Here is a 104,660-nt window from a genome sequence, read left to right as displayed (position 1 = left end):
GCATCTCTTGCGATGATAAAGAGATTGTGTTGCAATTATGTTAGTAGGCATTTTAGGATCATGTACTGTGTATGCCTATCTATAAAGAGTACAGCCCTCTGTGTGTAGTTCTCTGAATTACTCATCTAGTCCATTTTAATACACAGGGGATGAGTGCTGGAGGAACCATTATTATAAGCAATTCAGAAGCAGAAAGTACCTGGGCAAAAGAGACTTTTCCGCCCCATTGCCAGCTCACTACCAGCAACAGTGAGATCAAGTACTAAGGGCATATGCTGACAAAGATTTTTATAATACATTTATCGGAACTATTCAGGGACTCACAGAAAGATAAAACCCAAGATGCTGGTATCTCTCCAGCTTCTTGAACCGGAGACAGCTAACGTTAATCACAAAAGAAGTGTATATGAGGACACTAGAACCAAAGACATTCTGTGACAAAAATACAGAATTATTAATGCCGGATCCCAGGCAGGTTTCAAATGGCTGCCACGCTGCCCATGTAGCACCTTTACTAGGTGAGCAGGAGAAACCCAGGCAAAGCAAGGAGATCACCAGCCTTCCAGTCGTTGCAAGAATTAGGTTGCAACATCTTCCTTGGCCCGTGAAGGTAATACTGGCACGAGGTAGGGGTGGTACCTGCTCTACCGAACAAACGCTCAGAGAAACCATTTTCAGAATAAGACGTAGCTATGTAGCAGCAAAGTGATTGTGACTCAAAAGCTTTAAATACCAAATAGTTTGCAAATGTACTTTGGAAATAGATCTCCACTTAATTGTGCTACAGGGAAAGGAGAGAAAAAAGAAAGGAAAAGTTACAAAGCCAATTATGTAGCAGGATTTTAATGTTTGCAAATTTTACTTAGATGACTGGAGTTTGAAATACATTTCCAGCGCTATATTCTCTGGTCAGTCTTGCACATATTTGGCTCTTATGTCACAGCTCCTTGTTGCTTTCCACCTCCATGGGCAAACTGAAAAGCCAGAGATCACAGAGTAGAAAAGGCAGGGAGAGGATAACCCCCCTGTGCCCGGACCCTACCGGTGCCGTTCCCTGAGACTGTATTCAGATTTGTCAGCCCTACATCTGCCTGCCCAGGTTGTGATAACGGTGAATGAATCTTTAGTTTCCCATAAACTCTAAGTAAGTCCACCATTATTAAAAGCTGGCTGTTAATTAAGTGTGTATGCGGCTCACCCAGTGAGTGCTGTTCACAAACTCGCTGAATACTACATCTTGAATGGTAATGCCCTAACGTATAGTCTTTCTTCCTTGAAGTATTTTGGGATTCTTAAGAGGTGTCTCTCCCAGGTAATTGCTTCTCCTATGTAAAATTATTTGAATTCCAACATTAATTTGACATTAGAAGCTTGTTTTAAGAACTTGTGCTGAGAAGGGACTGAAACTGAAGAGCTTTGTGAATTGTACAGTTGGTTTCTGTCTGCTCATTACTTCAAAGTTATTTTCAGTGAAATAATATTATGCTTGTATCTGACACTTGGAAAGAAAAACTAAAAAACAAATAAGGCATTGCTGTGTTTGCTAGAGATTGTGAATATCAATATTGCTCTCAGCAGTTTTCACTGATGTATGCAAATAACCGTGTGGTTGATTAGTTAGTCTGAGCTTACATTCAGAATACTGATCTATTAGTTATATACATAATTTGGAGATGCAGTGCTCTGAAAATTAATGTTATTCAGCAATTTTAGTGAGCAGATTCATATTTTAAAATGCCTATCATTGCCACAGCTCCGTGTTCTCACAGCTTGCGATATCTGTACAGCTCAGTGCTTTCAGTGTTAAATAAGGTAAATACAGATCGCTTGTGTCTAACATTGATGACTGTTATCCGTGGCTTTCCCTTGCCATTGTCCAGCGTGAAGTTAATCTTCCTTCATATGGGTCATTAACCTCATGAAAACACTTCAGCTTCTGTGGATTGGTATACAGCTCTTTCAGAACCTACGGAAAGATTATTTCCCTCTTCTCAGGTCCACATCCTTTATCTGGACATGCAGCTGACGACCTAACCATGTTTCTGGACATCATACGCTTGCTAATATTAAATGTTTGTAACTCTGTGAGCCGTCATGACAATCTAGCAGTGATGCAGCGCTAACCAGCAGCTATGTCCATAGGTCATCCAGATGTCAAGGTTTGCCTTCTTAGGAAAAACCTCCCCTCTGGTGATAGCACCCAAGTGACTGTAGGGAAACCTGTTCTCCTGAGAGGCTTTCACCAGCTGCATCCCTTCAAATGCTCCCAGTCCAATGACTTGAGCTCTGCCACTGATTTTCCAGGGTAAGGCAAAGTTTGGAAAGCGTGAGATAGGGACAGAGGATGGGAGATGGAAAATTGGGCAAGTAGGTTCCAATGTAAAAATACCCTTTAAATCTTCTTTAGAGCCTGTCACTGTCAAAAGTCAGGCCTTGGGTTGAAGGAAAGCTTTGCAACCACAGTTAGACACTGGGCACTTGTGCAATGGAGCAAAATCGCTTTGCTTTGTGCCATTGATTAAGTAGTGGCTCCGGGGCTGACTTTGATGCTAACAGGTCTGAACCAGTAACAAGAATAGTAAAATACAGCACTGTTTAAACTGCGGAGATTTTAAAAACAAATCTGTCCTCAGACTTCCAAATGGTCTGTTGTTATTGTTCTGCAACTTTCGGAGTACTGGCAATCTGTGTGCATTGGGGTTATCTGGACGAGTTCAAACACCAGACTGTAGAGCCAGAGACATGTCACAGTTTTTTAAAAATGTGAACAAAGAAACAAACTATGATTCTGGAGGGGAAATCCCAAAATTGTGAGGATCTATGGATGATGTTCCTGTCTCTCAGCTGTTAGAATAGTCAAGGGCTAGGACAGGTTGGTCAGGGAGATTGTGCAGTCTCCATTGCTGGAGGTTTTCAAGACCCAAATCAATAAAGCTGTGGACAATCTCACAGCTGAATCTCACAGCTGACCCTGCTTTGTACTGGAGGTTCAACAAGACACCACCCAGGTCCCTTCCAACCTGAATTATTTTGTGATTCTGCGATTCTCATTGTAGATCCAAATTGCCTTTCAGATGCGCTTTACTGAATGTTGATAGTAAACTAATTACTAGAAATTATTAGCTGGACTAGCAGTATGGTACCCTGAGATGGAAAACAGTATGCAAATTTCTACAAACATAAGGCTAATCAGACAGAAATAATGGCAAATAGAGAGATGACAGTAAAATGATGGGACGCTTGTCCTCTGTCTAGCACCAGCAAGCCTATCTTACGAAAATACATGACCAATTTCTGAAGTCCTTCACTTACACATAGGCTTAATTTTTTCTAAGAGAGATTTTCTCTGCTTAAGATCAGTAATGACTTTCTTGGCAACTGAATATTGTTCCAAGTGCGTAAACGCAATCCAATAAAAGTTATAACCACTCTTTTATTTTACTTCAGACATGCAAACTCATCAGAGTAGCTTAAAAGGCTGGTCTTATACTGCTGCACACAATTCAGACTCATTAGAGAGAAGTGTGATTGTAAACTGCAACTGAAGTAGAGCTAGATTTAGAAATTCTGCTGGTGGTGCATTGTTTTAAATAGTAATTCCCTATGCTGTAAGAAAAATTTAGAAATTAGTGTTTTGTGCAGTCAAGCAATACTAAGATCCTGTGAAGAGCAAAACACTCATGGGAAAGAGAGGAAAAATAGAAAAAAGTAAAGGAAGAACACAGAATAACAAGGCAAAAAGTTCTATAAAAGAGAAGAAATATGAACCAAAGTCTTCTGATTCTTATGCCGTGGATAGCATGCAGTGGTGATGGTTACAGACTGGGAAAATTTCCTGGATTCCTATGGTTTGGTAAAGGGAGCAGTACCAAATTACCAAGCTGGCCAGCAAAATGGGGGTGTTTTGCCACAGACATTGGGTGAGGGGTTTTTTTTGGAAACCAGAAAAGAACAGGAAGTTAATCACATTTTTGAGGTTCATTTTTTATCTGGTGCCGAGAATGTTTTTGTCTCAGCCTACTAGCAACACTTGACAGCTACTCATCTGTGAGAGCCTCCAGGAGGGTTTCTCCAGCTCATGTTTACTTAGTACTTCAGAAAAGCCAGTGGCTGCAAGAACAGGACCCACAGGCATGGAGAAAATCAGCTTTTCCTTTTGCAAACCATTATATTGCAGCTGGGTTTCTATTAAGATTCCACAAGCAATTATTTTCTTTGTCTGCTAGACTGATCTTTGATGGTTTTGAAGAAAGGACTATTTAAAATAAAAATTATTTAAAATAAATTTAATTTATGTTTGCAGTCTTCCTGCCTGTTTTCCGATACGGTAAGAAAATAATTCTTTATGGGCCAACATTCAGAATTTTTTTATTTAAAAATTCATAACATGGGTAAAAAAAACCCAACTGTTCTTTCAAATGGAAAGGAGTCCAATTTAAAACATATGAGGAATTCCAGTTTAGCTGAGATGGCCATGACAGGTACAACATGGAAAAGTTTTGACACAAGAAAATAAGAACTGATGAAAAATCCAGGCTTATAAATAAAAGATAAATGAAGTAACATTTAAAATATAAAACAACTGGGAGATGTAAGATACAATATCTTAAATCTAAAATGGTGATTCTTTTGAAAGCACATCAGCATGTGGAAGATTTTTGACAAAAGGCTTCACACGGGAAGCTTGAATCTTGTATCTCTCCAGCTCCCACAGCTCTGCTGTGATTTATGCAAAGCAACGGTAATCATCATCAGAGTCAAGAAAAAAAGAGAGCGAGAGAATGTTTCCCCCTATCAATTTGCATATTCTGAATAAATTTGTATTACATGTGCCTGTCAAATTTACAAGCACATATAAAATCTTCATACAGTTTCCACACAGACATTGAGCAGTGACAAAGCGTGGAGGAGATTCAAAGTAGCTGGTATGAAACAGTACAAAGATTTTTAATAGAAAGATTTTTAGCTCAATTGGACAATGATTTGTTTTCAACATCTGTTTAAAATGACTGAAGCACTAAATGAAAAATACTGTAGGTGAGAAGCTGAGTATACAGAATGGGCCAGGCTGTGCACTCAACAGTGCTACAGCCTGTGCTTTGCCAACAAGAATGGTCCATATGTCACTTCTTTCTGCCATATTACGTCATATCTCAGCCTTTTAAGACCTTATTTAAGGTCTCAGAAATTGAGCTCCTGGGATACCATTTACCTGTTTGACAGCATGTAGGATGGTGACTTTATATATATATATTTCTAAGACCAAATAAGGCATGCCAAATATCATGGTTTATTATTTTGTCTCAAATCATAATGAGCAGTATCAGCATGCAGAATGGTGTTTCGAAGCGAAAATTTGTAGATGAAAAGTAAACAAGAGTAGGGGTTTTAAGAATAGCAGAAGAAGAAGAGTGAGGGAGCAGGTGATCAGCGTGCATCCACATCCAAGTAACGTGGACATGCTGTGTACTGGGAGAAGTGGTAGGAAGTACAAACACATAATCAGACATGGGGACAGAATTAAGGCTGTATAAGCACAGCCTTGACTTAATAGCACTCTGTGTGCTAGGTAAGTAATTTTCTTTTTTGTTGTTTTCACTAGGAGGCAGGGCTTTTTCATTATGCGCAGTTGTGATCTGCCTCATTGTACAACATCATTTGGGTTTTAACAGAGCCTTGATGACCTCAAGCTCTTGTGCTGAAAAAATAATTAATGATACGTCCACACAGCCATCATCTAGAGATATATCTGAGAGAGCTTTAAACTAACTAGTTCATTTGGGCTAGCTGTATACATGCAGCAGTGCCAAGATCAGGGCTGACTGAAAAACTCACCCCAAACTGATTAGCTCAGTAAATAGCAGGTGAAAAGGTCCTATGCTGAGCTTCGTGTTGCCAGAGCTACACCATCACTGATGCTGGATTTAGTTAGTTAAATCTAGCATGGAAAAATCTATACTCTGTGACAGCTGTTACCGGGAAAAAAGATGTTCTGCTTTCTAATCCAGCTGCTTGTGCAGGCAGAGGAGGATATTTTAATAGCTGAAACTCACCCCCTGCTTGGCCCTCCCCTGCCCTCTAAGTTGCTTTTGGTACCTCCTCTTAGTTCCCCCACCTGCAGTCACAGAGATTTCTTTCTCTGGCAGTGAACCTGCGGTCTCTTTTCCTCAGGAGCCACAGCAGCCAGCGAGGTTTGGGCACATCTGTTGCCCATATGGTGTATGTCTCCCACTCAACATTGCTGCAGCTTACATGGTGGAAATACCGAAAAGAGGTGTAAATGACACATCAGAAGTAATTATTTTTCACTGCTGGCATACACAGTATTTTGGAGGAGCACATCTGAAATTCGGTGTGGCTAAATGACTTGGAGGAGATGGGTTTGCTAGATTAGAATTCTCATTTTGCCACTGCTGTTGTTTAACCTTACAGTGAGTTACGAGGCTTGCTTTGGGTATAAAGATGCTGGGTTGTGAATCCTAGTCATTAGAAACGAGGCAGTGGTCCTCTGCTCCTTTCCAGTCGCTGTGGGGGAAGACTGCTGCCACCTTGCTGGTGTGTCCTGCTGAAGGAGGTTTCAGAGGAAGAGGCATGGACGTGCTAACAGGACATTGACAGCTTCTGGTAGAAAGCCAGGAACAAGCTATAGCGAGAAAAAGACAGATGGGAACTAGTAACTTTTGACAGCTTATAAAGTAACCAAATCCAAATCGATTTTCAGAGAGTCAGTAAAGGTTGAGCTCTCATCTGTAGGACTAGCGTTATACTGAATTCTGAAGTTTTACTGTAAACAGCTATTCCAAATCTTATTTTTTTTAATAAAGGACTTTGTAAAGCCACCACAACTTCTCCTATAAGTCACATGAGTTATAAGATCATAAAATAACTGATGAATGACAAATGTTAAGATGAAACATCCCCATGTAAAGGATATTGCAAACCTGTCCACTGTGTGATCTCTGGCATCTTTTCCTGAACCATCTAGTACTGACCACCGTCAGTCAGGAGACTGGACTGATCTTGCCCTGCAAATTCATACATTCTCCAGTCGTTGAGGCATCTTATTTAGCTGATGCTGGTCCCTTTTGTTGAGTCTCCAAACCTGAACTTGCTCAGAAACGTAGGAAACTTGTCCTACAGCTTGGATGGAGAAAAAAGAGTACCGGCCCATCACATCATAAAAATCAGAATTGATCCATTTCAAAGTTAAATACACTGCTGCCTTTGTGGAATATGACTGCACTGCAGCCTGAAGCCATCAGCTATAGCAGATGTTTTAAGTGACTGGAAAAAACCTATTCAAATCATTTGATTAACTGTCTGAATATGTATAAAAAGTCCTGGTGGGTTTGGTAATTGTCTCAAAATCATTTGCTGCTGCAACTTATGCTGTTGATGTTTGAGCTACTTCATTTAAAGCTAAATCACACATGGCAAATAATCACCAGAATTGTCTCTGACTTGTGTCTTCATGCATCAGATCCTTCTAATCTCAGTTCCTTCTTTTCTTCAGTGTATCTCCTTCTCTTCTTCAAATACTGATCTCCAGTCTATTTTCCCCTCTTTGTCTTCACCAGGTCTTTTTGCATTATGTCCCCAACTTCTGGAAGAGTTTTTCATTCATAATTGGTGTTTTAAATGTGATGGCTCTGTCTTGCAGGGAGTATCATGAATAAAACAATCAATTTGTAAATTTCTGAGGCAAATTTTCCTCGAAACGTTGTTCAGCTTAATTATTATATTGGAAGTAATTTCCAAGTGTGATAGCTAAAACCACTTTTTTTTTTCTATTAAGACATGCCACTATCCTTTCCTTTAATGGAAACGTTTGATTGATTGAAAAGTATTTCATCAATCAATGTGAGGACAAGGAAAATGCAAGTTGTTATTGCGTACTGGGTGGTAAATTTGTGTTAGCTATGCCTGAATGATTGTGGTAATGATTATTGCAACACCTGAGGCAATTGCTTCATATTATTGCAATAGTGGCTTAAATCTGAGTGAGATGATATCTACTGTTTGTTTTCTTTGTAATGAAATAGTGCAGTTAAACAGACTTTTGATAACAGAAAAGGGGAAGACAATCAATACAAAGTCACTGTTTAAGTGTCTGGGCTCCCCGGGGGCCATGGGGGCTTCCCATGGGGTCCATCAGGGCAGGTCCTGGCAGCCAGGCCCTGTCCCACCACCCCAGCCAGGAGCGGGGCAGCCGGGGGCACCTGGGCAGCCCCAGCCCCGGGCATTGAGCACCTCCGTTTGGCCAATATCCTGGCCAAAGTACTTAAGTCATATTTTGAAGTATATTATCTGCTTCTAAAAGCTGTGTAACTGAATGGCAAGAGCTCAAATATTATACCTCAGTCAAGTTTTCTGGCTTTGGGCTATCTGCGGTTGGAGTGACTCTCTGGTCCTTCAGCAGTCGTGTGTCAAGGTGTTTTGGCCAGTCTTTCCAAGATGCAAAACTAAATCGAGTGAGGGTAACAGAAACTATCCATCGTTACTGGAATAAAGGTATTGAAGGATCTGTGGTGTGTAGGAAAGATTGACAGATACAGTATGGGACAACATTTAACAACCATCTGTTTCGATATGTAATTTAAAATGACAGGAGATACTATGGATTGAAAAACCGTGTAAGTGCCAAAGGCACTTAAAGAAATGATAAGAATTTTCTGTTGGAATAGCTCTAGGAGTCTGCTATAGGCTCTCAGGGTGAGGTTTTAATATGAACAGAAACCTTTAAAATGTTATGAAGGAAAATAAATGCTGCCAGCAACAAACTTGTTATGGGACACTTCCAGTTCCAGAGAGACACTGCAGAATAAATGTTACTAATAATGGTAAGACAAATATTTCTGTATAATGAAAAATCGATCTAGGAACCAACAGTCAATAGCTTAAAAGGCTTTTGGAAAAATTTTGCTTTAAAACAAGTTTTGAAGAAAAAGTTATCAAAGATTTGGAGGGAAACTGAAATCTGGATGGAATGTGCTAAGAATAAATCATGTAACCCATCTAGAGCAAGAAGAACAAAATCAGGAAGAACAGATCAAGTAACCTATTTTTTTTTGATAACATGATAAATCATTTTCCAAACAATAGAAATGCAACTGATTGAGTCCATCTGGATTTGATATCCTACCACCTGGAAAACTGTTATTTAAAATGGAGAATTTACATGAGAGGTGTAGGGCAGCCAAGCCCTACACTAGCCCAATGGCTAGACAAGGAATACCAGGTTTTGTTGAGAAGGGAAGAATTGGAGGAGAGATTTTAGTAGCAAAGGAACAGTCTTGGGAGCAATATTTAATGTTTTTGCTGGTCATCTTATTATCAAAAAATAGGAAGGTGCTGATGTAATCTGCTGACTACATAACACTGAGGGGCATCCGCCCTGCAAAGAAGGATTAGCATAGGAGTAAGGCTTAGAGTAACAGAGATGAAATTCAGTAGTACAAAGTGTAAGGTCATAAGATGTAAGATGTCACTAGATTGCCTCAGCTGGAAGTGACAGACGACTAAAGAGATCTGAAGACATTAATCAGCCAGGATGCCTGTAAGCTGCCAATGTAACGTATGTGTGAAAAAGGCCAACGCAATTCTAACGTTTATCAGTTGAGGTTTTTTTGCAGCAGAGACAGAAATGTGTCACAGTATGAGGGTAATGGTCTCTAATGAAACTTCCTCTGGAGTACTGCGTATGGTTCAGGCCACCCATGGTGCAGAAAGATAACTTCAAGCAGGACCAGGTACAGGTGGGCTTTGTTAAATTTATGAAAAAGTGACTTTGCGTCATTGCCTGTCAGCAGGCAGAAGGAAGGAGCGCAGACTGGTCTCTCCTGTGCATGCGTTGGCAGTGAGGAAGCTGGGACCAGAGGTGGAGCCGTGCAGTCGTCCTGACCGGAGACCTCTGTACACGGAGGAGTCAGCGATCCACACAGCAGTTAACCTGAGCACGCCAGGCCTGTGCTGTGCCGTGCCAGGCTGTGCTGCAGGTACGGCGTGGCCTTCAGGCTGCGTTGTGCTGCACACATCCCGTGGCTGCAGGTTTAACCTTGCCAAGCAATCGCACAGAGGAGCCTGCAGGCAGCTCCCACTCGGTACCAGCAATTACACCACCTGCGTGGCCTTGCCTGTATCCAACGGTACAGCGAGAAGTTCGCTTGTGAACGTCCTTTCTGTTTGACAGTAGAAACGATAAATAGAATTGTTTTCTTGTAAGAGAATCCTATAATAGCTCAAATGACTGAAATGGGGGATCCTCTTCTCCTGACAGGGTCTGCATGGTGTCCTGCACACGGGTTGGAGTCCTGTTTGATGCTGCACTGCTTGGGGTTCCCAGCACATAAGGGGATGTAAGATTATCTGTACTATTTTCTTCTTATAGTCTTAGCACTAATACGTTACATTTTGACTAATACTTTACAGAGTGCCTTTCTTACTGGGATAATAATGGACCAGCACCTCCCGATGCAGAACAAGCAGTAACGTTCAGCACTCCTAGTGAAAAACTTGCACCAATGTTGGTTCATTTCATACCTAATTTATTTCCCCCTATTTTTGCGTGCTAAAATAAAATCTGAGAAATACCTTTCTTATTTAACCTTTGTTTTCATGTAGAGGAACACCAGGAGGGCTAGAATCACGGACTGGCAGCAGAGGAAATGGCACCGTCCTTCTCTTTATCCAACCCAGCCTCCACGTCAGTGAGGAGAAACTCTCTGATCAGGGCTACAGGGAACTTTGAATGTAATTTCTGTCCATATCAAGGAGAAAGTGGTCTTGCACTTGGTCTTCCAGGTGTGAGGCCAGACTCTCAAGCTGCAGCAGGCTGCCCCAAGTCCCTTCTGTTACAAGTCTGACTCCATGTGAAATGCATGAACTGAGAGTGATGCAGAGAATAAACAGAAACAGAGATTGACTTTGCCTGGAGATTAAGACCTTCTCATGGGTGAAGGTAAGGGAACACAGGTCTCCCTTGTCTTCAGTGGGTTATGAAGATGGCTAGTTAGGGTATAATGGAGAATAGCACATCTTCCCAAAGTGATTTTTCTTCTGGAGAAAAATGTCTTTTTTGGGAATCCAGTCAGAAAATTGGACCCAAGTTTGAAAGTAAATTCCATAAGACAACACACATACTCAAAAACTCTGTCCTCCAAAAAATGTTTTGCTAGTTTTGCTTAGGACTCCTCTACTCTAGTGCAAGAGATGGACTTGGCTGCTGTGGAATTTGACTAATACCCACAGCTACAGGATGCTGTAGCTCTCAAAACTTCAATGGACAGTCTAGAAAGCTTTTTTTTTCTGCTGTGGCAGGTTCTAAATTAATCTTCCAGCTTTCCCATTCAGAAAAACAAACTGGTCTCTGGGACTGTATAATACTAATTAGCAGAAGACAGAACTAACATTTCCAAAGAGTCTCTCTCCCAGGACTGATGTGACAAAATACATCTGGATACACAGTGCCACAGGGATTCTGAGACTTACAGAGCTCCAAGTGGTTTGAAACATGTACTTTGATATTCAAATAAGAGTTAAGCGGTTTAAAATTAGCTGTGGATATTATCTCATTTTAAAGCCAGATAGAAGTGTGTAAATTCAAGTGCCAAAATAATGAAAGAACCCAAAAGATTTTGCTGTCACACTCTATCTCCATTTTATTTACAGAATAAACAGAGGCAGCACAGAATTTGAAAACTGTATTGGACTTGGTAGTGCCATTATACCCAGAAAAATACTGAAAATGCTGTTTAGATTTTTATATCCCACCTGTGATCTATACAAATTGTGTTGCAATGAAAGCAGAGAAACAAGATGTTTAATTGTTTTCATTTCTCTACATCTCTCTGAATTTTTAAAAAGCAATTTTCATGTCATTAAGTCTTTTAAGATGTCTGTGCAAATGACCCATGGTGAAGGAGTGGATCAGGAGTCTGTAACAGAATCCAGGAGTCCATCCACTGAGGCCCGTATCTTCTCTAATTAAAAATGTATATTACAGTCCAGATTCTATAGCTCAGCGGCACTGCCATTGGCACAGAATTCTGGGGGGAAGAAAAGGTTATACTGGGGTTCCCATTTTTCATTCTGCCTGTTGCAGGTTTGGCCAGTTTCCTGAGCCAAGATACAGTTTCTGTGACTGTACAACTTTTTGCTGGCCATACTTTCTGTGCTCGGGAGCAAAGACCAAAAGCCCATACGGTTAATGTAGCTGAGCAGCTCCCGGTGTGGGAGATGAAGAGGCATGTGAACTTACTCCATGGTGTAGCATCAGGCAGGAGGTAGCAGCTCCCCAGGGAATAAGTAGCCAGTGGGGAGAACAAAGAGATTTCAGGTGGAATCAAGGCAGTGAGGTGAAGAAAAGGATACTGGTGAACCATTGTGCAGAAAAGCCTGGAACCCGCTGGCCTCATCCAGACCTTGTGCTAGTGGTTCCACCCACAAGGGGGAAGGCCTCAGCAGAGGAGGAGGATCTGGAAAGTTCTCAGTCGTGTCGCATGGTGGGTGCGGTGGAAAGTGGCTATAGCAGAACTGGGAGGGTTAATATTTCTGTCAATGCAAATGCACAAAATAAAGTGGACTAATCACTTGTATTGAGAGTTAAACGTACAGTGCAGAGCAAAATCTGTATGTGCAATGAAGTCACAGTGCGTTCCACATATTAGACCTCAGATGTTGGAAATTGTTCTGATGTAATATTCAGCCACGCTGATTGTACATTTCTGTGCCAAAATGCTGTGACCAAAATGAAAGAAGACAAGCCCATTTAATTATCCCTAGAGGTAATACTGTTTAATTTAGAAACAAAAAGTTGGGTCTTAGAGCTGCATTGTTTATATCTACTTAAATGCCTCATGAGGTCATGTTCTTAATTTAGGATTTTATCTTAAATAAGATGATAAAAAAGTAACACTTTGTCAACAGAATAAAGAAAGTACATTTTTATTGAATTGTAACACATTGTATGGCTTTATAGAGTTTTGCTGCTAACTACTTCTCTATATTGTCATTAAGCTGAAAGATCTACATCAGATGTACTGTGGCTTGGCATTAAAAAAAAAGAAAGGAACCCTTAAAATATTCATATTCTTGTACCATGGCAAAGGTCAATACAGGGACTGATCTTCCTAGTTTCAGGTTCATGACACGATAATTTTTTTTTTCTCCTAAATCTCATTTAACTAAGGAAAAAATCCTAGAAATAATTTTGAATTGGAACGCTGATTTTACATGTATTTTAATGAAGGTACTTAAAAGGGAGAACTCTCAGTTTGAAGCTGCTGTCATCGTGTCTTTGCACAGAGATAGCACAGGGTATCGGTATCTGTCTCTGTCTCTCTCCCTCTTCGATGCTATATTTATCACCTCCCTGGCCATAAAAGGTCTGGACTGGGGCTCTGACATTCCACTGACTGCAGGCATTATTTTTGTTCTGGACCTTGAAGTCCAGTCCTTACCCCTCGTCCTGACTACCTCTTTCTTTGCTGGCTTCATTGTTGCTGTATTTTTCTGCTATTCATCCACTTGAGAGCTATTCCATTTACTGCTGTTCATTTGGGCCCTGGTAAGTGTTCCTTTATGACAGAAGATTTTATGTGTTCAATTATTTTTAATCTGAATCTGTAATGCCGAGTTGATAGTAGCTCCTTTTATTCTTCTCATCTCAGAGGGACTTGTGGATATGAACTGAAGACATCTGAGGTTCAGCTGTGAAACAAAGCAAAGTAGTGCAAGGGTTCACTTATTATCAACTCAACTGTCCTTACATATTGTTACAGTACTCTCAAATGAAGCATGGGCTACTGAGATACAGGAGGAATTTGTCGTGGAACTTCTTTGGGCTTAGAGAATGTGTAAATGATCTAAATATTTTCTAGTTACATAGGATGTCTTGTGATTTGTAAAGCCATTGACTGAGCTGAAGGAAATGTTATCATTTTTTTTCCTGCTTACAAGAGTTTCTGTTTTTTATCTATTTCACTATTTTCACTGATTGATGGAGTAGATCTTTAAAGAATTACACAGACTGGTAAACAGTGCAAGAGGTAATGCCAATAAAATCACTTCCTTTAATGTGTAGCTACGCCCTATGAACAAGTACAGAACTGGCTGTCTGCTCAGTAGTCATTTTGAAAACTCAGTTCGACAGCTGCTAACATATAGCTCAAAACCCTGCATATTCATCTAACTATGGCCACTAATACTTTTAGGCCAAGCTCTGCAGTTACAAAATGCTGCACAGATCTTGAGAGGGAGTGTTGCCCTCACACTAAAGGGGGCTGATTAGTGGACACAAACTGAGTAGGTGCAGGTAGCATGGATTTTATAAAACTTAAGTGATGGGAGTCAATCTGATAATCAGACAGTGCTCCAAACAGGAGCAAAATCCTTACAAGGTTCAGAGTTTCTTGTCATCTCTGATAGTGTCAGACTACTATATCTGATCAGACTAGTGTAACTAACTGATCCTGACCTGTAAGCAATGCTTGATGTTTCAGAGGAAATATAAAACATAACTCATAGTGTGATAAAATACTTATAAAAGGAGTTTCCTCTTATATGACGTGAGTCAGAGTTGGCCTTTGATTTGAATCAGGAGAGCTGACTTTGTGCTCAGCTCCTGCCTTACTGCTTTAGTTCCTACTCCTATCATAGACTCCTCCTCTTACTCCTGAGGACAGTGAGGTCCAGACCTTTTAGGTTTGGAAGAAAAAGGTTGCCTTTGTACATTTTAAATATGCTGACTTTAAGTCCACTGCTTGTTCTTTTGCTCGGATAAGATGTAGCTCGGATAAGATGTAAATGAAATGCTCCATTTAACTTCTCCTTAATGGGCAACACATGCAGTGTTTTATACTTTTGGATCACCTTCCTTACTTTGAAGCCTGGAAGGCTGTGGGAATCCCTGAGCGACAGGACTGAATGGCTGTTAGCATTGTGGCTGTTGTATCCCTGATGAAGCCAGCCAACACTGCAAATAAAGCTGGTGAAGACGGAGACAACTGTAGTATCCACAGAAGGAAAACAGGATGTTCTCATGTTCTTTCCCTTTCAGTGTGCAAGACAATACTCATCTGTATGCTTTAACTTTGCTCAGCAGAGATCACAATGGCTTGCAAACCCTAAACCTAGCTCTGCAGAGCTGGGAGAGAAAGCAATGAAGAAAAATGGAGAAGAAATCTTCTGAAACTAGGGAAATTAAGAGGAACTATGTACTACTGGAAGCTAACAAAGTGAAATAATTAACAACACAAACTATTGATAGGTATTAGAAACAAGGATACTAGACAGAATAATTGCATTCTTTAGACTTATTATGAAAAAATAGCCAGCAGGAGGAATAAGGGAATTAAAAAGGAACATCATTTTTTGCCACAGAGAACAATGGGCTAACACTCTTTCCCATTTCTCCCCCTTCCTCAGATAAAAATACAGTAAATGCATAAACTGGTCTCCTTGAAGTCCCAGTTTCACTGTGGTCAGGATATCAGCAATTTCTTTTACATACTTAAAGACTTCTGAATGACTTTCTTACTTGTTGACTTTCTGCAAACAAGTGATCTGTTCTGTTATCACACAAAGAGCAGTTCCCTTGAGAGAGCCCTGAAATTTAAGAAAGTTGAAACATTGGGGGTTTTCTTCGTAATTTTTCATCTGTAAGTGTATTTTATGTCAAAACATCAGATCATTATTCATTAACATGAACAAAACCAGAAGCAGAAGTCTCCTATTGTTGTGATTGATATTAAAAAAAACAATAACAGACACCTCTCACAATTGTTTTTGGATCTTCTTTAAATTCTTCTAAACATTTCCCCACTGTAGCTCATTTCTATTCATAATCATGCACCTTTTCAGGGACAATCCTAGCCATGTTGTGAGCCTAATCACCAGTGATAAGAGAAAGAAAGGTTATCATCGGGATTGGTAGAGGCAAGCTTGCATTTCAAAGAAAAAAAGTCAGTTTTAACAACAGCAAAATAAAACAATAACAAAATAAAGACTAAATTGCCAGCTTAAAAAAACCCAAGGGAAATCCTTTCTGCACTCAATCCTTATCCCATTTTGAGAGGGGAACTACCTCTCACCTGATCAAATTTCCTACTACGAGCAACTGCAAGACAATCTACTGATGACTGTGCAAAGTAAAACTTAGATGGGGTATCATCTGGAGGAAGTTTCGTGACGATCTTGAACATGACATTCTAGGTTAAAAAAAGGGTCATTTGGACTGAGGAGCATGATATTATTTTACTCATTGCATACAGACTGTATCCCTGATTAAACTGTAAAAGTATGATAAGCCATTTTAAATGGATCTCTGGTATCACATACAAAATAATCAATGTAACGCATGTTTACAGAAAAAGTGACATCCTTCTCAATCTTAATGTTTTTAATTCACTGTTAAAATATTAAATGGAATATTAAATTAAATCTGAAAATTGGATTACAAAAATGAATGAAATGTTCATATATTTTTATTTCAGCTTGTATAGCCTTGTTGCAATTCCTCATGCCTTTTAAAATATATTATTACTTTATTGTCTCTTTTGTAATTTAACAAAAATATTTACACTATCTCTGAAGAAGCTGAGCACATAAAATTTCATTAGTTCACAGAAATGAGTGGAGAAGTTGAGCACGTAAAACTTGAATAGTTTGCAGTAACAGGGAGACCAACTACAAATGAACAGACACAATAGTGCAAGGTTTTCTGGTTATGATGAATGACATATGAGCTTCTTGAAACTTAAATACGAACCTATCTTAAAGTCTAAAACACATCATAAAAAGATAAGCCTAAATTCATTGCATTTGATCTTTGAAGTTTTAAGTTCTGTGTTAGTTTGTATGAAGTTGTGTATTATTTGTATGCTAACTCAGAAGTTTCTTTGACAATAGTCCTTATGTTTGATCTGTTCTTTTTGAGACACTGTCCTGTTTATTTACATTCAGAAACGTGCAGTAAAAAAACAAAATTAGAAGACACCCACGATGTCTTTACCTTTCTACCAAAGACACCATGAGCACTATGACCGTGCATACCGCCATAAAGCACTGCAGTCCACTGTAAGCCAGTACCAAAAGGAAACAAAGAGCAAATCTGCTGTCTATGCTCAAGGATCTACAGCTTACGCTAGGGGCTCTGCAGCCTATCGCCATGCATCTGCAGCAGACTTCAGCCGTGACGCTTCTGCAGCATATAGTCATGGATCTTCGGCCTATGACCTTGAGTCGGCAGCCTACAGCTATGGATCTACAGCCTACGATCATTCTGCTGCACAAAAGAAAAGATCTGCTGCCTACAGTCTTGACTCTGAATCCCTCAGCAAGAGCTCAGCTGCCTACAGCCATGGATCTGAATCCATCAACAAGCTGGCTGCGGCCTACAGGCTGGGATCTGAAGCCTACAGTCTCGGGTAAGTAAATCCGTCTTTGAAACAATATTCCAAACAAAAACGTCCAACCACCTCCCATGGAAATCAATGGCAAAACTCTCCTCCTCTTCCACAGAAATTGTCTCTTTAACTTGGTGTTAATGTATTTTCCAGGCTTGGTGTTTTCCTTTGGCTTTGGCAATGGGAAGGACTGTGGTCAGCTTAGTTTGTCAGACTAATTCATGTATGATGGTTGGATTGGCATAAGAAGAGCACTAGCAATGCCGATGTGGCTAAATGATGACATATTCACGCTCCAAACTGGTTAGGCATGAGCCACCTCTCCTTCCAAGTTGTTTAGCCATATTACTACAGCTGAATTTAATATGCAGTGTTCAGATGATTGATAGCTTTTGGTTTGAGGCTGGCTTTTATCTGGCCAGGTTGGAGCAGTGAAAGAACTTAGGGCTGTTCACGCAAGTTTGAGCTGACATGTCTATATATCATTAAACAATTCTTCTTTGGCCTAATGGTTTCACTTTTATGCTGAGTGATTCAAGAAATTGAAGTTTTCACACTGTATATTGGTTGAGGTGTACTATTTCTAAAGAAGAAATGCCCTGAAGTGTTCATCTTGCATTAGAAGAGCAGCTATGCTTAGCTGCCATGTTTTTTGTTTATTTAAGATAATAAATATTGCTCAAGCAATTACATTAGCAGAATATTTTAGATACCATAGCCTCACATTATTTGTATGTATCTCAGAGATTTACAGAAATTAGGGGAGTATTAAAGTAAGATTAGAGCAGCTGTTAGCAATAGAGGAAATGATCAACAAATTATAGCCCAAAACATCTGTTCGCACTTATACTAATATAAAATTTAGAGTATTATTAGCAGAACTGATCAAGACCTGTCCATCAGAAAATTTAAATTTTGAAAACTGGATATCCTCCAAGGATTGTGGACAAAGATGGAATTTTGGCCAAAACCACTGACGGCAAGACTACCTGTACTGCAGTAAACAATACCGTGTGATTACAGCCTTCACTTGGCTTTCAGGAAGTTCAGGGTCAAGTCTCTATTTGCCAGGGTCTGTTCAGGAATTTGAACCTCAGCCTGTCAGAGCCCAGATGAATGACTTGATTACTTGACTGTCTTGGGCTGGGTAGTATCCAGTCTTTGCTGTTGAAACAATTTCACTTGTGCAAATAACCATTGAGTAGAGCAGCGAGAAGCTCATTTATAATCTGCTGATGAAGGGAAGCAAACTGGAGATGCTGGGACTGAGGGTTATGTTTCCAGAGAGAGTTTGGCAAGGGAAGATATCCCAAATTTCTGCAGTGGTGCAGCAGTGCCTACACGCTGTTGCTGACCCTAACCTGAAGCCTCCTTCTTCTCATAGAATATGTTCCCATAAGAAATGGGAACATTACTTGAAGTTGCAAAAAATGATTGTAAAGAAATCTGCTTCCGAGTCCCAGTTACAAACACTTCAGTGACTCTGGTTTGTCAGATGAGTTTCTTCTGAAACCTGTATGTTCTCATCAAGAAGAACTTTAACGTCAACAAAGTAATATTAAATGAAACGGAATTGCTTAATTGGGAGAGAACTTAAAAAATTTCCAGGTTTCCTGAGGTTTTGCTTGAGATAATAGCTTTTGTTTTAAAATAGTATATTTGGTGATACTTCCAAGCTACACTGTAGTACAAGAGTTGCCAACAGATTGATATACTATCCTGGTAATCAGAGATAAGAATGTCTCAGCTGTAACTTCTTTTTTTCTGTGATCCTGCCCTTGTGTTGGCAGTTTGAGAAACTCAGTGCTGCTATGTAAGATTAGGACTCGGGAGATTAGACCCACAAGATTTAAATCTCTCTTGCACAAAACTTAATTAATACATGAGAATACGGTTCTGAATGGTAATCTCAATATTTCACCTAATTTTATGGTTAATATGGTCTCTATGTTGGTATTCATTTGGTTTTTGCAGCCCATTTTGCTGCAATTTGAAAGAGATAAAGTAGAACAAATAATGCAACTATATAGTTAAATGTAGTGCCAATTTGAAGTAATTCTTTCCAAGTTTGTGCTGTCTTTCCCAGATGATAGCCCAAAACACTTCAAGGGATAATGTGGAGACAAAAAGTGTTACTAAAAGAAATTGGGCAAATCAAAGACTTCCTATTTGTATCCATATGAAAGGATAAAAAAGAAAATGAGTCTTCAAACTCTTTCAATTTTCAAAAAGTAGAAAGGGCCTTGAATTGAAATGCTATATCTAAACGACCTACAACAGTGGTGGTTGCTTGAAACCTGAATGGACACATGGATCCAAATCCAGATAAAATTCTTTGGCTAACAATTGATTATTGCATATCACTGGATTTTAACATCAAATATACATTTATGTATAATGGATATAGTTTTGTGGATAAACCCCATTAAGCCCAAGAGGAAAAATATACTATTCAAATACTAAGCTTTTATTCAGGTCACTTCTTATTTTTATCTGAAGTAGCTTCTGCTAAACTTTACTATACTTGCAAAATTTAAGTCTCATCCTTTTCTGTAGCCACTGTACAGAGGAGAGTGTTCATAAAGCAACAGTGTTGACATGCAGTTAGTGTTATGTGAGGAATTTATCACGGGAAAGCAGTGGAGAAGGACTAGGGATTAGGTAACCTGCAAGACCTTGACCTGAACCCAATTCTCTGACATTGAAGCCTCGCTTGAGTGGAATACATGCCCAGAGCATGGACACAGCTTGAAGGAGCTGCAGCTTGATTTTTCATAAGGACAAAAAAATCTCTGTTTGCAAGTGGGCTGTCCCTTCCCCACATTTCAAGTCTTCTTCACACCATGGCAGCTTGAAGAAGTAGAAGGAGAGAAATGAAAACTGGCACAACCAAGAGCAAGTACGGAAGCTTGCAGCTTTGCTGGTTACAGTTTGCCAAAGCTGCAGAACCCTGGGCTCCTAAAAGAAAGTGAGTCTCACCATGTAAAGGTTGCCACTTCACACCTAGCCCTCCCTACCAGCTTGCGGGGCCATCTCTAGCTGTATGCTGCTTCTTTGGCCTCCACAGAGCCAGGAGGAGCAAGGTGTGCTGCTTCCCCTGAGGAGCGGGCAGGGTCTGTACAGGCGAGGGGTGGCAGCTCTCTCCCAAAAGCCGTTGTTGTGGCCACCCGTCATCTTCCCTGCCCCATCCTCAGGGGCTGCCAGCGTGGGCAGGCTGGCTCCTGTGGGAGAACCTTCTTCTCACAGCACCGCTCCATCCTCCGTGTGCTTCTGAGAAGCTTTGAGTCAGGTCTGACAAAGCTGCTTATAGCACTACAGGCCTGTCAAACGGGACTGCTGGATTAAACCTGTTTCCCTCCTTTTTTGGAAGCTCAGTCGTTTGCCTTTTCTCAACCTTTCACTGCTTTTCCATTTGTTATTTTCCTGGCCAGCAGCATCAGATAATCCCATTGTGTCACGGACAGGTTATCTGCCACCAAATAGGCCAGAGACTTGCTTAGAGAGAAACAGAAGTTATTGGTGTGGCTCAGGTATTTGCATATATTTTGCAGGTCAGGCAAAATAGCAAAGAAGACATGGCATAATTCAGGTGAGCCAAGCAAACAGAGGATAAATGCCGTACTGACTTGCAATTAATTAGGCTGCCAGACAGTAAGAGTGAATGGTCTTCTGAGCAATATTGTAACCAGGATCGGGACAGGGCTGAGTAAATAATACACTTTAAGAAACATGAGAAGACCATGATCTTGGCACTGTTCATCCTTTGGTTTATTATAGGTGAGGATTAAAAAAGTGGCTTCCAAACGTCATAGCAAAGCATGGAAATTGTTTTAATGAGACCTGCTATATGGAAACAATCCCCTTTAAAAAAATTTGTTGTGGAAGCTGTGTTAGGGAACAGCGTGATTATTGCCAGCAATATTGCCTGGGCCTGTGACAAATCTGTCAGCAACTTAAAATGAATATAGTCACAGGAGAGCACCTCTCATCTTTAGACACTGGCTTTAAAGAGCTCTCTTCTGAAAATCCTTTTTTTTTTTTCTTTCCTGTAACTGGGTTTGCCAATCCACTATCTTCTCTTTACAGTGAGTAAATTCAAACATTGCATATTAGGAAAGAAGCAGCTGCTAGAAAGAGAGCCTGGAAAATGCCTCTTGGCTAATGGAGCTCCTCTGGCAGGTACAGCTGGTACAGCCATTGTGTATACCAAATGCATGCCTTTCTGCTGTCGGAATAAAGTGAGAAAGAGATGCTTAGGACAAGATACATGATTTTCGAGAGGTGCAAAAGAGCTTACAGGTGCCTTTTCATGTAGGGGTGGAATAACTAAGGAATAGGGTGTTGTGGTCCACTCCTGGAACACATTTCTACATCCACTGGGCACAGACTCTGTGCAAGGTGGGAAAACTGTCCCTTCAGGCACAGAAACAAGGGCAGTGCCAACATACTGAAGTATATTTCTATCTGAGAATAAGACATCAAAACAAAACCTCTGTTTGGGAGTTTCAGAGGCCCTGGACAGTGTTGTTGTCTTTAGTTCCTCTGTTGGGCTAGAGGGAAAAGCTAATAGTGTCTATCTGTTTTTTACATCTCTACAGGACAATGCCTGTGCCTTTAGCATTTACAGTCACCCAACTCCCAATTCAGTGACTCAACTGAGAAACCAGGAAAACGCTGGCATTGATATTTTAACATGCTGAAAACCGTCAAGAAATGAGGACAGTAGGCTTGGGTCACCAACCTTGATAAGGCAGTACAGATAGTATCTGACCTGGAAAAAACCATACATATGCTAGCTGGGCATATCAAATGAGGCTGAAAGCTGTTAAAAGGTCATGGTACTGTTCCTCCCTGTGAAACTGGAGAGCACTGATACCCTGCTCCTTCTCCTCCAGGGAGATTCTGTTCCACATATCAGGTAAAAGGTTGGAACATTTTAAAATAAAGGGCAAGATTTTAGAACCTGGTTCAAGAAAGCAGAGTCCTCCTTTGGGCTACCTAAATAATGGTTTTAGGCAGAGTTTGGTTTTTGTGTTGCACAGGGAGAAATAGTAATAACAAAAAAGGAAAACAGGGAAATAAACCTCGTGATAGAAATTTGTTTTCAATTTGTTTTCCCATGCGAAGAGCTCCATTTGAATATGCATTTCTACTAGCCTCCATATAGCTCTGCCTGAACAGAAGCAAATGATAAGAGGATTTGGAAACAAGAAACATTTTCTGCTGCTTCAAATTTATTCATCTCAGCTCTTGGTTTATGCAGTGCAATTCTAAAAAGATTTTGGAGTGACTCTGGATACCCCTGTGAAAACACCAGCAGGATGCTCTGGTGTGGTCACGAAGCAATTAGAAATTTAGGAACAGCTGTGAGAGAAAGTGAAAATAAAACAGAAAGCATATTGTGTCAGTGTGTTAATCCAACATATGCTTGTAGCTGAAATACTAGGTGCAGTTCTGATCATCTCATCTCAAAAAGTACACTCTGAAACTAGAAAAGGGTCAGATATCAGCAAGGAGGGTAGTGGGAGGCATGGAACACCTTCCGTCGGGAGAAGGTAAGACACCGGGGCTCTTACCTTGGGAAGGAGGCAAACATGGACATGTAACATTAGTGTATAAAATAGTGAAAGATGTGCAGAGAGTGAACAAGGAAAGATTTTTCACACAGAGCAGCATGTAAGCACAAAAGAGATTATAAAGTAGCAGATTAAAACAGGTTCAAAAGAAAGTGCCATTTTCATGTATAAATAAATTGTAAGCTCACTGCTACAGCCAGGATGCAACCTCTGGCTCAGGATGTCCCTAGGCCTTTGCTTGAAACCAAAATAATTTATCAAGGGAGGTATTTCTCTACATAAACTTTCTTTTCACCTGCTCTTGACCATTGCTGGAACAGGAAACCGGTATAAAAGCACCATTGACATTATTCAGTGAAACACTTCTCACCGAGGCCTTGCTTAGTCCAGGTCAAGTTTCTGGAAGAGCAAATGACTGAAGCAAATTGGTCAGAGTGTTGTGTTAGCAATCTGAGAATGGCAGGCAATTACGGATCCACATGGATCCATTATTCAGCTCACAGTTATCATCTGCGCTTTCGATAGCTGAGTGCTCCCTCTTCTGTACCACTACAAAGTATTGGGACCCAACCCTTGCTCTTAGAAGACAGCACAACAACTCTTGCTGCAGCTGCTCCTTCTGGAGAACGAAGAGAGGAAAAGGCATCTAGAAAGGTGCTTTTCTGGTCCTGAGCACATACACACAAGGGCCGACCAAAGGATGCAATAACATGAAGGATCCAGGAGTAGTAATCCAGAAAATAATCAAGTGTCTGCAGCAAAAGGTGCCTCAATCAAGAGACATGCGGTTTAGAAAACTCAGAAAGAGTGGGAATCAGCTGTGCATGTACAGTGTTTTTATCCTAGTCATCATACCTCAATAAAAGTCCCAGTTCCATCCCTGTTTCTCAGGCTCCATTGTGATGGAGATCTCTGGTGGTAATCCGAAGGATTTGGGAGATATTTTCATAAAGCCGCTCTGGAAGGCAGAAAAAATGAAAGTGAGATATTCAACTTCAAACACTTGGAATGTTTGATTAAAAAAACAACCATCAAACAAACAGAACCTATAGCAATTTATTCTTTCCTTTTCAAATAATTTGAGAGAGTTATAAGTGAAAGATAGGGGAAAAAAAAAACCAAGTAGGAAAGACATCAACAAAAGGCCTAGCAAAGAGTGATGGGAACTGCTATGTACGCTCCCCATTAATTCCCTACATGAGTGTGTAATCTGGACCTTAACTGAAAACTAAACTGACAGGATGGCCAAATTCTCCTTTACGAGCAAAGAGCTAGTCTGGATTTAACAGTGCGGAAAATGTCTAAGGTGAAATTTTCACCACATTTCATCTACTTTTATGAAAACAGAAACTTCTTGACACTTAAACTGAAGTTCAAATGATACTGTGATCCTTCTCCATCTAGAAACAACCAGGAATCAAGTGGCCTCCTAAAGGGTTCAGCCTAAGCCCTTAGGAAATCTGATGGCAGGCAGAGTCAAAATTCCAGGTTTGTCCCATTTTAAAATAGGACAGGAATAAAAGTCACCTGCTAAGTAAAGAACTGCAGCTCCTTACAGACTATAGTTCAATTATGAAAAATAATGAAAATACTTTGCCTTTGATGTTTATCACCACTTATTTGACCACAAGTTCTCCCAATGCATTTGCGGTTGGCCATAGTGATTGTACCACATCATTGCCCAACCCAGGAGTGAGGCCATTGCATACCCTGTTTCACTCTGTCTCTTCCTTTTTATTTTACTCTGCCTGGACTGTTCCCAAGTGTTTTCTGCTTGGATTTCTGTCCCTAAAGCTGGATCCACCTCCCTTGGACTCCCTCCCTGGCTGCCTTGGGCAGCACCTGGCATCAGACCCCAGAGCAGACAGCATCTATCTCCTGTAGACTTGGTCTGTACCTTGGCTGACCCAGTGGTGCCTGACGTGGTAAACCCTTGGTCCCAGTCCTGCAGTGTGTGCCACAACCCCTCTCTGGCTGTGCTTTTGTTTGCATGCAAACCAGGATACAGTGGGAGGAGGAAGGAAGGAGAACTGGTGCACGGTTGCTTTTACCCTCTGTACCAAGCATTTCTTGGCAGTGGTGCTGTAGGCTCGGTGATGGTGGCTATAAAGTGGGCACCTGGGGAGCACAGAGGAGAGGGCTGCCTCACTGCGATGCTGGGCGAGCCATACAGTCGAGTCTGATGGGATGGGCACTAAGCAGAAAGGAAGGGAAACTCTTACTGATGGTGCTGGGAGTGGTAGGGCAAAGAGATGAGGGCTGGAAAGCAGATGTGGGAGGGGATGTGAAGTTCAGGCAGGAACTAGATGGAGAAGGAGAAGAGATGACAGTAAGAAAGCCACTAAGAGAGCTAGAGAATGGAAGACTGATTTAACAGGCACTGGGTAAGGAGAGAATTCAGTCTGAGCAAAGGGACAGGCACAAAGAAACGAAGGGAGGAAAGATGGGAGAATGAAACTGGACCCGTGTGATCTCACACACACAGTCACACATGGATAGATTATTAATACATATTTTGGAAATTAAGCACTCTTCCTGGTATGACTTGTGTTGGTGGCACCTCTGGAGCCTGGTACTTTTGCAGAGCTGCAGCCTAAGGAAAACACTAGCCCAAGTATGTATCTGTAATCTTACATTATACATGTGTAACATTCTCAGGGGCCCAGTGCTAGCATGAGTTTTGATTATATGTGTACAGCATGCTGCATAGAGACACCAGTGTAAGCTACCCAGGGTATGGGAAGCAGGTTAGCCATGTTAGTGGTACACGTCTGGCTAACGAGCCTTGCTGAGAAACCACGTGCCTTAATTCTGCTCCTGTATCTGCACATAAGCGGTAAGCTTATGCTGTGGAGACAAATCTCCAGACCAGAAGCAGACTCATGTATGATTTCCCTTGGTGATGTTGAGACAGAGATGAATAGACACTTTGGAGATTTATAAAAGGATGACAGCTAATTAGGGTATTCCATAGATCTGGGAGTTAGAGATGTGTTGCATTGGGAAAGGAGGACGGAGGTATTTGGAGCTTTGTTAACACAATTTGTAACCATGTTAAAAATGAACCCAAAATGGCTGCCTCAAATATGCTTCACACTCTTCAGAATCCCTCCCAGGCTGGTGGGGAGGGGAAGCCACCTTCCCTTTGGTTTGCCCTTCTTTCTTTCCACTCATTCTCCATTTATCTGTGCTATGTTAGATGGTGTTAACTTCACTCAGCTCTCCAGTTTCACTGTATTGGGGTGGTATGGGAGAGCAGTGGGAATGGCAACACTGGTTACTGAGCAATTCGCTGCCCTGCAGTTTCTGTAGAGAGTCTTAAATGCATGATTACTTTGAATATATTTGCACACCAACATTTTGGTTGGGGACCAGACAATTTTGGGACTGTAAATTTTGGAAAAGTAGAGATTATGAGTTCAGACGCAATCTGCAGAATTACTCAGTGGTCTCAGTGACTTCAGGATCTACCAAAACTGGGTATACAAACTCTCCAAGTCCCAAACCAAGAAGCCATTAAATGTGCAATGCTATCAGGTATATTGTTTATTCTTTCTATTTAGATTTAATATCAAGGGGCATTAGTGTCATATTTGTAATGATGAGCTTGTCAAAAGTGCATTTAGTTATGTGTTTAATAACTCTGAAGCCATGGCTATTAAAAATTATATTTTCTTGCTTATCAAACGAGAGCAAAAATTTTCAGTACTTTAATCTTATTTTGGAGTGTTTCTTAACAGCTTTTTTTTTCCTGAATTTAAAAATATTATCTTTATTTCAGACTGAAAGATTCCAATTTAATGATTGAAGATCAATCCTATAAGATGAGTCCCAAAGCAAAAAGAGCAAAACAGAATTTGGTATCTGAGGACAAAGAGAACGAAGCCATAGACTACTCAGTGCCCATATTCACAGGAAAGTATGTTTATTTTCCTTTTGTTTGGTATCTTATTTCTGACATTTTATTAACAAATTATAAAATAACAAATCCATTAATCCTTTTTTACACTCATGGATCTCAAGGTGATTGTTTGCACTTCACATGAGTGATAAAAAGACAAAGAGAAGTCAACTGAGTGGCAGAAAATCAAACATTGATCATCCAGAGCCAGGACAAATGAACCTAGGTGTCTGGACTTTGTTTTGAACACATTGCCAGGGCCACTTGCTATGAAATTAAGATATAATTATAACCCTGCTTATTGGGAACCGGACAAGCATGTTGTCCACATTATTTAGCTTATTCTTTTGGTTTGAAGACTTGTTCTGTAATTCATGTCTCTTACCAAGCATTAAACACAGAAACAATGAAACAATGTGCTAATGTTTTGTCCTGGCACAGGGAAAACCTGGAATGAAACCAAATACTTCCTCAAATCCATCGTAATTATTCATACTGATCTCACGTGTTGGTGGTATTTATTGCATGGTTACTACTGATGTAATGCATCTTACTGCAGCAGTGTCCTCAGTAAAGCTGAATGTGAACTTTATGTGGAAGCCAGAACCAACATGAGCAAGGAGGCCCCCCTGCCCTTTTTGGGGTATGGCATACTGATCTTATTAGGAGTCTCCAGCAGTTCGAGCATAGTCACTTGTTCAGATTAATACATACTGGGGTGTGGTGTGGAAAACTGGTTACTGATTGGAGGCCAGGAGAAAAATTTCTTGCCCACCTGCAGTTGAACAGAAACCTTCCTTCAACTTGTCTTTCTTCTGCAGCACGGCATATTTCATGGGACACTTCCAAGCTGTTTCTGGGAGCCAGTGCTTTTCTGTCTACTGCTTAATCAACACCCAATGTCACTTCTGCTTTGTGTCCAAACTTGTGCTTTCATGTGAAACTGAGTTCCATGTAGTCAGTAGGAGATGTTATTGCTTTGGCCTTTTGACTGTTTGTGATGCTTTTGTGATGAGATCAGGAGTTTTGTTTTTTATTAATTCCCTCCCACTATCCCGGAGTAATTTTTTTCTCACCCCTTGTACATTTCTGTGTCGAATTCACTGCTCTTTGATCCAACCAACATTCAGAAGCACACACTGCTGCCTTTTTAAACCATTGCTTTGCAGTTTCAGCTATATCTTCTGTAATACAAATACATAAATATGTCTCGCACAAAACTTGTGGTAACATATTTTCAAGGCTTCTCATTACCTTTGCATCTCACCTGGTGTTTCTGCTTACATAGCAGTAGATTTGCAGCTCACTATCATCTGTCTCCCATGCCATCAAGTACACATATCCTTCGTTTTTATTGTGTCTTGAGTCTACAAAAGCAAAATTTATAGTGTTGGTCAATAGCTGAAAATCATGACTGACGGCTAGTACTCCTGGATGATGATCTTAGCTTTTTTACAGGCCCCTGTGATCTTAACACATCATGTTAACATCTTAATAAATCTTAACAAATAATCTTTTTTTATTTTACTTTTTTGTAAAATGCATACAGTAATATCTAACTCAGTGTGATGGTGTGTAGCTTCATTTATTTGTGTCTGTGCAATACTTTGGGATCCTACATTAAAAGATACTGTTGGATTCTTACATCATTGTCACTATTCTTCTTCTTCTTACTGTTGTTGGTATCAATCTTAATTTTTGCGCATGACAACTCAGGAAGCTCTGTGTGCTTTTGTGCCACTGAAATGATCCAAATAGTTTTTTTTTAAAATAGGGTTTTTTTAAATTAGTTAAAAAATATAAAAAGGATGTATGATGGTTGTTACGGTGCCCAATCAACATGGCATGAAATGGTTGGGGTATCTGTTTTAGGCTTTTTTTCTGTTGGCATCATGTTCATGACTGCATGCCAAGACTGCAGAAGTTGCATGCCACATTCCTGTCAGATATTTATTTTTGTTTGAAAGATAACAGCTGAAGCCCATTGAACCATGTGCATGTTACATGTCATTCCCAAATTCCCCTGTGAAATTGATGTGTCGTTTCCCATGGGCAGATAGCTTTTACAAGGAATAGTTATTTATAAAGGTCATTTCTCCGTGGGTTCATTGGAACTGTTGCCCATGCTGCTGGATGACCTTCAGCGCCGTGTCACCATTTCCATTATTTGGTTCTATTTCGGAGCCCTCAGGTTCTGCTGTAAAAACTCCCTTGCTCAGATTATTCACCTCACAACTGTTCTTCTTAAACACCTAGCCTAATTCTTGCAAGATAAAATTAAGGACAGCCAGGTAGTATTCTAGATAATAAAACACCCAGAGCTTGATTTAATGGCATAGGTGCTAAAGATACTGGATGTGGCTTGTGGAACTACTTGCAACCACTAATAAGCTTACACCAAAGGACTGCAGATGGCAGATACCCTTTAAATAATATTTTGTGTGAGCTATTGGGGTTTGATCCTATTGTTTCTGCTCGAAAAGTGTTTTCTACTGAAACCCCTGAGACTTGAGTGCAGAATCAATTCTTAAATGGTACTGTGTGCTGTTTCTGATGCATTCATCATTTCAGGGAACACATTTCTCTTTGATCTGGGAAGATTATAACTGGAAGAAATGATTAGCAAATCTAAATTTTTAATACTATTGATCAAAAGCATCTGGGGACCACCACTGCAGATGACTAGGCTGAGTCCTATATTAATCTGAGGATATTCATCAGCTCCCAGAAGATGCTTTATGCCTTGAGGAGTGGGTCCATACTGTGAAGTAGCTGAAATCTTAACTACTGTAATTATGGAGGAAATAATGTCAGCCTGCCTTTGAAGGAAAATGCCACTGATTCATTTAAACTGAATGTAGATTGCTACATTCATATTCATTAAACTGAGTTTTCAAAATTGTCTTTAGAAATCTCTGCCATGTATCTGCAGCTTCAGATGATGTTTGTGGGGGGAGCTGATGTGCCTAAGTGAAGGGAATCAATCATCCCACTGATACTTTTAAGGATCATCCTGTTAAAGCAGCCTGAAACACAAAAAGTTCAAGGCAGAGTTTGAACGCATGAGGGAGGTCAAAGCTCTAGGCTGTTAAGTAAGTTTTTCAGTCTTTTGAGCAATTTTTATGTGCAATCAAGTTTACAGCACATTCCACTGCTTGGCTGTCTTGCATCTCACTGAACTGACTTCATAGCCCAAAGATAAGGGGCTGGACAGTTAATTATGGGCTTGAATCCAAATTTTATTGAGAGCTGAGATGTGCTATCAAATGCATAATATTAGCAATCTTAAAGAAAACAGAAAAAAATCATTCTTCCTAATCTTTTTGCTTTGTAGCAGTAGTAAGCGTTTTATGATAAAATAGTGAGGCTGTGCTTGAGTGCATTCTGGAAATAAACAGAGGCTGCTTTCTCTATAGTGCTTGCAAGATGGGACTTAATGAGAATTTATACAGAACCTCTTTTCAGTGTGCCATCTAATGTTACCCTAAAGTAACTAAACTCAGCAGAAGGATATTAATGCTTCTTCTTAAGTCAAGGAACTGTCATTGTATATGCACTACTGTAGCAGCTATAATGTCCTGACAATGCCAAAACAATATGGCTGCAATGGAACTTCCACATGTGCATATGGAAACAGGATTGGACCCATTGAGAGTAACCATTCTTTGCATCTCGCCTCTGTAGAAAACCTGGGAGGATGCTTCAAGAAAATCCTTAATCATCTTGAAAACATTTGGAAGAACAGTCACCCTACAAACATTACAGGATTGAATTTTCTATGAATAAAGAGAACTTTTTGTGATAGACAGTAACGCGGGGTTTTTTGTATGAATCACAAATTAGGACACTGTTATACAGCTACAATTATCTCCTGTCCCTTTGGTAGTGTTACTATGAATGCTGCAGCCATAAGTCAATAACTGAAGATCTGTGGGTATACCTTACACTAATCTTTATAGCGATGGAGATATAAAACCACAGCAGGATAATGGTTAAACTGAAAATGTGTATGGCATAGTTATACAGAGAGGCACTGAAAATGGCTATGACTTTAGACAGTGAAATACTCAGTCATTCTGCAGTACCCTTCCATATTTCTGCTTTGAATACACAAGGCTGTAATAGCAGAAATATGTTATGAAAGTGTTGGCCACTGTAGTTGGCTAATTTGATAGAAAGCATAAATGGAATATGTTCTCAGCCTTTTCCAATGGGATTCTGCTTTTTAAAAATTCTTTCAGAGAAGTGAGCATCAGTGGGATCACAGACACGGAAGAAGAAAGAATTAAAGAAAGTGCTGCGTATGTTGCCAAGAGGAACCTTTTTGCCACAGGTGAAGGCGTTAGTGTCAGCAAGGCAGCGAAGTCAACTTCTGAAGAGGAGCATCATGAAAAAAAATCAAGGAAAGTAGCGATCCGGGAGTCTGCTGAACGTGTGGCCCTGAAGAAAACGGTAAAAGAGTAGAAATGAACACCTAGGCTGTAAATAGCACGGGTCTTTTTTGTTTGGTGTTTGTGAAGTGCCTAGCACAACAGGCCCTGATTTACACCACGGGCAATCACAATAATGGTAGTAAAAAACCGAAGTATTTTCAATGGAAAGCTTTTCAATGACTTAAAGTCTTGTTATCTTGGTGTCAGGTGGATAAGAAAAGAGGCACTGTGCCTGAGGCAGGCACCAGGAATGCTTGTGTTGTGCTGGGAGAAAGGGAGAGAGAACGGGGCTGGGGAATGCTCTTTGGTCATGCCCACACCCAGTTAAATGGCACAGCATCCTTCACCTGGACGATGAGGCAGTTGCTGGGCAGAGAAGAAAGGTGCCAATATATATATCTTGCCAATAAGAAGGTGATGGGGTAATTTCTGCATTTTTATGGCCTGGGAACAAGCTTGTCAAAGTGTTTACTTAGAGTTTTAATCACAGGGTGTAAATTAGGGAGGGAATTGCCAAAGACATCTGGAACTGAATCTCTAATTGTGGGTAGCTTTGATATTATTGTGCAACTTCTTAAAAAACAATACTGAGAGCGTAGTTACAAATACGTTATGACCAGACTGGCAGAATATACCAAGTGCAAATATGTTTCATTTAGCAAATTTATTAATGTTTTGAGCAGAAGAGTTGGCGATATGCTTATAAAATATCCTCATGACATGAGGTTGGAAAGGGTGTAAACACTTTGAAGGACAAGGTAAAAATTCAAAATCATCTCAAAAATTGAGAAACAATGAAGGTGAAATTTGATAACAACCAATGGAAATTACTATCCACAGAAGGAAAAGAACAAGTAAATGAGGAATGCCTGGCTAGGTAGAAGTACCTGAGGATCTGGGAGTTATAACAGGCCACAAATTTAATGTCAGTCAATTTAATGTCAGTCGTTGTATAAAAACAAATGCCGTTCTAGAATGTGTTAACAAAAGTATGGTCATTAAAACATCGGGGGCAATTATTTAATTGTGTTGGAGACTGTTGAACCTCTGATAATGAGTAGTTACTGTTTTATGAACATTGAGGACAAGTAGAACCTGTCCAGAACTGAGAAACAACAATTCTAAGGAAAATTGGTATTGCGCAGTTTATAAAAGACTGTGAGGATTATGAAAGCTGTCTTCTTTTAATAACCTTAATACAGGGACCTGTAATTCTCCATACAAAAGTTAGGGCAGAAAATAAATAGTTTAGTTCACAGAAAGCAAGAGTTATAGTATATTAGGAATTTTTTTCCAGCTCTGTGGATAGCAAAGCAGTTGAAACAGTTACCCTCAGAGGATGAAGATCCCATCAGCAGGAAAGGTTTGAGAGCAGGTATCAGAGATAATCTAGGTATCAGAGATAATCTAGGCATACATGATCTTGCATTAGAGCAAAAATACAGAAGACATCTGAGTTTCAGACTTATTTCACCTTTCACTCTGTATTTAAAAAAAAAAAAAAATTGAATGTGGAGAATTATTTTACTTAGAATAGTTTTAATGAAAAAACCCCAGTAAAATCAAATCTTGCTATTTTGGAAGGAGAACTTCCTGAAGATGAAAACTTTGTTTTCTGTGTCCAGGTGAGATAAATACATTAAGTATGTCTGTCTGGATTTTTAAATAAAAATTGCATATTTTTTAACTGTTTTTTTAAAAAATATGCTTTTTGCATATTAATAATTTGCACTTATAACTGCTGGAATTTATAATCAACTGTCTGTTTTCCAGCTAGAAGACACTCAGGCATTCCACAAAAAGTTGAATCAAGATAAACTTTTACATGCTCCTGAGTTTATTATTGAGCCTCGTTCCCACACTATCTGGGAAAAGCAAAATGTCAAATTTCATTGTTCCGTGGCTGGCTGGCCAGCACCCCGTGTTACATGGTAAGTTTGTATCTCTAGCACTGAAAGTCACCACATAACCAATATCTGAAGTCATCTCAGTGAATGTGGTATTTTTTCTGGAAAGGTATAAGTTCAATTAAAAATATCAGGTACGGAGGCCTGTCAAACACCTTTCAAGTCACCTTGTACAAAAAGAAAGCAAAATATTAAAAGGCAAAATAATACTTTGTGTAACAACAACAGGAATATATAGATTTTTTTTTCATAGAGACATCCAATATATTCTTTCTGTCTGCTGATGAAGAAAAAATAGCAGTTTAATTCATCATCAGTACTATCCTTAAAATAATGTTTTCCAAATACTTCTGTTTAGTCTACAAATGCCATTAATGTCCCTGAAGCATTAAAGCATGCTTTGGTGAAGAACTAGCTGCTTGGCTGCTGAGCAGTTATGGTACTGAATCTCCATGAAACTGAAGTCTCATGATGCAGGGTGTTCATAGCAGACACATCATAATTATTTGAAGTCAAAGAGTGCAGATAGATCCAGGACCATTCAAATCTTCTGAAAGCTTTGGAGTCTATTGGAAACTTTCTATTCACTTGAATGGTCTTTGGACTAAATCTTTACTGTCAGAACTCCAAAATACACTCTTAGTCATAACTGAAGGTCTAATTTGACTCTTGGGTTAAAGTTTACCCTGAGTGGAATTTAATTTAGCTTAATTAACAGTGACTTGTGCAGCTTTACTGTCTCACCATCTATTAAGCTGATCTTTCTTATCTGTTTCATGCTACACAGATACCATCAAGTTGTTAAGATAATAGGTAATAACTTTTTTTCAAACATAAAATGAGATTTGATGCTCATTATTTAATTTAAAAGATTCTTCTAGAATGTGTATATAAAATATATGTATGTTTTTATAAAATGAAAAAAGAATAAGCCTGTGTTCAGCATTAAGCATCAATTAGGAATAAGTCCTATGGAGATTCTATTTGTGGAGACAACAGAAAACATCTACTATATCATGATGTTAAGTAGTACTCATATTTTGCAATTTACTACTTGAGTTGCTTAATGGACTCTGTGTTTATTTAGGTCTTAAAAACCTTAATCTCAGGGCTTGATAAAAAGTGCTACTAAGAGGTACATTAATAGGCCAGAGTTGATGCCCATGAAGTCATTTGATCTCTCTCCTTAGACTATGACAACCAACAGCCAGGCTCTGCACGGACACATTTTTCCTGTCATGTAAGGTTTGCGAGTACCCTGTTTTGACATTCCTCCTAGAGAGGATTCCAGACAAACCCTTTGGGTCTGGTCTCAGCTGGACATAAGGAATGGTCAGCTATGCTCATGGCTGTAATCCAGCTCTGTAACCTGAATCCTAACCAAGAACGCGAGAGCTGCGCCATTTTCACTTTGGTTGAGATTCACCTTATCCCAAAAACCTGACGTGGTTAAACCAAGCCTTCAGCTGTCTGCCTTTGCTCTCACTGTGAATCAGCCTTTCATCTAAGTGCTAAATGTGGATGGCGGAAATTAATACATCATTTTACCGTACATCTGAATTCCTAAGGGATTTCTGTTCGCCACAGGCTACTAATGGAAAAAAAGAGTTCACAGCCATTTCAGCAGGTGTCTTTGGTCTGAGATACAGAACAGTGCTGACCTGGATCTGCCAGCTTTCACTCAGCATTTCTAACGAAATGTCAGTCATGTATTCCAAGCAGTCATTCTTTGTCTAAGCAATGAAGACCTTTTCATGCTGTGCCTGAAAAATTATAAAGCTTCATGAACTTTCTCTAAAGAAAACCTTACTGTCTGATGCAGCTGTTCTGACTCCCTTGGAAAAAGCATATGGAAAACCCAGGACATTTGAAACCAGTAGCAGAAAGCATAAACTATCAGTGCATAATGACAGTGGGAGGTTGCAGTCCAACATTAGCTAATGACTTGGCTGTTCTGGAATTTGTGTTTCCAGAAATAACAAGTGGTCCTTCTAACACGAGCCCTATTCTTTCCATAGATGAATATAAATAAGTGAAAATTGAATCAATTATTTTTTACTAACTTGATAGTGAAGACAAAAGAAGTGAAAGTCTTCTTGCTGCTGGTATGACTCAGTTAAAGTTTGTTTCCGCACAGCACCACATGCTACAAAACGCCTTCGCTGCCAACGGGATCCAAGGGTTGCCCAGCCCTTTGGAGAAAAATTAAAGAGATTATGGAGTCAAGTCCTGTTTCACAGGATTTCATATTCCCTGGAAAATATTAGGAACTGATGGCATTATTGTATTTTCTAAACTATTTGACACACTGCATGGAATATAAAGATGCCCAGTTGTTCCCAGGCAGATCAGTCTGGGGGGCACCATCGCACAGATGAGGTGAAGACTGGTGGCGAATGGATTACTCTTACTGGACCCATGTATTATTCTTTGCTGTAAGTCAGGATGATGCAGTAGGAGATCTGTAATGAGGTCAAGCATCTCTGCAACTGTTTGAAGTCCAGAATAGAGAGTATTGCCCTGCATTGAGTCCCTTCTCATAGACACCTTGCTGAGAGGAAGATCAGGATGAAAAGCATTAGGGTCTATGATGCTCGCTCACTTTGGCACTTGGAAAAATCCCAGTGTATTACTGTGCCCAAATATTTGTAGCCAGGGAACTATTCTTTATTCCACAACACTGAAAGTGCTGAAAGGCAATTTTCAGATTTATTGCTGATATAGCTTCATCTTGAGACATATTAAACCAATAATATTCTTGGTAAAAATAAAATTGCTTATTACTGAGTTGTTTGGTGAAGTGGGGCAAGCCACTGACACCAGACCAGTTCCCTTCCCTGATTGAAAATCATGAGAGATTTAAAATTTAAAATCTGAAATGAAGAAGCAAAGCTCTTTGGCTGGATATCTGTTATGACTTATAAAGAGAAAGGTTTATTTAAGCTACATCAAAGTAAGAGATGAAGATATTTTATCTATCATCACTTATATTTCCACTTCCCTTATATATGTACCTTATGGAGCACAGGGAAAGCTATGTTAAAGGAGGACACTATCTTAGGAAACATTCTTTCTTTATAGACCTCAAATCAATCCCAAATGTACTGAAGACAATTCAGTGTGTAATTTTATTAGGATCCTATTGCCAGTTTGTTCCATATTACGAGTGCTTACTTAAGACAGGATTCACTCGAACATTTACTTGGTTACACCATGTATTGTCCAGAATGAGTGACTTTTTATGCAATGACTGGTGAGGAAGAATTTACCATGAACCACTGAACTCTCCCTCTGTGAGTCTCAAGCTGTTTATATAAATTCTGAAATTAGCAGTGTCAGCTCACTACTGATCAGTACTGGTTCATTCCTTCAAATTAGTTACTGGGAATTTTGAACAGTAAACTTTTCCTACCTGAAGAGGTACCTGTACCAGAAAACACTCATAGTGTATATCTGTAAAGACAGAGAAGTTTTCGGTAGCACAGCTTTTGCCACATCCCTTGCACTTTATCAGCAAGACAATTTTTCTTTACCAGTCTAACCCTGTCGGGGCTTCTGTCAACTTAGCTACGCAAGTAAAAAAAAAGTTAACTTTCTACCTGACATTTTTGTGAATATGCAGGTTTTAAAAGTAGATCAAATATGCAAACCAAACAAAATGTGTATGACACCTAGTAGGTAAGGATGCTATGGAATTTTCATTGTTTGCAATTCACAAAGCTCTGAGATGTTGCTCATGTGACTCCTCCATTCCTTTACAAGCAGTAACATGAAGTTCATGGTAATACAAACTGATTCTCATCCCATTCAAGACTATTTTCTCCTTTTAATTAGAAAATAAAATTCACCTGGGAGTGGTCAAAGAGAAAGAGGGAGAGGTTAAGCTTCCAAAAATATGTAATGTCTTCCCAGGAAATCAGACTACAGTTTATCTAGGAGAAACATGCAGAAACTGATGTTCTATTTCAAACATCAAGCACTTGACCTTTTAAAGTATATAATTATACACTTCTGTTTGTGACATACTGTTTATTTGCTTTTCCATAGGTACAAAAACAATGTGCCCATCAATGTACAGACTCACCCTGGCAAGTATATAATTGAAAGTCGATATGGGCTACACTCACTGGAGATTAGCACGTAAGGGAATACTAGATAATTTAACAAATAGCTTAATCTGAAATGTTGCTATAGATTGAGACCTGCAAAATGTGAACATATCTCTTGGGGATGTAAGAGATATCAAGTTTGTACAGCTGAAGTGAATGCTGTCTACTAAATGTTGAAGCAGTTCTGGTTTTCCTCAGTAGAGGATATGCAATTTACCTAAGTGAGTAATTTATCTGGATTATTATTCTATTTATGGCTGAGTCAGAAACATGTGGGACATTTGTGATTACTTTTTCCATTTGTCTGCTGCATGAGTACAGTTAAACATGAGAAAAATCTAGCTCAGGGTAAAAATATGAGTTAACTGTTTCTCAAATATAGCAAAGTTCCTGATTCTTACTGAAATGAGGAACAGAACTGAGATGTCCTCACTTACATACAAGAAAGATCTTTAACAGTACTCATCCTCCAACTAGGAAACTTTTGGTGTCACTTTGCATTAAAAAACATTGAAAACATGAGACCTAATCACCTAATTTGACAATCAGCAACAATCTAGATTTGACAATTTAGATACTGGTAGGTGCCCTTTGAAAATATTTTATGATATCTACTGTTTCTACAGCTTCCACATTAGGCATCTCTCCATAGGAGACAGTAAATTAGAGATAACTTAGAGATAACTTAGATAAATATTATCAGACAGTTTTTTCCTACTTCTGCTCTATTCTCAATTTCAAACTGTAAGTGATATTTGAAAAGAGACATTTATTTCAAACATTGGATTTTTAACAAAAAACTTAATGGCTACAATCAGTCCAGTGTCCAGTGTGTCTGTCTCCCAAGCTTTTACTGCTTTATAGATTTTACCCAGATTTCTGAGGGTTTCTTTAATCTAAAACGTAGGAGAGGCTATGCCAAAGAGTAAATGGGTGCCCTACCTAATCATTTCCATCATTTTAGATGTGATTTTGACGACACTGCTCAGTATCGGGCTTCTGCTATGAATGTTAAAGGAGAAATTTCAGCTTATGCTTCCCTCGTGGTAAAGAGTAAGTTTGCAAAATAGTTCCTTTGGGGTTTTTTTGTTAAGATGCACATTACCAGTTTTGTTTTTGTGGCTCAGAGAGCCTTCACCTCTTGGTGATAATGACTGGAGTTGTTCTTTTTCTGTCTAGGGTATAAAGGAGAAATTGATGCAAGTCTTTTGCATGCTGGAACTGTTTCCATGCCTCTGGGCTGTAAGTTGCAATATCTGCTTGTTTGACACATCCATTTACAGTTGTGACATCATGACAAATGACTAAGCAGAATATTTTGTAACATTATTTAAAAAGGAAGCAGGTCTGATTTACAAAGGTACTGAGCTCTACAATTTCAGATGGTGTTAGTCTCACCTATAGGGGAAAAAGGCATTGCCTTGTAGGTCTATGGCTATTTGCTTATATAACAAACATTCCTTTTAATATTGCACTTCGCTGTGGAATAAAATCTGTCAAAGAGAGAGACACTTCATCTTTTGCAATACGTAAAACATGGCCTGGGAACAAAGCTAGGGGGTGCATGTGCATAAGTAGAGTAGTTGACTTCATCGTTCTTGTCTGCTGCTATGCGATTCCATGTGTTGCGAAAATGTGTAGAAAAGATCAAATAGCCAGAACCCAATTTGAATATTTTGGATATATCAAAGTAGAAATTGCAGCTTGTTTTACCTGAGAACCTCACATTTTGAAGTGATTTACAGTATTGCATAGATACTTCCATGATGTTAAGACAATCTACCCACATATGCCGTGTGGATGAAGTGCCCTAGGGGCCCTGTGCATGGAAGGCTTGACAGATGAGACTTATGGACATTTCTTTTATTGTAGCAGCACAAATAGAATCAGAGATATAGTGCAAAGGCACACTAGCTGGCATTTATATACTGAAGCTCTGAAATAATTGAAACAGGATTATGTACCACATTACAAAATGCAAGGCCACACATTTCCAATATAATTTGGGATTTATCACTTGGTTATAGGAAAGGAAGACATCGATCTGCATATATTCATTGATCACAGGAAGACTGAGAGCTACCAGTGTGGGGCAGTTGTGGAAAAGGAAAATGTGACCCTAGGTTTTATCAGCTGAGCTGTTTTCAAAAGAAACATGGAAGCCCCTGTGCCATGTATGTGCAATACAAATGTAAGGCACTGAGGATATTCTGTCTGGAATACTGCACAACTTGGGTCACACAACACCAGAAAAGATAAATTTAGAAGCAAGTACAGAAACAGGCTACCTGAATGCCTGGAGGAATGGAGAGCTCATTTTATATTTAAAGCCCCCCCCCCCAAGCTCATTTATCTTATAAAAATGAAGGCTGAGTGGACACATGACTGCCCTGAGATGGAGCAAGGAGTTAAAACAGGGAAAGAGAAGAACCATATAAGCTAAAGATTAGCTTGACCTGAACAAATCATTAATCATAAATGGAAGTCTTTTTAAGTTATAAAACAAACCTCATGATAAATTGATAAAACACGGGATCTGAAATTTTGGAAATTCTGGAATGAAATTCTTCAGGAGCCTCTCCCTGATAAAATGAACTAGCTGTAAGAACTAGAGTTGTATGAATAAAGAAACAGATGATTCTTTGTGATAGTAAGGGCTTGGATTATTTAACACTGCAATTACCTCTGAAGATGATAACTGAATGTATATTGTTCCTATTTATACCTTAAACCTTACCTGAGACTGTATTCATAATCATTGGGTACTTTTGCTTCCTACTCTTGTCACAAAAGGAAAGAAAAAGTGAACAGCCAGATTTCTTTTTTTTCCCTTATACAGTTGGCGTTACCCCTCATGGCTATGCCTCCAGGTTTGAAATCCGCTTTGTCGACAAGTTTGGTGTAGCCTTTGGGAGAGAAGGCGAGACAATGAGTCTGGGCTGCACAGTTGTCATCAGTCCTGATATCAAGCGCTTCAAACCAGACATCGAATGGTACAGAAATGGTGAGAATGTTTGACAAGAAGAAATATAAACTTCATGTAAATCTTTACTTATTTCAGCATATGTGAACGTTATGATTTGGTCATCATTTTCTCAGATTTCCAAACAGTAAAATTTTCTCTTTTTCAATTAGAAGTTTTTCAAAATTTAGCATTTTGAAGTGGAAGCACAATTAGAAAACTGACGAAGCACTGTGAAAATGTCTTCTAGGGATTTTTCCTTTCTTAAAAAAAATTTTAAATGGAAGCATTTCGATCAGCTCCAACATCTGTGTAGCCCATCTACATAGCCCACATAGCTTTTACTATTTATTTATATGCCAAGACATTTCTTAAGTAGCTGCACAAATGTGTTGTGCAACAGCTGATAAAAAAGCTGTTGCTTTCCAAAGTTACACTTTGAAAATGAAGACAAAATTGGCATGAGAGCAGAATTAGCTGTAATTTATGATTGTGTTTGAAGACAGAAAGTTGCATAATAAGAACGGTCTCTTCTGTATTTCCAATCTATTCCAATATATTCTCTGTATTCAGAATCTATTCTTCAGTAGATCCAGCTAGTTCTCATCATGAAATTCTCTAATTTCTAGGTGTTCTTATTACACCATCCAAATGGGTCCAGATGCACTGGAGCGGGGAGCGAGCTTCGTTAACACTGACTCACGCAAACAAGGAAGATGAAGGTCTTTACACTCTACGAGTGGTGATGGGAGACTACTATGAAGAGTACAGTAGTTATGTCTTTGTTCGAGGTAGGATACTGTCTTGTGAATGGAACTCACTACAGAACTGAGGAAAACATGCTGGCAAAATCAGTCTCAGACATTTGAGGTGCTTTTTTTCCCAATAAAAAGAGAATAGTTATTTTCTATTAATAGATTCTAGCAATATAGCTTCCAATTGTTATCTCTGGAAAAACTGAATGCATATCTCATGCTTTGGTGTCACGTGCTAGAAGACTTCTAAACCTCATTGGCATTCTGAGAAGGAAATTTAGGGTATTGATGTAACTTCACTACTCTTTCTCAATTTCAGCCTGTGAAGAGTACTGAACATAAGTCATAAAGAGGACAGATCTACATAATGACTTAAAAATGTATTTTTGTAAATATCTCACTGCTAGCTAAACTTCACTGTTTTGATCAAGATTTTGTGCACCATTTGAGGTATTCTCTCTAACACACAATGCAGGAAAAAATACAGTGGAAGGGAAAAACAAAGATCTGCACCTGGGGAAGAACAACCTCATGCACCAGTATAGGCTGGGGGCTGACTGGCTGGAAAGCTGCTTTTCAGAAAAGACCCTGGGGGTCCTGGTGGACACCAAGGTGAACATGTGCCCTTGTCACAAAGAAGGACAGCGGCATCCTGGGCTGCATTAGGAAGAGCATTGCCAGCAGGTTGAGGAGGTGATCCTTCCCCTCTACTCAGCACTGGTGAGACTCATCTGGAGTGCTGGATCCAGTTCTGGGCTCCCCAGTACAAGAGAGACATGGACTCACTGGAGTGAGTCCAGCGAAGGGCTGTGAAGGTGATTAAGGGCTTGGAGTATCTCTCATATAAGGAAAGGCTGAGAGAGCTGGGGCTGCTCAGTCTGGAGAAGAGAGGGCTTAGGGGGAGTTTATCCATGTGTATAAATGGATTTACTCCTGATGGAGGGGAGTAAAGAAGACAGAGCCAGGCTCTTTTCAGTGGTGCCCAGTGCCAGGACAAGAGGCAAGGGACACAAATTAAAATACAGGCAAGCTCATTTAAACATAAGAAAACACTTTTTTTACTGCAAGGGTGGCTGAACACTGGAACAGGCTGTGGAGTCTTCATCCTTGGAGATATCCAAAAGCTGATTTGACACAGTCCTGGGCAACCAGCTCTAGCTGACCCTGCTTTGAGCCGAGGGTTGGACTAGAAGATCTCTGGAGTTGTCTGCCAATCTCAACTGTTCTGTGATTCTCTAAAGTAAAGCAGTAAAGTGTAGAATTAGAGTGTAATTTCTCTGGGTGTTGTTTGCTTGTACCATGAAAAACTTCCTTGAATTTCTATTAGAGAAGTATTTCTTTAAAAGGAGCCATGGCTATCATGTTGCATGCTGATTCTATATCTGTCCCAGCTGCTAAAAGCAGCTGAAGCATGTAATGCTAATTCAAAAGGCTCTGGAAATTCTTGGCTCTGAGACCATGCCCAGAATGGCACTGTGTTGCTAAGTCCAGCAGAGTTGTGTGAGATAACAGCCTGCTCAGAAAATATGACTGAAGCAGATGTTTTCATCACCTGAAGAAAGAGTCTACTGAAATGAGTGTCTGTGACAAGAAATAGGACTTGTCTTTCTTGCTTTGTTTTAAATTGTACTGCCATATAAATAAATGATCACCCTCATTCCTTTTACATCTTCTAGCAATGCAGGTATGACCTGACTGCAAACGCACTACTCCTTTCACCAGAGTATCTTACTAGCCAACCAGTGCGTTTGCCAAATTCTAATTAGATTAATTATATTCTACATTCCTACTTAAATGGTCCCCGCAGTCTCAATTGGCTAGTATATTCCTCACTGCTCCTCCTAAATTGTAGACAAATTTGCTATAAATGGCTAGCTATGGTATTTAAGCATAAGCAGTTGTCTTTCTGTGTCATGCATAGAAATCCCTGTGTATCGATGGAAGTGAACGATGCACTAATCAGGCTCATAACGCTAGGTCTTTAGACGTGCTTAGAGAGCGTGTATGACTCTTCTGCCATGGCTACAGGTCAGCATTTGTCAGCAAGCCATCAGGGATGAAATCCTAGCCTCCCTGAGGCTGATCAGCAATGCTGGTTGTCCCAGCTATTTCCCAGTCTGTCTTGGAAAGAAACGGGTGTCTCATGTTCCGTCAAGTGGTAAATATGGGCAATTAAAACCTTTTGTATGGAGATCACTGAAGACATATTGTTATTACTCTCAGTGTTCTTATTATTTTGTTATGTTAACTGGATTTCTTACTCTGTACATTATTGTTTTAAAAAATGCATTGAGTTAGCTGTAATTAGAACCTGGACTCGGTAACTGGCGCAGCTTCAAAGGCTTCATGTGATGCTACTCTGCCTATAAGAGAAGACACAGTGTAAAGTGTGGGTTTTTTTTTTTTCTGAAGACTACTGGTTCACTTAATGAAACGTATTAAATACTCTTATAAGGCATTTTTTTCTGAAACTCAAAAGCATGAAAAATAGGGATTGCTGTATATTGTAATACAAAATGCTGTAATGCCTTGAAACATCAAACCATTTTAAGAAGTCTGGGGTTTAGATGGAATGTATGAATATTTATTAGCAAAATATGCTTTTCTTCAGGTATATACATCTTTCTTGTCTAAGTCAGGTCTTCTTTTGAAGTAGCTCACAACAGGGCTTGAAAAATGCTACATGTAATTGTACAAATTGATGTTATTCTGCAGAGAAACAACCCCTTTTCTTTGAAAGTCTTTCATACAATCTTCCTGCAAAGGTTATTTTTCTCTACATGAAAATTACTCCATCTTACAAATCAGAGTCTGTGTAAACAGTAAAATTCCCCAGTGCCCAGCACTGTGCGCTGTTTTTTAAAGCTTTAGATAAGATATGTCCAGAAGCTGATGCTGGAGTCAAGGCTCTTTGACACCAGCAGTCCCAGATTTGTGATAAACACTTTAAAGGAACAATATGCTCATCCTTATGAAGGTTATATTCCACAATGATAATGTATGTGTAATGTAATTAAACTTCAAAAGGTTTTGATACCTTTGCAGTTCATAGCTAACCAAAAACAAACAATGAAGGACTATGTGTGGAGATAAGATATTTAATTCAGTGTTGTATATCCAATGGGTGAATACTTTTGATTGAGCTATTGCCTGGCTGTAAGGCAAAATATCAGCCTCTTCTCCTAAGTAGAATAGCAGGTAAATATGTAGTCTGCCAAGTTTTTAGTTCAGCTACGTCTCTGGCAGCTACCTAACCAGAACGTGTGTTACTAATTTTATTTAAAATGCCTAGGTGAATTACATTTACAGTATGCTGTAACATATTAAGCATTTGTAAATGTGGCAAAGAGAAAACCAAAACCTAGAAAAACACTGGCAATATAAAACCAAATACTTTTTGAAGCCAGTAATGGAATTTCTTTTTTTGGCTCAGTAGGAACAGAGTTCGGTCCTTAAAGATTAATAATTGTGAAAGAACTGTGGTTCACATTTGGAAAGGTATGTGTCCATCCTCATAGATGCTGATGCTGAAATCCCTGGAGCCCCTGGTGCACCACTGGATGTGCAGTGCTTAGATGCCAACAAAGATTATGTCATTGTCTCCTGGAAGCAGCCTGCTGTCGATGGAGGAAACCCCATCCTTGGATATTTCATTGACAGGTCAGTGAGCATGCTGGACTGGAGAATTCATATTGCTGCTCATTCTAACTCAAAAACCTAAAAGCACATTGAAAGCATGAGATAAAATGGTCATTTGTTATTTTCATTCTTGTTGATGGCCAGAAGGAAATTACTTTTTTTGTTTTAGATTGGCTGGGCCCGATCTAACTTTCATGGAAATAATTACATCCTGCTTCATCTAACTACATAGAAAGGATTCTGCAAGACACTGCATAGCTCAGCCCTCGCTGCTCGCTGTGAGGCTTGAGAGGCCTCGGGACTTTGCAGTGTTTGGTAGCTTGCAGGATCGGCTCCTTCATCAGGCAGCTGTGGCTCCTTCGGTATCAGTGCTCTCCTGCCTCTTTCCAAATAGTTACTACGTACCAGAAAGCAAAATATTATCTCAAAGGGACTTGGATTTCTTTTATGCTGCTAAACAAAATACAGGACTAGACTCTGAAAAATAATATCTCATTTTAAAACTAGGCTCTTGAGGGATGTTAGCACTGAGAGTAACTGCAAGACAAATGTTATTTTGCTTTTTCTCTTGTGTTCACCTTCTCTATTCTACATTTGCTCCTAAATTGAAAGCTGTGTTACTGCTCTCCAGTACTCGATCCCACCGAAGGCATTTAGGCACCCAAATATTCAGCCAGGGTAGCCCCTAACTGCCTTGCAAAGTGAGCGGGTTGCCCGAGGCAGCAGGACGGTCTGTGCTAATGCTAGAGGTGAAGCTCGGGCATCCTTCACCGCAAGCAGAAACCAGAACCACAAAACCTCCCCAAGTAAGATGATAACAATTCCCAGAAAAGAGATGCTCACGTGTGCCAAGAAATCTGGGTAGGCACTGTAACATTTGCTTTGGCAGATATCAGCAATAAAAAGTCTTTCCTGAGCTGCTACTTCATGTTCCTGTTGACCATGTTGCTGGATACTGGGAAGCCAACCCCACAGGCTCCTCCTGGCTCCCTGAGCCGAAGTGGCTGCAGTCCCTCCCTGCTGCTGGTTATCTCTTCCTTCTGCCAGAAACCAGCATCCTGCCAGGTGTGAGGCTTCGCAGCACTGGGACCAGCACCACCCCGTTGGGTCTTATCATTGCAGTGGCTGCAGCCACCACACCGCAGGCTCCCTTGGCAGCCCCAGGGGTGTTTGAAGCAGGGCCGGCTGAGTGCCCGACTTTAACCCCATTCACAGCCATCTGTGTGCTGGGCTGGTCACAGAACTCACAATGGAGGTCTCCACGCCCCACGAAGCCCATCATTTTGTAGGATGTACAGTGGAGCACTGTGCTGAAAGATGAACTAGTCGCCTTCTGGCAACTGCAAAAGATACATCTATTTCATGTCCCTTCAAGTATGCTAAAGCTGACGCTCCCTAAGCATACTTTGGAGGGTTTAAACAGTGAATTGAGTTCTGCTCATGTCCCTTCCTCAGTTCAGGAAAGAAGGGTGCAGCTGTGAGGGATTTAGTACATGCCCAGATGGTACGTCAGCCCTGACCCCTTGGTGCAGCTGCTTTGATGTCACCAGTATATAACGCTGCTGAGGAAACTGGTATGGACCAGCCAACGAACACGAACGGATGGTGAAGCTGTAAAGGGGGGGTGGGTGCCCCGAGTTTGCATTTTTCCCTTCCCAGCACTGCTCTTGCTGTTTGTATTTTTCAGGTGTGAGGTTGGCACCACTCACTGGACCCAGTGCAATGAGACTCCCGTGAAGTTTGCTCGTTTTCCTGTCACTGGTCTGATTGAAGGCCGTTCCTACATCTTCCGAGTCCGAGCTGTGAACAAAGCTGGCATCAGCCTACCATCCCGGGTGTCAGAGCCCGTGGCTGCTCTGGATCCTGCTGACAGAGCCAGGCTTAAAAGTAAGATGTGCTTTTTGCAGGTTGCCTGGGAGGTTTAAGAAGTCACAACTCATTAAAAAAAAAAAAAAAGTATGACTATCATCTACTCATAAGCCTTCAAAATCCCACTAGAGGGAGCAATGCAAAACCAAAATATTCTTTGGAGACAGATTTGCCAAGAAGAAATCATCTCAGTGCTCTTTGCACAAAGTGCTCGATCTGCTGAAATGGCTGGCTGCGGTGCTATGCTCCAAACTTGCAGGAAGGGGGGAAAAGGCACAGGAGAGCTAACTGCCTGAAGAGACTCACTTTTGTTCAGCCAACAAAACAGCTGAACAGATCCTGTGAATAGTCTCTCTCTGAGCCACAGACAAGGGTGGCTGATTCTGTGCTCATGTGATTGATCAAAGTCTTGCAATAACATCAGCACAATACCAGGGTAGCCCAACAGATCCCAAGCTGTCTGCTTTAAAGTTAACATTTAACAAGTCAAGGGTATTTTTCCTGTGGCCCGGCAATATCCCAGACATTTTGCTTCCAAATCCACCTCTCTACCCATATGCCAAAATCATATGCCTAAAATCCAACAATTTCTACTCGTTTCTGAAGTTTTACTATTTAAAATGGTCCAATGTGAAGGGTTGTTGCATGCAAAGCTACAGACCTCCCACGGTCCCAGCTTGTATGACTTACCGTATATAATGCTGCAAGCTACAGACTGCAGTCAGATGATCAAGGTTCCCATTCAAAATAAAAACAAAAGGCCGGAGGAAGAAGGTTTGGCACTGCCAGGAAGCACAGTGCTCACAGACATGTGAAACCTGAAGTCTGGGGGAGGCCTCTTCTTCTCAATGGGAAGCGTGGAAGCTGTCTCAGGAAATGAAGTTTGGTCTTGGTGGCCTATTCCTGATACATCTCCTCCTCTCATCCCTCATGATCCTCTTTGCTCCCCACCTGCTCCCTCTCTGCTCACATCTCCAAAACAGATCAGCCAACATAAGGTGAAGCACGTGGAGGTGGAGAACAGCATTTGCAAAAATTATCTCTGAAAGTGCATTGACCTGGTTGATAGCTGAATCCATAACTGCAAGAATATGATAACGTGAGAGTACTGAGAGAACCACCCAAATCATATTAAGGGGATAAATTGAGTCAGGCTGAGCTGTTTCTGTTTGTGACTGTGACCCGTGATTTGAAAGCTGGTAATGATGTGAGGAAAGTGGCTAAAAAGAGCCAAAGAGCAGCCTGCAGGAATTTGGCTGTTCCTTTAATGAGTGAGCTGTTAAACCAAATGAATAGAGTATGGAAAATAAAGTTGAAGTTAATTCTCTGAAAATGATGAGCTAAGTGAGCCAAATACCTCTGCTTGTCACCTAGGTGACTTCAGTGACATTTCAGGAAGGAATAGGTGTTTCAGTGGATTAAATTTTCTAGCTATATCGATTGCTGAGCTGCTCTCAATATTCAAGCTGGTAAGCCTACAACTAGCTTGGGTAACTAGCTTGCTACATGAGCAACAGTCACAGCAGTAACCAAAAATGGAGCTCGTGTGAATCTTGCAAATGTTAGTTTTGAACCACAAAAGAGTTGGTTTTCTCGCTATTTCAAAAGTTCCTGAAGTCTCCCATTTCCATGACACCTCTGACATTTGTTTCAGGTCACCCTTCTGCTCCCTGGACTGGACAGATTATTGTCACTGAGGAAGAACCTGCAGGTAAACACAGCCCTTTTGCCTACAAAAGTCTAATGTGAAGCTGGCTGAGTAATTAGGAAAACTCCCAGTGAGTTCAGTGGACTTTTGCACGCACCCAAAGTTCACTGTTCTGAGAGTCACTCGACCTTGAGTAACTCACAACTTGGTTGTCGAGGTGAGGTTTCATTATTCAGGACCTAACAAATAAACATGCTTAGAGTTAAAAGGACTTTTAACTCTATGTTTTAAAAAAGTATAAGGTGCCAAGGTATATTAATACTCCTTCTATATTTTAATTATGGCACTAATTCTGATACAAATATGAAGGAATTAAATCCCAATTCCCTTTCCTATTCTTCTCCCCTGTTCTTCAGAGGGTGTTGTTCCTGGTCCACCTACAGACCTCCAAGTTATTGAAGCCACCAAGAACTATGTTGTGCTTAGCTGGAAACCTCCTGGACAGCGGGGCCATGAGGGTATCATGTACTTTGTGGAAAAGGTAAAATTGGACAAAATCAGAATCATGTTGTGGCAATCTTTTACATTTGTTTTGCCACCTCTTCTGGACTTTTAGTTAACTTTCATTTCCACCTGAGACTTTCAAACTAGGGCCAGGACTAGAACTTCATCAAGATAACTGTTACTGTAGATTAAGATAAAGTAGGAAGAAAAGAAAGACGGGAAATAGGAAAGTAGATGCAGAATGTGTCACACACTGTAATATCCTTTTATGAATTGTGTCATTGACCTACCCTGGAGTAGACAGGCTGACAAACTCCCTCTGTAATGAGAAAGCACAGAGTAAAGTCACATGGTTTTTTATATATATATGATATATATAAAAAATATATATACTTTGATATATATACATATATATATATAAAATAAAATTTGTATAGATGAAGCTTGTCTGGTGGGACAGATTGTTAACATTTTGGATGGAGGCATTCTGCAAGAGTTTCTTGGCATCAGCACTTTCTCCTCCAGCTGCCTTTTCATATTTATCCTCTACATTAACTTTCCATTTGCTTCACCAGCTCAACAAAGATGACAAAATTTCTTTTCTAGAATAGAATCAGTTTTAATTTCAGTGTCCTGCTTTTCTGAGATGTTTTTGCATGGCTGCTAGCCTAGAAAAATCTTCACGCCATCACCCTTTTTACTTGTGTCTCATGGCTCACAAACGTTTTTATTAATGCTTTTCCCTATCAGTCTAGAGGTGTCATCAAGGGAGACATAAATATCTTCCCATTATGTGTTTTTCATCTCTCTTACAAAATCTGGTCTAAATAAATGAGTTTCACTTAGCAACAGACTTAGAGAGGATGAATATATGAATTTTGAGTTGCCATATAAGAAAGCTTTTTAATAACCTATTGCATGCTGAGTACTGAGCACTAATGTCACATAGTCAGATAACGTTCTCCTGAGAATTTGAAATCTCTCAGAAACCAAAACCATTACTTGAAATTATCCTTCATGTAAATCACAGGCAAAAATTAATCACTAATATTAATGGTATAAGTCATCATGGTATGTAGAGCTTCTAGCCACAGAACTAAAAACAATTCACAAATTAATTGCACATGTTAATTTTTTTCTGGAAAAATGAAGGTCAGATCCTGATTAATTCTGGAAGCCACCCCAAAAACATTAAGAGTGACACAAGAGTATCTAGAAGCAATGTGGTAATGTTAGAGTTTCGTTCTTTGGATGATGTTGAATGTCTGCAGAACTTATTTTGAAAGTGGTCCAGAACTGGATGCAGTTAATAATAACATTACTTCCTTGCAGTGGAGAGGAGTTTAGCTTTGCTATATTAAAACCAGTAAGCTTTTATGTACGTTTTCTGGAGTAGGTGGACATCTGGCAGATTCATAAGCTTTGAAATACGCTTATTCTGTGGAAAGGCCCAAAAAAGGAACACAACTCCCTGTTCTCCATAGCAGACATGCATTTGGTGGTCTGGGTAGAAAGTCGTGTTGGGTTAAACACTCAGCTTTCAGACACTTTTGTTCCAAACGTGGTTTCTGGGTTTGACTGCAGTGTGTTGCCGGCACAGAGGACTGGCAAAGGGTGAACACCGAGATCCCTGTGAAGTCTCCTCGCTTTGCAGTTTTTGATTTGGCTGAACGCAAATCCTACTGCTTCCGAGTTCGCTGTTGCAATTCAGCTGGAATTGGTGAACCTTCAGAAGCAACTGAAGCCACTGTAGTGGACGACAAACTCGGTAAGTGTGTGGTCATATGTATTAAATTACCTCCATGGTATCTTCTCAGTTTATGATATAATTGTTTTGTCTGAAGACAGATAGCTACCCAGTAAATAATTCAAGTATGAAAAGTAGTCAGTGATTTATTCCCTTTAGCCAAAATAATTTTGGTTTGGGTTGTTGAACCTTTAATGTATAGTCAAATGACAGATGCAAACCAAGGGAATTAAGCTGCAAATAACGATGCCAATAACTGCAAAGGCTGCAAATAGTGAAAGAAAATGAAAACTCAAGGAAGTACAAAAATGTTTTGTTTTACTTAGAGTCTTTATTGAAAATAAGCCCAGACATCAGCAGAGTTTAACCTTCCTTGTTTGCCAAATTAAACAAAAGTGAAGAATTTAATACTTACATGAATGCAGAGACTATTTCCACTGGAAGAGAAGCCAAGATGTTCACCACAGTAAAGCATCAGTAGCTACACCTACATTAGCAATTTGTTTCCAAACAGCAATGCAGATTTCAATCCAATTCCCAGATTGTCTCTGTTTACTCCATATTGGTTGAATTCTCAGAGCAATTTGATGCACATGAACTACATTCTTTAAGAAGAGTAAAACAGCTCTTCTCGAAAAACACTTTAGATGCATTTTGCTACTTAACAGGGGCATTGGTTTCTGACTTATTCTGTGGGCTGCACAAAATCTTCAACATGCACCTAACACATTTTCCCTTTTAGAAAGCTCCAATTCACATCTCTGGTGCAGATGCTCAGCACAAGGGAATAAACTAAACCTAATTTGAAGGAAATGCCCTGAATCATAGGCACCACCAAAGGCTTGAACCTACTGATCCCGTCCTGTTGTGCCAGATTACTTAATTTAAATCAGAGGAGTTTTTTGATGGTTAAATCTGTATTAGTCGTGCTAATATAACCAAGAATAGAATGTCATCCTTATTTTATTTGTAAATTTTGACTGGCTGGTCACTAATTTATTTCTGTTTCTCTCCCACAGATATTCCCAAAGCTCCTGGCCGTATTATGCCAACTAGGAATACAGATACCTCAGTTGTTGTCACTTGGACAGAGCCCCCAGATGCCAAGGAGCTGGTTGGGTACTACATTGAGTCAAGTGTAGTTGGATCTGGTCGTTGGGAACCATGCAACAACAATCCAGTGAAAGGCACAAGGTAATGGATTTTAAAGCATGGAAATTATGGTCACCATTTTTTGATTTACTGGATGTATGTGCTTTCCAGCCGTTAGTAGTAGTAGAGTTAATAGCTCTGTGGTAGCCAGCAGGCTGGAATCACTCTTGAAGGTGAAGTTCATAAGAAATTATAAAAACATGTTTCAAACTGTGAGTCTTGTCCAAAAGGAATTTATAATCAACCTTATATTAGAAACAACTAGTCAAGGAGGAGGAAACATGGACATTGCTAGTGAAGAAAAGAGAAGCAGCTCACTAGTTCTAGCTATTGTAGAGCCTATCAGTTTGATGAAAAACAGTACAGTGAGGAATGACTGAAGTTACAAATTTGGAAAACTAAACTGCATAATGTTTGGAAGCAAAGTCCTTTGTTTTGGAAGACTGCTGTAAACATTTCTGGACTGTATATCTAGAATGTCAGAAGGTCGTGTGGACTATATCACACTAACAATATTACTTTCTAACTGCTCTTTCACTTGCAATTATCAAGATATTAATGAACACTTAAATATTGGGTATAAATGCACATTTCTTACTGACATGAAGCTCAGTCTCTAGTCAGAAAAAATAATCAAGATTTAAAACTTTGCAAGCTAAATCAGATTTGGTTTTGTTTGAATAAGGATGTAATCTTCAGAGTCTAAAGGAGTAATTGCAGAACTTGATCTCAAGTGGATTGATGTCAATCCAGAAGCAGTCCCAGCTTGTTATGACTGATTATGCTTATTTGTAATTGCTATCCATGACAACCCTTATTACAATAAGTAAAGCTCTGCTAAATACTCTTGGACCAACTTTGTTGTTTAGAAGGGCATTGTAAATGCTCAGTATATCAAAAGTACCTAAAACCCCACTTGCTTGAACACAAGCACAACAATTTCCTTTAAGTATTCTTTTGTGCATTTATATTGAGACAGCTGTATGTGCCAATATTATATACTTTCATGCATACTTCTATGATTTATATTGAGGTTACATCAAGTGTTGGTGACATTTCGTGCTGTTTGCTTATTTTAAAATATGAAACGTGATCTTTATTCACCACAGAAATAAAAATATTGTTCTGAGTTACTATATATTGTAATGTAATGCTTAGGTTCCTATGACTGCATTTTTAGTCAATGTGATATAATGTATGATGCAGTCAGGCACAGGCTGTCTGTTAATTCTTGGCTTTTCTGGTTCAGTCAATCTCAAAGCATTAGCTGTATCCCATAGTTTGCATTATGCAGTATACTTTGATCATTTGAAATTTGTTTTCTGCACACATCCTGGTGAAAGCAAATGATTTGGAAAAGTCTGGTAGAATGGGTAGGGAAAATTCTGCTCTGAAAATTTTGATTCAGGTTTTATTTTTTTCCTCAAAATAAAATTTTGATTTTGAAATACATTTTGTTTTCCACATTATATTTGCTTCATAAATCATTGCATGATGTCAGTGTTGGTAGTGCAAGAGATGACATTATGAAGTAGAACAAAATAAAAGTAACATAAAATAAAATACACTTAAAATACCTGTTGAAAAATAAATGTTGTTTTAAATGAAATGTTTAAATTTCTAAAACACAATTTTTCTGAAATAAATGATTCCTGTGTTGGGAAATTTTGTGTTTTCAGGGTGGACACTAGAGAAAATTTATGAGGGTTTTTATGTGATCATTAGGTAATACAGTAGAAAAACTATTCTAATAAAAAAGTTTGTCTGACTTAGATTATTGTGTCATGTATAGAAGCAAGAAAGTGAAATAAAAAATTGGGGACTGTTTTTTTTAGCTCTTGTACAACGCCCTGTAATTTTTTTAAACACTGCAATTTTTCATTTATGATTGGAAGTGAATTATGGGAATTTGTGCTACAGGTGTCTTTTACTTATGTCATGAAGATATCCCACAAGCAAACATAGACCTTATCTTTGCACATTTTTGCATTGTTTCCATTAGAAAGTATGGATTTTTATATACTAGCAGAAGTAAGGTAGACCCTCTGGTAACACAAAAACTTGTGTAGTCTTAAGAAGAAAGAGGCTTGGTAAATGGTATGTCTAAAGAGACATGGTTTTAGACATTACCTTCGTTGCATGAATGAGGTGCTTAGATACTCATCCTGCATTCTCTGACCTTCATGTAAGTGACTGGAGTCATGGTTTATCCTCAGTTTTCAGAAACCAGAATAAATTCCATGGAAGAAATTATTTCTTTTCCCCCTTAAGATTTTTATTTTCTTCTTAATACTTTCTAAGTATTCCTTTACTGGTTTGTTTTAGATTCATTTGCCATGGGCTCGTCAATGGTGAGAAGTACATTTTCAGAGTCAGAGCTGTTAATGCAGCAGGACTCAGTGAATTTTCACAGGATTCGGAGCCTATAGAAGTGCAAGCAGCCATTGGTAAGCTATTTTCCTATTGCTCTTTTCAATGGTAAATATGGGGGGTTTTAATCAAGTAAAGATGTTTTCAGCAACTATTTGTAACTAATTGTTTTGTTTTACAATGCTGTCCACAAATAATTTATCCATAGATCCTATGGTCTCACAGCCATAGTTTCACAGTCACTGCACTCTTGTAGACTGTTCACCTTCACCATCCAGTCTTCTTCAGGTGTTTCTTGTGAACCACTGTAAGAGAGCACTGCCAAGTTCACTTCATAGGTATCCTGGAAAATGGAATTTCATTCTGATTCCGTAATGTGGTATTTATCACCTCTAATGCACACCATCCTACATAGAGTCAGTTCCTAAGAAATTTGTTACCATACCTAAACCTAATAATCAGTGCAATGTGTCTTTTGTAAACCTTCAATAACCCTGTGTGTTCTCCCTTTGTTGATGAATTATTTCTGTTTGCCACTGCCTGAACTAATCCATAAAGATTAATGAGATCATTGGGCTAGAATAAATTGTATGCCTGCAACATCCTCACTCTCATTTGTATCAAAACTGCATGCCTCACAACCTTAGAGCAGAGAGATGTGGCCCAGGGCAATTCTGTGAGATCATCTTGAAAGGATCAGAAATACGACTTGGAAGATCTAATACTAAAATAATTGTAACAAATGAAGCTTAGTATTAACTTTCCATATTTCTTCTGCTCTGAAAAGTAGACGTTATTAAAAGAGCATTACCTGTGAGCAGGTTGAGAGGTATTTATGCATTTCAAATTTTTGTGAATTCAAGCTTAACATTTTGTGTGTAAAACCTGTGATTTGTCATACTTTGGCTGTATTGTTGACTGTATGCATTTCTTCATTCTGTTGACTAAATGAAGAAAAAAGAATGTATTCTAATTCAAAATGTTTTTGCTGTTTTCTGGCAATTATAGGGGGAGGATTGCTTCATGGTGTGTGTCCTCAACTGAGTGGTAAAGCTGGTGGACTAACAGACCGCACTACCAGCTGGGGGGAAGGCATGCATGAGTCCTCCCAGCCTATCTTTGACATAGATGCTTTGCTAAAATGCAATGCTAAATTTAATAGAGACACACTACCCAGTAGCTCTGACAAACTGGGGAGTACAGGAGACAATAACATAAGAGAAATGGTTAAGGATGCTGTCACATCTGCACCGCAAAAAGTTGCTGCTAAGCAGGCAAGTAAGTCTCGACCCGGGGATCTTTTGACACTGGAAAAAGTGACAAAGAAGAAAGATACAGGTGAGAGTTAATAAAATAGATAGGTTTCACTGCTTTGGTACATCCACTTCAGACGGTTGTAACCTCTGCTCATCTGCGCCACAAGTGAACATGCTCTGCAGTGATGTGTCTTCCATCAGACACATTAATTACATGCTCAACTCTCCATTAAGATCATTATGCATGTAACGGTATCGGAGACAACTTTACAAACTTAGTGGCTACTGAAAGTGAAACATATAAATCCGTTTACTAATTTAATAGCTTGTTTGACTACATATTAATGTATCCAAGATACTGTATTATTTCTAAATCACTTCAGTAATTTGTTAGGAGTCTTGTTACCTAGTCTCTGGGTTATGTACGTATGAAGGAAACAAAATCTGATTATGATGGTAAGCATGAAAATCTGTGTTGTGTGGATCCTGTGTGGATTTATGCCTAAACTACAGTTTAACCTCTGAGATACAGTGCTAATGAACATTGTGTTGTATCTCTGACCGACAGCAATATGTAATGAGGAAAACCTATCAAGTTGAAGGCACACATACAAAATCATGTTATATGTTGTCAACACCTGAACACCCATTGTGCCCAAGAAATGTTGGGCTTGAATTTCATTTAAGTCTTGGTACCTGGCCAGTGAACTGAATTCCTCCCCAGGCCTCTGAAGAGAGACTCAAAAGGCTTGTGCAAAGTGTTGAACAGAAAACAAAGTAGAGACACCTGGGGCTAGCTGACACTGATATAAAACATTAAAGACAAAAGGAAACATATATGATGTAGGATTTCCATCAAAAGTAGGACTTCAAGGTCACAAGTAGGGCTCTTCACTGGTGCATGATATATTGGGTGTGGGCAAGCATTTCCCCACTAGAAAAGGCTTTATAAGAAAATGGGTTGGGATGAAGTTAATGATTTCTGTATTGTTAAAAAAAAATTTAAAAAACAGGATTATGCCACAATTTTTTTAATGTAAGTTCCAGTAACAGACATGTTCCATTTCTGGTCAGTCTACAGTGCCTATGATCACGCTTCCTTCCATTAAGGTAAGATCATGTGATGGGTGCAATGATAAAATTTGCACAGTGTATAAATTTAAGAGAAAAAGAAAAGAATGAACAGATAAAGTTCATTCTCGGAAGGGAAGAATGTGGGCCTATTTAAAAAAAGGAACTACAACGAATATTGTATGTGTGAAAAAGGGTTTGCTTTCAGCAAAAGAAAACAAATCATTGCATCTCCAATTTTTTTACTTTTCCTGCAATGTTAGTTTTAGTTCCTCATTTTTCACAGTTTTAAAGCAAGTCCTATCACTTACATCAGAGCTGCAACTGCAACACATTCTTTCACTATGTATCAGCTTGCTTCTCAAAAAACAAATGATCCTGAAAACTAATTTCTATGCAGTTTGGACTTCTTCATATGGAAGCTTTTATCCTGCATTTCTTATTCCAACTCCAGAAACTTCCCTTGACCACATAAATATTGTCCTAATCAGGAAATGCAGGATGGGAGCCACTTGAATACGGTAATTGAATGCCAGTCTTACTATTGAAATATTACTTCCTACTTATGTATTATTCATGTTGAAACAGCTGCTCCATCTCCACCTTATGACATCATGGTACTTGAGAGTGTTCGTGACTCGATGGTATTAGGATGGAAACAACCTACAGTCACTGGTGGAACTGAAATTACCGGCTACTACGTGAACTATCGTGAAGTGGTTGATGGAGTTCCTGGGAAATGGATGGAGGCCAACATTAAGGCCATTAGTGAGAGGGCATACAGGGTAAGAGGTTAACTTCTGTTATTGCTGTGGGTGCAGACAATATTTCCAAAACAGATCTCAAAGACAGATTGGGATGAATTATGATTCAGTGTACAGATTGCTGTTCAGAGGGTTTTATGTCCATGATGATAAATTTATTCAGCTCTGTTAAACTTCTCTGCAAAATTATTTGTACACTTATCTGTTAGTCTGGCACCATCTGTCATCTGTGAATTCACTACTCTAGACATAGCCTGATTTTTTGTAAGTCAGGCCCTCACAACAAATGGCATTCCTACGGGGCTTGGTGGACGTACCCCAGTGCTTGCTGGTGCTAGAACCAGCTGCGTTTTGTGATCAGTTCTTGACCCAATTTAGAGATAGTGCTAGCTACAACCTCGCTGAGCTGCTTTACAAATGAAAAGCAATGCCAGGACTGAGTTTCACCCCACTGTGAGGACAACTCTTGCCTTAAGTGAACTTGCTCTGTATCACAAGACAGATTAATATGATTGTTGAGCAATACCCTGCTCCCTCCCTGACTACCAAAGTGTCTATCAATAGGAAAAGGGGTTTACAATTTGAGCGTGCTAAGACCACTCATGTGTGCTCCACCACTGATTAGAGGAAAAGCCAAGATAGTTATCACCTTATGTATGATGTCAATAATGCTTTCATCTCTTCAGGCACTTAAAAGCATGCTCATGTGTTCAATAATTGTCATAGTGACTTTCTTCTAAAGCCTTAATCCAAAGTTAATAAGTACCACCTTATTGATTCGGCAGATTCAAAACCTGAAGGAAAACATGGTGTACCAGTTCCAGGTGGCCGCTGCTAACCTGGCTGGGGTTGGGACACCCTCCCTACCCAGCCAGCCCTTCAAATGTGAAGAATGGACCATTGCTGTACCTGGTAGGATCCTGAGTGGGAGGTGGAGGTTACTCACAGCCCAAGTGTGCTCTGTGACCGATTAGCTAAGTTCTCAATGCCTTCAGTTTCCAGGGGAGTCAACGGGCACCGAAGTTCATACCTAGGCTTGAATCTCCATCACTTTAATTTAGTACAATTACAAGGATGCATTAAACAATCCCTATTTAATCAGCATTTTACAAGCAGCTTGTATTTTCTTTATCTTTCCTGCTTGGTTCCTGTACTGTGTCTGCCACTTTGCTTCCTAGTTTAAATGGTAGACATAAATACCTGTCTAAGGTACAAGGCAGAGAAGAACGAGGTCCTGTAATCCTTGTCGAAATGTATCACTTCAAGGGCAGATCACTGGCCTTTTAACACTCGTTGAAATGAATGAAAACAACCTCCATTGACTTCAGTGGACTTTAGAGCAGTCCTTGAAGCAGCACATTAGCTTAATAATTAACTTATTTCCCTGAGTTTGGAGATTATTTGTCATTTTTGTTTGTTCGTGAATATTTGATCAAGATACAAATCTCAACATATTGGATTGTTTTTTGGGCTAGTCTTTTTAATAGGCATGGGTTGTATTTATATCAGATCTAGATATGATACAGAGGAGCTGCACGTGTTATGTCAGCTCTGGGTGTACAACATGGTGTCTGGTTTTGGTTTCTGAAATCTTATGCATTAGCCCCTTTGGGATTTATTTTGATACCACAACTCCAACTTTTACTCTTACCTTTCAGGGCCACCCCATGATGTCACATGCACAGAAGTTAGGAAGGACTCTTTGGTTTTACTGTGGAAGGAACCAGTTTATACTGGTCGTAGTCCCATAGCTGGTTATTATGTTGATATGAAGGAAACTGAAGCAAAGGAGGAACACTGGAGAAGTGTCAATAAGAAGCCACTTCAAAAGAAATTCTTGAAGGTAAATAGCTTAAGATTCAAATACTGATATAACAGTATAACCTTGAGGAAGTCAGCCTTCGATAGCATCATCCTGTGCTGATCACGGTTCCATTTAATGAAATACTTAGTAGGCTATGTTGTGCCAAGGATACACACATGTAATACCTGTATAGTCAGACAAGACAGTAACTTAGAAGACAATCTGGTATGACAAGCCTAAAAATAAAAGAAAGCACTGCTAAAACCAAATACCATTCTTGTAACACAGGAGGCATCCCTAGCATTTTCTGGCTCAAAGGGCAAGATAGATACCACTACACAAAAAACCGATGGCACAAAATCAGATGTTGTGATAATGTGGCAAGTGATTCTTTCTAACACAAAGTACCCTCTCCTCACATTTCAGAGGAGTTAAACCCAAGCTTTTTGCACTATTATGCTACATCGTTTTGTGGAATGACTTCTAAATAAGGGATCAGCAGTATCTCAGTTCTAGAGATACATCTGAAGTATGTTTGCTATTTGTATGCTTTTCAGAATATTTGAAAGACAACTCACTTTAAAGTGTGATCCTTTCATATAGGTTTTAAAGGAGTATTCACAGGTGTTATAATGTCAGTATGATTCCTCAAGTCACTACAATTAAATCTGTACAATTAAATGCCCTCCTGTTTCTAAATAGGTGTGGCTGGCACTTATTACCCTCATAATTTCATTTTTAAAAGCCAGAATTTACCTGCAGTAAAAGACTATGATGTTTCAGAGGTCAATGTACATGGGTTAAAAACATCCCATTCCAATAACAAAGCTCCTTTTGCAAAGAAATCAATGACAGTAATGGTGCTGTCTAAATGTTAGCTATGCATACAAGGAAGGAGCAAGCCATACAGATTAGTCATGTCACTCCGGAATTGAAAAAAAAAGAGGAAGAAATATTTTTCAACTGGAAAAGAAGCAAAACAAAAAAAGGAAGGAAATATAATTGTCAAGTATCCAGACTGATCTGTAATAAGCGTGAAATTAAAATCAGTGTTTTGTAACACATCGTGCATGTGTATTTCCTTCCTCCAGATAGGTGGCCTAAAACAAGGTGTGAGCTATGTGTTTCGTGTGCGGGCAACAAACCAGGCTGGTGTTGGGAAACCATCAGATGTCACGGATCCTGTTGTCGCTGAAACACGACCAGGTTTGTTAGAAATACTTCCTCTTTTTCGTCATGTTTAAACAGGTTCCTGTTTGTGCAATGTGTTTACATACAGGCTGCATGCAAACAGTCTGATCCTTCTCAAGTTAAACTTTTTTACTAAGCAGGAAATGAGTTGAGGGTCATATCTTACTTTCTTGCCTGGTATATTTTAAGATCAGAACAGATTTTCTTACCATAACTACAGGTTCAGGAATATAAAAATACAATAAAGTTGTAAGATTTGCATATATCTATAGATAGATGCATAAGCAAAGGACCCACTAAGATCAGCTCAACCAAAAAATGTTACAGATGTAGATTTTGCCCTTCCTATAGTAAACCAGTTGTTTATGCTTTATCGTTCTCCTTTCTTTAATTTACATAACGTGCCTGAGGAAAGGGTAAAAGAAATTACTTTTTTCCCTTGGCCTTTAAAATAAAGGCTTTAAAAACATAATGAAGTCAGTGTGGAGACCACTTTCAGTAGGAATTCAAGTGCAACTCTTTGCTGGAGTCATCCTTGAAGGCTGGCTCCAGCATGTCTATAATGCCAGCAAGAAACACAGGAACCAGTGCAGAGGCAGAATCTCTGTACCTGGAACTTCAGAAAACCCCTGAGTTTTATCTAGCTATACAGGTAACATAGATGACTTTGACAGGAGTCAACACCTTTTTGTCACTAAGTCCCTAACAGAAACACAAGCATGGGCTTGTGGCTTACTCATCTATAGACTATATTAGAAGCAGAGGGTCCTACAAGGTGGAAAAACAAACTCCCAGGTATTTTAAGCAAATCTAGTATAAAGTTAGTATGATGTAAGAAGGTACAGGGGTACAACCCAGCCTGGATCCACCATACACCCCCTTTTCCTCTGACAAGTTCCCTTCCTCCAGCTGCAGACTCTCATGTCTGATCCCACCTGGGAAGGTTTCTAAGAGCCCTAAAAGAAGGGGAGCGAAGGCAGGCAGCGGGCAGGCAGCGGGCAGGCAGAACAGCGCGGGGACCTGGGGCAGCTGGGCACAGGGAGCACGAGTAGCAGTGCAGGGGCACAAGCAAAGGAGGTGACTACCTGGGCAAACAGCTGCCTACCCTGCCTACACAGTCAGGTTGATAGCTGCTCCTGCCTGGAGAAATAGTCAGGGTTTATTTGGGACGGTATTGACTGTGAGGTGTTGAGCAGACATCACCAGCGATCATCAGTTCCCATTCCCACCCCGGCTGCCTCAGGAGCATTTTGCCAGGATCCTTTCCCTGTTTCTGACTCCCAGGTCCATTTTTATATCTCCTCTTCTGGCAGCAGCACTGGCCCAGCTCTCATAAACGCCTGGTCCTTATGACCAGTTAGCTCTCAGTGAGGCTGTAAGTCAAGAAAGTCTGAAAAAGGAGGTCTGAAGCTGGGGGTGTAAAAGAACTGGAAAACTCAGAGTGGGGAGACCAGGGCAACTGCTAGTGAGGCTGGGATGGGAAGAAGGGACTGGAAGGAGTAGATGGTAAGTTGAGAGGGCGCAAGACTGGGATACGAGGACAAAAAAGGATAAGTGTGTGAGTAAGAAGGGCTTGGGGCAGGATCTTTCAAAAATACAGTAGCCATAATTTCAGATCTACAAGCTGCTGAAGCACTAGGGCTATTTCCATCACCTGCAAGTGGAGTAAGGCAAAACTTAGAAACTTATTCCTCAAAACAGCTTATATACAACAACCACTTCTAAAAAGAGAATCAAATCAGTATCAGTATTAGTACTAAACTTTTGGCTTTACTAATCCATTTTCTTTGAGGGTTAATATCCGTCTGTCAGACTTTTGATAAAAATTTGTTATGATAACAATCTTCAAGTGTACTAAATAAAGAATTGGTCATGCCATTACAATTCAAAAAAAATATGAACGTAAATGCTTGTGAAGATGATCGTTATGACCAAAAAAATTTGTACAGCGTTTTTAATGTTCACTCAAATGAGGCGCATGCCCTACTGGAAATATGAACTTGAGCAGAATATTCGGTTTACAGAACTCACCGTTAGAGAAGGAGGTACATCTCAGCATCATGGCCTTTTTGCAAGCGAGACTTGAGTTCATAGGTGTAATGTCTGAGGGATCACAGGGAAGTCAGGGTTTGGCCCAGTGAAATCTCAGGGAAGCTGAAAATGATTTACTTGTACAAATCTGGTTGACCCATATTTTGAGCTGAGATCTGCAGATAATGGCATCCACCAAACTAAGCTTCTTAAAAGTGTTAAGAAAGGACAAAAGGCTCATTAAAAAAATTATTTCAGAAAGCAGTCTCTTGAGCAGGCTTCCACCTTTCTCACTCAAACCACACAAATCTCAAGAACAATCATACAATTTTTTAAAATTACCACAAATCTTTTGGTCTTGACCAATGAATGCTGCCTTTATTAACGTCTTGGATGGAGACAAAGTATTGTCAGGTGTCTCTAAACAATTCCTGCTGGTATGTTGCTTTTGGCAAACATATAAAATTGCCAGACAACTGAGCTTTCTAACCAAAGAATGTAAATAAATAATATCCTGAATGAAAATATTTGCTTTAATACAAGAGGCATCAATTTTATCGGGTGACGTGTAAATATAATGATGCGATACTTTCCATCCACCTTCTCTTGTTTGAAAACCACATTTAATTTTTACAGTTATCTTTTAAAATTAAAAGAAAAATCCACCCACATAAACAAATACCAAATCAGGCTACTTTTGAGCTGTAACTTTGTCTTTAGACAAAAGCACTTCAGTGTGTGGGGATCTTGCAGGAACCAGGGGAAATCCAAGAGCAGACTGTAACTCTTCCCCATTGCTCCCCTTAGTCCTTGTGCATCTTGGTACAAAGCAAATTAGATTCTGATCCTGCATCAGTCACTTGAGAAGGGCTTGAACCTCAGAAATGAATGAAACCCTGTCCCATTCATCTTTTCTGACTAGCTATATTCAAGATGATGCCATTGACTCTAGTGTTTTGAAGCTGTCTGCTTTATCTTCATGTTATTGCTTCCTTTCAATGCAATAAAACGCTCAGATAAATGGAGATTTGATATGTCATCTAAGTATTTTATTTCTTATGATGACTTTAAGAGAAGCTCCAGATGATATGTTGAAACCACGAACCTATCTAGAGGAGGGAAATTAAGACTGCTACTACTATGGCAGCATCTTTGGTTCCACTTTGCAGGACAGGCAGAGACCTCTGGTCAGTAATTTTAAAAAGATTATTTTTTTTTTACTTATATAAATATTAGAGGAAAACACCATCATCACTTCTGGAAATAAATGCTAGGCATTGTTATCATAATGAGAATACTTTAAAACAAATATAAAAGATTCTGTCCTTCAAATGGACCTTCTGGCTGTAATTCTTTGCACATAAGCAGCCATCAAAAGATTCACATGCTAATGATCTACAGGAAACTAAACACTAATGAAATGACAGGTGATGAATTTGCATGTAATAAATTAAATTATAAAAAAATTTGCAAATATGCTGCTGCCTAGTAAAATATTTGTAGACCTTAGACTTCATTTATCATATATTGGTACTTAACATGCTTCATTACTGCAAGGGCTGGTAAATAACAGTACCAAAATGGGAATATTAACCTCATCTTTCATTAAATGGTTATGGCAAATTATAAAGACTAAGCGAGCTGCATGTACACAAATTGTCATTACAGGAGCTACTCACAGTGCTGGAGAGGACGTGTACAGTATTAGGATGATGAAACACAGAAATCTCCTTGTATGCTTGAGGCTCATTAAGAATTATGCTGAAAATAAAGCATTTAATCTCAATGTCAGGAATAAGGCTCTTGTCTTTAAGGTACAATACTTTGTGGAGAAAGCGTGTCATTAGCATTCTGGGCAGCCCGGAGTTGTCTTGAGCTAACTAATATAACACGAGTGCCCTATTCAGATGCAAGATCCAGCTCAGAGCTGTTCAGAAAAGGAGGCTGGATGTTCTCCAGCACCTCTCAGTGCACACGGTCTCCCTGACATTCTCAGACAAGTTGTTGAAATGAAAGTTAATGCCACAGACGACGAGCTCGCCGAGCCGCCTGAATCCCAGATGAAATTCCCTCAGCTTCACTGGGGTGTGAGGGGGCAGGATAGAGGCACCTTTGGGTTTCTGATCTGGGATTCACCCCCAAGGCCTTTTAAAGGACAAACTGGGTCACCTTATCCAGCTCAAGGACTGTAGGTACTGGCAAAACAGGGTGGGTGACTTAAGCAGCTAATTGCAAATATTCACTCCCTTTGTGGGCTCAGGATTAATGCTGCAGACGGCGGCAGGGCCGGATGCCAAGCACAGCAATTAAACCAACCTCCCGGACTGAAGCCAGTGTCACTGAAAATGTGCCTCAGTTGCACAAGTGTGCACTGCTGGGGCAACTCAATTGTCTCCTCTTCTTCCTCCTGCACCTCTTCAAACACCCACATTTGCACACGGTATTCCCTTTAGAGCTCTTATCTTATTAGGGAATAAGAAATTCATGCTGCGTAATGAAAGCTCTGAATACCCCTTACCGTGGAAAATATTGCTATTTAATATTTCAAACATTTAGTGGATTTAGAGGCTTGCTTTCGCCCCCCCCTTCAGGTTTTTCCAGAGCAAATATCATAACTGTCATGTGTGCTTAGAGTTGCTCAAATAAATCAGTTGATATATGATGCTCTTTAATCTGTGGATTAGAATAAGAACTGTTCTTGTGAATCAAAGACCAAGGATGCCAATGTTTGCAGCAATTTATGTGCCAATTGAGAAAATGGCAAGGATCTGCTTAATCCACCCTATGAATGATATCTATATAAATTTGTTTGCTGGCTTCTCTGAGAAAGTGGAATTGCCTTGTTCTGCTCTTTCAGGAACCAAGGAAGTGGTGGTTGATGTAGATGACAATGGAGTCATTTCCTTGAACTTTGAGTGTGATCAGATGTCTCCAAACTCTAAGTTTGTTTGGTCCAAGGATTATGAACCAATTGAGGATGACTCTCGACTGAACATCGATACCAAAGGCGGAAAGTAAGAACCCTCGGGAGTAGCAATAGTCTTGTGTTTGAGAGATCTAGACTGGTCACAGAAATCCATCCTTTTGGATGTATGACCTCAGTAAGAGTTACATCTGCCTCTGTTACTGGAAGGCTACTTCATGAGTATGCTGTTCTCCAGCAAGTCCATACACAGACCATATGGAAACTGTAGCTCGCACAGAATGAGTCAGACCTCCTGTTTAGGCAATTTAGTTATGTTTAGGCATAGGGAGAGAAAATCTGTGCTCTGTCATCTTATAACCTGTCAATCAAGGCAAATTATTATTATTCCTATTGTTATTATTTTAAATCTCCAAAGGATAAAATTACCTGGCTGCTTGCAAAATACTTTTGCCATGTAACACTGTTGCAATCTTTGGAGGTGCTGGAGTAAGCAGGACTCTCTTCTGATGGCATCACCACGGCCTGATTTGGTAACTTCTATAATGCTCTACAAGCTTACTCTGTTTCTTCAGGCTTTTAACACAGAGGAAGAAATGGCAAATGCACAGGTTCAGCCTATGAAGTGCGTGTGTGCTCTTCTAGTTATAGAAACCACACAGAAAGAAACGGTGGCTCACCACACTCATATGAAAATTGAATCAGCCTGTACTTACAGTATCCTTCCACGCTCATCATAGAGTTGACAACGTTTTTAAGCATGCTTCAGCTAGGTTAAACTAGCCATCTCCAGTGCTTTTGGCACTATCTGAGAGTTGTGCCATCTCCATTTGTACCACACATGGTAGGACTTACCCTGGTTTATACTGGCCAGAGCCCTGCATTTGCCTGTTCAGTCAGAGCAAAAGCTAACACAAGACAATTTTTATCTGGTGTTATAGACATAAAAGAGGGGTTTGGTTCAGACTGATCTCATCTTTTTATCAAAATGCTTTTTTTTTCCCTAAAGGTCAAAAGCTACCTTTAAGGATCTTGGAGAAGATGATTTGGGAATTTACTCTTGTGTTGTTACAGACACCGATGGAGTTTCATCAAGCCACACAATTGATGAGGAAGGTAGACACAATGTCTATTAAGCATGCCTGTTTTGCTTTCACATCTGTTTTTCCCTGCTGCTGTGTCTCTCAGATCCATAAGGCATGCACACATTGTATTATTTCTTTTATGTCTTTTGCAGAAATGAAACGCCTGCTTGCTCTGAGCCACGAACGCAAATTCCCAAGTAAGTGAATCAAACATGTCTGTAGGGGAGAGTTTTGCATGCAGTGGGGTATCACAAAGCTCCTGCCACCATCAGGTAGGGAAGTCACTATAGTAATTTCAAGTGAAAGTGGTTTTGAATTGAAAATCTAAGATTCCTTTATTTTTTTCTCTTTCTTTCAGTACATTTGTGTATTACTGATATTCTTCCCAATCTGTTGCAAGGCTAGTGGTCTAGGCATATAATAAGTCTATATAACAGTTGGAAAATAAGTATCCCATTAGCTTTGTTTCTTCTGCAGAATAGCCTTTTATACTTACTTAGCATACCTAACCTGATTTGAAAATGAGGATTTGAAAAATTCTCTAACTTTACTCCAATTGAGTTAACATAAGTTAAACTTAAGGTTAACAAAGCAGGCAACTGTAGTAAATTCAGCTGTAATGATCTATATATACAGAATTTTCCTGCTGAAATTCATTCCCTCCCTCTTTCCTGTAACACTTGACAATATGAACATCCTTCCGGCTGCTTGGGATTGTATTTTTGTCAACTCCACAGACCTCCCATACCTTTGTGATATCCTGGTAGTAGCACAACTTGGTTATTTTCATTGGAATGTAACTTGAATAATTGGGGGGAAAAAAAAATTGGATTGTATAATGAATCCTATTATACACAACGAGACGAGACCTAAACCTGGTCTCAACTTCTCCCACTACATTCTCTTCTTTTTCATTCCAGGCACTAAAACTCTTGCCTATGTTTTAACATCTTCAGCTTTCTGCATGCACTGCTGGCACCTCTGCCAACTCAGCCCACATCACGCCTCTCAGCCCAGTCAAAATTTGGCTGCAGAAATGGCCTGTCTTTTTGCCCATATCATCTCTCTTCCTCATCTCCTTCTGTGTCTTTTCCATATCAGCTCTACTCTTCTCAACATATTGTATCACCTTTTGACAGCTTAATGACAGCCCAAGCATCCCCTTGTTTACTCCTGCTCCTCCCAGTTCTTTCCTCCTAATTATATCTTCATGCTGAAAGTTAGTCATCACAAAACCTTACTGTTGTCGCATGTCCTTACGTGCCCCGACCCTTCTCTTCTGAGTGCTCTTCCACACTCTGTGTTCATAACTAATATCACAAAATAAGCTCCTCAGGACACAGATTGTGTCTTCTTTTTTGCATTGTGTTACTTAACAGTACACTTCTAGTTGTGCATGAGCTTCCAGGAGGCACAGGCAAAAAGGGAGATCACTACAGAACGTATCCTTAAGGAGGAAACTGTCTTACTTGCTTTGGCCACTCTAGGCCCTGTGGACACTCAAAAAAAAAAAATTATAAAGAGAGGTTGAGATTCATCTGGCTATGCCTATGAGGCTAGAAAAATAATAATGAGGTCCTATGGATCAACATGAAACCTTAGTCATATCTCCAGATAATCTGTTGAGGATTACCCAAATTCTTAAAAAAAAAATATAGTTGCTAGGCATTTCTGATTCAACATGAGCTCTTGCATGTGGCTTTGTTTGTACTTCTGAACTGCATTTAATTGTACCTTCTGCTTAGAAACATCTGCAGCCAGTAACTCCATGGGAAAATGGGTTGCTTGAATAATGCAGCCTTACAGAACGCAACTACACATGGGCACGATAGTGTATTTGTGCCAGGTAAAAATAAATTGTTCCAACTCTTCAATTTAGCAACTTCCCGAGGACTCCCTGTCAAGTGCTCGTGGTAATTTGTGATGCTATACAAATAGGATGTAAAACCTTGTAAGCACAATGGCTGGAAAATGCCTAAAGTAGCTGTCAGCTGGTGCTTATGGAAATATTTTAAAATAATACTTTTGCTCGTGAAAGACTGTAACACAGATTCGTCCAGTCCCTTTGGGCTGAGAAGTGAACGGCCTTTTCCCAAAAAAGAATCCTTTTGCATCCTTCCAGCCCATTATTTAACAGCTTCTGAGATACTTTCCTCTCTTCCATGTTAGACTAAGATATTCATAGTTAATTACATGCAAATCAAGTGGGGGTTTAAAATTGCCATAAAGCTGACAGTGAGACAAAAGCAGTGCAGCCTGATGTCTATTCACACCCTCTCCCTCTTGCTTCCACTGGCTCCTGTAGCATTTCAGTTGCTTTGTTTTGAGAAATTATGCAAGACCTGGGATTCCTTCTGTTTCTTACAAGCAAAGTGATGTGCTGGGGGAGGAAGCTTCACGCAGACCATTTGCACTGCTGGGGCACACTCCTATGGGGTTGTTCTTTGCCCTGCCTCCTCATGGTAATGCAGTCCCTCCAGGCTCCAGGTTTTCCTCTCTCTGATTAAGCCTGTGTCTTCTTCATAATACTCTTTTTTTCCTATGACTGTTGCCTCACCTCCTAGAAGCCTTATTTTCACCAGAGACAGGTCCTGTGCCACTCAGGCACCAAAGGCATACGGGGGGTGTGGGAGGGCATAGGTGCAGGGAAGGCATGAGCGTGGGAAAGGAAGACGCGGGGGGTCCTCACCCCCTAACTTTGTTTGGCAGTGGGGTGGGATGGCAGCTCTGCTCCAGAAGGCACCCCAGTCGTTTAGGACAGTGCAAATAGAAAGGTGAGAGAAATTAGCCACTACCTCAGTCCCAGTTCTCTCCTGCTGTAGCTGGGCCTTTGTGTACACAGAGCTAAAGAAACAACCCTGCCCTGGGATTTGTCTGGGAGGAGGTGCATCTTTACATTATCATCAGACTATATCATCAAGCATTTTGCAGTGTGTTTGTGCACTGTCCTCAGCTGTTCCATGTTACACCCTAGCAATGCAGACTACACTGCTGTGAAAGCGGAGGTTAGGGGAGAGTTCACATACAGCATACGTACTCCCCAGAGTATGATTTTTGTCAAGAATCTGAGCATCCACTAAGACAGCTAAAAATTATGGAAGCCAATAAAATGAGCAATATGCCCCAATATCAGAGTCTAAATGCTCATGTTTAATGTTGCTGATTAAGATATCTTAGCAAAAAGTTAAAGTGAAAGCACGCTGAGGACTTTTACTAACAAGGAAAAATGGAAAAAAAAAAAAGACTAATATTACCTACGGTATAGTACCCTTTACCTTATTTTTTTTCCTGCTAACACAAGGAATTCATCTACATGTGGGTCATGTCCATTATTCATAGGTAAACAAAATGTACCAGGGAGATGGAGGGTGTGTTGTGATACTTGGTGAATTCTGAAGATGGAGGTTCCTCTCAGGAAAGGATCAGAGGGCTTACAAATATCTCCCAACCTGCAGCTCAGCAGCTGACTTTCTGATCTGGCTTTGTGCTTGGGGGTTTTTTTGTGGTTTTTTCCGCTGAGTCAGTTCACTGTCTTACAGTAATATTGTTAGGCAACTCATCGAACATGGGTCTGCACCATACAGACTCACATCATGCTGCAGAGATACTTTCAGTTTACCTTTGAAATAGCCTTGTATTAGAATGGAGCATAACTCAAATCGTGAACACTTCCAGTCTGTACAGACCTAGTGATTAAAGGATCAAAAGATTAAATCTTGTCTGTCATCCTATGTATATGTGGGTGGAGAGGCATCCTGTCTATACGAAGAGCTATCATAAGCTAGTTACCTTCCATACAGTATCTGAGTATGAAAGGAAGAAGTAGCTTTCTGATTATAGAAGAAAATAGTTGTTGGGGCACAGGCAAAGTCTATGTTTCATTCTTTTCTTTCTTCTTTGTAGCTGTCCCACTTGTCTCTGAGTTGGCAGTGGAAATTTTGGAAAAAGGAGAAGTGAGATTCTGGCTGCAAGCTGAAAAACTGTCTGGCAATGCAAAGGCCAACTTTGTATTTAATGATAAGGAGATTTGCAATGGAGAGGTAAGCCTTTTCATTGCTTACATGCGTTTGCATTTTTATGAGTATCAATGGGTATTAATGTCTCTGTCTCCAATATACTTCCAACTAGTGTTCCACACTAATGCATTTTCATGAGAAATAACATAGTCATTGAAAGCATCATTAGAAAGATTTTGTCCATAGTTCTGAGCTCCAGATGAATTCTACTGGGTGCAGTTTATAAAGTGGAGTTAAATTACTTCCTGCCACCTTTGTGAGTACCACATGTTCTGTTAACTAGTGGGGACCATAGGAGTTCCTGCAATAAGGTAGTCCCAGGTAAGCAGCTACTGTGGTCTTCAAGGAGTCACTACAGTAGCCCAGATTCATCCTATCATCTCCTTCATCTATGGCCCTAGCACACCCTTGTGCTTGGTTCTCACCTCTCTTTGCTATTTGGAGGCATTTATTACACCAAGAGAAAATTCCCAAGTGGTTGTTTCCAGCAGCAGAACTTGTTACTCCCAAAGACATGACATGGCATGCTTTTGTTGCAACGCTGATACCAGGTAGAAGGCAGAGATGGAGCATTCTACACAAAACCTTATAAAAATATAATCATCCTCAAAGACAATGTTATTCTGAAGAGATGCAAATCTAAACCTTTCTAATGAAAAAGAACACAGTACTCACTGTACAACAGGCATGTCACATGCTTGCATAGCACCAGTAAATAGGCTTCACCTTTAACAGATTTCTTATTTATTTATTTTGTTATATGTTCAGAGCTAGAGATAGTGGGAATCTGAATAAGTGGGAATCTGAATAAAGAAAACAGAATTTCACCTAAAGATAGCATGTAACATTTGACAAATATTTTCTGACTCTGATATCCATTAATTGTTGCTTTACTTTTCATTCCTGAAGAAATATAAAATGAAGGTGGACCCAAAGACTGGCCTTGTTGAAATGATTATGGATAAACTTGAGGACAAGGATGAAGGGACTTACACTTTCCAGCTGCAGGATGGAAAAGCAACCAATCAATCCAGCCTTGTCCTCATTGGTGATGGTAAGCTAATCTACGTTACACAGCAGGCTGGAAAAATTATACCGAGGTTACCTCAGTTGTTGTCTTCACTTTCCACTGTTATCAATACCAACAGATGTTCCAGTGGTTTTTCATGTCACGGTGCTTGCCTGCCTCATATAGGACAGGGCATGTGTGTGAACTGAAATTTTTAAAGTGCTGGGAGGAAGGGGAATTGTTATAGAATTGTAAAATATTGCAGCCTGTCATGGTTTGCTTTTCTATGGGTGGAATGAAAATTTCCCATGTAAAAAGCCCATTCAGCCAGGAACAAGTAGCTACACCTCTTAGAGCTCAAGTGGCTTGCTGACTCTGCTGCCACTCCTTTGCCTTCCTACCGAGAGCAGAAAGTAGCTGTATGATTGGGGATTACGTTTCATCAGACATGACACATCATTAAACTCCTGATGACTGCAAGCAGCTAGGGAAGTTGGGTTAGCCGTAATCAGCTTCTGACACTTTGAAGTGTTCAGTGAAAACCTGACCCTATGGCAGGATCCCCACTGACCTCCAACAGACAGAGCTGCACCTAACTATTGCAGTGACATTCAGTACCATACAAATGGCACATGAAGTTTAACCTTGTACTTCTCACTGGTTTCAATTTCTAGTATTCAAGAAGCTGCAGGATGAAGCAGATTTCCAGAGAAAAGAGTGGCACAGGAAACAAGGTGAAAATATGGATATTTATAAGAATCACATATGTGTTAGTCTGTTAAGAGTTTGTTTATATTTATGTGTGTTAATTTGAAATAGATGTTTCTTGTTCTGTTATATGGTTGCTTACCTTCTGAAGGAGAAATATGAAAAATAAAACCACATTAAAATATAACAATATTCTTGTCAGGAAAAACACATTTGTCTTTGGTTTTGTCCCATGAATACCATTGATGTGACCTTTAAAAATATACCTGTAATTTTAAACAGGTCCTCATTTTGTGGATAAACTGGGATGGGAAGTTACTGATGACTGTAACGTGATGTTGAAATGTAAGGTAAGGGGCAAGGAAAACATTGAGTACAATGTTCAAAGCACTTTGACCTACCACTATTTAGACGGTGAGGGTGGGAAGGGACTAAAGACATGCCCTTTGCTTTTGTACTCCCAACTGCATATTGGACGGCGACAGAGCCTCTGAAGGCTAATCACGCTGGGGTGGCTGCTCATTGCATGTAACAAAATACCTTGGAAAATAGTTTGAACCTTTTTCTTCAGGTCTGTCAGCCACCCACCCAGGAAAAGGCACCTGAATAGGAATGACAAGTCTTTGTAAATCCTGGGACTTTCTCATTTTTGGCTGGTTTATGTGTGTAGAAGTCCCCTGGGCAGGTTCCATTGCTTCCCTGGGCTCCTTGAAGCTGTTGGCAGTCCTTTTCTCTCTCTTTTCATCCCTGCTGTTTTCCCTCTTGCATCCCTTATTTTAAAATGGAGACCTGCAATAACTCACTGTGATCAAGTTGTAAAGCTTGCTGTTCTTTTATGAGAGACTTCAACAGGCTAACCCATGCGACACTAAGTTCCCCTGCTGAAATGAAGAGAATAATTACAATATGGTTTTCATCCATCTTAGGTGGCTAATATTAAGAAGGAAACACACATTGTATGGTACAAAGATGACAGGGAGATAATGGTAGATGAAGAACATGATTTTAAAGATGGCGTGTGTACTCTGCTGATATCAGAGGTGAGTGACTGTCCTTGCTAGCCCTCAGCTGAAGTTAGTGTTATGAATTCAGATGATGATACGATCTAATCTGATATTTCAGCAGAACAATCAAAAAGGAAGTGGGTTTTAAAAATGGAAAAACTCACGAGGCGTCTGTGTTTTAGCTAAAGCAAATGTCTATCTATAACTGCTTGTTCAGATTTTCAGGAAATGATGACAGAAGAGATAATGAGCTTGTCACTTCCTTTGCATGTCAGTTTAACAACAGAATGAGACCACATTTACGTTTCGAATGGCATTTGGAAAGCGCTTGTTACTCAGGCTTTCAGAGGACCGCCCTCTCAGAGTCACCAGAGAGCTCTGGTCCGTACCCAGCCTTGCTGCAGACTCAGGGGGTGACCTGCATTCACCACTTCATCTCTTTGCTCTTGGTTCTTTGGCTGAGGAAGGGAAGAAGTGTCAGGGCCCCCTGGGGCCGGGGGCTCCCCAACGGCTGCAGGCCAGGACCCCCCAGCCAAGTCCCATCCCATGCCCAGCCAGGAGCTGGGCAGCCAGGGGGCACTGGGGCAGCCACAGCCCCAGGCATCGGCCACCTCCCTGGGGACTGGGACGGGACATCAGCTGGGATCAGGAGTAAAATCTCCATTTTTCTACAGTAACTGTTCTGAAAACTGGTTTTACTGTTACAAATTGCAGTTTTCTAAGAAAGATGCTGGCACTTACGAAGTCATACTGAAGGATGACAGAGGAAAGGACTCCAGTGAGCTAAAGCTTAAGGACACAGGTCAGAGCCACTTTCTGCATGCTGTTAGCCACACCAGCTGACAGCCTGACTGCTCGCCTGCAAGAGGGTTCGGGGTAATACAGGCAACTGCATGTGTCACCTTCCTGTGGCTTTGTTCCTCCTGTATACAAGATCATCTCGTTAGAAAAACTGAGATTTTTCAGTTCAAATAATGTTTGAATACAGCTTATTGCATCTGGATTCTGTACAATTTTGGGAGAATACAATGACTAATGCTAAGCAAAATGATAACAGGTTTCTTCAGGGGGCCATCAATAGTGTAAGTCTACAAGTATAGAAAGAAATTCTAGAACTAGATAATTTCAAAAGATGTAACATTTTTATTATGTTTTGCCATTCATTTATTTAGGGGCTTTTCCACTCACTGTGACTACTATATTTTTAAAATTTCACTTACGTTTCCAAGCAAGCAGAGGAAAACCCTGTCCATTAGAATGTATATAGATGGGTTAGCATTCCAACTGAATAGTGTCATTTACGGAAAAAAAAAAAAGTTTTGTTCAACTGCCGCAGTATTCATCAAAGCTGCAGTTAAATACAGTCTGGAAATTGTGGAATAACAGGCTATATTTCTGCATTACTTAGACTTCTAATATGCTTTATAAGGTAGGTCCAATTTCTTTTTCAAACCTACTGGGGAGAATATTTCAGAGCCAGTACTTGTCCTATTATTGACTGTGCTTGAGCTGCAGACACAGAGTCTTAGTTCCTGGATTTTATTTCCACAGCTTTTGCAGATCTGATGAATGAAGTATGCAGAAGGATTGGTAAGTACTTAATTCTCTTTTCGAATGAATGATTCATTGTGACACTGAATGAATGGCTGCATGGCTGCATAAAACCATGTGCTCTTCTTTCAGCTTTATCTGCAACAGACCTGAAAATCCAGAGCACAGCTGAGGGTATCAGACTGTACTCCTATGTTACTTATTATGTGGAAGATCTGAGAGTAGGCTGGCTGCACAAGTAAGTATGCAAAAGCTTTGCAAAAGTCAGTGTAATTTTGTTTTTATAGACTCAGAAAGAACCTGGATATATGAGAGAGATGAGGCCCAGGTTTCTTCCCATCTCTCATGAGTCCTTCTCTCATATGAGTTAGTTTCAGTGAATTACATCCATGTGAAACCAGTACGAGAGTCAGGTCTTGGTGGCGCAGAGCCCTCCTGTTGTTTCCCTCATGAGACGGATAGTCCCATGCCATGGGATGCTGTCAGGGACGTGTTGCTTCAGAGCACTTCCCACCTCCCGGATGGGAGCTGCATCTTTCCCTGAATCAGTTTTAAGGAGCGATGCAAATATAACCTGAGAGACCGACAAGCTTTAAAAGAGGCCAGCACCACGGGTTCAGAGATACCTAGCCTGGAGGTCTGCTTGTCTAGAAGCCACAGTTCACGGGAACTGGGACAAGCAGGCACGTCCTCTTAATGCATGGGTTCATGTTTAGGAGGCAAAGCAAGTTCCAGTGTGTGCCCGGGGCAGTAAAATCCAGACAGCCCCTTCCTATGAGCGCTACAAATCTAACCAAGACAGACAGACAGAAGAACTGAGATTTTTAAAAAGAATTTGAATGCCCAGCTCCCCCCAAAATTAATGGGAGTTGCGTATCTAAATCCATGAGACAGCTTTGAATTCTCACCCAGCATAAACAGCATGCACTGGAAAACCCAGAGAAGTAAACAACTTAGGTCGCTTCAAATCTATTATTACTATTCTTACTGTTTCACTTCCTGTGGACATAGTAGTAGTTAGTCTTTAGGACGGAATCTGAATTACTGATCTCTCAATAAAACTCATGTAAATGAGGCACAGAATACCCACAATGTGCTGTAGCAGTCTGGCTGTAATTATTGACACTGATGCTAACCAGCAACCCTGTCAGAGGAATGAAAGCAGTTTGAGGTTTTCCTGTTTCTTGGCACCCATTTTGACCTGGTATCACCAGGAGTCCTAAGTATTTCAAAACTGTAAGTGAATATGAAGTATTCTGGTTTTTTTCCCCTCTCTCTTAAATTTCTCTTTCTTTCTCTCTCTCTCTCAGCACATCAAATTAATCTAGAAAAAATGTTCTTTGTCCCTCCAGTATATTCGAAGTTATCAGTTTAAAGATAAAAAGAAAATGAGTAGCTTATTTGACAAATATCTTTTGCCTCATCCAGGGCAATTAACTGCTTAGCTAGGAAGCTAAGAAATTGACGATATTTTTTGTGGAAGAAGATATATTTATGTCAAAGTATGTTTAATTGTGAACACCAAAGCATAGCAGAGCATCAGAAAACATTCCAACTGGGCAAACACCATTTGTGACGAAAGTGTTGTTTTTTGTAGGTACAGCCCTGTATAGTTTTGTTTTACCCAAGTAGAAATAAACCTATGCTAAAAAAAGAACATGAACATTTGAGGATGCATGGGTTACCCTTCAGAGATCTGGCTTTTAAATTTGTATAACTCTTCTACGGCTCCGATCATAGACTAAGATGCATAACCTTTCTGCAAGCTTTGAGGAGAGCTAGACCTTGAACAGGGAAAGACTGTCATACCAATTCTGCCCAGCTGGCCCACAGCTTTAGCAAGAAGTTGACTTCAAAAGTTTCAAAATATGGTAGCATACCATAGCACCTTGGCAGTCATTTAGTAACTGCAGATGTACACAGTGACTCAACATGAGCAAATCCCATTTATACTCCAGTAAAATGAAAGGGTAACATTGTTTTGTATTTTTCAGTGATACCCAGATTAGGTTTACAGACCGAGTGAAGACTGGTGTCACCGGGGAGCAGATCTGGTTGCAGATCAATGAGCCAACTCCCCAGGACAAAGGCAAATACACAATGGAACTCTTTGATGGTAAAACAGGACACAAAAAGACAGTGGATCTTTCTGGACAAGGTAGGCCATTCCTTCTGCTAACATCATCTGTATGTGGGCATTACACTGTGGTAGGGTAGGGGCATCTACAGCAGGACCTTGCTACAGACTTGTTACCCTTTGGGTTGTAGGGTCTGTGTGTGTACCCAGCAGCCTGGCAGTGTTTGTGGGGACAGTGCAATTTGTTTTCCCCAACCTGTGCTCTTGGGTCATAAATTACGAACAGCTTTTCCTCTTCCAAATACCCGCTTACAGTTTGCCTACTGAGACGTCAGCCCGGTTTCTGAGCTATCTTACAAAACCCCTTGTGTTGCTGGCATTGATTGGCAGTTTTAAATACAAGTTGTAGCACTGAATGCCTTCTGTATCTCTCCCTTCCAAGTAATATTTGGAGGAGGATGTGAGGGACAAGTATGTTCTGTTACTTTCCTACTGTATTTCTTTGATGGATATAATAGGGCTCCTTATTCTTCAGAGATGTCAAGATCTTTCATCGGCACGATGAAGGACTGTTACGGGAACAGCTAAAATTATTTGGATTGACTGTTGGAAGCTTTTATTCTGAGAGGCCTCTCAGATCCTAGGGAACAGATTAACTCCTTCCAAACTGCTGAGTTCCCATCACCAGCTGTTCCCATCCCTAAAGCTTCACTTTGGGTCTGCAAGCTCTGTGTAAGGGCAATAACCTTATAATCATCTCCATGTTGCTCCTTCCGTACTCTACCTCCACTTTCTGAGAAAAGAGATTTCTTCTTCCCTTTCAAAGGGGCGAGGTTGGCCTCCCACATGATGGTAGCTTAGCCTGAATTTACAAAGGAGACAACAGTTTGCTGTTTGGTTTGTTCATAGCCATCAGTGTGATGCTTCAGAGCAGATGCGAAAAGCACTTGGAAAAAACACATCTCTTGTATTCCATAAGCCTCCGAAGTGGGGTGCGTGCAAGATGATCTGCTGGGGTGTGGGAAGAAAATATGAGAACTTCAGTAGTACATCTGCCTAATTTATAAATAAATATCCATATATTGGGGGTGCGTGCTCAAAAAATCTTTAGATAGGGGTGTACAATCAAAAAAGTTTGGGAGACCACTGCTGTAAGCTGTCATTTAGGTGGTGTATTGTGGGTTTCTTCCTCTGTCTTGTGCAATGATTTCAGCCTATTGCTCTCCTGCTATCTCTTTGTCTTAAAGCCTGACTTTTAGAAGGAAAAAAAGTGTGTTTATGCATTCATATGTATATATAATAGCTGCCATATACAAGATGGCCTTTATTAGTTGAACCATTCAGCATTTTACGGCTTATACAATACACATGCATCCATCCATTAATATTTTTTTAATAATGTCTACATTTTAAATTTATTTCTACATTTTAAATTTAAACTTGTGATGATTGATCTCTGAACCTACCTTTAAAATCCACTTTTCTCTTTACAAAGCATTTGACGAAGCCTTTGCTGAGTTCCAGAGATTAAAGTAAGTATTATGCCATCTAAATACAGTAATGGCAGCCATAAAATAACAATAGTATTTGTTTGTTTTGTGCTGGAGCTAACTACATCCTATGAAACAAACCCTAGCCTTAAAGAAGCCCATAGGAGTTTTGCATGTGACTTCTTTGGTGTAACTCTCATATAACAGTTAGGTAACGAAGAAAAAGCAGTATTACCAAATGATGAGAGAGATTTTCCTTAACGGATTAAAGGCTGTTAAAAAGATAAGCTATTTTTCAATCACTCTAAGTAAACCTTAACTGAAATTGGACTTTCTTTTTGTTTCTTTCAACTCCAGGCAAGCTGCGATTGCAGAGAAAAGTAAGTGGCCCTTCTTTGACAATGGTTGCAATAAACTGTTTATGAAGGTTTTCTTCCTCTGCAGGAAGGCTGTGTGTTGGGAAAGAGAGACCATGTATACATGTGTATGTGCACATGCTCATCCTAAAATGAGTTTGTCCTTACACCAAGGAGAAACAAGGAGAGTGACCTTTTAGTGATTTAACATCAGTGCACATTGCAGCTAATCACGTTATAGTTATGGGTTATGTTGATTTTTCCCGTCTAAGCTCCTGTCCTCATTACGAGTTAGCCGTCTCTAAAAATTAGCTTTATTGCTGAGATCTCTCATGCATGTTCTCTGCACAAAAGTCACTTTGTTTTCAAAGACGGAGGAAATCACTTGGCTACTTTTGAACTATCTAAAATGTCAAATGACTCTGCATTACATACAGAAATGGGTAAGAAAGCAACAGTAGCTTTTGCATTGCTTAAAGACATCCCTGAATCTCCTCATACTTTTGCCTGTGTGTCAATTCCAACATAGCAACTAAAACAAAAGTAAGTATTAATTACTTAAGGAATAAGTCATTAGAATTCAGCTTGAATTATTAAGCTCAATATTCTCCCTATTTACAGAAAAATGCATGGAAAAAATGTAACACATCAAAAAGTTCTCCCACTGCAGATGACTTTCAGACTTGTACAAAAATGAGGGCAGAACTGGCATTTGAAAAGTTATCGGAGAAAAATGTGTAGAGGGATCTGAGCTAACTCCTCCTGGACATATACTCCAAATAGAGTGGGGCTTGGATATGTACAGAGATCCCTACATGTCCCAGCTGAGACAGCACGAAGGGATCAGTAATAGCCCTGCCCTGGGCATTTCAATTCTAACCCTGGACTACTCATAAGGGGCTGGCATGTTAATTGACATAACACAGTCCCATTCCTGGTCTCATAAGGTTGTTATCTCTGTGCTCCAGAGCACAGCTTTTACAGGATACATTAGAAGGGAACATTCTGTATAGTCATTTCTTTCCTCTGCCAGGCTCCACCAAGATGTATAACAAACAAAATCCATGTTCCAGAAAAAGTGCACCAAAGCCTGCCTGTGATCAGTTTATTTGTATTTGTGTGAGATTCCTATGGGACTCTGAGCTTAAAACTAGACCAGATATCGATCTCATTTACACCCAGATACGTACAAAGCAGTGGAATTTCACTGTTGTCACTGAGACTGAAGTCTCTCTTTGTATTTAGATTAAAACCTAATCTCCACCACTTCATTAGGTGTCATTCATTTCCTTTTGGAAATACAACGGTTTTAGTTTACAACACTAAAAATTTAGAGCACCAGATTGCAAAAATTCAGATTTTTTTTGTGCACTCGGAAGTAACACTGAATTGATGGCAAAATCTGCAGGACACAGAACATGTACTTCAATTCCCCTCTGTAAGTGATTGACACCAGCTATTAACACATCTTTTGCTGTGAATTCAACGTTTTTTAAAGTCCAAATGGTGTGCTAAGAATGCTGAATAGTTCTCTGCTAGCGTAGATATCAGAGACAAGTTGTAGATAAATAAGATAAAAGGAAAGAACTAGAGGGGAAACAGAATCTGGGACACAGTTGATTTTGAGACACTAAAGAAAATTACGCTTATTTCTTTCCAGATCGTGCACGGGTACTTGGAGGTTTGCCCGATGTTGTCACCATCCAGGAGGGCAAGGTACAGTAAATTAACTGAAGCTTTACACAACAGCCCAACAGCTTGAATGCCTTTCAATGATAAGAAAATATTCACCTTTTTTTTTTAAAGATGCTATCTTTAAAATCTGCGACATTATTTATTCATCCCCTGCCTTCTGTACATAATTCAACGGTCTTGCACAGATGGGTTTATGTATTCAGGGCACTGTCTTTTCTTAAGCATTAGATAAAAGTGAGATGACAATGTGAGTTGAGACTAAAACTCCTTATATAACCGGCTCTTTAAAAATTCATGCACAGGTTTCACAGTTAGATTTTTTTTGTAAGAGGGTAGCAGGGAAGTTTAATTCCTTTTTTACAAGATAGCTAGTCATTCTATGTCTTTTGCAGTTAACTTCCTTGCAATGTGGCAAGATAGTCACACCTGTCAAGGCTGGCTTTTAAATGGTGTAAAAGTAGTAAAACATAACAACTCAATTCTCATCGATAAAAGGAGAAAGTTTTCTCTATTTCGTTAGGGTAAATGAGAAGGAAGTCAAAAGAAATCACTGGTGTTACACTGGATTATATTAGCAGAGTTTAGCCGAAAGATTATTGTAAGGCACTCCCAGAGGAACATGGCTACATCGATGCTTGAGCACAGAACAGATGACCCAGAAAGTCGGTTCTCAATCTCGCAACCTTTTCCCAGCACACTACTACAAGTTGCTGCTTAATAGTACTGAGACCACGAAGTGCCTGCTCGTCACTTCCTGCTGCTCTGCCGCTAGCCAGTTCCTCTTTACAGTGCGTGCGAACATTGGAATAGGGCATGTGAACGTCACTGGAAACCTGTAACATGACAACTACAGTAAGGCAGCTTCCTCATAACTTCTGGCTTTATCTGGCAGCAGGTCAGCTGGGTTAAAAGTATTTGATTATAAGCTGAGCAGAAGTGTTATGAATCTAAAATCTTGGTCTGAATTGCTTAACAATGCGAGATACAGCATAGCCAACAGATAGACTGCAGCAGTTCTGGGAAAATTAAGGATGTTCGCATTACAAAATGACATAATATTTGATTAAACCTTTCATTAAAGGATTTAGCAGTTTGGGAAATGCTGTAGAAGAAAGAAGAACTCATGAGCATTGTAACTGTAGGTAGAAGACACAAAGAAACAGAACGAATTTGCAGAATCTCAGCTAATACTGCTTGTGCTTGGAGACGAGATTCTCATACTGCTTTGGCAGGGGATAAATTTGGGTGATTATTACCAGTTTTAAGCTTTCTGCCACAAGAGAGTTGATACGAAGTTGAGTACCAGCTCACTAAAGCAAAATGTGTAGTGTTTATAAAAACGGAGTTTGTAAAAAAGGAGTTGCAAAATCTCATCCAGACACACATTGTCCTTGACAGCAAGGACATGTGCAATGTTTGAATAAGTGACTGAAAAACTCCCAGAACTCGAGACAAATATCCTTGACCTTGTGTTTCTGGATTCAGTAGATGATCGTTCTGAGAAACGGAGTAGGACAGAGAGTGATCAGGGAAAACAGTGCTTGTTTGGGTGATGTTGGCTCATCTGTCTATTGTTTGCATACATGCTGGAGAGAGGGGAATGCAGTTCTCTGTTGTGTAACTCATGCAAATTGCCCAATCATCAAGGATTTTGAAAAACAGTAAATGAGGTAGCAGAGGATTGGCAATTGCAAGCTTTGATTCTGAATACCAGTGCAGCCACAACTACAGTTATATGAACAGACTGGTATCCCTAGACTGAACTTCCAAGCATATGCATATCTCAAACTTAAACCTAACACCGTGACTGTGATGCTAGCTATTAGCTTTTTACATGCGAGCTGAAGGATATGTCTGAGAACAAACGAACCAGCATTTACCTAGGGTCAATCAAACAGCGTTCCAGATGGCCTAAGAGGCTTCCAGTGATAGACATAAATGCTCTTCAGCAGTGTGATATAATTGGAAAAGACTAAGTGTCAGTTCATATTAGGGAGGAATTTGACCTGACAGAGAATAATAGCATAAGGTTTGTGTATAGCCGGTCAAATTAACCTAAGTGGCTGTTTTAACGCAGGCCTGTAAGTGAGTAAGGGGGTTTTATTTTTAAAAGGAGAGGTTTAGGATTCTGACAGACAGGCACTTTCAGACCTAGAAGCAATGTTACATCTTTCAGGCCACCAGCTCCCCATTCTACCCTTCTGCCAGGGGTAGGTGCCCTCACAGGTAGGCTGGAAGAAGGGAGCAGGTTCCCCTGATTGAGCTGCTTCAATTCACTCACTGGCATCTTAGCCCAAACCACCCATGAATGTGAGTTTGTGCTAATACGCAAGAGGAATGGCAATACTTGAAATACAATGACCCATTTCCCTCTGCCACCTGTACTACCCTACTCATGATAACCTGCAGTGAAAGGCAGAAAAAGTGGTGAGGGGCACAAAGGGTCTGGACTTGCAGCTGCTGGTTGCTCCAAGTGCACATGCCTCAATGCCCCGGGGCCAGACTTGTTCTGAGAACTTCTGTGTGGAGCTCTGAAATACTGAGATCTGGTTCAAAGAGATGGGGTTTACTTACCCAGCGTTTTTCAGATAGATCAGATTTCCTGATAGATTTCCTTCACTAACCACAACATCTAGACAGGTTTCCAGTCTTTTTCCCCACCCCCCTACCCCAGACAATCATCAGAGCCAGACAACTACTGCAAAAGGGGGATTTTCTTGAAGGCGAAAGGTGCCTCTTTCCCCCAGGAGTACAGGACACACTTTTTTTACCAGGATAAGGATTTCAGGTTGAATACAGCATTATAATCGGGGGTTTCAGTGGGTAATAAAGATATACATGAGCAAAGACAATCTCCTGCCCAAAGAACAGAAAATCTGAAACAGATAGGTGCAGTCACAGTGGGCAATCACTTCTCCTTGGCTAAGGCTCCATAATTATGGAATTACCTTCCAGAAAACCAAAGATCTCACCATCTACATAGTGAATGATAAGATACATCTCTGCACATTAGTAGCTGGAAAATACATAATAAGAGTTGGGAACATCAAGAGGAGCACTGATGTCAAACAGGAGCTAGCGATGCAAGGTTAAGCAAAATGCAGCTATTTTAAGGAATGATTTAGAAGAAGAAAAAGAGTCATCACTGCTGCTTGAATCTCTTTGAATTAAGGAGTACTGACACCACTTCAAACACCCCAGGTCTGAATGATGCCACTAATAGGGCTGTCTGGACATGGACATCAGCTCATCAGCATCTTGGAGTGGCAGCTGGGCCCACTCGGTGGTGATCTCTTGCTTGCTAGAGAATCAGAAGACAATAAATACTGAGCACCTGAAGGGACCCATATGCAATGCCTGGCTGAGGCTGAGGGCATTTTTGTATCGAGAGTGATAAGGAAGAGGGGAAAATGTAAAACTTCTCGTTTTCCCCTCATTTTTCAAAAAGATGGACTGATATGGCAATCAAAACCACATTCACACCAGTGGTCTACGAGAGAAGGCAGTCAACAGCCCCACACGGTCACCAGCTGCAGGTGCTGCAGGAAATCAGATAGAGGCCATTTCCACCATGCTGTAACCACCTCTCATTTGGAATCTGCCTTTCCTTCGGTAGCAAGAATTATGTGTTGTTGATGAAGGAAAGACTTCCCCCTCCCTTTTGTTCTCATTTTCATCTTTAGGGCATGTGGGATTTATTTGATTTTTATTTTGTTCTCAGAGGTACAAAAATCTTTCATTTTTATAGAGGTATCCATTTTTTCTATCTGCTCATTTCAACAGCCTTCTGGGTGTCTCTCTTCTGTCCCATCTTCCACCATCACACCACCAGATAAGAAGCAGAGAGGTGAAGGGAAGGTAGCCTGTTAAATAGATTTCTCACAGTAGATTTTTATCATGACAGCCTACAGGGCCAACAACATGAGTGCTTTTCAGTTGTCTCTATTTTTGACATATTTTTTATCAAGAGCCTTTAAAAAAAAAAGGAAGAGAAACTTGATTGCAGTCAAGTAGAAGCTTGTCCATTCCTTATGTATTACTTAGCCCATTCCTAATGAACCACTGAAGACCATTTTCTCTGCAGTAAAAATTCTTCAATTTCCAATTGAGAACAAGTTAGATTCTGCTTTGAATAACATTTTAAATTCAGACCAATGTACTATTTAATACTTAGATATAAATGGATTCCTTCCTAAATAAAGGTCCAGAGAAAGGGCCATGTACCACTGAAGTTTCATGTGAACATTTTTCACATTTGACTCTCTATGTGATATTCACTTTTGCAAACTCTGTTGAGAAGATTCCCATAGCACTGTAATGGGAGGAGGAGATCATTTATATGTATCAGTATCTCCCAAACATGAATTTCTCAGCTGACAACAAAAAAAAGGAGGTCTGAACATTGTGTGCACAATAGACTCGCCAGCCTACAGGAAGTATCCAACTGCCAGTGATCTCTCCAACAACTGACTCCCTGACAATGAAGATACTTCCTTCAGTCTGATGGGACTGAATTCAGCCCTTCGGAACATTACTAACATCAAAGGGAAACACTTATACAAACACCAAAGAAAGGGTAAAGCCTGTACTGATTTCAGTTAAAAATAGTTTTACAGGAGTGCGTAAAACAGTTCAAGTCTGTTGGAAGAGCTGTCAGGGCGTAGTTTAAAAAGATCCTAAATTAAACAAAATATTCCAGGGACACTTTGTTCTTAGTTATTTAAAAAGGCAGGCACACTTTCTTTACTTTTGCGGTAAACATATAGTGATCTGAACGTGAACAAATCCATCTGACAGTTCCTCAAATTCTCATTTCAGGTCTAACACACAAATGCAGATAATATCTAATTTTATATTAAACAATATGCATGGAGAAAGCTCTGCTAATGATTATGAGAGTAGAGAAGAAGGTCCATAAAATATTGAAAGGTTTTAATGCAGTTTTTGAATTAACTGAGTTCCTTCTTTTCCTTTATGATACAGAAGACTGACAAAAATTATTGATTACTGATGATGATATGCATCCATTTACTAAAAGCAGAGACCTAAATGGGGAGTTGGAACATTTGGAGAGTCAGGCATCAAAAAACACAGCAAATATTTACTGACTCTTACTTACAATCCTTTTGTACTTTTTCTCTAGGCACTTAACCTTTCTTGCACTGTCTGGGGAGATCCTACCCCAGAGGTCTCATGGCTGAAGAATGAAAAATCATTTGTATCAGATGCTAATTGCATCCTGAAATTTGAATCTGGAAAAAACGTCAGCTTTACCATTTCTGCTGTGTCCACACTCGACTCTGGGAAATACAGCATTGTGGTGAAGAACAAGTACGGCACAGAGACCAGCGACGTCACTGTAAGTGTGTTCATACCTGAGGAAGAGAGAGAGTCTGAGCAAGAGAGAAAGAAAGAAGATAAGAAAAAGAAAGCGTGAATTTAAGACTAGAAAACAGAAGTATGGGGGAGATTTTGGATGATAGCCTGACATAATCTGTGTGTGTAAATGGCTTTCTGCTTTAGCAGGCAGCCTTGGATTTTTCCATTCACGTCACTTTTGCTTCAAATACACTTAATTGTGCCAGGGAAAACAGGGCCTTTCCTAAATATTTTCTCACTGCTAACTTCACAGAACCTAGTTGTAGCATCTTCAGCCAGGCCAAATGCACGCTGGCTGTAAACACAGGTCCGCCATTTGACCCTCTTCCTGGAGCATTTGACCCTACAACAAAAATGGAAAGGGTGAAGAATCGTTTCAGTGGAGGCAACTGATGAGGTAGATGGAAAGACAAAAAACGATCGAGGCATTTTTGAGCAGCAGTTTCGATTTGTTCCAACTTTGGTAAAGTAGCATAGATGGAATGTGTTAGAGAATTAAATCATGGAGAAATTAGTGCTGTTTTTTGTCTACATTAAGGCCCTTTTGTATTGCTGTGTTAATTTAGAGAGGCCTTAATATGGGTGTCATTTACATCCATAAATAGTTTAATCTGCCCAATTGGGGTAAAAGTACTGTAACATAAATGAAAATTAGGCTTAGGAGGCCAGAATACTAATGTGTGTGTGTGTCTGCAAAAATGTATGAACTCTCCTCTATGTTCACAAATAAACTGAATTCACTTCTTTCCTTCCGTCACAAGCTTGTTTCACTGTGTCTTGTTTTACTAGTCACGGCTCTGGTAGTTGTGCACAGTATCCTAGTGTCTTAATGCTTTCACCACTGTAATTACCTCTAGCTTCCCTTTAGATCCCTGTTAATCTTCACTTCAATGTTCACGACAAAACCCACAATGGCATCTCTTCACACCCTTCTGTCCAGACCTTCACTACTTCACATCCCAACTCAACAAGGTATTTTTGCAAATTCAGGCACAGGAGTAGTCTCATGCGATTCAATGGACCTGCTCATGAATTTTGATTTAAGGGTGTTAGGTAAGTATTTTGTTACACTGACACCTCAGCTAATTTCATCCAAACTTAACACTGGAGATCAGAAATAACATATTTTGTCAAGATCTTTTAAAGCTACAAAAAGAATCTTCACTGGAACACAGAAAAAATGTGCAGTTTTTTCAGATAAAAATGTTTCAGAAAAAAACATTTGTCCAGATCTTTGAACACGCTTATATAGATTCAAAACTCCATGTAAGCTATTTTACTATGCCACTGAGTATTATTAGCTGAGGAAGAGCAACAGAATGTACATGTATGTCCATCTTGCTGGACATATATACGATATATAGATGCGATACAATATATATCATATATATATATGATCAGAAGCAGTTATCAGCCCAATTGCTAATCAGGAGAGCAATGTGCCATATTAATAATTCTTTTCATTACTCATCTCACAACAGCACAACTCTTCACATCAAAATCTAAAGAACTAACGTGTATATTTTCAGTATAAGCATGATCTGTGTGCACCTTTCACATACTCTCTCTTGTCGTTTTTAGCTACTGTGACTGCAGAAGTAGTGCTGTTTCCCAGGCACCCGTTTTGCTGCAGTACTGGCATTGCTGTGAGGATGCCACTAATAAGTGCTGCACAGTTAATGCACACTTAAACCCTTGCCATCTGAGGTTTACTGTCAGCTAACGTTAAAGGCGAAGTGGAAGCATGAGGGAATTCTTAATGGCTCGGGTAACAATAGATTCAACGCAGTTATCAATGGTGAAAGTGGTGATTTTTGCAATTTTTTAATATTTTTTTTAACAGTTTCTATAAAGGGCTAATGATTATGATCTTAATCATAAAAAAAAATAAATCCAGGTTTAGATCAGATTTACGACCTACCAAAACACGTTAGCATGTGCTTAACTTTATGCATAAACAGTACCACCGGTTTCAAGGAACATGTTAAGTTTATCTGGTATAAATCTTTTTTCTTCCAGAATAGATTTCACATCACAGGGATTTTTAACATGAAATTGTGTAAAACTAATGTGTTTTCACCATTTCACATAAACAGTATATGTGTTCACACAACCTTATCTCCTAAAATAGTTAAAACTCAAGTATCAAACTTGATGACATTACTGCAATTTTAAGGTTTAAGTGTGTAATTATGTACATTAATGAATCAATATCTGTTATAAAAAAAGTTCAGACTGTTTAGTCACAACAGCTGCATAACAGACAAAACAGCTTAATTTTTAAATTTCAAAATATAATCATGAGAATAGCTGTAATTTGAGATACAGCAAGCTTTCTGAGTTCAAAGAACTAACATCAAATTATTTGATAATTTTGCTTAGTATGACATGAAGCCAACTGAAGGATAATAAGCAGGTCACTCCATCTTGGTCCCAGGACATACACCTTAAAAGCAAGTGTCACATCTCTTGCACCCTCCAGAGTGCAAAGAAGAACACGACTTGCTTTTCGCAATACCTGATAACTGATGTTTATTACTTAGCATATTTTCAATAATGATTGCATTTTGGCAGCAGTTTATTTCTACTTTATCTTCAAAAATCTGTCCTCCTGCCTCCCTCCTTTTGGCAGAATTGCGAGGGAATACAAGTTGGCCATCTCCCAGATAACAGGCTGGATTCTACTTCTCTTTGCTTCGGAAGATGTATGTGTCCCTGAAAGTTAAGAGTAAGAGCTGCTTCTAAACGTATTGGTGCCAGGGATTCAGTTATGGTGGTTTCAAACTGAATTTGTGACGCATCCACATTTCTTGCTTGTGCACTTTTTGTTCTTGCTTTGCTTCAGGTGATTGTGATTTCTGTGTCAGGACAGACTGACACAGTCCAAGGACATGATCAAAATAATATAACTGTATCTAAAAAGAAAAAAATGACAGCAAGCAAATGGAAAGAAGGGGAAAAGAAAGGTAAGAGCACTTTCACCTTTATGGTCGTCTACTCCTATGAAAAAATTGTTAAACATTATGCATTTAATAGTCTGTGCCAATCAAACAGGCCCCAAACAATCAAGTTTACAGTATGTATGCTCTTAGTTAACAACAAATGCAAAGTATGAATTGCCAGGTTAAACCTCAGTGAAAGAGATTTAAATCAACACTTTTAAATCACCTTTCCACTGGGCTGTGACTTCTCACCTTGGCTCACCTGGCTGATGAAACTTTTTTAAGCCATAATAAATACTTTCAAATTTCTGAATGCAGAGGAAAGATCTCCTAAGCATGTATATATACACAGATGGTGGTATTTTCCAAAGTGAGACCCATTTCAGCAGCTAGATGTTTGACACTTAACGAAAAAAAAAAGGCCTTGCTAATTAAGGGACCCTAAATGCCAAAGTGTTTTAGAAAACCCTGATCATAAAGCCACTATTTGAGATGAATCAATTACTCTCTCTTAGTTTTATGTCCATATTGAATGATAAAGTTGGAATTATAAGTGACCGTTTTTTTCTCTAATTTAGAGGAAGGGTGGAAAATGAAAAGCTCTCTGGTGATTCAGCATTCTTGTGTATTACGTATTTTTACTGTTCTTTTAGACTCTTACTATGTAATTGCTACTTGGACATTGATTTATTCCTCACAATTACAACTCCCTCATGTAGAGCATTTTAGCTCCAAATAAGGCTTAAATTCCAACATTATCAGAACATCTGTTGTACATATTTTTGCCTAAGTATGTTTTCTTTGTATACAGGGTGTATACATGTTATCTCATTGCTGACAGAACATTTTATACTCTTATTCCCCTCCCCTTTCTGCTGCTAAGGCAAGAACAAATATTTAACTGCATTTCTTTCCTCTGTTGCCTTACTGGTATGGGTAACCTAGACATTTCGGAGCAGTCTTGTAAATGAGGTGACTTATGTGAGAAACAATTATTTACATCTGTAAATGTTTTGCAGGTTCTACCCCTTAATCTTTTTAATTAGAGACCATAAAGGCTTGGGCTTGCTTTTGGCTCTGTAAAAAGTAGTAACGTTATTTGTGATACTGAATCTCTTGATATGGGTATAGGAAGAGGAAAAGAACATGGTAAGGTCATAACCAATGTGAAAGCAAAATCTTACTCTACATACCTCTGTGTTGCTGAGCACAGTAAATATATGGGAAATTTTATTACTTCTCCTAAATCAGATTTTATTAAGCCACACGTAGAAGAAATTATTGCTACAGAAGAGACACCTGATCCAAACAAAATCCCCCCTGTGGAAACAGAAAAGGATACAAAAAGCAACCAGCGAGCAGCAAAGACGACTGATGGAAAAGCAGCAGTAGCAGAAACGGTTCCTCAGCCCACAGAAAGCTTGGATAAGCAGGGAAAGAAACCACTGGAAAAAAAGCCCTGAGTAAACCCCACTGTTCTTGAACGAAGAATGTGATCTTGTTATGATCTGGAGAATAAGTTCAAGCTGAGATTTCATGGATGGTAGACGAGCCGTGATATTTTAACATAAAAGTTTATTAGTGGTTTTTTATAACATTCGTAATACTTCTTAACTTTAAATGCATAGTAGTTGGGCACTTATGTCTCAGTACCAGATTAGTTGCACTGTAGTCATTTCTAAGTATGTTAATAATGATCCATGTACTGACAAGGTGATTTTTAATTACTAAAAAAATGTCCATGATAAGCAGAGGTTATTAGAGCAAATCCTGGCCAGAAACGGCATATTTACTACTCTGTAAAAGAATGCTGATATCAGTTATGTGGCTCTGTTAATTGATATTTGTAGGCCACCACAGCTTGAGGCAGACCCCACTTACTTTCTCAAGGAAACCATACATACAGTCCTCTTAATGCCATGTGGGCTGTACTTTTCACCATGACCAATGTGGCCACAGGGGAAGATCTCCAGAAACAGAACCTTCTCCTATGGATGCAGGGGGGCCATAAGTAGGTTTTCTTTTCATCCAAGTTTCTTTCATGCAAACCTGTTTCATCAGATGGATCAGGATGACATCTGGCCATTTCTTATCACTGAGCCTCGCATGACAGCTTTTCAGTCCTCTCCATTAATTCCCTCATGGCCTTGGTGAGGTACTATGGATATAACATTAACCCATAAAGTATCAGCTGCTCCACATGCTCATTTCTCTCCACCCTTTTTGCTACAGCAATCTTATTTCCGCTTCCAAGACCTGCTAAACCCACTGTCCTCCTTCCCCTTAGTAACTCAGCCCAACACTATCCCTTCTTCCCCTCACTAGGATCAGACCCACTGGTTTCTTATAAGAGAGTGTAGCTTCATGATCTGTGTGAGGAATAAATATAAGCCAAGAATCTCTGCTTTAAATCATTACTGTGCTCATTCACATTCATTGCTGTGTTCATTCACATATTTATGTACTGAGGATATAAGAAAATATGACTCATTTGTGGATGTTCAGATACCTTGGAAGATGCAGAGTTCAAGCTGAAAAACAAACCAATAAAAATAAAAGTCAGAATTTATTTTGATAATATGCAAGCTGAGTTCAACTTTTAAGTGACCAGAAATTATTAAATACAAGAAATAAAAATAAGTTATTTTAATTACTAGGAAAATATTTTTACTGATTTCAACTCTTAGAAGGCTCAATCATATTATATTGGCTTTTTCCAGATGGATTATTGATGAAAGATTACTGAACTCCGCTGATATTTCTAGGGTGTTAGATCTATGACAAATGCGGAAATACTGAAAACACAAGAAATATCAGTTTCTGATTAGAAACTGATCCTTACAGAATTGTTAGCATGAGAAAACAAAGAATCTTCATAGCATGTAAAAGTGTAACACCTGAGACACTGGTCTCTCTGATGGAAAGAAATCCATTTCCTTCCAGTAGAATGCCAACAGGCTTCTATTCAACTCTTTTGAAACCAACAGAAAGATTCCTGCTGGATGCAATACTAGATAGAGTGCAATTAGAGTAATAACATTCCTGTAAACAAGGTAAAGGATTTAAATAATTTGGATGGTCCATTCTGAGTGACAGAAAGATGCAGGATGCAACAGAGAAAAAATTATGCAAATCAAAATATTGACTGCTACACAAAAAAGTGGTGGAAGAAACTTAAAATACAGACTGAACTACAACTAAAATCATCCTACTAGCTTAGGTACTGTTTGACACACAGAGCTTGATTCAGTTCTACATTACATCTTGTTCTACATCTGTGTATCATAGTTTAAATAAGTAGAAAACTGGAGTAGCCCAGCAGTGAAGGACGTAAGTGTAGGCCCCATACAGAAATGGAGTAAGGAGCATTTCCATGCTAGGAAACTTTTTAAATGAGAACCTTAATGCATGTAGGGTCTTATGCAACTGTTACAGAAAATGGTAAATATCTACAGATGTGTGATTACATCACTCTGCCAGAGAATTACAGAGTCTAGCCTTTCAAAATGTTACAAAGCTGCAGGTTGTTTCACACAACTCTTAACTCCTCTTTGCCATGGCAATTATTTCAACCTGCCTTACCTCTCTAAAAATCCATCACCTCTTACAGCTCCTTTGGGTTGGGAGCCCATCTCCCACAAACATCAACGGCAGTGTGTAAGTTATATATAGAACAGATTGTACCAGTGAGAGCCTGATCCAATTCCTGCAAAATGTCACAGGGGTGTTTTCATTAGTTTTAATAGAAAACAAGATGGATCTCAGAAGAATGTTCTAAAAACGTCCCATCTCAGATTACAAAGCCCATTTTGCTCACTGTGAAGCCAGTGGCAGATCTCTCTCTTGTGTCATTGCAGCAGAATCAGGTCTTAGCTTTTTGCTGAAAGAAAAATCAGTATTTTCCTGATATTTCAATTAAAAACTACTGGAAATACTTTTAAAAATTTAAACTAAAATGCACGAGGGTTTGGGGTCTTTTTGTTAAATTTGGATGGTTCCTCAAAAAGCTGGAAATGCAGTCACATCAGTATTGTTCTACCGGCAATTATTTGCTATCCACAAGCATAGTATTGTTACGCATGGTAAATGAAATACACAAATAAACATATCAAAGATTAAAAAAAACCTTAATTTTTTTCTTTTTGATTATTTAAGCTGTAGTTGTTCACAAAAGTATAACAAAACATTCAAAATCAATATTAACAGAGTTCTTGAGTATATTAAAGTTTATGATGTCACCATGGTTGAATAATTTTTTTCTTGCAATCTAAATATATAATTTATATTCTATTCTCCATGATAACTATGAAAAATTGTTTCAGTCTCTGTCCATTACATAATGACAGAATGCAAATTATTTCTGAAGCAACAGAATCTCCTATCAAACACACAGAATCATTTGACTACATTTAAAATCAGACACTGGTTGCCATGTTTATCTGAAGTGCCACTTCTGGATAATATCTTCTTTCTCACCTACATATTCCATTCCAGCACGCATTACTCTATATTCAAATTTATAACTCTATTACAAATCCATATTCTTGTGTTATAACAACTGTATTTAACAGTGTGGGAAAGTGTTGCATTAAGCTATATTATCTAATCACCTTCCAAAATTACAAAGGGTGATTTCTGAAGATGAAAGAAGATGTGAAAAATAGGCTTTGCCTTCCACTGTAGTAAAGGCATTGTGATTCCAGGTGTCCTTGAGTTCTTCTGAGAATTAGTTCTGGATTTATTAGCCAATTATTGAGAAAGATCTGTCTGTGGTCTGAGACTGACAAACCATAATTTCATAATACATAAAGCCATAACCTTTGAAGCAGCTAGTTGCAAAGTGAGATCATCCTTAAGCTAGCATAGGGTGGACTTCTGCTCTGTATCCTTGAATGATAACTATAAGATGAATGCATGAACGATATTCCATTTAAGCTGCACTTTTACACTGACCAGACAGACATCTGAAACAAATCCTTCCACACAAGTTTTTTTGTCTTGCTAAAAGAACAATAAGTTTTAAGAACTGAAGCAAAACGTTGGCCAGGGAAAAGAGCAACAAAAGCTGTAAAGAGAAAAATGTTAGAGAAAACTGCTCCACAAGGGCTTCTGGAGATGTGAGAGAGACGGTGAGAGGATAAGACCGACGGCAAGAAGAGGAAGGCAGGCACCAGATTTGGCTGCAATCTTCTGGCTTTTCCCCTTGTCTCATTTCCCGTTTCATTATGCGAGATGTCTTTCCTGTAGTCTTTCTCCTTCTGCACATTTTCAAATGCAACACCTTTCCTTCCCTCTTTCCCCACCTTGCATCTTCTACCATCCATCCTGTTTGATACAGTCATTTCCATTTTCTGTTTCATCACTCATACTAACAGGAGCAGAATAGAACCTCCTACTTAATTAGGCTGTGATTTTGGCAAGGATAAGGAACCTCTTAACAGGAGACCTGAAGCCCTATCATATCTATTATCAGAAAATGGTTTGTGAAACACCTGCTAACGATTGACAAAGAATAGAGAAATATTGCTCACAGGAGACTTGATCTGAGTGTGCTGACTTAGCCAAATACCATAAACCTACAAACAAGTCCATCAACTACAGTGGGACTATTGGTGTGCTTAAATATTTTGGTGGCTCAGGGTACAGTTCTTTACAGCCCTGAATCCTTGCTATTAACTTTCCTCATTTTTTTTCCAACTGTTAAATGGGATTAAAAAGATAAACTAAATTGTTACATTCTGTCATGTCATTCTGATCTCAGAGAAGTTACTGAAACACTCCTGAGAGGACATGTGCTAGTTGTGACTAAGATGCAGAGATAAGGAGTCTCTCAGGTTTACTAGGGGTAAGATATAACAGATAGAGTCTAAACAACAATTTAAAAAAAAAAAAAAGTTTAAGGATATCCTGACTGCTGTAATATGAGCAGGGGTGATGGTGGGTATGGAATAAACGACTGCTCTAAACAATGTTTTCTGGGTGTTGTATGCATACAAACAGGGAAAATGACATAACAGTATCTCATCACTGATGTCAGCTTTTTTTGCCTTATGTGGCCAAAGATTTTTTTTTTTAAACTGCTCTAAAAACTAAGCAAAAGGCCATTTTTAATTTCATCTACAAATGTCAGCAACATGTTGAGCATGCAGGGACCAATGCAAGCTGGGGGTTGGTGCTACATCCCTACACCTACAGCTCTCTACTATCTGCAGAACCACAAATTTTCTGAAATTTCACCAAAGCCATGCCTAGCACCCTATATCCCCCCAGACCTGTCATTTACCCCTGGCATTCTATATGCCAGCCTGCTGGAGACACTTCATCATTTCTTGCCTAGCCCTAAGCAGGCTACCTCTCTCACACACTATTGCTCCTAGACATGATCCGGCAGTTGAACAGCCAGAGGAGAGCCACGGATTTATGTATGGCACTAGGTAACACGCTTTCAAATTATTTCCCCTCCACAAAAAAAAAAAAAAAAGCAGTTGCTCTCATCACGCCCTCCCCTGTCCCTGATGGGGAAAATAATAGTGACATTTGTGGTGAAAAGGCAAAATGAATGTAAATGAAGTGGCAGGTTTCCTGTGGCCTGGAGGCCCTGGTTTAACTACCAGTGAGTTATGGTTCAACAAGGACCGCAAATCATGCGTAGATGTAGAGAGATCCTATCTACACCACTACGGTGTGTAACTCCACGCAATCAGAATGGAAACAAATCTCACTTGATACAGCTGTGGAAAACGCAAGCCATTTTTACAGCTTGCTTGTAATCTTCTATGTGTAAGTGCAAAAGAGAATACAAAAGGAAAATACTGAGGGCTGTCTACTTCGGTAGCCTTCTGATAGTCTGGAGAAGATAACTTTGGAATAGAAAAGGTTACCTAAAGGGAAAACCTTGTGTTTTCAAATAAATGCTCTTTAATCAGAAACACCTATTCCAGGTCTGAAATAGAAAAGTATGACTTACCAATTTGTTACCCCTTTTCAAGATTTTTCTGCCGCCTAAGAAGCTAGCCTGCTTTTGGATTAGACTTAATTTTATAATAGGAACTAGCTTAAAATTGATATTTGAGGACATAGGATAGTTTAACCCCTACCTCTTATCTCCCTGTGAACAGGGCTGTCTGGTGTTGGAAAGGAGAATCCCCTCAGCTAAAAAGATCACTTGCCGTTATGACCAGCAAAGATAAGATCATGGGAACAGAAATAAAAATATTCTGTTAGAGCAACCGCTGATGTGGTTACTCTCACAAACTAAGCAACTAAGATGCCAAATAAGGAACTCTGTAAAGCAGGGAAGTGATCTATTAGCTGAAGCACAGACTGCGTGTTTGCGACAGATGTTATGCTAATGTGGCTAGGTAATTATTATTACATTATATTGAAATGGGAGGCCTCTTCAGAAAACTGCTGCAGCTGAAACATGGTTGCACTGAAGGGCGGAAAATTGCTGCATTAGTCTGTCTTGCATCCATGTATCCTGAGTCCTGCAAAGTGTTCCAAAATTGACTCAGAATTTCTGACATGACAATAACATCATCAAAATGGGCAGGCATGAAATCTGACCTTTCCTTCTTTTTACATATGTATCATATAGTCACCCTGTCCATGTAATTCTGTTTGCGCCTTCTTCCATGAACTGCTTTCTTTAAAAATCCAGCCTGCATGTTATGCAGGGATAGACTTTTTTCAGTTCCATGCTCAAAGGGATTTAAATATATTATTTGCAAATAAGCAAACTCACTGACTATAATCTTTTAGGCAGCTTGTCCCGGGAGGTACAGATGAACAAACTGATCTTTGTAGGACTGGTACAAAAGATTGCCAAGGATCTTTTTAGAGACATATGGACTATCACAGTAAACTTTGTCTATACACTACTTTGCGTGGTAGCCTGTCTTTTTGTCAGTTGCATTGAATACTGTGTTAACTAGCCTGATTTCTTATGTGACAATTATATAAAACCTATGTGAGAGCCCAAAATAGCTCTAACACCAAGTGGGGCAAAGCCAGCTTTTAACAAAACTTTTGTCAACAGATTGGCAGATGAAAAAGTAATTGGTAGACAAATTACAGTAAAATAAAGAAGTAACATGGAAAGTGATAAAACAATTCACATTCATGAAACCTAAACCATATTTCCAATTATGCTACTTCTCTTTTCCCTGTTTTATACTGCCAGTTGTTTGGGGTGAGAATATTACCTGTTTCAGTCAATATTATGTCTCAGTATCATCTGGGGCCTCTGGGCACGAGTGTGACTCAAGCAAATAGTAACACATAATCAAGCCAACTTCAGTGAGCAGCGGCATGAATCACAAAAGCAATGGGCAATGAAGCTGCTGACCTGAAATACATACCTGGGCTGCTGGACACGTTTTGAGTTTGCAATTCTACACTTTCATTTAAAAAAAAACACATTCTTTTCGTGCCTCCTCTGGGTAGACTGCGAACTTTCAAAAGAATGATGCAGTGACAGATGTATAAACCGGCAAACACCCTTGAACACGGAGCTTCTTTTGAACCATCCCCGTCACGAGGCGTTAGTTCTGAGACACAGCTCAGGCTACGGCTATAAATAGCTGCAGAGAGCACTTTGCTACTGATCACCTCAGCCCCGCGCCTGAGGAAACGGGCGGGAACCAAGTCACCGCGGTAGGTAGCCGCGATGCGTCACCCACGCCATGACCGCTCTGCGTTTGCGACAGCAACACGGGGCCGGGCCACAACCTCCCGACGCCCCCCGATAGGCTCTGCGGCGCCGGGGACGGAGAGGAGGAGGATGGGCGAGGAAGGCAGGCCCGGAGGAAGCCGCCCGCACCCCGCCGCGGGTGACCGCCTCATCAAGGCCGTGGTCACCACAGTCCCTGCTCCTCTGTCCCCCTTCGCTGGCGCCGCTTAAAATGCCCGCCGCCGCCTCCTGCCCCACCCGGCGCAAGTTGCGCGGGATCGGCCGCGCTACCGACCCCGCTCCCCCCACCCCCGACCGGACACAGAACCGGGCACCGGCTACGCGCACCCCGGGGGGGGGAGGGGGGGGGGGGCCGCGGCCGCCTCTCCCGCTCAACCGCCGCCCGCCCCGCGCACGCGCGCGGCCCCCGCACGTCCTTCCCCCCTCCCATCCCCCCTGCGTCGCCCCAAGGTCACGTGGCGCCCGGGGCGGGGCGGGACCGCGCCGCTGAGGTGGCGCGCGGGCTCGCCCGCCCACTCGCCCGCGCCGTGGCGGCGCGCCCCCGCAACCCGCCGGCGCGCGCGCCCGCGCGGACGTGCACGCGCTGCGCCAACCGTCGCCGCTTGGCGCAGTTCGCATGCAGCCAAGCGCGGCTTTCCCTGCTCTCCTCTCCTCTTCCCCGTTCCCGTTCCCTGGCTGTTCCCCTCCGTTCAGCCATCCATCCATCCCTCCCTCCTCGGCTGACGCCGGCCCCGCCGGGCCTCGCTCGAGGTAAGCGAGAAGGGGCCGCTGCCGCCAAGTCGGCTTGGGGAGGGGGCGCGCACGGGGGCGGGGTGTCTGCCTGTGTGTGAGAGAGAACGGGGAGGCGGGGGCGCCGAGCGAGCCCGGACGGCTAGCAGGGGAAGGTGGGTGGCGGACGGCCTGCCCCGGCTGCCGGCCCGGCCTCGCTCCCCTCCCCAGAGAGGGCTTCGAGCGGCGACCGTTGAGTCCCCCCCCCTTAACCGTCGTTGGGAAGCGGGGACGGCTGGCCTGCCCGTCCGCCGGCGGTGCCTGCGCTCCCAGCCGCTGGCCTGGGTTCCCCGCAGCCCTGACCGGCGGCAACCGGGCTGTCCCGGTGTGCGGGGGTGGGGGGAAGGGGAAACGGGGAACATCCCCTGGCTGCCAGGTGTGCTGGATAGGTCGGGGGTGGGGGGCTGCGACTCTGCCTGTCCTGCTGGCCAGCGCTGGGTGACCCCTGGAGCTGCCTTCCAGCCTTGCGGTGACATGAGGGCGGCGTACCGTTTTGAAACGTCGGTTTTACTGGCTCTGCTTGGCGGTGCGACTCTTAATGTTAAAAATCGCGATACGTGCCTCGCTGCCCGAGCTCCTTCCGTTCTACGGATATGCGTTTCTTAAACTCGGGCTGTTAACTTGCCTACCTGCGGGGCACTCCTCCTTTGTTTTTTCTGTTTATCCCTGCTGGTGTAGGGAGTATGAAGTGTTAATCACTGGAAGTACACTGTCTGCATTTTTTGTGTATGTATTTGAGTTTTTGCCAAGTGCACGTCTAAATTAATTTGTGTGAACTGCATTTTTCCTCTCGTTAAGTGGTCACTGAGTACATGTAGCAGACATCAATGATTTTTAATAGAGCAAGACAATATGCTGTTTAAACGTGTGAATGTCCATCCAACAAAATGATGTCATAAACGTACCTGTGTTTTGGCTTCACTTTCGATGTGCACATCGTCTGATTACTTTTTTTTTGCAAACAAAATTCCATTGTTGTTACGAGAGAGAATTTGTTAGCAATATCCCATAACGGTATTTAGGATACCATCAGAGGAGAAGATGATAGACAATCCTACAGAACTCAGTTATTTGGGGTTTTTTTTGTTTGGTTTTGGGTTTTTGTAGCTTATAATAGCATTTCTCAGGGCAATTTTGAATACTGAGCTCTTAATTTTTGCAAAATATATGGAAAGAGGAAAAAATTTGTAGTGTTGTACACATTTTAAGAACGTACAGATGCTTATTAGTCGAAATGAAAAATCATAAGTCACAAAATGCCTTTGCTTTGTGTTACTGAAAGTGTGGGCATGTCAGTCACTCAGTAGATACCTAACCATTGTTTGTATGCATACTAGGCAACTAGCTCCAGACAGGGCCATCAGTTGTGCCTTCTGTCCTAGCCCCTGCTATAGTTTCTTTGCATCCCAGACATAAACAATTTCGCCATCCCTTACAAAAATCAAGGAAGATCTCTTTACTTGAATGGAGTAAAGGAATGATCTATGAGGTGCTCTGTAAAAACATATTACTATTATATAATAGACTATTAAACTGATAAGTTGAAGTTAAAAAGTTTCTAAATGAACTCGTGATGTCAGGAACTTTGAATGAAATGCTGTATTATCTGGTATTATTCTTAATTACAGTAGGAATAACTAGATAGCATGTAACATGTAAAGCGTTCCAGTTTCGCAGTGCAGAGAACTTTTTGTCCTTTGCATCTGGCAGTGCTGATCAGGAGCACTTTCTTTATGAACCTTTGATCTCATTGAAGTTGCATTTTAAGATTCTACAGTAACACAAAGATGTCATCTCTGTAAATATCTCAGTGTTACATAGGTAAGCAGAGATATTTTAAAATTGTAAATAAAATTATCCACTTCAAGCATAGTAAAAATGTTGCTGCTTTTGCAAAGAATGTTTCACTTAAAAATGAGTTTTTATTCTGCCTAGCTGCTATCTCGTCTTGGTTGTTACAAACACTCTAGTATGTAGTAATGTTAGTACTTACATTTCAGTTTGCAGGCAGGTTGATTTAATATGAAACTGTCATGCCAAGTCAAGCCAGATTGTCTTTGTATTTGAGGACAGAGCTTAAGCACACTTTTTGGGGATTTTTTTGTTTTGTTTTAATTTTGATAGAAATTTAATTTTTCCTTGTGTTTGTTTTACAAGGGAATTTCCAAGTAAAGGATGCTAGCTTCCCCTTCATAGTTAAGTATTTTATTGTTACCAGTTTCTTTCAGCTTTGCAGTAATGTAATTTGACATTAACCACCAGAAGTTGTCCTGAGTCACTCTTTCCCAAAACTAAGGGACACTTCCTCATTGCTGCTATCCGTACTGAGTGAACGGATAAGATTTTTAACTGAGGAACTGGCCCATTTCTTTATCCAAAGTGCTTAAGTTCAATACCAGAAATGTAAATATGTGAGGTAATAATAGAAAAGTCTCTGGTGTGCCATGTGACATTTTTGTGTTGGTCTGTGTGGCTGAAGCCAGCACATGCTAAGGCAGTCTTAGGCCATGTCTTTAGGTTTACTTGTCTTTTTTTAGACTGCATAACTGTCTCCTCAGGAAATGTACTTCTTCTGGATTGATGGTTATGAAAGGCCTATTAAAGAAAATGTGTAAAGGATTCTTTGCAAAATTCTTTCAAAGAAGTGCTTCCAATAATGAATTGTAGCTGAGATTCCATTAGAAATGGAAGTAATTCTCTCACTTGGCTAACAATAGAATTTAGTTTGTGATGTGAACTGAAATACAATGATTTAAAAAAAAAATTACTTAGTGGTAACTTAAAGCCATTCATTCCCCAAATGAAAAGTGTGCATGTTAACACAAACAAGAAATCTGTGAGGCTGCTTTACGGGTTTGTCATGTCCCGTGTAGACAGTGCAGACATACTATTGAGTGCTAGGGGTGAACAGATACATCCTTTGGACAGATGTGTTCTCTGTGTTCATTGAAACTCAATAATGCAAGTAGATTGTGTTTGGTGAATGAGTAAGCATATGCTACTTTGCTCAGCTGTATCTAATTTTCCCCTTCCCAACATCTCATGCTATGAATACCTTTGTGTGGGAATTCTCTGAGACTAGCATTTTTACCCAATTTTCTAATAAAATAGCCAAGCCTTATATGCAAATTAAATTTGTGGATGTTGTTCTATTTTGGTACATGTTCATCAGTTCAACAATATGGAGACTCTATCAAGTAAAAAAAAGGTTTCTTATTTATGTACACTATATTTAGAACTTTTTGGGTATTCCATATATGTGTTTCTCAGAATAAGTATATTTCTGTTCTTTCTTGTCAACCTGAAGATATGTACTAGTCTCAGATCTAGTATGTATGTACTAGTCTATATGTAGTATATGTATGTACTAGTCTGTATGTATGAGTCTATATGTAGTATGTAGTATATGTATGTACTAGTCTATATGTAGTATAGTATATACATATACTATATGTACTAGTCTCAGATCTAGAATTCACGTATCCATTCTAAAGATAATCAAATTATTCACCACTAATAGATCAGGATGCATTTCATGCTTAAATACATGACTATGTTCTTTTGCTTTGACTTTTAAATCCTGGAAAGTTGTAAGAAAATACAAATACACCTGAGGCAGATCAGTGCCTGGAAAGAAACCTTTTTAAGTGGAGAAAATAGAGAGATAAGGGGTTGCTCATTAGGGAAGTGCTTAGTGCTTTCTAGAAACATACAGGAAAAGCTTCATCTGCTTTCTCTCATCTCATGTAAAAATTAGATAGATGGTGTTTCTTTTCAGAAACTTTGGTTTCTGTGGTATATTTCTAGAAATAAGTTCAACCAAGGATGATTTGGCTGTAGAAGAGTCTGTGCTGCTGGAAATAGATATGTCAAGTGTGGCAGGTGCTTGCGTGGGATGTGGCCTTGCAGATTCCAAAGGGGTGCACTCTTGGATTAGCCAGTTACTTCTTTTCAGTACCTTGAAAGAAGTTAAGGTCTTCATGTACATAAGAACTTTTTGTGTGCATGTAACCTAAGTTTTTGATTGAACTGATCATTTTAACAGTAAAACTCACTTTATGGACTCTTAAAGTATTCTTTGTTCTCACTGAAGTTCCTTTGTAAACAGAAAAAAAGGTAACTTAAAAAAAAAAAAAAAAAGAAGAAAATGCTCAAAATAATACAAGGAAAGATGCCATAATACCAGAATCAGATGATTCATAGTAGATCATACAGATATAACTGTTGACACATTACAAAAGGGCCAAGTCCAAATAAACTGCAGATTTCCTTTCTTGCTATCTTTTTTTTTTCTTGGAGATAAAAAAATACTTAAGCTGCACTGAATAATATTCTAATTTGAATGGCCCTTGACTCTACCTGACAGGAGATCTTGGAGGCATTGAATTTACCATCTTGCATCATAGATGGAAAACTAGACATTTGATTTTATTAATGTTTAACCACCAGTTTAGTGGGCAATACATTGCTTTTGTATCACTGGTGTTTCTCTAACATCTATTAACTGCTTGGATTCTTATACCATGCTATTATTACTTGTGATAGGTTTTTTTCATTATTTTTGGGTTTTGGATGGCTGGGAATTGTGGGTAAAAGCAGGTAACACTGCCTTTTAGTCTTTTTCAGCATTTTTGAGCAGAACTTGATTTTTAGTTGCACGTAACTTTGCTAAAATGGAAAATTTCATTCCAAGTTATATTAGCCAACTTCAGCCTTTATATGGAAAATTTTAGCAAGTATATTCATTTTTTTATAAGAAGTTAAACTTGATGGTATGTTTCCACTCTACTAGAGGAAAAACTCTAGCTGTTTTTTCTTAGAAAAATTCTCATGTCCCTTTCAGAAGGGATCTGAGGCAGATGGTCTTCATTCAGCATGTCTTCTGTTATTCATGTCTAAATTTATTTTATTTTGGCAAAGTTATTAGCCTTTGAATGAGGTTTAAAAGTCCATATTGAGAATGGATAGGCTTTTGCAGTTAAAAGTAACAAAGGTGCTGTATTGAATGTATTTTACCACAAGCTGGAGAGAGCAGAGCTTTATTTCCAGTTTCAGTAAGCAGATGCTTTGAAGGTTGGGGATAAAGGCCCTTTTCCAATGTCAGCATGAGGTGTGAGACTGAGAACTGTGGTGCTTAAGTCTTGGTTGATAGTAAGTAAAATGATATGGGGCAGGATGGGGTGAAGGAGACATATGGGACATGAACAAAAGTTGTCCCATATTTGCTGTATCTATTAGGATAAGTTAATTGGAGAAGGATTTGTCTCATTCATTTGTCTTAGCATATTTATCCTGATCTCTGAGTGAATTGTGATTGTGTACTGATAGAAGCTCATGTCTATAGGATTTCTGCTTCCTTCCTTCCAGAACTTAGAATGACATGTACCGATGAAAGCTGGGGAAATGTCCTGTAGCTGTGTTCTGGCCACACTTGTTCTATGGTTCCTATACAGTACAATCAAATAACTTAAATGTAATTTTCACAGGCAATCAGACTTTTTTTTTTTTTTGTAATGACCAATGACCATCTGGGATATGTAAATCTGATTAGCAGCTACACATGTAGCCTATGGAAGCAGTGTTTTGAATATGCAAAGAGGTAAAAAATGGAGGGAAACTCTGCAAAATCAAGTTTTAACTGTGGTAAAAGCCCCTGTATTTTTAATTTCTAATCTCCTGGCCTAAGTTTTCCATTGCATAGGTGAAAAAAGTAATACTGTGTCTCTGGGATGCTGTAAAACTAAATGAATGCAATCAAATATGTTATGAAGGTTACTATAGAAAAGTACCATTTAAAAATGGAATCATACTTCCCATCAGGGATTTTGACTAATAAGCAATGCGATAAGATGTGTAGACCCACAAAGAGCAGCGGAAAAAAAGTACATAGGATGATGACTGATCTTTGTCAGCAGTATTAACTTGCATGAGGCTAGTGAAAAAACTCATATGTGCTCTCTGAGGCTAAACCACGGTAAAATCTACCCACACCAAAGAGCTGGATTAAGGTTGCATGAAAAACATTGCTTCTAATACTTCCAAATTTGGGGTATTTGCTTTTCAAAACTAAAGCTAATTTTCCTGTGTAAATTGTAAGTAAATAACATAGTACTTAAACTTACTCAGAGGGAATTATATTTTATTTACTTTATTAATATTGAGAAATAAAAGACAAGGAGGCTTACTAAATGTGCAAAGCTTATTACCTGTTTAAATCTTACCTTACTGCAGTGATGGCAATTTTATCTGTATTCTAGAAAGGCTGTCTTCTAAAACACTTTTAGAAGCTTTGAAGAAAATAACGTCAATCTGAAATACTGAACAATACTGAAATAAATAGATATAACAGAAAATTGTACACAAAAATAACATAAAACTAAGTCAAAAGTGTTTGAAAAGCACTGTCTTACAAAGCTAGCTTCCATTCTGCTCATAACTGTGTTTTTTACTGTATTTTAATGGAACACACATGATAAACGAATGATAAACAAGCAGAGGAAAATTGAGTGTGTCTAGTAATTCTTAATATACTATGAAAGTACTTGTCATGTCTGCTAACAAAACCAGTGATTTTTTCCTGTGAAGAGCCACATTAAATACAAACTTATTCAGCGTACAGAAAAAGGCCCAGAGGTGGTAGCAGCTTATTGCAACCCTCCTGCAGATCTAGCAATTCCAACGCTCAATTTAGGAGTTTGTCATCAATACTGATTTAGTTTTGGCCTTGAGTGTAGTTCATTAATTATTTTGGAAACCTACAAGCCATTTCACTGCATCCAGTAATGTGATTCATTGTCCTTGCATCAGAGGCTAATGCATAAATTTACAAAACCTAGAGGAGGATAGGATAGAGTGAAGATGGTAGTAGGATCCT

General features: G+C 39.8%; 1 protein-coding gene across 2 annotated transcripts; it reads left to right on the top strand.

Annotated features, from left to right (window-relative positions):
- The first annotated feature begins 16,998 nt into the window (after positions 1-16,998).
- Positions 16,999-86,144, top strand: MYOM1 (myomesin 1). 2 transcript variants are annotated; one of them, XM_050891239.1, is made up of 37 exons: positions 16,999-17,288; positions 26,757-26,897; positions 31,121-31,331; positions 33,086-33,243; positions 37,267-37,359; positions 38,293-38,381; positions 38,508-38,570; positions 40,168-40,332; positions 40,920-41,081; positions 44,564-44,705; positions 46,372-46,571; positions 48,208-48,264; positions 48,618-48,742; positions 50,290-50,473; positions 51,472-51,646; positions 53,930-54,051; positions 54,983-55,312; positions 56,890-57,086; positions 57,851-57,977; positions 58,724-58,908; positions 59,961-60,075; positions 64,949-65,105; positions 66,024-66,130; positions 66,252-66,296; positions 70,003-70,139; positions 71,025-71,169; positions 71,799-71,858; positions 72,115-72,182; positions 72,759-72,872; positions 73,551-73,638; positions 74,388-74,426; positions 74,520-74,625; positions 76,382-76,545; positions 77,960-77,996; positions 78,312-78,334; positions 79,971-80,026; positions 85,149-86,144. In XM_050891239.1, exons 1-37 carry the CDS (start codon positions 16,999-17,001, stop codon positions 85,440-85,442), a joined length of 4,971 nt encoding a protein of 1,656 aa, XP_050747196.1. In that variant the 3' UTR covers positions 85,443-86,144. The 2 variants fall into 2 exon arrangements, with proteins under 2 accessions (XP_050747196.1, XP_050747198.1); XM_050891241.1 differs by lacking the exon at positions 54,983-55,312.
- The last annotated feature ends 18,516 nt before the right edge of the window (positions 86,145-104,660 follow it).

The sequence above is a fragment of the Gymnogyps californianus genome, chromosome 2 (assembly GCF_018139145.2).
Source record: "Gymnogyps californianus isolate 813 chromosome 2, ASM1813914v2, whole genome shotgun sequence".
Lineage (NCBI taxonomy): Eukaryota > Metazoa > Chordata > Aves > Accipitriformes > Cathartidae > Gymnogyps > Gymnogyps californianus.
This window is presented reverse-complemented; position numbering and strand designations above follow the sequence as displayed.

Bases quoted from the DNA above. Each gene is read 5' to 3' on its own strand.
- MYOM1 (XM_050891239.1), top strand. From the start codon at position 16,999: ATGTCTTTACCTTTCTACCAAAGACACCATGAGCACTATGACCGTGCA. The intron at 71,170-71,798 runs GTAAGCTAATCT...TTCAATTTCTAG, and splicing joins CCTTGTCCTCATTGGTGATG to TATTCAAGAAGCTGCAGGAT. The intron at 80,027-85,148 runs GTACAGTAAATT...CTTTTTCTCTAG, and splicing joins TCACCATCCAGGAGGGCAAG to GCACTTAACCTTTCTTGCAC.